General features: G+C 42.2%; 1 long non-coding RNA gene across 2 annotated transcripts; it reads right to left on the reverse strand.

Moving 5' to 3' along the window:
* Window positions 1-78,216: 78,216 nt before the first annotated feature.
* Window positions 78,217-121,275, reverse strand: LOC133386613 (uncharacterized). Of its 2 annotated transcripts, XR_009763212.1 has the most exons (6): window positions 121,015-121,275; window positions 116,721-116,793; window positions 115,848-115,894; window positions 90,656-90,791; window positions 89,271-89,579; window positions 78,217-79,326 (listed from the first exon to the last, which is right to left on the reverse strand). It is a non-coding gene; the product is annotated as an uncharacterized LOC133386613 (long non-coding RNA). The 2 variants fall into 2 exon arrangements; XR_009763213.1 differs by lacking the exons at window positions 78,217-79,326; window positions 89,271-89,579; window positions 90,656-90,791 and adding an exon at window positions 105,225-106,896.
* Between the last annotated feature and the right edge of the window lie 621 nt (window positions 121,276-121,896).

A 121,896-nucleotide genomic window follows, 5' to 3' on the forward strand; every position in this document is an offset into this window, starting at 1 on the left:
TTCTGAGAGGCCAATCAATCTCAGGTCCTCTGCAGACCACATTAAAATACATTTGTCACTGTACGTTTATGAAATATTGATGGTGTTTTTAGGGGGTATTAGAAGGTAGAGAGGTGGATCAAAAAGTGGGGAGGGGAGCAACTTTAATGAATTGTCTTTAGGCTATGAGATGAAGAAACTGTATCTGATACAGAGGCTTATCGTGGATGAGTGTGAAAACCAGCTGCTGGAGCGCTGCCTGTCCATGGAAGGGGCTTTCTATCTTCATGATAAAACAACATCCCACACTTGAAAGAATTAGGCAGGCAACTTCCTGGTAACGTAGGAAGCACACTAGCTCTTCAGTTTGAACTGCTTTATAATTTAATTCATCAGAAGGCTCTACCTTTCTATGCAAGTTACATTTTAACAAAATTCATATTTGGGTTTTTGTTTTGTTTCTTCCCCTTTATGGCTTGCAAAGCATAAATATTGTATCAAGTCTATATTAAATGCAGTGCTAGAAGAAGAAGAAGAAGAATTCTGCATTTCCCCCAACCCCACAACCATTCTCCATCAATTAATGAAAAAAGAAATTTGCCAAAGGGGAGAGAAAATGTTGGCAAAATTTTCATGGTGGGGGTTCCGGATTTTTTGTTATGTGTCCCTCATTTTCATGGTGGCTGAGATGCTTTGTGAAGGTCCTTCCTTCCTTTGTACAAATTATTCAGTGATCTCCATTCACTTCCCATGGACACTTCCCGAAAACCTCATGATGTTCTTGGCTGGGCTTTCTGTAAGTAGACAAAGCTGGAGAACTTGCCTACTATGCTCCTGCCACTTTTTAAAAGTCATTTTTTTTAACTTTTAAAGAAATAAAATGCTGCAGAGTGGTGGAGAATTGATAAACAAAACAAAATTACAGACATTACCCTTGGCCACCTTGCAACAATTAGGTGAGTTCAGACGTCCCTCACCCCAAGTTATAAAGAAATTCTAAAACACTCTGTGAATGAAGCAGAAAAACAGAAGCCTCTTTAACCAGGGAAGAAAACTTTTGAGAAATTGGAAGGCGGGATTTGGCATAGCATTAATTAAACATGTTTGTGAATTTAAAAGTTGACAATGAGGGCATTGTATTTGTCAAGGATTATCAATACCTTGGCACAGTCATTAACCAAAATGGAGACAATAGTCAAGAAATCAGAAGAAGGCTAGGACTGGGGAGGACAGCTGAAAGCGAACTAGAAAATAAATGTAAGTGTACTGCCTTCAAGTCGATTCTGAATTATGGTGACCCTCTGAATAGGGTTTTGATGAGGCTGAGAGGCAGTTACTGGCCCAAGGTCACCCAGTGAGCATCATGGCTATGTGGGGACTCAAACCCTGGTCTCCCAGGTTATAGTCCAACACCTTAACCTTAAAAGGTCCTCAAATGCAAAGATGTATCACTGAACACTAAAGTCAGCATCATTCAGACCATGGTATTCCCAATCTCTATGTATGGGTGTGAAAGTTGGACAGTTAAAGCAGATAAAAGAAAAATCAACTCATTTGAAATGTGGTGTTGGAGGAGAGCTTTGCACATACCATGGACTGTGAAAAAGACAAATAATTGGGTGTTAGAACAAATTAAACCAGAACTGTCACTAGAAGCTAAAATTATGAAACTGAGGTTATCATACTTTGGACACATAATGAGAAGACATGATTCACTAGACAAGACAATAATGCTGGGAAAAACAGCAGGGAGTAGAAAAAGAGGAAGGCCAAACAAGAGATGGATTGATTCCATAAAGGAAGCTACAAACCTGAACTTACAAGATCTGAAAAGGGTGGTTCATGACAGATGCTGTTGGAGGTCTCTGATTCATAGGGTCGCCATAAGTCGTAGTCGACTTGAAGGCACATAACAACAACAAAGGAGCCCAGCATAAGAAAGACAGGGCCAGTTTAGATACTACAGGCATCATTTAGCCAAAGTTAAGTGCTTTTTAAAATAGCTTTTTATTTATAAATTTAGTAATAAGAACCAGATTTAGCTCTATCCAAACAGCTTTTGGAAATGAATAAAGCATGACAAAGACAACTATTTCATAAAACAATAGTTGAAATTCAGAAAGAAAGGAGAGCAAGGGGAAAGGATTATATTAAAGGCTGAAGTAATGTGAAGATGGAATACAGCCATTTTACAGGAGGATCTGGATAATCTATAGTCCAAAAATGCACCAACTAAAGCTTATTTTGCAGGTCTCAGAGAACTGTCCACATCTGTCTGTGAGAATCAAATAAACAGAGTTAAGCACTTTTAAATATGTATGATCTCAATATGAAGGTGAAGCATATCAACGGTCAAATCAAGGTGCTGAACTTAAGCACATTGTTAAACTTATTAGAATCAATTGCCAAATTAAGGTGCTGAACTTAAGCACATTGTTAAGCATACTGAAATCATTGGTCAAATCAAAGGACTGAGTTAAGCACATTGTTAAGCATATTGAAACCAACGGTCAAATCTAAGTGCTGAACTTTTGCTGGGTTGTACCCACTTTTTAAATCCAATGACCCAGCTTGTAGGATAAATCGTAGAGATATGCTCATGCAATTGTATCAAGCGCACCTTTACAAGACATCTAATGGGTATCTACAGTTCACTCCCTTCGGGTGGGGCATTAGGATCAATTTGGCAGTCCCACCAGTGCAACCATCAGGGCCAGCTCCAGCAGGTGGCCACATTAGGCACAGGCCTGAGGGCCCCTGGAGCTCAGAAGGGCCCCTGCCTAAATCTATACACTGAGGCTAGGAGGATAGAACTCTTCAATCCACACCAGCGTTGGGTTGTGGGGCATGATTTGTAGCCTGAGGCAAGGGGTTAATGTACACTGCAAATCATGCTGGCATGGATCAAGAAACTCCACCCTCAAAAGCAACAACATCCCCTTGATGCAGCTGGGTGGGCTTAAATAGTCTAGGCTGCTCCACATGTGTGAAGGCATGCACATACAGTGCACAACCATGAGATGTAACAATGCGGGAAGTGTGATGCCCTGGTCTGTTTACCCCTGCACTTGCTGCATCTGAGGGTGTTGGTACCCAAAGGCTCCCTCATACCTGGCACCAGCCTGGCAACTTCACAGGCCTTGCCTTGCCCCTACCCTGTCCAGTAAGCAGCGGTGACACTGGTTTCTGGACAGCAGCTCTGCCCCACCAAGGAGCCATTACTAGAAAGGCTCCTTCTAGTCACTACTAGAAGACTACTGATTGAAGCCAAAAACTCTTGACTGGCTGTTCTCTTATTTTATTCCTAAAATCATCCTTTAAGTACTCAACAAAGACAACCAATTTTCCTGTGGCTAAAAGGTCCTAAACTGACCATTAAAAAGCCATAGGAATATAGGCATATGAGGGCACAATCTATATATATTTTATCCTGTTTTTATCCTGCTCTTTAGCCAAAAATGGCTCCCAGAGCAGCTAAGGCCCCATCTGCACTATACATTTAAAGCAGTATCATGGCACTTTAAACAGTCATGGCTTCCCCCAAAGAATCCTAGGAACTAGTTTGTTAAGAGTGCTGAGAGTAGTTAGGAGACCCGTATTCCCTTCACAGAGCTACATTTCCCAGAGTTCCCTAGGAAGAGGTATTGACTGTTAAACCACTCAAGTATTTGACATTAGATGGCCCACTCAACCCATTAGCTCACAAAAAAACTGGCTTGGTCAGAATTATTAATTTATGAAAGCAACTGGTTTGATCAGTAGGGCAGGGTTCTTCCACTGCAGATCCCAGCTTCCAGACACAAGATTACAGGCTTGGAGGGTACCCACAGACATCATCCATCCCAACCCCTCGATTCTATAACAGTCTCATTTTGTTGCCTGTGCCATGCCAGATTTATCCAAAACTTATGCAACAAACCATTGGCAAACCATTTTACAAATCATAACATGTGGACATTTTCAAGGCCCTCATTCTTCCACCATGGAACTCAAGATAGTGTACATCAGGTTCCCAGGAAATCTCCCATACAGTCAATGACTAGACCAAAACCTTCTCAGCAAGGTCACTGTATTATTATCATCATTATCATCATCATCATTATTACTAACCCTTCATCGAAAGGTCCCAGGGCAGGTTACAACAATCTTAAAATACAGTATTAAAAACAATAACAACCTAAAATTACAAAATAAAGTGGGGTCCTAAAAATACATCTCAGGTGTGAAAGGCCAGGGTAAAGAGGTGCATCTTCATCATTCGCCTAAAACTGTACAATGAAATTGGTGGGGAGGAAGTTCAACAAATAAGGGCCACTACAGAGAATGTCCTTTCCCAGGTCACCACCCTCTTCCAAGGGTGGCAGAACTACCAAAAGGGCCCCCTCTGCTGATCTCAAGACTCAAGAGGGTCTGTGAGGAAGGAAGCAATCTTTCAGATATTTGGGACCTAAGTTATTTAGGGCTTCAAACACTAATGTGAGCACCTTGAATTGGGCTCAGAAACAATCTGGCAACCAATGCAGCTGCTTTAAAAAGAGAGGTTTATGAGATCTAAAGGGAACCCCAGCCAGTAATCTGGCTGCTGCGTTTTGGACCAGGTGAAGTTTCTGAGTTGTCTTCAAGGGCAGCCCCATGTAGAGCACATTGCAATAATCCAGTCTGGAGGTTATCAGACCATGGATAAATGAGCGTGTGGTGAAATCATCTCTGTCCAAATGGGGACAAAATTGGTGAACCAGCCTGAGCTGGAAAAAGGCATTCCTAGTCACTGAGGCCACCTGAACCTCCAGTGACAACATTGGATGCAGGAATATCCCCCAAGCTGCGGACCTGCTCCTTCAAGTGGAGTGTGACCCTGTCCAGAACAGGCCATTTCCCCATTTCGTGCAGATGAGAACTCTGGACACATAATACCTCTATCTTTTCAGGATTTAGCTTCAATTTATTGGCCCACATCCAGCCCATCATCGCCTCCAAGCACCAGTCCAGCAACTCAACTGCCTTTCCTGATTCAGATGGAACAGAGAGATAGAGTTGGGTGTCATCTGTGTATTGATGACACCTCACTCCAAATCTCCTGATGATAGCTCTCAGCAGCTTCATATAGATGTTAAATAGCATGGGGAACAATATGTAACCTTGTAGAACACCACAGAACAGCTCCCATGGTGCTGAACAGTAGTCTCCCATAACTACTTTTTGGAAGTGGTCCTGTGAACGGAACCACTGAAGCACAGTGCCCCCACCCCCCACCTTCCTGAGACATTCCAAAAGGATACCATTGTCACCAGAGCTTGGAAAAGTAACTTTTTTGAACTACAACTCCCATCAGCCCAATCCAGTGGCCATGCTGGCTGGGGCTGGTGGGAGTTGTAGTTCAAAAAAGTAACTTTTCCAAGCTCTGGTTGTCATCAATATCAAAAGCTGCTGAGAGATCAAGAAGAAGGAGCAGGTTCACACTCCCGCATCTCTCCCCCAACATATGTCATCATCCAGGATGACCAAGGCAGTTTCAGTGTCATGGCCAGGCCTGAAGCCAGACTGGAATGAATCCAAGTAATCAATTTATTTCAATCATGCTTAAAGCTGGACAGCCACCACCTTCTTGATCACCTTGCCCAAAAAGGGGATATTTGCCATGGGGCAATAGATGTTTAACACTTCTGGGTCCAGGGAGATCCTCTTAAGGAGGGGATGCACCACTGCCTACTTCAAGGAAGATGGTACCCTCCCCTCCTCCAGTGAAACAGTAATCACTCCTTGGATTCAACCCCCTAAGAGAAGCCAAGATGTACAAGGGTCAAGGGGGAAGGTGGTCGGCCGCACTTGTTCAACAGCTTGTCCACATCCTCAGGCCACAATAATTGAAACTGATCCAGTACAGATGGAATAGACAATGCTCTTGATGCCTCCATTGGACTTGCTCTAAGTCAAACAGCATCCAATGCTGTCCAAGTCTGAGCAATTTTGTCCCTAAAGTGCCCATGTAGCTTAAATACCATTTTTTCTATTATGAACTTGCCATAAGCAAAGATGAATAAACCTAAACACTCATGGGCAACACATACAAGGATCCAGCTTGTATGCATCACATTGCATATAGAAATGCATACATGAAGGACTTGGTTCACACTAAATATTCTGCATATGTGCCCCATCAGGTTTTATAGAGCACACACACACATAGGGCCATATGTGATGTTGAAGCATGGTGGCCACATATTGCAGGAGGTGTGCTGAGTCCAATATTAAGTATTTTCTCCTTATCAGAGCAAACACTTGGTATTCAGCCAAATACATAGAATGGGAATCTGCCAATTCCAAATCTGAATGTTACAGCCAGAGCCTCATTTGTATTCCTTTCCTCCTACTTTGTACATTTATCTTTCTATCAAACTGGTAAAGATAAAAATAGACCCAACACAGGGTGGCCTGCAAGTGGGTTGCAAAAATCATTGTGCACAAAGAGGTTCATTATGCCATCTACGACAACGCTTTACAGTCAGCATTCTCAAAAAGCCCTATATTTACATTCCTAAGCACTTTGCAAATAGCTTCTCCATGCACAGAGAGGATTGGCAGCTTAGCTGTTAGCAAAAGGCCTTCACAGTTTTGGAACAGGCTCTGACTGGAGCATAGACAGAATTGGGTTTGGCAACATTCACAGCCGCACGTTTATAAATTTCTACTCAAGTTGATTGTTTGATTCAGACTTGTTCATCTCAGCCAGCAAGGGCAGCAACAGTAGTTAAGCACTTCAGAACTTAAAATAAAACAAAAACAAAATAACTCACAGTCCAATTGGAGCATTTAAATGCACATGCGGGGGGGGGGGCTGCAAGAAATTATGGAGGAAGGAAAAAGAAGCAAAGCCAGGAAGATGGGTTCTTTGCCTTTCCTCTCCACTAGGGTTGCCAGATTGAAAACCAGAGAACAGCCATTAAACCTCGCAACATAGCAGGCTAAGGGTACCTCTTGTCCACTCCCATGCTCTATTTGCTGTTTGGCTTGCCTAGAACTACTGATGCATGATGAATTCCGTTTCTGTGAATTATGTTGCAAAATGACCTAATCCACCCTTCCCAGGCTAATGTGTACATTGAAATGTGATTAACTTCAGCATTTCACCCATCTCCAAATTTTGCGAAGCAGTTTTTGGCTCAAAAAAAGTCCCAAAATGTGATTAAAATGTGTGTATAGGAGTAAATACAATTAGAAATGCATCCGCCGAGATAAAGCCTGCATATTTGCCACCCTGCAGTCCTTTTTGGAGGAAAGGCAGGATATAAATGTAACAAATAAATAAATGTTTAGGGAGCAGCCATAACTTCACCCCACCACACACCCCAGCACGGTGGGACTTTACCAAACAGAGGGATCAGCTGCACATGGTTGCAAGACAGAAGTTGCTGGGTGGGAGGCTGCACCAGGCTGGGGATTGCCCAATGCCATCATATGACAGCAGCAAGGCTGGCTCTAGATTCAGTGGGTGCCAGGCTGGCTCAGCCCTGCTTCTCCCCATCCCTGGAAAGCTCTGCTTTGTGGCTTTCCACTGGCTTCTGCCAGCAGGGATCCCACCAGTGGCATTTGATTACTGTAACACGCTGTACGTGGGGCTGCCTCTGAAGACTGCTCAGAAACTTCAGCTGGTACAACGTGCTGCAGCCAGAATACTAACTGGGGCTGGTTACAGGGACCATACAACTCCCCTGCTAATAAAAGCTCCACTGGCTGCCAGTTTGTTTCCGGACACAATTCAAAGTGCTGGTGTTGACCTATAAAGCCCTACACGGCTTGGGTCCAGGCTATTTGTCAGACCGCATCGCCCTCTATGTGCCTGCCCAGGCCCTGAGATCTTCAGGAGAGGCCCTTCTTTCAATACCTTCATCCGCACAAGTACAACTGGTGAGGATACGAGATAGGGCCTTCTCGGTGGCTGCCCCTAGGCTTTGGAATTCCCTCCCTAAGGAGATAAGAATGGCCTCTTCCCTGCAGTCCTTTTGTCGACAGGTAAAAACTTTCTTATTTCAGCAAGCCTTTGATTCCGAAGGCAGCTAAGGATAGGCCCAAAAGGAGGTCATATTGCTCTTGCTTATTTTTTAATTATTCTGATTTTATGAGTATAGTTTTTAATATCAGAAACAGTTTAATGCTATTTTAAATTAGAGTTCATTTTTAATTATATCTGTCTATATTTATTTACTTATGTATTATATGCTTTTAACTTTGGTAGCTTTTAATTGTATCTGTTTTTTATCTGGAAGCCGCCGTGAGTTCCAATTTGGAAAAACGGCGGGGTATAAATAAAGTTAATAATAATAATAATTTGGTGAGCAGAAGGGAAAGCTCTGCATCTGTGGAGTACCACTCATATCACTCCATAGGCAGCTGCAGCAAGCTGTTGAAGGTTGATAGAGGCTGGCAGGCCTGGGCGGAGGCTCATCTTTGCCCAATCCAAACTACACACAACCCCCAGCCCAGTGCAAAAGTGGTTTGAATTGCTCTGTTAAACATGAATTTTCATGCTGATATTTCACAAGGTAAGAGGGGACATAATCTGGTGAATGAACAGATGCAAAATTCACATGGACCAGAAATAGCCTGATCCATCCCTACCTGGAGCCTTGCTCAATTACAGCATGTTGGGGAGGGTCCTAGATGACAGGACAGAGTAGGACAGGCAGGAGAAGCCATAGCTGCCTTTCCTTCTGCAATACCTGGAAATTTAAGCCTTAAATTTCAAGGTATATGAATATTCTCCGCTGTCTACTCACTGACCCTTCAGAATATGGCAAGAAACAAATTTGGGGGTAGAGGAGGAACCAGCTGGGCAACGGAATATGATTGCACCCTATATATTCAGCAGCACTGGGACAGCGAGAGGTGATGGGGAAAGTCTGATCAAGAAATGGTTTCCTCAGAACTGTGGTTTTACTGAAAATATTCCTGACTGTAAACCTAATCACTGGAAATGTTGACCTTCGTAGGGCTGGTGATAAACATGGCTTACAGCCAGGAATTATTGACCAAAATTATCTGGGAAATGATTTTACATAAATACAGTCAAAACAATTATAAACTACTTTCCAGAAATTTACAAAGAGAGAAGTGGGGGGGGGAGGTTCTGATTGACTGAAATTCAAACACATCAATCCTTCATCCAAATATAGCTTTTTTACCATGGGTTTGTTAAAATGTATGCCTGTTCCCAATAAATAAGCTGTTTTTAATTTTGAAGTTATGCACATCCATATCTAAAAATTTTATGACACATTAAGGATCAGTCATGCAGCAAGGTGGTTGGTTTGTGTATCAACATAATTCTGCTTTATTTCAAAATATTCCAGAATGAACAATGACACTATCTATAATCTATATGAAACCAATGGTACACTCTGTCTGGTTTCCAGACCAACTCAGGGTCCATAGTCATTTGAAAAGGATAAAACAGCTGTATCTTCCAGAATCGCAGCCACACTTTAGTATGCAAATTCTTCACTTATCGTTGCATGCCTCCACTTCCATTTTCTAGAGTTAGGAACAAATCAGTGGTAGTTATGAAAATATAAGTCACAGTAGTGGACAGCTCATCTGACCTCCGGTTGGTCACTGCTGCTTATCAGAAGGTAAAGGGCAAGGCAGCAGCAAGCTCAAAGTGGAGCAAATGCCACCAGTGGAGCCAATCCAGTGTTCCTGCTGGTGCATTTGCACTGCACCAATCTTGCAGTGACCTCACCCCTCTACTTCCAGGTAAGCAGCAGCAACCGACCAGAGTTCAGGTGAGTGCCACTGCCTCACCACACTCTCTGCTACTAATATGACATCAAAACAGCTATTTCTTGTTGTGTTTTAATCTCCAGATAAGAGTTACATGACTCTTTTCTCACACCACAAAGGCTATTTCCTTTTCATTCAACCCTTAGGGAGAGCCACGTAGAATGTTATTATGTGAAAGAGCCAAACGCTATGCACACTTTCTACTGTGCAAACATTTGTAGAAAGATAGGGTATAAATTCATTAATAATCAGGGGAAACATGAAAAAACACAGCTGTGGGGAAGATTAACTTCCCAACACATTTCAGGAAAAATCTCTTTGTCAAGGGAATCTTTATTTAAAAATACCATAAATATACACTCTAAAAAATCCAGAATTACAAAATTATATGCTCTAAAAAGCTTCCCCCAATAACAAGATATTCATGTAGGGAAACTAAGCACACAGCTATCTATTTTCATGTTTGGCCATTTTCTTTGGCTGTTTTTGAGCCTACTTTGCTTATATGAAAGAGTCAAGTTCATTTCCGGTTCCCAAACCAACGTACATTTTGAAAGTCTGTTTCTTTTTCTTTTCTTTGTCATCACTCCCCTTAGCCACTGGGGGCAGCCCAACCCTTGAAAGGCTGGCCCAGCTGCATTAGGAAATTTGAGAGATATAAAGTGGCTTCAGAGTTGATACAGCAGGAAAAGAGTCAGGATATTTTCCAGCTTCTCTAGGCAGTACCCAGGCATCATTTCTTTGGGTCCACTACAGATTTGTAGCAAGAGTACTATGGTTTAACCAACAACCCTTGTTCCCAGGGAATTAATCCCTCTTCCCAGTGAACTCAGGGAATTGTAGCTCTCTGGGAGGAATAGGGGTCTCTTAACCACTCTTAGCACCTTTAGCAAACTATGGTTCCCAGGATTCTTTGTGGGAAGCCTGTTTGAAGTGGTATAATACTCTTTAAATGCATAATGCAGTTGGGGCCTAAATCATTTGACACAAAAGTGGAGAATCACAGCTTTGAATGCTTCCCTATGGAAAGATCTCCCTACAAGTAGAAAACTTGCACAGCAGGGAGTGGGCTGGCACAGAATCTTTCCCCTTATAATTTTTTTTCAAGGAGTATTACTATTTACATAGTGAGCATTCAAAAATAACACCCCTCATCTGTGAGTATAGTCCATTCTATGATCTTATTCTGTTGCACGTATCAACTAGTCTTCCCCTCTTTCTTTTTTGTAGAGGAGGGCCTGGGCCAGCAACTCACTGTTCAAAATGTTCCAGCATTGCTTCTGATTGACTTTAGCAAAACTCACATGATTTTACAGGACCAGGACCCCTCCCCCCAGACAGGGAGGGAAGTTTGTATGAGCAGCATCCTCAAGCATATAATCGACATTTTCATCTCATTTGTTTGTCCGTAATCTTGTAATCTTGTATGGCAGGCTTACAGGATCTCGAGGCCCTGGTAAAGCATAGCTGTTTTCCTCATCATGCTTGGGCCCTGTCCATGCAGCACCCTTGTTACTAAGATGCCTTTTTAATTTTGATTTTCTTAAGCCACTGTATGCTGATGTTACTATCATGCCTATACCAGACCCATCCTTTAGTCTCCCCACATGATCCAGCAATGGTCAGGAACCCAAATATGTGATGGACTCTTTATAAAGTCCAATTCCACATGGAACTCACCATAAATTGACTGGGTTGGAGGGAATCCTCTCATAGTGGTGTTACTCTTTTTTGAAATGTTTTGTTATGAGAGTTTTGGAATATATGGATGTGTAGCAGTCAGCTAATTTCAAGGCCAGAGGCATTTCCTAATATCTTTCGTATGCCATATCCCCCCCCCTAAGAAATCAAGAGAAAGGTCAGATAAAATGTTTTGAAATCCAAGACCAGATTTTTTTTAAAAAAAATGTAACAAGATGCTTTTTAGTTCAGGGCACTGCCAGAATCAAGTGAACACAAAGGAGCACGTGCACTCCACTATCAGTGGCATCTGGAGCAACTGAGGAGAAAAAAAAAGGTCATTTGTAGAACAATTAGAAATAATGTTTCAGCCTTGGGGGTCTTCCTCAGGCCATGGAGAAACTAGGACACAGCCAAACTCAATGTCATCCTGTTCCTCTGTAGCCTAAGGAAGGCCCTAGAGGCAAAATGCCATCTCAAGTTTAATTCTCTTGTTTTGACAAGCAGATTGAACGTTCCCTTACTAATTTGTTGTTTTGGAACTTGGAAGGTGTCACTGCTAAAGCTAGTGTGCTGAGCCGTAGACCTTGCCGCTGTGGGTCTAACTATGCTTATAGTTATTTATCTGAGGGGGGGGAACTAGACAGAAAATGTTTGTGCTCCTCTCACTGACCATCTTATAACTTTGTTTGAGCATCTCTTCCTGCTTCTTCTCGGACCACACACTCTCCTTTTGTTCTCCCTCCATGTTGTGAGGATATGATCTCTCTGAGCTCTCACTCAGAGAGCTGGGTATGTATGTTAGAAGTAAATAAACATTAACTTTTCTTTCTCCCCTTTACCAGGGTGAGATTTGTTGCAACTACTGTGTAACTCTGCTGATTTCCAAAAGCCGCCACCTGAGTCTCCTCTGCATGTAATCTGCAATGGATAGTCTATACATTCTACAGATATTTCTCATTTTCAAAATCAGCTCAATGTACAGGTGTAGTAAACCAGTCAGGTGACTTGCAAAATTATGAATGGTGTATGAATAGAGAGAAATTAATCTCTGACTAACCACCTTTTGACATGACTATGTTGTAGTCATAGTATGTTCATCTATGTTGTAGATGAATCAGGAAGTGTAAATGACCATGCTTTCTGTTTTTCTGCTTCTCTGTTGGCTGTTCAGGTGTTCACCTGAACACATGAATGCTTGAAGTGTGGATAGGGCAGAGGCACACATGCAAGCCCTGCTTCCAAGATCTTCATCTGTGTCCTTCATGCCCAGCCAGTCGTTGACTTTCCCATGTTGCACAGGGAAGGTGGTCTTGGGGCTTTTCCCACGTTAGCTTGAACCTTCCTCACTTTGAGTATTCATGTGTTCAGGTGGATTCCTCAACATGCTTTGTCTCACCTCAAAGAATTTCCCCCTATTTCTTATTGCAAGGAGATGTGCATTGTATTGGCAGTAGACAATCTTGCATGCTACCATTAGGGGGCAGGACTGTGCATGCTTTAATACAGTTGTAGGAAGATGCCATCTAGAATCAGGACAATTCTATAGTTTGCTTTCATGTAGTTTCCTATTTGTTTGTTATTTTCTCCCTTCCTTCCCCCTTGTTAGTTGTTGTTTTGCATTCTCCATTAACCACAGGAGCTGGCAGACATGAGGCTGCTGTACCAGAACACTGAAACGCTGAAGTAACCTACTATTTCTGTACAAATGAGCCTGTGTTTTGCTGTGCAAATGAGAAGGTTGTGAGTAAACTGTTTTTATATACTTTACCAAAGAAGACTGTGTTTATTTTGCTAAACTGTGTGAGAGGGTGGTGGGCTAGTTATTGCTCAATTCCATTTTTTTGCCATTTTTACTCTAAAGATAGAACTGCATAGTTTTTATCTCATAAAGCCTAACAAATTGTGAGCTAATCTCAATGCTGATGGCACCTGAACGTTCTGTTTCCAGACAAGATAGACATATTGAGTGAACGTTAAGTACGAGGCACTGATGCTTTCCCTCATTTAATAAAAGTGATTGGTGTTGAAAGCAACCTAAAGGAATTACCTCTTCTTGCAGTGCACAATAGATGCAAAATAAATGTGTGGAATTTGTTAATATAAGATGTGGTGATAATTGCCACTAGTTTGTGTTTCTTTTCTTTTTTTTTAAGAAAACTGCATAAAGGATGGACTTAGCCATTGATAAGCCATGAAAGGTAAAATGGAACCTCATGTGTTGCCTTCTGTTTGCTGGTTTCAAAAGGCATCTGGATGGCCACAGCTAAAGACAGTGTGTTGAATTAAACAGACCTTTGGTCTGACACAAAGAAACTGTTGTCTCAGGTTTTCATTTCTGTTCAACCAGCTTAATGAAGGTTTTTAATGATGTGCAAAATCTCCGCTTCTTTTCAGATCACTGGCTCAGCTTGTTTACCTTTTAAGCCTTCATTGAAAGCAATTGGTTAGACCTTCAACACAAGGGTCATGAATCATCCTTTTCCCCCACATTTACCTTTCTATTGTGATCTGGACAGTTTTAGAGAGCGCTCTGCTTCTGAGAAAATATGAGTGGGCCAGGTTTTCTATTGCACTATATCCTCCTTTCCAACTCTCTTTACATCCGGGATATAAGTAACACAGTCTTACAACCTAAGAAGGTCACAAGTTGGTTGGAAAGACAGAATTACTTTTTTTTTGGTAGTACAAGTTTATTGCTACCTGGAAATGTCTAAAGGGACATATACTATGATGATGTGCAAATCCTTTATGAATGGGACCCTAGTGGCTTTATGTCAGGAATGAATCTGAAGCAATGACAGACAACTCATAAAAAGCCCTTCTTGGGATACTGAAGGACTCCCTTAAAGCACTATCCTGGAAGACTGGGCTCTAGAGACCTTCAGAGTAAAGAGTCCTTCCAAGACAGCTGAAGGTTGTTTGTGATAAGCAACCTTTACAATCACCATTATAACCTGAAGGAGCCAGGTTTTAGAATATGAGCTTTTTGTTGGTGGCAAGACTTTATAACCGCAGCCCTGTGTAGATGTATTTCAACCTAGAGCTGGCAGTGGTGGTTGGTGCTCATTGGACAAGGTGGAGCTCCTAGGAGGCTATTGGCGTAACCAATGAGATCATGGTTCTTAGCTTCTCTGAGTTCATACGAAAGTATAAAATATGTGTGGGAACAAGAAGGAATGTGTGGTTTTGAGAATTTTTGTTGTGGGGGGACATTAAAAAAATTGCTTGACATTCTCCATGGCAGGCCTGTGCCCCAGTAAGCCCTAGTACAAGAGCCTCCACTGAGAGCTCGGGTTATCAGGGCAGTATCTCTGAAAACAGAGTTTAGCTCCTTCTACTTACTGATGTTTTTAATACTGAGATCACCAGACAGCTTACCCAGGCTTCTTATGAATGGGTGGGGAAAAATCTATTTTTGAGGGCAACAAGCAGCAGCTGTGTGTGCTGGGACTTTCATTCTGTTTCCTGACTCCTAACTGAGCAGAGCAGAGCAGAGGGAGCTGTGTCAGTTGGTCCACAGGTGAGGAGATATAAACAAGCCAGCTTTCAGAGAGTGAGCGAACAGAGCGAGTGAACAGGGAGAGCAAACAGGAGTTTGACAAAGAAGCTGTAGCGAGGAAAGGAAAAAGGCCAAGAAGGCTGTGAAGCCGTGTGCTCTAAGCCATGTGCTCTGAAGGGCTCCATAGCAGCTTGATTGGAAGGGGTGTGGCCTGATAGCTATTGGCTTTAGGGCATGGCCTGAGAACTGCTGAAGGCAACAAGCAGCAGCTGTGTGTGCTGGGACTCTCATTCTGTTTCCTGACTTCTAACTGAGCAGAGCAGAGGGAGCTGTCTCAGTTGGTCCACAGGTGAGGAGATATAAGCAAGCCAGCTTTCAGAGAGCAAGCAAACAGGGAGAGCAAACAGGAGTTTGACAAAGGAGCTTGACAGGGGAGGTCAATAAAGTCCCTAAAAAAAAAATTGCTAATTCTCCTTGTACAGCGCACCACATACCAGTAGGACTCTCATATTTACTCTGAAGTAGGACAGGACAAAGCACAGGCCACTCCAAAACAAGTAGTTAGAAAGAAACAAAAGGTAGAAGACAGTATGAATGGGAAGGATAATTCAGTGGTTGTGACCTGCAAGGTGTGTGCCATGTTTGTTTTCTTGCCTGAGAACAACATGGCGTACACGTGCAACAAGTGCAAGCTCGTGGCACTGTTGGAAGAAAGAGTGAGAGGCTTGGAACGGCGGGTGGTCACACTGACGACTATGAGACAAGATGAGGAGTTCTTAGACAGAACGCTGGAACAACAGCAGCAAAGACAAGTGGAGGTGGAAGAGCAACACCATGTGGTAGCAGAAGAGGAGACTGCTTTGGAGAGGAACAACGAAGTGGAGGAAACTGTGGGAAAGGGTGACAGGAGCGGAAGAGGTAGAAGACACCCTTCACCAGTGGAACTATGGAACCACTTTCAACCACTCGAGGATAAGACTGGAGGACAGCCTGTGGAGGAAGAATTACAGCAGACCCCGTGCGACAACAAGCAAGAGGCTGAAGCTCAATCAAGCAGGGGCAATGAAACTACACCCCACAACAAGAAGAGAAGAGTACTAGAAGTGGGAGACTCCCTACTGTGTGGGATCAAAACCCAAGTATACTGAGAAGATTCATGGACTCGCCAGGTATGCTATCTACCAGGAGGACAGATTAGAGATGTAACAGAAGGGTTGCCATCATTCATCAAGCCCACCGACAGGTATCCCTTTCTCCTCATCCATGTGGGAACAAATGATACTGCCAAATGGAGCTATGAAGAAATCGCATCAGACTTTGAAGCTCTGGGAAGGAAACTCAAGGACTTTGGGGCCCAGACAGTTTTTTCATCCATCCTTCCAGTACTTAGGAGTAGAAAGGGAAAGAAAAATACTCCATGTGAATGAATGGCTACAAAGGTGGTGCCGATGTGAGAGATTTGGATTCTGGGAACACCGGCTATGCTTCCTGGAAGATGGACTGCTGGCAAGTGATGGGTTGCATCTCACAAGGACTGGGAACAATGTGTTTGGCCACAGTATGGAGAAGTACATCAGGAGGGCTTTAAACTAAATCCTAAGGAGGAGGGAGACGTAGACTTGGTGGTAATGACTGATGAAGGTTTGTGCACAGTAACAGGAACAGAGAGTTCGGCTCTCATAGGGCCCATTAACAGTCCTCAGAAAAATGTAGTAAGGAAGCCAAGCCATAGATCACATGGTCTTCGATGTCTGTATACTAATGTGCAGAGCATGGGAAACAAGCAGGACGAACTTGAATTCTTAATACAGGAGGGTAATTATGACTTGATAGGTATAACTGAAACTGGGTGGGGTGACTCCCATGACTGGAATGCAGCAATTAATAATAATAATAATAAAATTTTATTTTTAGGCCGCCTATCTGGCTGAGTGAACAGCCACTCTAGGCGGCGTACATAATTAATTTTAAAATACAGTTATAAAATACACATATAAATACAATTATAACATATTCAGTTTACCCCCATCTGTACACTATAAAACTAAAATTAACTAGGGGTTCTATATGCCCGCTGAAATAGCCATGTTTTTAGTCCTTTACGGAAACCTACCAAGGAAGGGACATGGCGTAGATCATATGGCAGAGAGTTCCAGAGGGTGGGGGCCACAACCAAGAATGCCCTCTCTCTGGTCCGCACCAGTCTAGCTGTTTTAACTGGTGGGACCGAGAGAAGGTCTTGGGAGGCTGATCTCGTCAGGTGGCATACTTGGTGATGCTGGAGGCGCTCCTTTAGATACACTGGACCGAAACCGTGTAGGGCTTTAAAGGTTAGTACCAACACCTTGAATTGGGTTCGGTAAACAACTGGTAACCAGTGTAGATCTTCAAGTACCGGGGTGATATGATCCCGCCGGCGGCTATTCGTAATCAACCGTGCCGCCGCGTTCTGTACCAGCTGTAATTTCCGGACCGTCTTCAAGGGTAGCCCCACGTAGAGCGCATTGCAGTAGTCTAAGCGAGAGGAGACCAGTGCATGCACTACCCGCGGGAGCAGATGAGCCGGAAGATAGGGTCGCAACCTCTGTTTCAGATGCAATTGATACCAAGCTGCCCGGCTCACTGCTGATACCTGAGCCTCCATGGTCAGCTGGGAGTCAAGAACGACCCCGAGGCTGTGAACCTGGTCCTTCAGGGGCAAACTAACCCCATTCAGCATTCAGCAGGTCAATATCTCCTAATCTTCTCTTGTCTCCCACAAGCAGTACCTCGGTTTTGTCGGGGTTCAGTTTCAGCCTGTTGCCTCCCATCCATTCACTTACGGACTTCAGGCACTTGGAAATGGTCTCCACAGCCAACTCCGGTGAGGACTTAAATGAGAGATAGAGCTGAGTGTCATCCGCATATTGGTGGCACTGCAACCCAAATCTCCTGATGATGGCCCCCAGCGGCTTTACATAGATATTAAATAGCATGGGAGAGAGGATAGAGCCCTGTGGCACACCACAATTAAGAGGCCAAGGGTCTGAAACCTCCTCCCCCACTGCTACTCGTTGGTGCCTATCAGAGAGATAGGATCGGAACCACTTTAGCACAGTGCCCCCAATTCCCAATCTCTCCAGGCGATCCAAAAGGATACCGTGGTCGACGGTATCAAAAGCCACAAAGAGATCCAGGAGGACGAGGAATGAGTATTCACCCCTACCCAACGCTCTCCTCAAATCATCCACCAGGGTGACCAAGGCTGTTTCAGTTCCATGTCCAGTCCTGAAGCCCGATTGGAATGGATCTAAATAATCCGCTTCCTCCAAGTGTGTCTGTAACTGTTTGGCCACCACACGTTCGATCACCTTGCCCAGAAATGGTAAATTGGAGACTGGGCGGAAGTTATTCAAATCTTGGGGATCCAAGGAGGGCTTCTTTAAGATGGGTTTTATTACTGCCTCCTTGAGGGCACATGGCAGTGCCCCCTCTTCCAAGGAGGCATTTACCACTGCCTTGATCCCTTCGCTCAGTCTCTCTTTACAGCTCATAATGAGCCATGTGGGGCAAGGATCAAACAAACAGGTGGTCGGTCTCACAGTAGAGAGCACCTTGTCCACTTCCTCAGAGGGAAGAGGCTGAAACCAATCCCACCAGACCGGATCGCAACTAGCCGCCTCTGGCCCGCTTCCTGTGTCCACGGCGTATGGAATCGAACTCTTCAGACGATCGATTTTATCAGCAAAATGTTTTGCAAATGCGTCACAGGAGGCTTTAGAGTGCTCCAAGGGTTCCTGCGCAACTGGACCGACCAGGCTTCGGACCACTTGGAACAACCTCCTGGGACAACATTCTGCAGATGCAATAGAAGCAGCAAAGAAACCCCTTTGCTGCCTCTGTTGCCACTTGGTAGGCCGCTATTGCTACTCTAACCCGTGTCCGATCGTCTTCAGAGCGAGATTTCCGCCACCGGCGTTCTAGTCGTCTCACCTCCTGCTTCAAACCCCGCAACCGTGGTGTATACCACGGCACAATTTGAGCTCTATTCAGGGGGAGAGGACGTTTTGGGGCCACCCGGTCTATTGCCCCAGTGATCTCTCTATTCCACTCTGTCACCAGGGTTTCGACCGGGCGGTCTTCAGTCAGCTCCAAATCTCCCAGTGCATTCAGGAATCCTATTGGTTCCATCAGGCGTCTGGGGCGGACCATCCTAATAGGTCCCTGTCCCCTGCGGAGGGTGTGCGGCAATAAGAGGTCCATTTTTACCATATATTTGAAGGATATAACTTTTTCAAAAAGAACAGAAGGAATAAAAATGGAGGTGGAGTCGCACTATATGTTAAAAATCTATATCCTTGCACAGAAACACAGGAAGATGAGCTTGGTAGCTCCGCCAACAGTATCTGGATTAAAAATAATGGGGCAAGTAATAAAAGGAATGTGGTGCCTGGAGTCTACTACCGACCATCCGTGGTGCTTGGAGTCTACTACCAACCACCTAATCAAGGGGAAGATGAGAATGTAAATTTTGAAAAGCAAATTGCCAATTTTTCGAGGTGGCATGATGTAGTAGTAACGCGGGACTTCAATTATCCCGATATCTGTTGGGAGATGAATTCTGCCAAACACGGCCCCTCCAAGAAATTTCTGACTTGTATTGGAGATAACTTTCTCCTACAGAAAGTGGAGGAAGCAACCAGAGGATCCTGGACTTGATTCTAACCAATAGAGATGATTTGGTGGATGAAGTGGCAGTTACAGGAACTCTGGGAGAAAGTGACCACACCATACTGGAATTCTTCGTTTTAACAGAAGCAAAAGCTGAGAGTAGCCATATGTGCACCCTGAAATTTAGGAAAGCTGACTTTAATAAACTCAGAACAATTGTAAGTACGGTTCCATGGCGAGCCACCCTAATGAGAAAAGGAGTCCAAGATGGGTGGGAGTTTCTAAAAAAAGAAATTCTAAAGCGCAATGGCAAGCAATTCCAACAAGGAAAAAAGGGGGGAAACAGCAGAAGAAGCCAATGTGGCTTCACAAAAAGCTTAGAGATGACCAGAAAAAAAAGGACACATACAGGAAGTGGAAAGAAGGCCAGCCCACAAAGAAAGAGTACAGGCAGATATCACAGAATTGCAGGGATGGTGTCAGGAAAGCTAAAGCTGAGAATGAGCTGAGGTTAGCGAGGGAAGCTAAAAGCAACAAAAAAGCTTTCTTCAGCGACATTCATAGTAAAAGACAGAGAAAAGAAATGGTGGCACAGCTACTCATTTATAACAAAATGATAACAGATGACAAAGAAAAGGCAGAAGTGCTCAATTCCTACTTTGGCTCAGTCTTCTCCCAAAAAAGGGTCTATGACCTTCCCGGGAAACATGGAGTAGAAGGGGCAGGATTGGAGCTTGAAATTGATAGACAAACCGTCAAGGAATACCTAATCACTTTGAACAAGTTCAAATCAGCAGGGCCCGATAAACTGCATCCTAAAGTATTGAAGGAACTGGCTGAAGAACTCTCAGAACTGCTATTATCTTTGCGAAATCATGGAGGAAGGTGAAGTGCCAGATGACTGGAGAAGAGCTAACGTTGTTCCTATCTTCAAAAAGGGCAAAAAGGAGAAACCAGAGAACTACAGACCAGTCAGCCTAACATCAATCCCTAGAAAAACTCTGGAGCAGATTATAAAGCAGTTTGTAAGCACCTTGAAAACAATGCAGTGATTACTAGGAGCCAACATGGATTTATGAAGAACAAATCCTGCCAAACTAATCTTATCTCATTTTTTGATTGGGTAACCTCCCTTGCAGACTGAGGGAATGCTGTGGACATAATATATCTCAACTTCAGCAAACCTTTTGACAAAATGCCCCATGATATTCTGATTAGCAAGCTAGCTAAATGTGGGCTGGATGGAACAACTATCAGGTGGATCCATAGTTGGCTCTAGAACCATACTCAAAGAGTTCTTATCAATGGCTCCTTCTCAAACTGGGTGGAAGTAACAAGTGGGGTACCACAGGGCTTGGTCATGGGCCCAGTACTCTTCAACATTTTTATTAACGATTTGGATGAGGAGGTACAGAGCATGCTTATCAAATTTACAGATGATAAAAATTGGGGAGCACAGCTAATACCATGGAAGACAGAAAGAAAATTCAAAGGAACTTTGATAGGCTGGAGCATTGGGCTAAAAGCAACATAATGAAATTCAACAGGGATAAATGCAAAGTTCTACACTTAGGAAAATGAAACCAAATGCACAGTTGTAAGGTGGGAGATGCTTGGCTCACCAACAAATATCTTGGAATTGTCATTGATCACAAGCTGAATATGAGCCAACAGTGCAATGTGGCTGCAAAAAAGGCAAATGCTATATTAGGCTGCATTAACAGAAGTATACTTTCCAAATCGTGTGAAGTATTAGTTCGCCTCTATTCGGCAATGGTTAGGCCTCATCTTGAGCACTGGGTCCAGTTCTGGACACCACACTTTAAGAAGGATGCAGACAAACTGGAACAGGTTCAGAGGAGGGCAACAAGGATGATCAGGGGACTGGAAGCAAAGCCCTATGAGGAGAGATTGAAAGAACTGGGCATGTTTAGCCTGGAGAAGAGAAGATCGAGGGGAGATATGATAGCACTCTTCAAGTACATGAAAGGTTGTCACACAGAGGAGGGCCAGGATCTCTTCTCAATCATCCCAGAGTGCAGGACACGAAATAAGCAGCTCAAGTTGCAGGAAGCCAGATTTTGACTGAACATCAGGAAAAACTTCCTAACTGTTAGAGCGGTATGACAATGGAACCAATTACCTAGAGAGGTAGTGGGCTCTCTGACACTGGAGGCATTCAAGAGGCAGCTGGACAGCCATCTGTCGGGAATGCTTTGATTTGGATTCCTGCATTGAGCAGGGGGTTGGACTTGATGGCCTTATAGGCCCCTTCCAACTATACTATTATATGATTCTATTTATAGCTCTTTATCAGCTATTGTAGGTTGTCTAGGTAGTGATTCAGAAGTTCAGGAGTGCCAAATTCCTCCAAAGTCTGGTCTTCCCTAAATCTTGGATAAGGTCTGGAAACTGCTACTGTGTCTCCAGAACTTGCACCAGGGGTCTAGAACTTTTCCTGCGGCTTGTCTGAACTTGTAGTTCCTCTTACTGACTCCAAAATCAACCACCCTCTCATTCATCCTGTTTAAATATATCCCATAACATCAAGGTACTTTCCATGATTCTCTGCCTAGCTATTGACCCCAAATAAGGATGCAGAAGATTGTTTGTTCGTTTGTTTATTACATTTATATCCCGCCCTTCCTCCCAGAATGAGACCAGAAGATTGCAGCTTTAGTGTGGTAGGCCCATATTTTTGAGACAACAGCTATACAGCAGCATTTCTAGGTATTTAATTATTTGGGGCAAATCACTGGTGCAAAATTATATAAAATTTGTATATGCTCATTTAGTTGGGTAGATGCAAATTTAGATTTTTTAGTACCACAGGAGACAAGGTAACTAATTTCTCATCTAGATCACCCAGATAAATTCAACTAATTTGCACCCCACCCTAGATGCCCCCAAATCTGTTCCTCTTCAATTCATTTATCCCCAATTAACTTCCTAATAGATCCTGCTCCAAATCAATTCAATTTCCCTTCAGTTGCCTCTTTTTATTACCTCCCGAACTCATCTCTACATAGAAATGTCTTCTGAAATTAATGTATTTCCCCACTTTAGTATACCACCCAGTAACTCAGTTCATCCCTGATTCAGTTTCCCCAAATAGTTTACCTATCCAGCAATACTTGGGATGCTTAGAAAGAGATTCAGGGCACATGCCTTGGGGGCCCACCCCTAACAGAGCACACATATGCCTATTCATACTTATTTCAGAGCAATAGCTAGGCTGTAAGAAAACCATTTAACATCAAAAGTCTGTGCTCTCTTAACTATAGCCTCAGAGTTCTTATGTGCCTATGCCTGATTTGATTGCAAATCTGAAAGATATGTTCCCTGTTAACTGAAATTGGTGCATGCAAAGTTTATTCACTTGGACAGCAACACTACAGAGGAGCATTGACAGAAAGTGCCCATGGGCTGATCTTCTCTAGCCTGTCATTAAATGTTCTTATAGTTAACTATTAGTGCTGTGACTTTTTAGTGCTTAGATCACATAACTTTCACATTTTAAGAGAAAAACTTTGAATAGGCCCTTTGGCATCAAATAGATTTTACTAAAGAGGCGGTAGTGAGACCACTCCTGAAGAGCCTCCCTGGACCCAGAAAATTTTAATAACTATAGGCCGGTTCCTGCACAAGGTCTTTGAACGAGTGGTTGCAGGACAGCTCCAGACATGCTTGGATGAGACCAATTATCTGGATCCATTTCAGTTAGGTTTCAGGCCTGGTTTTGGCACAGAAACAGCCTTGGTCACCCTGTATGCTGACCTCTGTCGGGAGTGTGACTCTGTTGATTCTCCTTGATCTCTCAGCGGCTTTCAATACCATTGACCATGGTATCCTTCTGGGAAGACTAGCTGAGTTGGGAGTGGGAGGGACTGCATTGCGGTGGTTCTGCTCCTACTTGCCGGGTCAGCGCCACAAGGTGGTGCTTGGGGAACATTACTCGGCACTCTGGACTCTCCAGTATGGGATTCCGCAGGGGTCAGTTCTGTCCCCTATGCTGTTCAACATCTACATGAAACCGTTGGGTGCAGTCATCTGGAGTTTTGGAGTGTGTTCCCATCAGTATGCTGATGACACACAGCTCTATTTCTCCTTTTCATTTTCTTCAGGTGAGGCTGTCAATATGCTGAACCAGTGCCTCACTGCAAATTGTAGTGGATGAGGGCTAATAAACTGAGGCTCAATCCATACAAGACTGAGATGCTGTTAGCAGGTGGTTCTTCTGACCGGATGGTGGATGTCCAACCTGTCCTGGATGGGGTTGCACTCCCCCTGAAGGAGCAGGTTCATAGCTTGGGGGTTCTCCTAGAACCATTTCTGTCACTTGAGGCTCAGGTAGCCTCGGTGGCGCGGAGTGCCTTCTACCAATTTTGGTTGGTGGCCCAGCTATGCCCCTATCTGGACAGGGAGAACCTGGCTTCAGTTGTCCATGCTTTGGTAACCTCCAAGTTAGATTACTGCAATGCACTCTATGTGGGACTGCCTTTGAAGATGGTTCGGAAACTGCAGCTTGTGCAAAATGCAGCAGCCAGATTGGTAACAGGGACTAGACGGTACAAACATATAAAAACCGATTCTGGCCCGCTTGCATTGGCTGCCTGTATGTTTCCGAGCTTGATTCAAGGTGCTGGTTTTAACCTATAAAGCCTTACATGGCTTAGGACCACAATACCTGATGGACTGCCTCTCCCGACATGAACCCACCCGTACAGTACACTCAACATCCAAGGCTCTCCTCCAGGTGCCTACTAGGAGGGAAGCTGGGAGTCTGGCAACAAGGGAGAGGGCCTTCTCAGTGGTGGCCCCCAAATTATAGAATGATCTTCCTAACGAGGTGCACCTGGCACCAACACTGTTGTCTTTTCGGTGCTAGGTCAAGACTTTCCTCTTCTCCCAGGCATTTTAGCATGTGTTTTTAAATTGCTTTTTTAAAAATGTGTTTTTAAATTTGTATATTTGTTTTTAATGTTTTTAATTGTTGTAAACTGCCCAGAGAGCTTTGGCTATGGGGCAGTATATAAATAAATAAATAAATACTCATCAGCCTGACGGTTTTCATACAGACAACATATTTCATACATACAATGTATATTAGATACATACCTTAAATGTTTATGACAATGCTTATGACAATGACAGTGTTGTAAGATCATAGCAAAGTCTCAGTCAGAGCATTTCCATTGCTGAGAAGCTCTTTAAAGCTACACTATACTCAACCACGCACAGGCTGTGAAAGGACCTTTTCAGACATACACAAGCCAAACTAGGGTTTCCCACTGAGTTTATGCTCTGCAGTCAATGCAGCCAAATACAGCTCCCTGAAAAATGCACCTGTATTATGTAAATGTTAATAAACACATTTGTCACATTCACACTTTATCATTTTAGGTGTACTTCCAAAATGGGGGCTCAGCCATTAAGTGTTTCTTCCCAGGAAGTAACACCACCACATTAATCTCAGTGGTGGCTGGTGATGGGGGGCAGAAGCAGAGGCATCCCCTGGTGGTGGTGCTGTGGTCTTTGGGACAGGGATAGGGTGGAGCGGGGCAAGGCAAGTCAGCAGCAAAGGTGGGGCATCTCTGGGTGGTGGCTGTAGTCCTGCAGGTGCACATGCACCTGTGGGGCCACTACCCCAAAGCATCCTCAACCTCGCTACCACCTTGACCCATCCCTGTCCTGACAAGTGTAATGCCCCTGCTTCCACACACCCCACGAGTCACCACTGATTAAACCTGCAAGTACATCAGAATGCCACATTTGCACGTCTGCTAGCTCCTCCTACACTCCATCTTAAAATGTATCAGATGCAGACAGAGATACGTTGACTATCACCAACAGCATTTCCCCCCCTCCCCGCAACATCTAGTCATTATGGATGTTGATATATTAATGTTTGAATGGGATTGTTTTAATGTATTTTTTAACTTATGCATGCTTATATTTTCACGTTTGTGTAACTGGTTTTTATACTTTGTAAACAAATTATTGTCTGATGAAGAGTTCTGGGACACTCAAAAGTCTGTGTGCTATTTTATGACATTTTGGTTGGCCTAATAAAGGTATTGCCCTAATAGCTTGGAAGTTTCCCAAAATTGTAATGTGTGAAGTGACCCAAAGTGAAGTTTTAAAATGAGTTGTGTTGCATTTTGCAAGTAAAGGGGCGGGAGAAAGAAAGAGCAGGCAAGATTACTGAATGACAGCATTTGCCAATTGGATTAAATGAACATGCAAGTGAAGAAGAAAATTTCCAGAAGGTTTAAATGTGTTCATCTATAAAATGGAGATAATTAACACTTCCCTATCTCACAAACCTCAGTTGCTATGTTTGGTTGTCTTAATGTTTTTTTTCACCCTATCAAGACTGCAGAGCCCTAGAAGTACTACTATGAGCAGACTTCAAAACGGGCCACACGCCAGTGTTTTCTGTCTTAAAACACTGAACGCAACACATACACGGCTCTTGCCTTTCTGCTTGGATAACACTTCACACAGCATTTGTTCTTAGGGTTTTGTTTTGTTTTGTTTTCCAGCTTAGGGGGGGAAAAGAGGCCTCTTTTACATAGGCTAATTATGCCAAAATGAAAATGTCAAAGGAACTACAGTGCTATAGAGAAATGATTCATTTATAGCCTGATTCTCCACCAAATAATTTCGTGCACAATAAAGGCAGAGCTGTTCTTTGTTGTGTTCCCTCAAGGGAGGGGTAGGATTGTGCTTCTGTTGTGCATTCAGGGTGCAATGGCTTGTACCCAGGAAAATGACCTGTTTGTGAATGGGCACCAGCAACATAAACTTTTCCTAATGCTTTGCAGTCTAAGCATTCTCCTTTCATGAGAAAACCTAGCCTGGGAGCTCACACATAAGCCTAATCCTTGCCCACAGCAATGTCATGGAGTGTCATGAAGGTATTGCTTTGATGCTGTCCTTAGAAGACTGTATGCTGCTGCTGTTCAAATGCTAGTAGACACATCTACCCTTAATACGTTTTCTAATAGGGCCAAACCGCAGCATGGCTGTTTCCTTCTCCACCAACCAATAAGCATTTTACAAGGATGGGGGAACCTGTGGCCCTCCAGATGTGGTTAAATCCAGAGCTTGGAAAAGTTACTTGTTTTGAACTACAGCTCAATCCAGTGGCCATGCTGGCTGGGGCTGATGGGAGTTGTAGTTCAAAAAAGTAACTTTTCCAAGCTCTGGTTAAATCCCACATCTGACCATTGGCCATCTGTCTGGTGTTGATGGAAGTTAGTCCAACAACATCTGAAGGGCATGTTACTTTCCTATCCCCATGCATTGCAAATGGACTGGAAATCATGCAATAGTCATTGAGTCAGAATTTGGAGAAGTACTGCACAAACGATAAAATGCAACTGTAGTGTGCATCTCATCAGGAGCCATTTAGAGCAGGGTTGGAGAGTCTGTGGCCCTCCAGATGTTGCTGGACTACAGCTTCCATCATCCCTGACAACTGGTCATGTTGGTTGGGGCTGATGGGAGTTATAGTCCAGCAACATCTGGAAGGCCACAGGTACCCCACTGGAGCCACCTCTGATCTAGACTGGGACACAATTTCCCCATTACCATTATTAATCAAAGGAAAGTGGAAAGCACCTCCATGTGATGTCTTTGTTCTGTAACACATAGTGTTGGTCATTACAGTCTTCTGCTGCTGGGCATCAAAAGCAAGTATTCTTGAAATTCTGTTAGACTTGAAATCATCACCATCATCACCACCACCACATTTGAATTATATCTTTCCTCCAGTGAGCTTAGGCTGGCATACACAGATGTAGATTACCCACTTTTATGTCACTGATTGCCACTGTGATGTTTACCAGTAGGCACAATCCACTTCATGCATTTGAGCTGGCACAACCCAGTGACATGATCACACTGTTAATGTAACAAGGTGCTTGAAACTCCACTAATTTACTTGCAGCAGGACAGTGCTGTAAGAGTAAATCAGTACAATTTCAATTGAGGCTAAGTGCCTGAAGCCCAGTGAGTGAATGGAAAAGGAAAAAAAATAAAGAACTATGTTCCAAGGTGTCTTCTCAGTCATGTCATAGTGAAGAAAGATAGCCATTTGCTTCTAATGCTGACATGTTAAGATTTCCCCATGTGGTCACAGTCATACAAGGAGAGGCTGGCTACAATGTTCTGGCCTATGAGGTGTTTCAAAGCAGCCCATAGCATGTAGGGAAATGTGCACACTCTTGGCACCAGAGAAGAGCTGGATATTTCCCACAACTCCATTTGGCTAAGGATACTCAGCAAAATGATCAAACCAGCTAGGATTTAAATCCAAATCTAGGCCCAATGCCATCACTATAGCCCTCGGGTCTCCAATGCAGTGCCCATGGGCATTACAGCCTGCTCTTATGGGGGAGTTAAGGGTTGTTTTCTCTGCTTTTTTTGTTTTGGCAGGATGTTGGGGGGTTGCCTGCCCTTTTCTTTGGTTGTTTTGGGTGTGTGGGGGTGTTACCTGTGGTTTTGGTGTGGGGGTGTTTCTGAGCCTCACCATTTTTTTCCTCTAAAATGGATACTTTGTGGTGGCTACAACAGTTTTTTAGATTTCCAAATACGCCCCTGGGCCCAAAAAGCTTGTACTCTGTCCTGTGGACAGGGAACCTCTGGCCTGGCAAGAGTCCCAGTTTGGCCTGTATGGCTGTTTGCCACACACTAAGCCCTCATACTACCCACCCATTGTGGGTGCATCCTGTAAGCACAAACTGAATTCAAGCTGATGATGTAAAGTATCTTCCTCTGGAGGTGCAGCTGGAGATGTGTCCAGTGTCCACAGAGGATTTATTTTAGGTCACCTGATATCATAGTGACAGCTGGGTGCCCCCCCCCAACCTGTCAAAATTGCCTACTGGGGTGGTGGGAGATCAGGATCCTATCTGCTGGACAGATCCTGTTCCTCAGCCTTGCTCTAGCCTATAAGTCACACAGGCTGTTTAGCAGAAGGAAATGTAATGTTCTCCAATAGCTAGACCATTCTGTCCCTTGCATTATTGTGTAATAGTATCTCACAGCTTATGGATAATTGCATTGTGCAAAATCCACATTGCATTTCTATTAGGGACAAAGCCCAATGCCCCGTTCAGCTTGATTTCAAACCACTTTGACGTGCACTTTCCTATATGGCTAAACAAGTCAAACATGTGTGGTTCTGTCCACAAGCCCCTCCCCAAGGCAATCTTGGAGTTTTCTTTATGCATCTGCTCTGAACAAGGAGAGGACAGGTAAGCAAGATGGAAAATCAAGGTTGTTTAGGGTGTGTGTGGGTAAGCAAGATGGAAAATCAAGGAAAGGAACTGGTTGAGCCATTGCTGAGGTCCCCATGAATATTCCCTATGGAACTCATTACGCATTTGAGCAAACATTACCTTCACTCACACAGCTAAATTTCCTGTTTGCTTGGCTGATCAATTCCTCATCAAATTTTAATGTGGGGTTCAGGCCGTCTGTGGCGTTTTAATTAGGCCTAAGACTGCACAGTGTCGGAGGCAGAACTAAGAACCATTGAAATCCCCTCTGCCTATATATTAAAGTGAGAGACTGGAAGGGAAGGGGGCTGTGGAGAGGAGAGAGAGAGGGAGAGAGAGGGAGAGAGGGTATGGGCTGACGAAATAAAGAGGCCATGCACTAATTAGTTCTTGTTACTAGGTTAAGCCTGCTCTCTAGCGGTCACATTACAAAGAGATTGTAAACATGCAAAAAAGCCTATAGAAATAGAAAGATTTTTTTTTAAAAAAAAGAGACACCATACTCACCCATCGTATAAAAGGCAACCTTACAATTCCACGCAGACTTACCCTTGTGCCTGCAATTTACATGCAGTTTGACTTCTGACACTAGTTTTCTCTACTGATTTCTTTTCCGTACTTTCAATTAGTTTCTTTTATTGGTTCCCTCTGATTGGATGTGGCCACAGAAGAAAAACATTAATGACTTCTGCAGGCCTGTGATAAATCTATTCATAGGCATTTCACTACACAATCAGCAGTAAGAGGTATGAAATATGCCACAAAGGCTACCGTGTATCCTCTTACCTTGAAACCCATATTAACTGACTACCAAGCAATAACCTACATCCACATACCATCCTCGGAGGATTATTTAAGATACATGTGCATTTGATCCCCTTTCTGCCAGATTTTCCTCCATGGATAGTTTATTTATCTTATGTATAGAAGTATTTATACTTTTATACTACCCTCTCACAAAACATCAGGATGGTGTACCACACTTCAAACACAGGATTTAGAACCCATCTGCACTATAACTTCAAAGCAGTATCATACCACTTTAAATAGTCATGGCTTCCCCCAAAGAATCCTAGGAACTGTAGCTTGCTAAGGGTGCTGAGAGTTGCTAGGAGACCCCTATTCCCACCACAGAGCTACAATTTCCAGAGTGGTTTAACAGTCAATCCCCCTTCCCAGGGAAGTCTGGGAAATGTAACTCTGTGAAGGGAATAGGAGCCTCCCAACAGCTCTCATCACCCTTAACAAACTACATTTCTCCTGTTCTTCTGGGGAAGCCATAAAGTGGTATGATACTGCTTTAAATGTATAGTGCAGGTGGGGTCTTAGTCATGCTTTTTTCCCCTTACTGCCACCCCCTCCACTCTTTTTGTCATTGCTTTTCATTGAGTGTTGATAGCACTGGTTCTATAGGTTTGGTGAATCACTGAGACAACCCCAAACTTCTTCCATTAAAGATGGTTATGGAAAGTTCACTTTCAGCCAAGTATTGTTTGTTGTGCTGCAGCTAGGGATGAGTGGATCAGTTAATTTCAGACTTTCATTTTTCAATTAAGTTCAGATCTATACATTTCTGCATCAGTTTGCAAACTTTAATGAAAGTCCTCCTGAAAAACTGTCAGCATTTTAGTGTGAATTTCTCCTAATATACACATTTTCTCTAGTGTGCACATTTATGCAAGCAATTTTCCTTAATACATGTTACGTTATTTTCGATGAGAGCCTGGCTGGGAGTCCAGAATCTGTGAGTTCAAATCCCCTCTTGGGTGTAAAGGGCCAGCTAAAGATCACCTCCACAGTGAGTGGCTCAGGGGTTATGTGCCCTGCCACCTGTGCAGCCGTGGGAAAGCTGCATAGTCCCAAGGAGCCCAGTTGCCCCCCAGCGGGCAGTTGCGGACAAGGAAGGGGCTGACTTGTGCAGCTGTGTCAAGCTGAGCAGGCCCTAGCCAGCTGGGGAGGACTAGCCTCAGAGGGAGGCAATGGTAAACCCCCTCTGAATACCGCTTACCATGAAAACCCTATTCATAGGATCACCATAAGTTGGGATCGACTTGAAGGAAGTCCATTTCCATTCCCCGCCCCCCATATACAGACCTTTGTACACATTATTGGGTTGGGGGATATCACTGCAAAATCAGAGCTTGGAAGATTACTTGTAAAAAGTAATAAATTACAGTTACAATTACATGACCCAAAAAATAGTAATTACCGTTACAATTACAATTGCTCTGAAAGTAACTGATTACTTTTTCTCAAAACTAATCACTAGAATTACATTTCCGTTACTTTTTTAAAAAAAATGCCTACAAGGTGCTGGTCTTGGCTGCTGCACATTTAAGTAGCCTAAAACAACATTTAAAATAAATCACACATACAGAGGTGGTAGAATAATTATTTTTATCCATAAGATAGCAATGGTGGTCTCTCCGCTGGTAAGGGAGGTGGGGAGGGAGGCAGAGGCCACTACTCAGATCTTTGCACTTAGCCAGCAAGCATAATCTCTCTCACTTAACCACCTCCTGGACCCTGCCCTGCCACCAACTAAGGGACAATCACCCAAGCAAACATTTTCCCCTGAGATGCAAAAAAGTTAAAATACTGTAAATGCAGCACAGTAGCTAGAGAGGGTGGTGGAGGCCACTTTGTGTGCCAACTGCAAGCACAGTATTCTCTCTCTCTCTCTCTCTCTCTCTCTCTCTCTCTCACTCACACACACACACACACACACACACACACGTTGTCATCTTTCACTTCCACAGTTCTTTATCTCCATTCTGCTGCTGCCTCCTTCTCCTCCTTTATCCATATTCTTGCCCTTTGGCTCCTTTTCCCCTCCACTCCATTCTTCACCACCACCATCCATTTTTTAAAACAATTGTTTTCTCCACTCCACCCAGTCTCACTCTCTCCCTCCTCCCTTGTCACCTCCTACCCACCCACAGAGCATGAGGGAAGAGAGACACTGCACAGAAGCCCAGTTTGAGGCACATGATTTTCATCCACAAATCAGAGGAGCAGAAGACTTCCCCTGCTTCCCCCCCAAGTAATGCCCAAAAGTAATGCTGCAAACATTACAATTGCTCCACAAAAGTAATAAAATTACTCCTAGTTCTATTACAATCAATATGTAAAGGAATTACCCACTCGTTCCTCAAAAAAGTAATGAATTACATGTAATTTGTTACTTGTAACGAATTACTTCCAAGCTCTGCAAAATTTTCAGAAGTGCAGCTTTTTAAGGATAGCTGCATTTCAGTTCACATATTGTTTTGGAAGGTGCCCATTAAGAAGCTTCACATTAAAACTGAAATGACGTGAATTTCTGCCCCATTCCTGACTACAACATATGTTTTATTTACAAAGGTGTTTAAAGTACTTAATTCTTCTGCAGTGCATTGTTTCTTTACAACCTTTTCCCCCAACTTGAGTTTTAAGACATGCATTTTGCACAGACCCATCCCCAGCCACGGCTTCTTCACTGCCAACCCCCAAGCCATTCTACAGTGGAGAAACAGTTGTGAAAATTGCAGGATATGTGTCAGCTGCCAAATGTCTAGCTCCAGCTCCAACTGAGTCAATTTGCTGTAGTGGTTACAGTATTGGACTAGGACCTGGCAGACCAAGATTCAAATCCCCGCTCAGTCATGCTGCTCACTGGGTGACCTTGGGCCAATCATAGTCTTTCAGCCTAACCTACCTCACAGAGTCGTTGTGAGGATAAAATGCACCTTGGAGAAAAGATTGTATATAAATGTAATAAATAAATAAAACATGTCACACCTCAAAAAAGGATATTGCTAGAGCTGGAAAAGGGCAACCCAAACTATCAAGGCCCTGGATTAACCCCCCTATAAGGAAAGATTACAACTAGGGATGGCAGAGAAATTCGATTCAGTTGACATTTCAAACCTAAATTCACATTTTCCGAAGCAATACAAGAACTAAAATGCAATCATCCTTCCAAAACACAACCGTCCTCTAAAATTCACACTTACACAAATTTTGTGATGCAGTTCTCCAACTAAACAATGTTTACAAAAATGCATATATTAAAGGGAAATGTGCTTAAAAATGAATGCGTAAGTGAAAATAATGTATAAAATGCATTCTGTTAAAAGAAATTGCTTGCAAAATGTGTACATTAGTCAAAACTGCATATAAAATGTGCTTATTAGGATAAATTCACACTAGAATGCTGACAAATTTTAATGAGGATTTTTTTAAAAAAAATGCAAATTGCTGCAGAAGTGCATAGAGGCAGATTTAAACTGGAACAATGAGAAACAGAGAATTCAAATTAACAGATCTTTCCATCCTTAGTTATAATATGTGGGGCTTTGTAGCAAAAAAAACAAAAAGTAAGTGGGGCGGCATGAATTCAGGGCCATATGATGAAGTTAGGTTTTGGAAGTTTCAGTACATAATGCACATAGTTAATCTATGAAATTCACTTCCACAACTTAGATGGTTTTAAAAGGGGATTAGACAAATGCACTTAGGATAAAGATATTAAAGGCTAGTAGTCATGATGGTGATACTCTCTCCTCTCAGAGTCTCTGAATACTAGTCACTGGGGTGCATAAGTGGGAAGAATGTAGTTGCATTCCTGTCCTACTTGCAGACTTTCCACAGGCACCTGGTCGGCCACAATGAGAACAGGAATCTGGACTGGATGGGCCTTTATACTGAGTCTAGCAGGCTTTTCTTCTTATGCTTCCCAGTTCTTTAGGGCACCATTCCCATTATTCTCCAGCCCGTTTATCTGATCATATAGGATGCATGGTTATAGAAAATCAGTTCGCGTAGCAAGGAACCTACAGCATGCTATGAATGAACCATGCAAGGGATGCTTCAAAACATAAAGGGCAGAGCAAGCATCACTCGCCACAGGAAGACTGATTTCAACAGCATCCTTGCATAACCTGTGCTCCAACCCTCAGAAGCCTCCAGGAAATAAGACTCTGTTGCTTCCCAGGACCATTTGTTCAATCACATCACGGATGTCATAAATGGAAAGTATTTGCTGATACCTTACCTGAATAGACTGAAACCTTTACTTCATTAAGACACCACACCCCATGGTGGCAAGTTCCATAGTTTATCTGTGCTCTTTGTGAAGAAGCACAACGTTTTGTCTCTCCTGAATCTCAAAGCAATTGCTTCTTAGTTCCTTCAGTGCACTCTATGGCAGCCTTCAGATACTTGGAAACTGTGGCAATGCCACCTTCTTAGACTGCAATTCTATTTGCACTTACCTGGGAATAAGCCCCTTTGAACAAAATGGGACTTACTTCTAAGTAAACTGCACAAGATTCTACAGTTAATCTCTTTGCTTCAACCAGGTCTGTGTGCTTATGTCTGTAAATTTGGAAGTACACAGAGTGGTGTAGAGGCAAACTTTGAAGTGCTGGAACTTGTCATAACAGTCCCATAGGGACACCGCCAAGATTTCAAAATTGCAGTGAGGCAGCTGAGTTGATATATATCTCAGAGAACAGCAGCCCACATAACACCCATTTTATTAGTATCAGCTGAACGTCATAGCTAGGTAGCAAAGGGAGGTACACTGGTTAGAGTTTTGATGGGAAAACCTGCATTCACATCCCTGATCAGCAATGAAATTTGCTGGGTGACCTTGAGCCGGTAATTATGTAAGCCAAGCATATATAACAAATGGATCGTGGCCAGACCTATAAATCCAATCCCCCAAGCTCACACCACTGGCAAATACCACTCCAGCAGATTACCAGAGCTGAACTCCCTGCTCCTAAACAGCCACTGAAAAAGTAAGGGAAATCTACCCTTTTACCAAACCAAACCTCCTTAATAGTGCAATAAGATGCTTAAAGCATGGTACAGGGAAACTATAACTTATCTGTAAGTCATGTTAATAGTTCCTGAGGTTGGTTAGCAAATGTTGCTTCCAGACAAGCCTAAGTCCCAATCTCTCTGTCATTCTGAAAATCAATAGCTGCCAAATGCCCTATGGGAAGTCTGCTGCTCATGCTTATTGCACTGATTCCCACAACAAACACACAACAAGCAAGCAAGCCAGAACAAATGAAGTCTTGTGTTCCAACTTTATTGTCTTTACAAACCATTTACACTTGATGGTGCAAGAATGCATCTATCCATATTCACTGCATGGCACCACAAAGTTCCCTATGAGTCTGAGGTTGATGCCATTCACCCAAAGGAGTGCCTACTTCTAAAGGGTTTTCTACCATCGTGAGCCCTCTCTGAATCAATGTTATCAATCCTGCTTGTAATTTTTACAAACTTCAAAGGGTTAAGGTGGCAAGCACCTTTATCGACTGGTGCTTCTTGGCTGGATCAGTAAAGCGTGACTGATTAGAACCCAGTTCTAAAGAGCCCAGCTTTTGTGGGGCTGGAATAAATAGGAGGCCTGTCAATAACTCAGATCCAGGCATATTGACATAGTTTACAGCCTCAATAGGCAATTAACACTTTACAGTGGATATTACCCAGTAGCCTCCCACATGCTTTACTGCACATTTTCTGCCATCAGCTGCAATATTGAAGAATCAGAATAAAAATTATATTGAACAGAATACACCTTTGTTCATCTGCAACAGGTATTTCTTTGACATCTGGGAGAGATCACACTTTTGCTTTCTGTTCAATAAACATACATACTTATACACACACACCTTTTAGTCTCCACTGTCTTTCATTGACAGTCGCTAAGCCCATACTGGAGAGCCTAAGAAACCTCACCTTCATAAGTAGTTGAATCTGTCACATCCCACAATGCCACAAAGAAACTCCCAAAGAATGGCAACCATTGCAAACCCACCCTCTTCTTTGAAAACTTGAATCATGGAATAGGTTATAGATGAATGCCTTGCTGGTAGATGAATGTATTTCATGGCTAACCTTAAATCAAATCCAAGATTACACTCAAGCAAGAATATTGCTATGTTGTGATACACAAGCCAGATATCAACCCAAAGATATCCACATATGCACACTGACAGAGACGGGGGTGAGGGGAAATAGTCCTTGAAAACTACACATTGGGAAGGATCTATGCCAGCACATTTTAATTGTATTCCATATTCTGCATCTTCACTTTCTGTGTCATTTCCCATGTAACATGCCTTGCTCCTCTTTCCAGCAAGCCAGCTCATAATATCAAAATTAAGAAACACTCTCTTTGGTGTTTGGTCTGCTGAATTCTATGGGGCTGGGTTGCTCTTAAGAATATATAAGTACTAGTGCTCTATATTTAGGACTTCATATTAAGCATGTTTAGGATTGCAGCCTGAGATACATGTGCAAGCACCTGGATAAGCACACATGGGCTTCTCAAATAAGGGTGGTTCCAAGTTATAGGGATGGCATTTGACAGTATCTATTGGGAAAGGGCCCTCCCTGTACACCTCTTAGCAGTTCAGTCTGCCCCCTCCCCATATTGCCAAGAGAGAGAGAGAGGATGAGTAACTGGGCAGAGGTAATAGATTATGGAGACTCTGTCTTGGGAGGGGCATGACAGAAGGATTGGGCCCATGGTGCTTCTCAGAGTGGAAACTACTGTCTCTGCCCACTTTCTCTTTCTCTCTCTCTCTCTTGCTCTCTCTGCAGTACAGAAGGGTGGATTAGGCATGGTGTCCCAATTTCCACCACCACATACCTATAGAGCAAGCAAGCAAAGATGTGGCTTCTACTTGGTTGCTTACTTTAGGCAATGAAATATAGATGAGGGGAAATTCAGGTTCTGCGCCTTCCTGTGACATTATGGAAAAAAATGGAAGCTCCCCTTGGTGCCTGCCATTTTATTTTCCCAGAATGCATAATGTGTTGCTTTGATTTGTTCCAGAGTATTCTGGGAAGATAAAATGGTGGTTCCCAGGAGGTGATCACCAAGATTACCTCTGCTGCCACTGGAGAAGGTAACCTCTCCAATCTGGTTGATGGTCAAATGGGTACAAAACAAGTGATGAAGGCCTACCCCATACTCATTCATTTTGCTTGCAATTCATTTCATTAAAAGGGGGCAATGGAACCAAATGGGTCCCATTTGTTTCCATCCATTGGTTGTAAAATTAATGCACACCCCAGCCCCTGACACTCACTGGTTAAAATAAATTAAATAAATAAATAGAGTTGACATAGCATTATTTATTTCACATCAGGAATAAATTCAGTGACATGAAGGAAAATTTCTGTATGTACTAAAAGTGGGGAGTTTACATATCCAATAACCATATGCCAGTAATTCTTATTTAGGTAACACATAAAAACTGTGATTCCTACCATTTAACATATTAGGGTTAATCACAGTCTGGGAAATATACAAATGAAGCTTGTGGTCCTTGCTGCATAGAAGAGCCAATTAGGGCTTGTTTTCATCTAAGTAAAAAATAAATCATAATCATCTTTTCACACAAGACAAATATGCTCATTTTTAAAACCGAACTTTCCTCTTCAACAATTCCCATACCACACAAGCAAAAGCATCCCCCATGGGCTGCCTTACTGAGATGTGCATGTGCATAAATGTTGGATACAAAGCAAATAAAATTCAAGAAGACCAAAGTAGGTGCTAGCCAAAATGAATCATTATTTTTACAATGAAATATGAGGTTAAGAGCTCCTCTCTTTTTGTGCACGTGGATAAGCGAGTATAGAACAATGTAAGAAAAACAACCTACGTGACCCCTTTATTTTAAGACAAGCATCTTCCTATTGTAATTGGGTACCAGCATGTTCTGCAATCCTCTTACTTGTAGATAAGGTCCAGGATAAAACCACTGAAATGTGTGGATTTGTTTTGAAAACTTGATAGTGTAAATAATGAATTGATACTGAATTTTGCAATTAAAAAATTGCAAGGAGGACAAAGCATCTAGATGGCTACCAGTGCAGAAACCATTTATTTATTCATGTATGCATGTTCTGTCCCACCCTTCTTCATAAATGATCTCAGGGGGAGTAACAACAATTTAAAATATGATAAAAACAACAACAAATCACATTCAATTAAAACAGTGAAATTGCAATACAATATAGTAAGTAGTCCAATTGTCCCACCCCAGGAGGAAGAGAAAAGTTTTCAATTAGCAGTAAAATATGGGTACCAAAATATGGTAGGGGGAGACTATTCCAAGGCTGGGGAGCCAATGCTGAGGAGGTCCCCTGGCATGTTGTAGCTCCTCTGGCCTTATTCCAAGATTGTATAACCAAGAGGGCCTCCCCCGCTGATCTTAATATTTGGACTGGTCAATATGAAGAGAGGCACTTCAGGGAATCAGATCCTGAGTGGTTCGGGACTTTATATGTGAAAACTAACACCTTGAATTGGACTCAATAACAAACAGGAATATCTGTGCTACAGGCATAAGAATTTATGATGAACGGCATCCCCTAAAGAATCCTAGGAACTGTAACGTGATCAGTGTAGAGAGGAATCTCTTCAAGATGCTTAGCTCTACCTCCCCATTACAGATTTCCCAGGGTCCCATAGGAAGAGGAAGTGAATATTAAACCAGTTTAAATATATAGTATAGACAGATAATATGACTTACAACTTTACAAAAACTTTAGTAAAATCTGCTCTGGTTTGATCACCTGTTTCTGCCATAGCCCCTTTGGGAAATGCAAGAGATGCTTCGACAAAAGTTGATTTTGAAATCTGCAGTCAGTGCTCTCTCTCTCTCTCTCTCTCTCTCTCTCTCTCTCTCTCTCTCTCTCTCTCTCTCTCTCTCTCTCTCACACACACACACACACACACACACACACACACACACACACACACACACACCACTTCCCCTACTCTTCAATACAATTATGAAATGTCTTACAGCCTACTTTTGCTGATTCAAGTAAAACAAAAAATGGTGCCTAGCAGGAATGGGCAAGAAATTTGATTCAATTCACATTTAAGGCTGAATTTATCAAACCCGCACTTTCTGAAACAACATGAGGACCGAAACACAGCCATCCTTCAAACTTTGCATTTATCCAGATTTTGTGATGCAGTTCTCCAGCTAAGCAATGTTTGCAACAATGCCTATATTAGGGGAGGGTGTGCATAAAAATGGATATATTAGTGAAAATAACATTAAAAATGCATTACATTTGGAAAAATTGCTTGCAAAAATGTGTACATTAATCAAAACTGCATACAAAAATGTGTTTGGTAGGAGAAATTCTCACTTAAAATGCTGGAGAACTTTCCTGAGGATTTTTTTTTAATAGCAAATTGCTGCATGTTGTTGTTTTTTACATGAAACAATGGTGTACAAATAAATTTATAAATAAATAAATAACATACTCCTGGCAAACAAAAGCTCCTGTCTCTTTCATATGTACACTCTCCTACCAGAAATCTCCCTAAATGATGTTGGCATTAATTTCCTTACAACATAGGTATACTCAGGGGTAGAGGGTAGATAGACAGGAGGTGTGTCATTTTGACAGTACTGCACAACAGAGTCCCAGACATAATACATCTGAGTCACAATACCAAAAGATCCCAGATTCCTTCCATTTGCCACAACTTGAAGGAGATTCGCAGAAGATCAAGAATGAATCTTTCAGGCTTGTATTTTTAATTATCCCATTTCCCAAGATACGTATCATGTACAGTAGCTCTATCATCAACTCTCATTCATGTGGGTTACATTTGTATTTTACACAGGCTTTCGAGTGTCATATCCCTGTACTTAATGGATATTTAACGTGCTACGGATTATTTTTTGGTAACACTTTATTTCAGATTTCCCATCATTATGAATTCATTTAGCACTGGAAGTAACAGCCCTGCTCCTAATGAATTCATCTGGTATTAATATGGCTTTCACAAGTGTGTCCATAGGTGCCCAAATGCAATTTAGCATTAGTTAAGTGAGAGTTAATGGATACTTAAAGTGCCACTTATTTTCTAAGTGGTCCATAAAAAGGGAGACAAAAGCCTCCTTGCATATTACCCTCAAGATATAATATGTCGATTTCCCTGGTAAATGTAGAAACCTGTTTGAACATAAAAACAATGAACACTGCTTTGTAGGATAAGGCCAAAGTCCATCTAGTTCAAGGCTGAGGAACCTTTGGCCCTCCAGATATTGTTAGACTCCAACTCCCACCAGCCCCAGTCAGCATGGTCAATAGCCAGGGATGATATTTGAAGTCCAAGAATCTGGAGGATTGATCTACATCATGGGTGGGAAATCTCCAGCCCCCAGGCCTAATTTGGCCCAGCATGGGTCCCACTTTGGCCCACAAGGCTATTTTCCCCAAACCACACCCACCTGTCCCAGACTTGATGTCATGTGTGACATCAGGTGTGGGGCACACAGAGATGTGACTGGATCGACTGTACAACCGAGTTTCCCATGGAGATCTTGATTGTGCAGGTGATCCCTACAGAAAGCAAGGTTTAAGTCACTGCCCAACAGGTGATGGACAGTGACTTCAAGACTAGAGACTGCCCAACAGGTGATGGACAGTGACTTCAAGACTGTGGATTGGCTCTATGGCCAAGTTCCCCATGGGGAACTCAGTTGCACAGCCAATCCCTGCAGAAAGCAGCTTTGCCAATCCTATGCTCAGTGCTTGGGAACAACATCTAATTTACTCCATGCTTCTGCAAACTCACAAGTGGAATATAAAGCTGATGGGCATCCTCTGTTACTTATCCCCTGCATCTGATACTTAAAATGAAATAAATATGGAGGTTTTATTTAGCTCTCAGGGCTGGTAGCCATCAATAGACCTATGCTCCATGAATTCAATTCTATTTTAAAAGCCCTCTTAAGAAAGTGTTTATCATTTAAAAAATAGTAGTGAGCTTTATGCATTCATTATGTAGTGTGTGAAGTACTTTCTTTTGTCTGTCCTGTTCTTACTTATCCATCAGCTTAATTTGATGGCCGTGAGTTCTAATATTATGAAATTGGAGAGGGGGTCCATGTTTGCACCACTCATCATTCTAAAACTCCTATCATGTCTTCCATTAGTCATATTTTGTCTTATTTAAAAGGAAAAGTGTTCCAATACCTTGATCATTTTTCTGTCCCTTTATGAGATGGGACAATTGGTACTGTATTTACAGTATTCATGGATGTATACATTTGTTTGTTTGATTAAAACCTATATGCCACCTGTCAGTTTTAAAAATTCCAGAAGCAGCCAATGACTTTAAAACAATAAATTATACAGCCATGAGATTGGCTGTATACTATAGCCAGCATGGATTTTTCACATTACGCAATGTTAAATTGAAAATACCCCCCATGCCATTCTGATGCTTCCCATAAGCTCATTTCAAAACAAAACCTTACAAAACTTATAGTCCTGAACTCAGAAACACTTGCTTAACAACCCTCTCAATTTTCATGGCGATAAACAAAACAGTCAGAAAGAATCAAGAGTTCAAAGTCTAGAGAGAGAGAGAAAAATCCCAGAGCCCTTTTGGACTTTTTTCTGTGAGAGTTCTCATAATCTGTTGAAATTCATTAAAAATCAGCCATGTTCACAGAGTACCTGTAATCCTGTTACTGACCTTGCCCCATACTCTGACCTTCATCTTCTGCAGTTTAAAAGTTTAAGAAATGCCTGGCTGATTTTTAATAAATTTAATACATTTCGCATTGAACTCAATGATAATGTCAGGCATGCTCAGTAGGAACCAACTGTCAGTGTTCTAAAAGCCAAACTCACAGCTGCTTTGCTTGCCTAATCAGGGGGCCACACCCACACCAGAGCTTGATTTCACATGAGACAGTCATGGCTTCCCTCAGAGAATCCCGGGAAGTGTAGTTTTTGAAGGGTGCTGAGGAGACTCCTATTCCCCTGAGAGAGCTCCAGTGGCCAGACTAGTTTAACAGTCAGCCACTCTGACTGAAGCTCTGTGAGGGAAACAGGGCATCTCCTAGCAACTCTCAGCACCCTTCACTAACTACACTTCCCAGGAATCTTTGAGAGAAGCCATGACTGTCCAAAGTGAAATAAAGGCCTGGTGTGGATGTGGCCAGGGACAGCTTTGGTTCGTGAATGTGACCACGGACAGCTTTGGTTTAAATTTGGGTGGGAGGCTACATGTACCTGCTATTGAATAAAAAGGTGGGGAAAACGCTGAAAAGCAATGATACTGTTCACAGTGTTTTCCTTTTGGAAAGGAAAGGGGCTTTCCCTCTGCCCCGTGCCCACCCATCCAATCTCCTCCCCTCCTCCTCCTCCCCTCCCTGCCCCTCCCCCAGGTAAATGTTGGACTACAACCTGGGAGACCAGGGTTCAAATCCCCACACAGCAATGAATCTCACTGGGTGACCTTGGGCCAGTCACTGCCTCTCAGAGGACGGCAATGGTAAAACCACCACTGAATACCGTTTACCATGAAAACCCTATTCATAGGGTCACTATAAGTTGGGATCAACTTGAAGGCAGTCTATTTCCATGTTCAAACATGATTGCACAGAAATAAATCCCACTGAACTCAAAAAGTATGCAACTGATCAAGCCCACCCTCCCTTCTCCTCCATCCTATCCCTTCCCTCTGGCCCCCTCCAATCCCTTTGTACCCCCTCCCCATGGTCAGTTCTTAAGCATGATTGCACAGGAGTAAATATCATTGAACTCAATAAGCATGCAAATGATCAAACCTGCCCTCCCCTGCCCCTTCCTTAGCCCCTCCTCCTCCAACCCCCCCGTTCCCCCTCCCCCTCCTTCTGCTCCCCTCCCTTTCTCCTTCCCTCTTCTTTCCACTCCCCCTGCTCCTCCCCCATGGTCAGTTTTTCCTGTCCTAACCATGATTACATAGGAATAAATCCCACTGAACTCAATAAGCATGCAAATGATCAGACCTGGCTTTCCCCTCCTTCCCCTTTCCTCTGCCTTCCTGCTCCCCTCCCCCTTCCTTCTTCCTCCTTCCCTGCCCACTCCAGCCATCCCTCCCTACCCCACTGTCAGTTTTACCTATCCTAAGCACGATTTCACAGGAATAAATCCCACTGAACTCAATACACATGCAAATGATCAAACCTGTCCTTCTCCTCCCCTCCTCCTCCTGCCTGCTCCTCTCCCCTCCTCCCTTCCTCCCCTCCCTCCTCCTCCTCCTACCCTCCCCATCCCCTGAGGTAAGTTTCATCTAACCTAAGCATGATTGCAGGGGAGTAAATCCCACTGAATTCAATAAGCATGCAAATGATCAATCCATTCTCAGCAAGCTTGCACAGGATCTCATTTCTTACTTCCCAGAATAAAAAGCAGAGAAATTCACTAATAGGCAAAAAAAACCTTGCAGTTTAAGAGTGGCTATTTAAGAATGTACCTGTTGTTGTTGCTATGTGCCTCCAAGTCGACCACGACTTATGGCAACCCTATGAATCAGTGACCTCCAAGAGCATCTGTTGTGAACCACCCTGCTCAAATCTTGTAAGTTCAGGTCTGTGGCTTCCTTTATGGAATCAATCCATCTCTTCTTTGGCCTTCCTCTTTTTCTACTCCCTTCTGTTTTTGCCAGCATTATTATCTTTTCTAATGAATCATGTCTTCTCATGATGTGGCCAAAGTATGATAACCTCAGTTTCATCATTTTAGCTTCTAGTGATCGTTCTGGTTTAATTTGTTCTAACACCCAATTATTTGTCTTTTTCGCAGTCCATAGTATCCGCAAAGCTCTCCTCCAACACCACATTTCAAATGTTTTTTCTCTTATCTGCTTTTTTCACTGTCCATCTTTCACATCCATACATAGAGATCAGAAATACCATGGTCTGAATGATCCTGACATTAGTGTTCAGTGATACATCTTTGCATTTGAGGACCTTTTCTAGTTCTCTCACAGCTGCCCTCCCCAGTCCTAGCCTTCTTCTGATTTCTTGACTATTCTCTCCATTTTGGTTAATGACTGTGCCAAGGTACTGATAACCCTTGACAAGTTCAATGTCCTCATTGTCATCTGTAAAGTTACATAAATCTTCTGTTGTCATTACTTTAGTCTTTTTGACGTTCAGCTGTAGTCCTGCTTTTGTGCTTTCCTCTTTAACTTTCATCAGCATTCATTTCAAATCATTACTGGTTTCTGCTAGTAGTATGGTATTGTCTGCATATCTTAAATTATTGATATTTCTCCCTCCAATTTTCACACCTCCTTCATCTTGGTCCAATCCCGCTTTCCGTATGATATGTTCTGCCTATAGATTAAATAAATAGGGTGATAAAATACACCCCTGTCTCACACCCTTTCCGATGGGGAACCAATCGGTTTCTCCATATTCTGTCCTTACAGTAGCCTCTTGTCCAGAGTATAGGTTGCTCATCAGGACAATCAGATGCTGTGACATCCCCATTTCTTTTAAAGCATTCCATAGTTTTTCATGATCTACACAATCAGAGGCTTTGCTGTAATCTATAAAGCACAGGGTGATTTTCTACTGAAATTCCTTGGTCCGTTCCATTATCCAACGTATGTTTGCAATATGATCTCTGGTGCCTCTTCCCTTTCTAAATCCAGCTGGCATTTCTAAATGACGTCTGGCATTTCTCGTTCCATATATGGTAAGAGCTTTTGTCGTAGAATCCTGAACATTACTTTACTTGCATGAAATATTAAAGCAATAGTTCGATAATTACTGCATTCCCTGGGATCCCCTTTCTTTGGTACTGGGATGTATATGGAACGCTTCCAGTCTGTGGACCATTGTTTAGTTTTCCATATTTCTTGACAAATTTTTGTCAAACTTTGGACAGATTCAGTCTCAGTAGTTCGTAGCAACTCTATTGGTATGCCAACTACTCCTGGTGGTTTGTTTCTTCCAAGTATTTTAAGAGCAGCTTTCACCTCGCATTCTAAAATTTCTGGTTCTTCATCATACAGTTCCTCCATGAATGCATCTGTCATCCTGGTATCTCTTTTATAGAGTTCTTCAGTGTATTGCTTCCATCTTCCTTTTATTTCATCTCGGTCAGTCAGTGTGTTTCCCTGTTGATTATTCAGCATCCCTACACTTGGTTTAAATTTCCCTTTCATTTCTCTAATCTTTTGGAATAGGGCTCTTGTTCTTCCCTTTTTGTTGTCCTCTTGTATTTCTATGCAGTAATTATTGTAATAGTTCTCTTTGTCCCTACGTACTAGTCGCTGTATTGTTGCATTTAGGGTTCTGACTGTGTTTCTATCTCCTTTTGCTTTTGCTTTCCTTCTCTCTTTAACCATTTTAAGAGTTTCTTCAGTCATCCATTGAGGTCTTTCCTTCTTTTTAACTAGAGGTATTGTCTATTTGCATTCTTCTCTGATAACATCTCTGACTTCATTCCATAGTTCTTCTCAACGTACCTATAGCCAACAGATATTTCTATCAAATTTTAAAAAGCAGGGAAATTGGGCAGCTATAATGAATGCACCAGGGGAGCAGGAGACCTAACCTCGTCTCTCAGATATTGTCCTGCCCTACAAATTTGTCAAAATGCAAACACAATTTGGGTTGGTCTTTCACAGTCCAATCCACTTCCTGTGTAGCTTGGAAGAATTTGGTAACGTGCCTCTGAGCATATGGTGAGTGGTGGCAACACCTGCAATCAGCTCAAATAATAGAAACAAGACGTGCTGTGTTGATCTTGTTTTAGCAGGGAGGAAGCAATATTATTAAGGCAGTTGATATAGTTCAGATAGTCACTTTAAATATGTCTGATTTACTTTGCAATCTTAGTGTAGTTTCCTATAGGAAATCATTTTCTTCTATTTTGGTGAATATGTGAAGTACAGCAACCCTTTGCAAAATTTACACTAAAAAAAGTCCAAAAATAATTGTGGAATAATGGCACTGACTATTCTGCAGAATAGTCTCCAGTGGACATCAGAAGTGTCTCAGTTTGCCCAAGATAAAACAGGGAGAGGTGAAATATATTCTAGCAAAATTCTAGGCGTGCTCTATGTTTTTAATTGACCGTGCCCACCTTGCCTTAAATGAAGTGGTTTAAACATAGCAGGCTGAAAACATGCATCTTGGGCAGGCTAAGTTTGTTTTTTTCAACAGCTAGAGTCATTCCTGAAGTAGCAACCTATTGTAATCAGTCTGATTTTACATCAAACTGCAGTTTCAGATTCAATTGTTAATGCACCCAAAATAGAAATAGAACATAACCTCCCATTTGAAACACAAAAGGCTGTCTTCACCATCATAGAATAATAGAATAATAGAATAGTAGAGTTGGAAGGGGCCTATAAGGCCATCAAGTCCAACCCCCTGCTCAATGCAGGAATCCAAATCAAAGCATTCCCGACAGATGGCTGTCCAGCTGCCTCTTGAATGCCTCCAGTGTCGGAGAGCCCACTACCTCTCTAGGCAATTGGTTCCATTGTCGTATGGCTCTAACAGTTAGGAAGTTTTTCCTGATGTCCAGTTGAAATCTGGCTTCCTGCAACTTGAGCCCATCATTCCGTGTCCTGCACTGTGGGATGGTTGAGAAGAGATCCCGGCCCTCCTCTGTGTGACAACTTTTCTTGTACTTGAAGAGTGCTATTATATCTCCCCTCAGTCCTCTCATCTCCAGGCTAAACATACCCAGTTCTTTCAATCTCTCCTCATAGGGCTTTGCTTCCAGTCCCCTGATCATCCTTGTTGCCCTCCTCTGAACCTGTTCCAGTTTGTCTGCATCCTTCTTAAAGTGTGGTGTCCAGAACTGGACCCAGTGCTCAAGATGAGGCCTAACCATTGCCGAATAGAGGCGAACTAATACTTCACATGATTTGGAAAGTATACTTCTGTTAATGCAGCCTAATATAGCATTTGCCTTTTTTGCAGCCACATTGCACTGTTGACTCATATTCAGCTTGTGATCAATAACAATTCCAAGATCCTTCTCACATGTTGTATTAGTGAGCCAAGTATCCCCCATCTTATAACTGTGCATTTGGTTTCATTTTCCTAAATGTAGAACTTTGCATTTATCCCTGTTGAATTTCATTCAGCCCAATGCTCCAGCCTATCAAGGTTCCTTTGCATTTTCTTTCTGTCTTCCATGGTATTAGCTGTGCTCCCCAATTTTGTATCATCTGCAAACTTGATAAGCATGCTCTGTACCTCCTCATCCAAGTCGTTAATAAAAATGTTGAAGAGCACTGGGCCCAGGACTGTGGTACCCCACTTGTTACTTCCACCCAGTCTGAGAAGGAACCATTGATAAGAAATTTTTGAGTACAATTCTGGAGCCAACTATGGATCCACCTGATAGTTGTTCCATCCAGCCCACATTTAGCTAGCTTGCTAATCAGAATATCATAGGGCATTTTGTCAAACCTTTGCTGAAGTTGAGATATATTATGTCCACAGCATTCCCCCAGTCTGCAAGGGAGGTTACCCAATCAAAAAATGAGATAAGATTAGTTTGGCAGGATTTGTTCTTCATAAATCCATGTTGGCTCCTAGTAATCACTGCATTGTTTTCAAGGTGCTTACAGATTGACTGCTTTATAATCTGCTCCAGAGTTTTTCTAGGGATTGATGTTAGGCTGACTGGTCTGTAGTTCCCCAGTTCCTCCTTTTTGCCCTTTTTGAAGATAGGGACAACATTAGCTCTCCTCCAGTCATCTGGCACTTCACCAGCCCTCCACGATTTCGCAAAGATAGACAGTGGTTCTGAGAGTTCTTCAGCCGAAAGTTCCTTCAGTACTCTAGGATGCAGTTTATTGGGCCCTGCCGCTTTGAACTCAATCAAAGTGATCATATGACACTGACCAATAAAAAGGGTTTGAAATTAATAAAAATAAATTTGACACAGGTTTCTAGAATGAATAATGAGAGAAATACAATTTTCTAGATTAGATTGCGGGCTTTCCCCAGGCATCTGGTTGGCCACTGTGAGAACAGGATGCTGGACTAGATGGGCCACTGGCCTGATCCAGCAGGCTCTTGTTATGTTCTTATATTCTTAGATTCTCTGTAGAAACAATAGTAACACAGGAATGAAGCAAAGTAAGAAGAACACCAACAAACATACAAAAATGTAATTCTCCATCTTTGGAGATGGCAGGTATTGCCACCACTCACCATATGCTCAGAGGCACATGTTACCAAATTCTTCCAAGCTACACAGGAAGTGGATTGGACTGTGAAAGACCAACCCAAATTGTGTTTGCATTTTACAAATTTGTAGGACAATACAATATCTCAGAAAGGCGGTCAGGGCTCCTGCTCCCCTGGTGCGTTCAATACAGCTGCCCAATTTCCCTGGTTTTTAAAGTTTGATAGAAATATCTGTTGGCTATAGGTACGTTCTTAAACCACAAGGTTTTTTGCCTATTGGTGAATGGTCTCATAAGGTACTTGCTATTTTATTTTCACTGTCTTTTCCCAAAATTACTAACATTGGATTTACCTTTTTTCATTCCCACTGCACACAGAACTGGTATTTTCAGGGAGCTTTTCCCTAGCACCCCAAGATTGCTTTCATGACCACAACCATCTCTATCTTATGACGGGGTCAGCAGAGATTTACTCAGAATTCCACATGTTGCTGCAGTGGTTGTTCTAAACACAATATTGGCTTGGTGGCTAAGAACCTGAAGAAACACTTTCCTCCACACAGCCTTCCCCAAACTCTGCTACTGTCTTCTGAGTCACTGCTCCATGTCCCATTACCAACTCAAGTTAATCTGCTGGTGACCAAGGAGGGGGCCATGTGGTTCTGACACTCCCATCTGTGAAATGTCATCCCAATAGAAGATAATCTGGCACCAACTTCTATGACATTTCAGTCACCTTTCTATCTGCCCAGGCATTTGAGCATCTAATGTAAGTTGCCTTGACTATTGTTCCATCTAGTGTGTTTTTTAAAATGATATGGCTTTGTTTGAATCATCCTTTATTCTTGTAGTGCTTCATATTAATTGCTCCTGCTTTTCTTATTATTTTACTGTATGCCACCCTGGGATTTTTTTTTTATTGTAGGGCAAAGTAGATATTTTCAAAATACAGTAAAATTCCATTTAAAAAATTTCTTTGAATTCTGACCCAACCATATAAAGCCTTAAGCTTTATTGTGTACCCACTTACCTGACAGGAAGTTCCACAGAACTCAATAAGGCTTACATTTGAGAAGGCATGTATAATTTACTCAGTGTAAGGGATGGCGTACTCTGTCAATTTCAGTTTCTCTCTGCTTCTCATTTTTCCAATTTTAAGTTTAGTTCTCCACATTTCCACATCAGTTTGTGATTCTTTAAAAAAAAAAAGACATTCTGAACATTCATCAGCATTTTTAGTGCAAATTTCTCCTAATATACACATTTCTATAAAACAATTTCCCCTAATATAATGCATTGTCTATGTTATTTTCACTAATATAACATTTATCTGCACAATTTACCCTAGTATATGCATTTTTGTATACATTAGTTGGCTGGAAAACTGCACTGCAAAATTCAGAGAAGTGTGAATTTTGAAGGATGGCTGTGTTTCAGTTTGCATATTTTTTCAGGGTAAACAAACTGAAAGTGATTTCGCAGACTTGGCTTATCATGGTAAATATTTGTCTCCCTGTTGTCCTGGTGTCACCTCTGATCAATCAGGTTTCTAAGGCTTTTGAGAGAACACAAAAACCTGCAAAACCTGTTTACTAGTGGCTGAAGTGAGATGAGTGCACAATAAGTAGCAGCCTGCCTCCAGCTTTTGATAAAACTACCAGCTGTCTCCAAAGGATTGTGTATTAGGACAATAGCATCAGAAATCTAGAAAATACTTCATAGAAGAAAGTAAGTTCAGCAAACAATTAAGTTTTGTTTTTTTCTTTAACAAAATAAAAGCACTTTTAAATGTTAAGGTAATTATTCCTGGGAGATGATGACAGAGCAGTGAAAGTTGCTGCATGGGGAGCAGAGTAGCAAGCAATGAAACACCTGACGCAGACACGATACAGATTGTGTGACCAGCCAGCACTTCCCACCTTTCAAGAAATCACATTGATGTCAACATTTCAACAGCCCAAAATTAGCTGAAGTATTCAGGAGTTGTTGGCAGCTAACAGCAGGCGACTTCTCAGATGGATTCTCTTTTCTTGTGGTGCTTAAAACCTCAAGCCTTGGAACCGTAACAGGCAGCCCAAATGCCTGCAAGAATCAAGAATCAAGGCCTCTTGTCCCCCACATAGGGCAATTTGCCAAATAAGATTCAAAACCACAGTCCTGATAACTTTTGAAAGCAAACGTTTTGCACTGCAACTTTCACATTTCCTTGATTTCCAAGAGAAACCCTGGATCATAGTTCTTCAGCTGCTTTTCTGGCAGGAACACAGACCTGATATGCTTTTCATGATGGAATATTCATCATTAACTGCTATGCATAGGCAAACAGCTACAGCAGGGGTGTTATAATTCAGCCTGTGGTCTAGTTAAGTAAGGTGGACAGTCATTGATTAGTGATTGTCTGTATTTTTTTATAAATTTTAAAGTTCTATTTAATGGTTTAATGTTGTAAATAGCCCTGATATTTTAGGATATGGTAGGATGAAGATATTTTTATAAATAAACAAGAATACTGACTTTCTGCTGATGAATCCCTTCCATTTTTGGCTTCATAACAGACCCTTATTTTCACATATCTTGTTGTCTCTGGCTTAATCACCAGCAGAATCAAGGACTTCATGTTTCAGGCAACCCTCCCTCTCCCTAAGCTCCCTCCCCAGATAAGTATATCTGCCAAGAGTAAAGCAATTAAGAAATCCTGAAACAGGGGGCAATAAAATGCCATAAGAGAACAACCCTTATTAACAGCAGGGCATGACTTTCTGGTCCAATATTCTCCTTCTAGAATAATATTGTGCAGTTTGGGGAGTTAATGTTGCGATATGGTGTATTTGAATCCACAGCAGAAGGACGCAAGCCAAGGATGCGAGCCAGCAAAGTGGCACAGTAACGACTGGGAGGCCCAATCTGAGGGATCCTGATGAAGTAGTCCTTGTTTGAAATAATAGCTCAGTGTTACCAGCACCATTATAATTAGACTTGGAAAAGCATCTGCATTCCTTCCACATTTAGCCTGTGATTGTTTAAAGAAAATCAACTGGAGTTATTTTGAGCAAAAATGTAACTCTGTACTAGAGGCAAGCCATTCCTGCAAAGGCTCACTTTCAATGTAGCAGAAGCTCCATGTTGTGGATAGCTGCTAGCTGTGATTGGCTACTTGAGTCAAATAACAATATTTTGAATTCCTAGTGTGGTCATTGTGCACATTGATTGAGCTTCACTTTTACTATACAGATAGCTCTTCATGTCAAGAAACATACCAGCCTTTTGCCCTACACTGGCCTGCACATTGGATTAAATAGGGCATTACCAATATCCCAAACACCCTCTGCTTTTGAAAGGAACATACGTCCCAGTACAGTTATTTAATTACTGGCCTTCTCTCTCTCAAGATCTGGAGCCATACAACTCAAGATCTATTTTAATCTGGAGCAGTACAACTCTGTTGAAACATCATGGGGAAAGGGAAAGCAGTGTTGGGATTCTGATAACATGAATTTGCCTGCAATGTGCAGTTTCTTGCTGGCTCTCAACATTCACTGATATATGGCTGTGATCACACTAATCACCTACACCAAGACATTTCTATTGGCCACACCCGGAGGGTAATGGATTGATCTGCTGATCAGTTGCAAAATCTGTTTGAAGCTGAATCTTTTTTAAAAAGAGGCTGATCCCACCAGGTTTTACAGTAAAAAGGGGCAGGGTTTAACTAGCATTATGTGCCCCTATTTTCAGAAAAGAGAGGTGGAGACGCACTGGAACTGGCACCACAGTGAGTGTGTCTCCACCCTATTTCTTGAGTTCCAAAACATTCATGAAATGTGTTTGGGTTTGTACTTTAATTTGATATTTTAATTGTGCTTTGTTTGTTTTTTAAAAAATGTATTGATGCTAGTCTCCTTGGATGTTTGGGATAAGAGCATGTAAGGTATTTAAATAAATAAACAGATAGTCAGCATTCCCATCTGAATCCCTCCTGTATGCTTGCTTACCATCTTATGCCATAATTTAGAGATGGATTAATCTGTCAACTTCAGTTTCTCTCAGTTTCTCATTTTTCCAATCTTAAATTCAGTTTGCCACATTTCTGCAGAGGTTTACAATTTTGTTAAAAAAATATCCACATGAAAATCCATTAGCATTGTAATGCAAATTTCTCCTTTGTATGCAATTTTGACTAATATGAACATTTTTGCAAGCACTTTTCCCTAATATAATGTGTCACATTTTTGTATGTTATTTTCACTAATATATGCACTTTCCTCCAAATGTATGCATTTTATACACATTATTAGGTTGGCGAACTACATCACAGAATTCAGAGACTTGTGAATTTCAAAGGATAATTATGCTTTTACTAACCAAAAAAATGTTAGTATTCTGATTGTAATAAAAGAGAAACTCATGACCAGCTTATGACTTTCTCAGATGCTGAAAAAATATGGTGAGTAGTTATGTGACACAGTGGTGGACTCTGTCTTTGTAATCAGTTGCAATACATTTCTTCCATTCCTTGACCCGCTTATTTTGAGAATATGGTTAAACATAGCATATAGAGTACCTCCACCTTTTAGTCTTCTGTGACAACAGCAGCCTCGGGTTGCTCCTCATGGTATCTTGTTTCCCTCAAGTGGTCTGTGGACCTTTTCCACATAAAGCAAGAAAAATGCATTTTAAATGGAGCCCTTGACAAACCAGAGTTCTCTGCTGTGGCTGTGTGGTGGGAAAATGTGGTACAGGCAGGTGGGGGCAGGGAGGATCGTTTCCCAGTGTTCTCAGGAGTGACGTTGCCATTTAAATATATACATAACTTGGGATTTCATCATTTATTCATAAGGCTATTTCTAATCTAATTCTTTGCATATTATCCAGGGGGCAAGATAAGTCACACAGCATGGAGAGAAGGGTGTGTGTGTGTTCCCTCTCCCTTCTCTTTTCACTATAGAATTGCCACATGGAGAACCTCTGATTAATATGCAAAACACAGGCCACAAATAGGTTCATAAATAAATGATAAACTATAGCTGCTGCTTTATTTACTTATGGACTTACAGAATGTGAGGTCCTGATTAAACCAGAATGCCTGTTTGGAGCAGACTATGAAGCTTAATGGCAGCAATTCCCAAAGCACAAGGTTGTCTTCCTTAGTTCCCCAGGAGCTGCAAGCCCCTCCCAAACTGCCCTCCTCCATGGGTGAACAAATGCAACATAAAACAAAAAATCAAACATCAAAACAAAACACTAAATCCTGGAACATGTGCATATCTGAGGCAGTTTCAGGGCCAAACCTTTGTGAAGATAATCAGCCTTTTTTAAAAAATAAAAGCATGCTTAAACTGTCCACTTATTTTCTGAAGAAAAAAAGCAGGTGCCAGGCCCCAATCCAGAACATTCTCCTAATTTGTATAGGGAGAAACATATCAATTCTGGCTGATATTCCCCCCTACACCCACCCAAGGTACTGTTTATTGCATCCTGCCATGCGGGTACTTTTTGGTGGGAAACTTTCTGGATTGGGCTTCACAACTGCTTATTCTTCCATAATAAAAGCTGCTTTTTTTAAAAAAAAAAGCTTGATTAACATCAAATGCTGTTTGGCCCTCAGGTGCTTGTTTGTTGGATAGTGGTGAAATCAGTGGGTCTACTGTGCGTATGGCTCATCACCAACAAGAACTAACCAGGACCCTTCTCCATGTGCCCCTTCCGAGGGAGGTGTGGAGGGTGGAAACATGAGAACAGGCTTTCTCAGTGGTGACTCCCTATTTGAGAAATGCTGTCCCCAGGAAGACAGCCTGGCACTATCACTGTCTGTCTTTAAACACCAGGTAAATCATTTTTATTCACCCAGGCCTTTGGAGTTTAATTTTCTCTTTGTTCTTAGTCAGGTGGGAAGCAGTTGTATTTTGTTTTTATGTCTGAGAATTTTGGGGTGTTTTTATTCTTGTTTTTACATTTGTTTTTAATGTTGTAAGTCGCTTTGAGTTTTCAATTTGAAAAAAGTGACTAATATAATAAATAATAACAAAAATAATAATCCTAGTCAAGTTTGAAAGCCTGCTTAGCAGTAAACATAGTTAGCTTTGGTGCAGATGCAACACTAAGTCCTATTTAAAGTCAGAAAGAAAAAGATGAAGGAGGGGAAATTTGCACCACAGTGGGGAGGAGGGAGTGGCAACGGAGAGCATTTCCGAGGCTCACAGTTTGTGAACAAATGGTTTGTAAGCCATGCTTTGCAGAGAGCAGGACTGGCACCAGAGGGTGGCCAGGTCAGGCCCTGGCTGAGGGTCCCTGGATCCCAGAGGGGCCCCTAAAGGGCCCCTCCTTAAGGTGGGTGGGTAGTGCTCCCGTTCTGCAATCCATGGCAGCATTGGCCCCCAACCCTTCCACAGATCATAAAGAGGGAGCTCCCAGACACTCCCCTACAACTGTGCAGGGCCGCAATGCCAGCCTGCATGCCCCACCTACCTCTCTCATTGGGGTGAATGCTGGCCACGGTGTGCCAGCAACCAAAGTGGTGGCAGGGGCATCAGCCCCTTAAGGGAGCCTCAGCTGCCATTTTGGTTGATGACAGGCATGTGTGTGCTGTGCAGCCAGCATTTACCGCAGTAGGAGAGGTAGGTACGGGCGAGCGCCATGGGCTCAGGGCAGGTGGGTGCCCAAGAGCCCAGTCATGCCTGACCTTGGCCCTGGCAGTGAGCCAACATGATGCCTGCACTGGGTCATATAATTTTCACACTAACATTTTTGTGCACAGCTTTCCATGCACAACATGTAACAGGAGCACTGGCCCTCACACCTTCTTTAATGACTTCCATAAGCTTTCAGACCCGAAACTCAAAGTTTTACCAAGGAGATCTTGTTGAGGCAGATTGGTTTACAGATCCATCCAGCTGAATGTTTTCTTGCCAAAAATTAAAGTTCTCTTCTCTGGGAGTTGATTCAGAGACTGGGAACCCTTCTCACTCCCTTCAAATAAAGGGAAGGGGGAGGACGAGCATTTTTCACATGGCAAATCTGTGCTGCCAACTCAAGTTTCACAGTTGAACACTCCCAAGGTACTAGTTCTGTAATTCAGGGCTTGGCTGCTCTCCCTTGTGCATGATGGATAGCTATAAAATGAAGGCACTATGAAAAGTACCAGCTGTCCAGGTACACACTCTTGTTTAGCCTGGCTGAGCAATACTCCCTTTATCCCTGCATCTCTCTCTCTCTCTCTCTCTTCAACATATTGCACAATGAATTTGTAAGCTCATGTGTGTGCTGGAAAGATATCCATGTAGTCTCTAAAGAATCCAACTTTTGTGTGGGATGGGCCTTTATCTTTCTTAACCTCTATCACCTCCACAGCAACACTTTGCATTCCTGCTTGCTAGCTGGATAGATTCAGTTCTCATTGACATATAGGGATGGAAGAATCTGCCACTTTCGATTCTCTATAAATTCAGTTTTCCACATTTCTGCAGCAGTGAAATTCTTCAGCATTTTACTGTGAATTTCCCCCAATTTTTTGTATGCAGTTTTGCTAATTAGTGTACTAATGTACCCATTTTTGCAAGCAATTTATCCTAATTTTATTTTTGTATCCTAATTTATTTTTGTATTTTCACATATATTCATTTTCATGCAAACTTTCCCCTAATATATGGATTTTTCTAAATATTGTTTGGTTGGAGAACTGTATTGTAAAATGTGGATAAGTGCAAATTTCAAAGGATGGTTGTGTTTTGGTTCTCATATTGTTCCAGAAAGTACAAATTTGATAGATTTGGCTTTAAATACAAACTGAACTGAAATTCTCCCCCATCCCTATTTATGGTGTTATGGGTTTGGGGTTGAGATGGATAATTTCTATGAGTCCCTTTCCAGCCTCTGATTTGGAAACTTGCGCCTGGAGGTGAGAAACCCGCTCTGCTGGTCAGATGAGTTTCTTTTGTTAATCTAATAGAGTGGTCAGGTGGGTTAATGTGTCTATCAGGTGCCCATCAACTGGTGAATGGGTCAGGGAGATCTTTTTGTCATTGAAACTCTTCAGGAGAGCCTCCCCCCCCCTCCGGGTCCTAAGAGAGGCTTGTGTTTTTAGTGTGTCTGAGAAAGGCTGGGAACTGGAGGCAGGCAGAGAGGCTGGCTCTCTGCACCATGGCTTTGGGATGCCTCCTGTAACCCTGATGGAAAAGCTGGATATTGGACTGATGCCTTGAACCCCCTCCATCCTAAGCTCAGGTTGGAATGTGTGTAAATAAATAAACCATATTTCATAAGGACACCACAGTCTCCACTGACCTTCTTTCCAAGGAAACCAAACCCTGTATATGTTCTTAATTGATGTAAACCGCCCAGAGAGCTTCGGCTATGGGACAGTATATAAATGTAATAATAAATATAAATAAATAAATAAACCCTGGGCAAGCGCAGGGACCCCTGGAAATCTCACCTCTCAGAGACTGGAGTGGCACTTAGCAATAGCTACAGCAACTTCGCATATTCACTCCCCATGACAAGGTCTGTTGCTTTGGAATAATAATAATAATAATAATAATAATAATAATAATAATAATAATAATAATAATAATAATGAAGAAGAAGAAGAATCTGTAAAGTAAAGCTGCTAGGTTGCAATGCAGATATTTCCCTATACTGCCATTATATTCACCACTGCTTCAAGAGACAACTCCCACCCCCAAATACTGAATATATAGGGTTATTTCCCAATTCTCATTAACCCATCTTCAGCAAGTATTTGCATTTCAGTAGGGAGGATGATCTGTAAGCAAAATCTATTTCCAGTTTTGAAGCCCTTTTAAAAAATATTCCAGGTGCTTTTGGAGGATTCCCAAATCAGTGATCCTTGGTGTATCCTTTCCTTTCCCAATTTCCCTCTTTAAATTTAGCTTTAAATGAAAATCTAAATTGTTGCGAGGGATCTATGAAAATTGCTAAATTATTAGTATTATCATCAAATATATTAAATATTTGTAATGGTGCTCAGTGCATTCTGATTTCCCTAATCCAACATTCCAATTAAAAAGAGTCAGTAACCTGCAATGATTCCCAGAACATTAGTACAATGGGAATATTTACAGCTCCGCAGAGAATAGTCTCCCAGCATTTGTTCTGTAAATGAACATTGACAGAAAGGTCTTGCCCTTACTTATGAGCATTGATGTGTCAATTTCTAGATTTACAGTTTCCAGTTATTGGGCAGGTTTTACAGCTTTTCACAAATGTGGCTTGGGTAAAATCAGCTGCCCAGAGATCACAGAGATCTGCACATAATATTTATGAAAGAATGGAAAATGAATAATATTCTTGCATTTGCTGATTTGTTCAAACATATTAAGATACCCATTCCTCCAGATGATCAGTCTCAAGAGGCCTCGTTTAGTGTGAATACCAAAGGACACTTGGGGAGGAACCAAATTCCATTTTGTCCATGGTGCGGCTCTCTCTTTAGTGACCACTGTAAAATATAATGAGATGCATCTCAAAACACACGGTAAGCAATGCATGCATTTGGGAGCTACAATCAACTGAAACCCATAGGTGAATATTTATTTATGATACCTGTCCTCTATACATTACAGTGTTTACCACAGGTATACATCTTTTACAACATGTGAAGCAGTGTAGGGACCCACTATTATGGATATTTTGAGGGTGTAATCACAGTACATTTATTGGGACTTTTAGATGATGATGATGATGGAGCAACCTTGTGCAAGACCTCTTTATCAGAATTTTAGTGTAGCTAAAATCAGTCTTGCACAAGATCTCCCCATATGTATTTTTTTTAAAAAAAAACACAAATGGACATAAACACACACAGACACACACAGCCTCTAATTGTCCACAATCAAACATGGTAACTTGGGCTATTAATGTTTACTCTTATGCTCTTGCACACTTCCTGTAGGATTTTTTTTTTTTGTACAGGTGCATATGCCCAGGTACAGAAATACCTGCATGCTTGTCCAGAACAGGAAAAGGCAGTGGAAGTCAGGGGAACAGTGAATGAGGAGAGGGGCCAGGAAACATAACGTGGAAACTTTCTGTTCAGGAATGTGGATGAGAAAGGAGTGGAATACCTATAAAAAGAATGGAATGTGAGGGTGGTTACACACAATCATACACATAGAAAAAACTGGATTGGAATGACCCATTTCCAACATATAGCACATGGCTGGAAGCACTCATTATTTATTTTATTTTATTTTATTTTATTTTATTTATATACTGCCCTAAGCCCAAGGGCTCTCTGGGCGGTGTACATAAAATTATCTCCTAAGATGGGCCCCATCCTGTATTTTGTTAAAGTCAGCCTGAATCTTTCCCCCCCCTTCTTGCATTTCTTCTATGGCTACAGAGACTGAGTGTAAGCCAATGCTCCATATGCTGTCAAGAGAAACAGAGCATATAGCCACTGACTGGTCAATGATTTGGTTCAACAACCCATCCCATGTGTTGACGAAACCACTGACTTGAAGAGACACTCATGGCAGCATACAAGTCTCCAAGGGAAGATCCTAATCATCGTCTCCCCCTCTCCACTTTGTATTGTTGCCAGTTCACCAGGCCCTATTGCCCTCATTAAAATCACCTCCTATTAGGCAATTGAGCCTTTAAGCAGCTCAGGCTTTTACAATCGAGAGAGCAAGTGACCCATTGGTCTTCTTTCCCACACTGCCCTTCAAGACTCCCAAATTTATTTATTTATTTTTAAATTTATATCCCATCTTTCCTCCTAAAAGGAGCCCAGGGTGACAGACAACAAATGATAAAACACTAAAAACCTTTGAAAACATCTTAAAAAAATAATTCCAACATGGGTGCACAATGGGATAAGGTCTCTACTTAAAATGCTTGTTGGAAGAGGAAGGTCTTTAGAAGGCACCGAAAAGACAATAGAGATGGTGTCTAATATTGAAAGGAAAGGAATTCCCAATGGTGGGTGGCACAGCACTAAAAATTAACTTCCTATGTTATGCGGAACAGACCTCCTGATAAGATGGTGTCTGCAGGAAGTTCTCAGCTGCAGAGCGCAGTGATTAACTGCGTATATAAAGGGTGAGACGATCTTTCAGGTATCCTCATCCCAAGCTGTATAGGGATTTGTACACCAAAATCGGACTTTGAATTTAGCCCGGTAGCTAATTGGCTTCTTCACTCTTCAAGGAGAAGTAACCACCACCACAGATTGTCTCTGCTGGGCTGCCTGCAAATGCACTGGCCAGGACAAACTTCAGTCAAGATATGTAAGGGTCATAGCAGGTACAGGTTGAGATTTCCATTTCAGAATGGATGGACTGAGAAATAGATGACATATATTGTGAGGAAGGAGCAGTTAAACTGGTGGCTGCTCACAAGTAACCCAATCAGCCAGGATAGGTTGCAGCTAAGTGGTGCTGAGAAGATTCTCCACACCTCCAGACTGGGGCTGATGGCTTATAAGCCTTAGAGAGATCCGGGGCAGTAGCAACAGGAGCATTGAGACAGACCACTGGTCCAACTAGCTTGGTATTGCCTACAATGATTGGAAGCAGCTCTCCAGAGTTTCAGGCAGGGCATTTTGAGCCTTACCTGGAGATGCTGGGGATTGAACCTGGGACCGTCTGCATGCAAAGCAAAGCCTCTACAACTGAGCTATGGCCCTTCCCTATAGCTCCCATAGTAGTGGTAGTAAAAGTGAATGCTGTAGAATGTTAGGTAGGGTTGCTCACTGACCCCAACCCTGATGAGGAGGGCTTCTTGGATTTGACAAGAAGACTGAGGGTGCTTCTAGATACCCCTTATATACCCAGTCGATCACTGCACTCTGCAGGTGAGGGCCTCCTGCAGATACAATCTTATGAGGAGTTCTGTTCTGCACAACATAGGAAAAGGATCTTTAGTGTGGCGGCACCTACCCTGTAGAATTCCCTCCCCTTAAATATTAGACAGGTGCCATCTCTGTTATCTTTTCAGTGCCTATTGAAGACTTTCCTCTTTCAACAAGCCTTTTAAGTTGAGATCTATCCCAGTCTGCATCTGTGTTGGAATTGCTTTTTAATATGTTTTTCAAAAAACCTTTTCCCCCCTAAACAATATGTTTTTAACCTTCTTTATTTAAGATGTTTTAAAAGCTTTTTAAAAAAATGTTTTTAAAGTTGTTTTGTGTTAATGTATTTTACGGTCTGTTTTTATGATGTTTTGAAGTGTTTTTAGTGCTTTTGTTTGCCGCCCTGGGCTCCTACTGGGAGGAAGGGCGGGATATAAATCAAATAATAAATAAATAAATAAATAGATGACTTGCTTAAACTATGGAATTTGCTCCCACAAGATGCAGTAATGGCCACCAGCTTGGATGGCTTTAAAAGAAGATTAGACAAATTCATGGACGACAGGGCTATCAATGGCTACTAGCCATGATGGCTGTGCTCTGCCACCCTAGTCAGAGGCAACATGCTTCTGAAAACCAGTTGCCGGAAGCCTCAGGAGGGGAGAGTGTTCTTGCACACACATCCAATTATTTATTTGCATGCTGAGAGGCTGTTCTAAAGCACAGCAAGATCCAGCTTTACATCTAGTTTAGGCCAATGTGTTCATTTTATTATATTTAAAGACTTCTATGCTGCTTTTCATTTACAAATGAAATATCAGATTGGTTCACACAATAACAATAAACATCAATACAATCAGTAAAATTATATAATCAGTAAAATGATCAAGGATAGCAGAAACCGGTATTAATGAATATTAAAGGTCATGAAAGCCTGGGTAAACATGTAGATAAATTATTATTATTATTATATTATTATTATTATTATTATATCCCACCTTTTTCTCCAAGGAGCCAAAGGTGGCGTACATGGTTCTCCCCCTCCACAACAACCCTGTGAGGTAGGTCAGGTTGAGAGGCAGTGACTGGCCCAAGGTCACCTATTGAGCTTCCTGGCTGAGTGGGGATTTGAACCCTGGTCTCCCAGGTCCTAGTCCAACACTCTAACCACTACACCACACTGGCTGTTCTTCAATTGGCAGCAAAAACACCCCACTGTTGCTATTTACCTGATCTCAGAGGGGAGAGCATTCCATATGTAGGTACTGCAGTGGAGATGGCCTTCCTTCGCACACCCACCAGATGGAATTCTGTAGGTCATGGTACATTCAGGAGCACTCCATCCACAGGTTGCAGTGAGCTAGCCAGCCTATATGGGAGACGGTGTTATCAATCCCCCTCTTGGCACAAGCACTGGTGCTACTGCATTTCCTTCCACACGTGTGTGTGCGTGCACCCGTGCCCATGCACACATGCATACATATTAGCCAGTGCTCAATTTGGCATAAGGGAAGACAGGGGTAATGCATTTCTGATACCTTAGCTCCATCTGCACTATGCATTTAAAGTAGTGTCATGCCACTTTAAACAGTCATGGCTTCCTCCAAAGAATCCTGGGAACTGTTGTTTGTTAAGGATGCTGAGTGTTGTTAGGACACCCCAACTCCCCTCACAGAGCTACAGTTCCCAGAGTTCCCTGGGAAGAGGGATTGACTTTTAGCCCATTCTGTGAACTGTAGTTCTGTGAATAAGGGTCTCCTAACAACTCTCAGCATCCTTAACTAAATACATTGCCCAGGATTCTTTGGGAGGAAGCCATGACTATTTAAAGTGGTATGATACTGCTTTAAATGTAAAGTGCAGATGGATCCTGAGAGTCTTGAGCCACACTTAGGGTGGGTGAGTGAGTAGGTGAGTTCAGAGCTTGGAAGATTACTTTTAAAAAGTAATAAATTACAGTTACAACTACATGACCCCAAAAAATAGTAATTACCATTACAATTACAGTAGCTCTGAAAGTAACTGATTACTTTTTCTCAAAACTAATCACTACAATTACATTTCAGTTACTTTAAAAAAAAACACCTACAAAGTGCTGGCCTTGGCTACTGCAAATTTAAGTAGCCTAAAACAACATTAAAAATTAACACACACATATAGAGGTAGTAGAATAATTCTTTTTATCCATAAGATAGCAATGTTGGTCTCTCCGCTGGTAAGGGAGGTGGGGAGGGAGGCAGAGGCCACTACTCAGATTTCTGCACGTCAAACCAAGTGCAATGCCCCCACTCAGCCAGCAAGCAAAATCTCTCTCACTTAAACACCTCCCAGACCCTGCCCTGCCACTGACTAAGGGACACTCACCCAAGCAAACATTTTCCCTGATATGCCAAAAAGTTAAAATACTTCAAATGCAGCACAGTAGCCAGAGAGGGTGGTGGAGGGCACTTTGTGTGCCAAGTGCAAACACAGTATACACACACACACATACGTCGTCATCTTTCATCTCCACAGTTCTTTATCTCCATTCTGCTGCTGCCTCCTTCTCCTCCTTTATCCATATCCTTGCCCTCCACCTCCTTTTTCCCTCCACTCCATTCTTCACCACCACCATCCATTTTTTTAAAACATTTTCCACTTCCTCCCTTGTCGCCTCCTACCCACCCACAGAGCATGAGGGAAGAGAGACACTGCACAGAAGCCCAGTTTGAGGCACATAATTTTCATCCACAAATCAGAGGAGCAGAAGACTTCTCCTGCTTCCCCCCTCAAGTAACGCCCAAAAGTAATGCTGGAAACATTACAGTTACTCCACAAAAGTAATAAAATTACTCCTAGTTCTATTACAATCAAAATGTAAAGGACTTACCCTCTCATTCCTCAAAAAAGTAATGAATTACAAGTAATTCGTTACTTGTAACAAATTACTTCCAGGCTCCGGTTGAGTTGGGGGTGCAGGAGTGCTAAGGCAGTGTGTGGGACAAAGTGGGGAGTGAGGATGCTGAGGTGGGACACATGGGGGGGTGAAGTGCTGAAGTTTTTTCTCCCTTGGAAAATCATAGCCTATCCTCACCACAAAAGGTTCTGCACACCTCTGTGCTTTGGATAACTCACAACAACCATGACAGGTTGGATACTATGATTTCCACTTTACAGATGGAAAATGGAAGCTTCATGGAGGGAAGTTGGAGATAAGGAAACGTGGACACCCATCCCAAGCTTTCATGAGTCAGTTTTAAATCTAAATAGGAGAGAGAGAGAGAGAGAGACAGAGAGAAATCAATGGTAAGAAGATACCTGAATTATTCGTGAGGGGTTTTTATAACATTCCCACACAACTAGCTCAATGAGGAGACTTCTTGTTTGCAAGAAGAAGCCACTGATCCTGTCCATGGATTTTCACAGTACTACTGACTTCATAAAGAAAAGATAACAGTGCATGCAGGAAAGAACCTGGATCACTTTTCTTTCTTCCTTTTCTACTAGGCCAGGTGCTACATCCACCGAGAGCTGCAAATGACTCCCCTTCCCCCCCCCAGACAAATAACTTTTTAATGCACCTGTCATTTCAAACATCAGACCCGAGACAGGGTCAAGCTTGAAGCGAAATCAGCCTGCGCCTTCTTTGACCCACCATTCATCACTGCACTTATCCACAACACGGGCACTCCAGCTGGCTCACAGGGGTGAAAACACACACACACACAATCTCTGAGTCATTCTAGAAAGATCCCATTTCTCTGTTTCAATGACTTTATTAATAGTGCTCTGTGGAAGCTAGGAGAGGCCTTGATGGACAGCTTTGCACTGGCATTAACCCACAGAGGAAAAAGCTAGAGAATTCTACAGCTGATCAGGAGGCTGGAGGGTTAATATGGATTTGAACCACTGAACGGATAAAACTATTGCATGTGATTGCAGCCTTAGAATTCAGCTTGGCGGGGACATTCTGCAGAAGCTTGTATAATGAAAACAGCAAAACACAGAAATTTGTACGTCCCATCTTAACCCTCGTATGTGGGACAAAGGGTTCTGGCTACCCACTACTATTGAAGGAACCTGTAGCATGGTTATGTTTTAATTTCCCAATTTGAAAACCCCATAGGATAGCTATGTTTTTTTCTGAAAAAAAGAAAGTGGTCATTTATTACCCATACCTGCTGATAGTGCCCAAGTTGAATTATGTCTCACTAACTCTCCCTTTTTTCTCTGAAGCTTACTTGAGGCTTGTATATGCCTTTGCCTTGTAAGTGCCAATCCTTAATTAATTTCAGTCTTGGATATGTTTGCAATTTTCCAATTAGAGCAAAATAACATAAGAAGAGCCTGCTGGATCAGGCCAGTGGCCCTTCTAGTCCAGCATCCTGTCTTCATAGTGGCCAGCCAGGTGCCTATGCAAAGCCTGCAAGCAGGACCTGAGGTTTCCAGCAGCTGGTATTCAGAAGCATACTGCCTCTGACTGTGGCAGTAAAACATAACCATTCCGTCATGAATATTGGAAGCTGCCTTATATTGAGTCAGACCATTGCTCCATCTAGCTCAGTATTGTCTACACTGATTGGCAGAGGCTCACAGAAAGTAGATGTTCTACTACTGAGCTATGGAGAAGAGTACAAATATCTTCAGTATCTTAAAAAAAAAGAGCAATCCTGCTTTTGCTAAACCACAATCCTGCTGTGATGTGATGACCGTTACAATCCTTCATCAAGTAATACATGCAAAAGCCCCACTGAAATTAATGCAGCTTACAAATCGATCACTGTGTTTAGGTTCTCCCTTAATAAACTGCATGCCAACTGAGCTTGGTTGGCATGCAATTTATTAAGAGAGAAACTAAACACAATGACAGATGTGCATGCTGCATTAATTTAAATAAGGTTTTTGCATGCATTACCTTTACTCATTTATATGCATCCAGGAGAACTACAAACTTGCCTTTGTATTTAGTAAAATGCAATGAAGCAGGATCTGGGTAACAGAAGAGTACATCTCCAGTACTTTTTTCAAAGCAGGAACAATGATATAATCTGCCAGGGCACTATGATAAGTGACGGCTCACGCAATGAGGCAATAACAAGGCTTTCAAGTTGTACTGTAGTTTGTGTCAGTTCAGTACACCAGAAGTCAAAGAATCAGGAAAAAATAAACCAGCAGCTTTCTTTGGATAGGGTTCCTACTTCATGCTAGCACTTTAAATGATAGTGCTTATTGCCAAAGATTTTTTGCATTGTCGCCTCATTTGCTTGTCAGAACAAGGAGGACCTGTGATTATCCTGGTGCTCCAGCAGATGACATCATCACTCCTGACATCATCACTCCAGCAGATGACATCATCACTCCTGAAAAAAGTCCCAGAGTTGCACTCCCCTGTATTACTATTTCATTACACCACAAGTATAACTTGGCCTATCCTGAATATTTCTTACCTCCTCCTTTTCTTATGGTGAAGATTGTGCTGGTTTTGAGGGAAGAGGGAGCAGAGCTATGTTTGGAAATGGCACTCTGCCCCTGCCCCTTGCTCTGCCTGATGAAATGGGTTCAGTGTTGAAGGAGAGGGTGGGCAGTATGAGAGGAGTCCAACAGCACAGAGTCCTGATTGCCAGCAACCTCCTGGATGTAAAAGAGATCGGCTGTATCTCTCTGTCATGTATTCTTCACTGCACATAATCCAAAGTATTAACTACTTGGCTGGAAAGGCAAACTGTTTGTAGATCCCTATCTGCACACTTTTGCTCTCCTGAAATCCTACCTCCCTGTCTGATGACACTGGCCTTTACAACAAGGAAGGAGAAGGCCCACATCCTGCTGCTTGTACTGACAGCCCTTTGGGGGGCTGATTCCCCCTTTTTTCTTATGGGCTTTGTGTCATTTAGTTAAAATCTGCAGCCAGATATTTTATAGTGGGAATTTTCTGGGAGGAAGGAAAATATGTGCCTGGGAGCTGGGGAGATCAAGGGGGTGCCCAACTGCAGTGGTTCTGGGCAAAAGGAGGCATGGTGTGGGGAGCAGGGCAGGTAAGGGGCTCATGGCACAAACAATGAGTGGCTGTGCTGTATGCCAGGCCCCTCTCCAGCCTGAGGAATGGATCTTCTCCGCGTCTTGATTGTGGATGAGGAGGCCGATCTGGTCTGCATTCCTGAGACCTGGGCAGGTGAACAGGGTGGAGTTGGTCTCACCAGCTATGCCCACCTTGGTGCTTAGTGCAGCATTGGGGCAGACTCGAGGGTCAGTGAAGGGGAGTTGCTGTAGTCCATAGGGATTCTATCTCCCTCTCCAGGCTTTCTGTCCACTTAATGGGGATCTAGCATGCTGGTACCTGGCACTGAGTAACCAGGACAGTTTAGGGATTCTGCTGGTTTACTGCCCACCTTGCTGCCCAACAGTCTCCCTGCCTGAGCTGACAGAAATGGTCTCAAAGGTGGTGTTGTGGACTCCCAGTCTTCTGGGACTTCAGCATTCATGCTGAGGCCCTAAACTCTGAGGCTGCTCACGACGTCATGGCCACCAAGGCAATCATGGGGCTGTCCCAATATATAATTGGGTCAATGCATGTGGCAGGCCACACTCTGGATCTGGTTTTCTCAACTGGGCAGTCTGAAAGTGGGTGTATTAAGTAATTCATTACTTTTTTGAGGAACGAGTGGGTAATTCCTTTACATTTTGATTGTAATAGAACTAGGAGTAATTTTATTACTTTTGTGGAGTAATTGTAACGTTTCCAGCATTACTTTTGGGCATTACTTGGGGGGGAGCAGGGGAAGTCTTCTGCTCCTCTGATTTGTGGATGAAAATCATGTGCCTCAAACTGGGCTTCTGTGCAGTGTCGTTCTTTCCTCATGCTCTGTGGATGGGCAGGAGGCAACGAGGGAGGAGGCAGAGAGGGAGGCGGGGTGGAGTGGAGAAAACAATTATTTTAAAAAATGGATAGCAGTGGTGAAGAATGGAGTGGAGGGAAAAAGGATCCGGAGGTCAAGAACATGGATAAAGGAGAAGGAGGCAGCAGCAGAATGGAGATAAAGAACTGTGGAGATGAAAGGGTGTGTGTGTGTGTGTGTGTGTGTGTGTGTGTGTGTGTGTGTGTGTGTGTGTGTGTGTGTGTGTGTGTGTGTGTGTGTGTGTGTGTGTGTGTGTGTGTGTGTGTGTGTGTGTGTGTGTGTGTGTGTGTGTGTGTGTGTGTGTGTGTGTGTGTGTGAGAGAGAGAGAGAGAGAGAGAGAGAGAGAGAGAGAGAGAGAGAGAGAGAGAGAGAGAGAGAGAGAATACTGTGTTTGCACTTGGCACACAAAGTGCCCTCCACCACTGGTCTGGCTACTGTGCTGCGTTTGCAGTATTTTAACTTTTTGGCATCTCAGGGGAAAATGTTTGCTTGAGTGAGTGTCCCTTAGTTGGTGGCAGGGCAGGGTCTGGGAGGTGGTTAAGTGAGAGAGATTATGCTGGCTGGCTGAGTGGGGGGGGTTGCACTTGGTTTGGCATCCAAAGATCTGAGCTGTGGCCTCTGCCTCCCTCCCCACCTCCCTTACCAGCGGAGAGACCACCATTGCTATCTTATGAATAAAAATAATTATTCTACTACCTCTATATGTGTTTGTTTATTTTTAATGTTGTTTTAGGCTTCTTAGATGTGCAGCGGCCAAGACCAGCACCTTGTAGGCATTTTTTAAAATAGTAACTGAAATGTAATTGTAGTGATTACTTTGGAGGAAAAGTAAAGTAATCAGTTACTTCCAGAGCAATTGTAATTGTAACGGTAATTACTACTTTTTTGGGCCATGTAACTGTAATTTATTACTTTTTAAAAGTAATCTTCCAAGCTCTGTTTTTAGGGTAAAATTTCTTGCAACTGCCAGGACCTTGACTCCACAGTTACAGTGGATGAGTCTCAAGGGGTGTCCAGAACACTGTCTTCTCCGGTTGTGTTGGATAAGTTTCAGTAAGGACGTGGACAAAGTGCTTATTTCTGTCCAGGCAATCACTTGTGCTCTTGACCTGTGTCCTTCATGGCTGATAAAAACCAGCAGAGGGGGGACATCCATCTGAGTCAGGGAGGTGATTAATGCCTCCTTGCAAAAGAGGGCGGTCCCTGCCTGCAGTAGTAGGGAGGCACTCCTTAAGAAACCCTCTCTGGATTCAGAAATCTAAGTAACTATCAACTGGTTGCAAATCTTCCATTTTGGGGCAATGTTCTTGAGCTCATAGTTGTGGATCAGATACAGGTTCTCTTGGATGAAACGGATTTTCTAGATCCATTTCAACTGGGGTTTAGGCCCGGTTTCATAATGGAAACTGCCTTGGTCACCCTGTGTTATGACCTATGTTGGGAGTGTGTCCCTATTCATTCTCCTTGATCTCTCAGCGGCTTTGGATACCATTGACCATGGTATTCTCTTGGAGTGCTTATCCAAGTTGGGGGTGGGCAGTACTGCTTTGCAGTCGTTTCTGTCCTACTTCGATGGTCATAAGAACATAAGAACATAAGAAGAGCCTGCTGGATCAGGCCAGTGGCCCATCTAGTCCAGCATCCTGTTCTCACAGTGGCCAACCAGGTGCCTGGGGGAAGCCCGCAAGCAGGACCCGAGTGCAAGAACACTCTCCCCTCCTGAGGCTTCTGGCAACTGGTTTTCAGAAGCATGCTGCCTCTGACTAGGGTGGCAGAGCACAGCCATCACGGCTAATAGCCATGGATAGCCCTGTCCTCCATGAATTTGTCTAATCTTCTTTTAAAGCCGTCCAAGCTGGTGGCCATTACTGCATCTTGTGGGAGCAAATTCCATAGTTCAACTATGCGCTGAGTAAAGAAGTACTTCTTTTTGTCTGTCCTGAATCTTCCAACATTTAGCTTCTTTGAATGTCCACAAGTTCTAGTATTATGAGAGAGGGAGAAGAACTTTTCTCTATCCACTTTCTCAATGCCATGCATAATTTTATACGCTTCTATCATGTCTCCTCTGACCCACCTTTTCTCTAAACTAAAAAGCCCCAAATGCTGCAACCTTTCCTCGTAAGGGAGTCGCTCCATCCCCTTGATCATTCTGGTTGCCCTCTTCTGAACCTTTTCCAACTCTAGAATATCCTTTTTGAGATGAGGCGACCAGAACTGTACACAGTATTCCAAATGCGGCCGCACCATAGATTTATACAACGGCATGATGATATCGGCTGTTTTATTTTCAATACCTTTCCTAATTATCGCTAGCATGGAATTTGCCTTTTTCACAGCTGCCGCACACTGGGTCGACATTTTCATCATGCTGTCCACTACAACCCCGAGGTCTCTCTCCTGGTCGGTCACCGCCAGTTCAGACCCCATGAGCGTATATGTGAAATTCAGATTTTTTGCTCCAATATGCATAATTTCACACTTGTTTATATTGAATTGCATTTGCCATTTTTCCGCCCATTCACTCAGTTTGGAGAGGTCTTTTTGGAGCTCTTCGCAATCCCTTTTTGTTTTAACAACCCTGAACAATTTAGTGTCATCAGCAAACTTGGCCACTTCACTGCTCACTCCTAATTCTAGGTCATTAATGAACAAGTTGAAAAGTACAGGTCCCAATACCGATCCTTGAGGGACTCCACTTTCTACAGCCCTCCATTGGGAGAACTGTCCGTTTATTCCTACTCTCTGCTTTCTGCTTCTTAACCAATTTCTTATCCACAAGAGGACCTCTCCTCTTATTCCATGACTGCTAAGCTTCCTCAGAAGTCTTTGGTGAGGTCCCTTGTCAAAAGCTTTTTGAAAGTCTAAGTACACTATGTCCACTGGATCACCTCTATCTATATGCTTGTTGACACTCTCAAAGAATTCTAATAGGTTACTGAGACAGGACTTTCCCTTGCAGAAGCCATGCTGGCTCTGCTTCAGCAAGGCTTGTTCTTCTATGTGCTTAGTTAATCTAGCTTTAATTATACTTTCTACCAGTTTTCCAGGGACAGAAGTTAAGCTAACTGGCCTGTAATTTCCGGGATCCCCTCTGGATCCCTTTTTGAAGATTGGCGTTACATTTGCCACTTTCCAGTCCTCAGGCACGGAGGAGGACCCGAGGGACAAGTTACATATTTTAGTTAGCAGATCAGCAATTTCACCTTTGAGTTCTTTGAGAACTCTCGGGTGGATGCCATCCAGGCCCAGTGATTTGTCAGTTTTTATATTGTCCATTAAGCTTAGAACTTCCTCTCTCGTTACCACTATTTGTCTCAGTTCCTCAGAATCCCTTCCTGCAAATGTTAGTTCAGGTTCAGGGATCTGCCCTATATCTTCCACTGTGAAGACAGATGCAAAGAATTCATTTAGCTTCTCTGCAATCTCCTTATCGTTCTTTAGTACACCTTTGACTCCCTTATCATCCAAGGGTCCAATTGTCTCCCTAGATGGTCTCCTGCTTTGAATGTATTTATAGAATTTTTTGTTGTTGGTTTTTATGTTCTTAGCAATGTGCTCCTCAAATTCTTTTTTAGCATCCCTTATTGTCTTCTTGCATTTCTTTTGCCAGAGTTTATGTTCTTTATTTTCTTCATTCGGACAAGACTTCCATTTTTTGAAGGAAGACTTTTTGCCTCTAAGAGCTTCCTTGACTTTGCTCGTTAACCATGCTGGCATCTTCTTGGCCCTGGCGGTACCTTTTCTGATCTGCGGTATGCACTCCAGTTGAGCTTCTAATATAGTGTTTTTAAACAACTTCCAAGCATTTTTGAGTGATGTGACCCTCTGGACTTTGTTTTTCAGCTTTCTTTTTACCAATCCCCTCATTTTTGTGAAGTTTCCTCTTTTGAAGTCAAATGTGACCGTGTTGGATTTTCTTGGCAATTGGCCAGTTACATGTATGTTTAATTTAATAGCACTGTGGTCACTGCTCCCAATCGGTTCAACAACACTTACATCTCGCACCAGGTCCCGGTCCCCACTGAGGATTAAGTCCAGGGTTGCCGTCCCTCTGGTCGGTTCCATGACCAACTGGTCTAGGGAATAGTCATTTAGAATATCTAGAAACTTTGCTTCTTTGTCATGACTGGAACACATATGCGGCCAGTCTATGTCCGGGTAGTTGAAGTCACCCATTACTACCACATTTCCTAGTTTCGATGCTTCCTCAATTTCATATCTCATCTCAAGGTCTCCCTGAGCATTTTGATCAGGGGGACGATAGATCGTTCCCAGTATTAAGTCCCTCCTGGGGCATGGTATCACCACCCACAACGATTCTGTGGAGGAGTCTGCCTCTTTTGGGGTTTCGAGCTTGCTGGATTCAATGCCTTCTTTCACGTATAGAGCGACTCCGCCACCAATACGTCCTTCCCTGTCCTTCCGATATAGTTTATATCCAGAGATAACCGTATCCCACTGGTTTTCTCCATTCCACCAGGTCTCCGTTATGCTCACTATATCAATGCTCTCCTCTAAAACCAAGCACTCCAGTTCTCCCATCTTGGTTCGCAGGCTCCTAGCATTAGCGTACAGGCACTTGTAAGCAGTGTCTCTCTTCAAGTGTCTTTGGCACTTGTGGTTCGGCCTGTGGTAATTTTGCTCTTCTGAATTTATATCCTGTGCCCCTGCTCTCACAATGCCTACTTCTAGGCCTACCCCTTTTAAAATTTCATCATTTCTTTGGTTTTTATCCCAGGGGGGAGGTTTATTCCGAACCGGACCTTTCTCAGCTCCTGTCGGGTTTCCCCCCTCAGTCAGTTTAAAAGCTGCTCTGCCACCTTTTTAATTTTAAGTGCCAGCAGTCTGGTTCCATTCTGGTTCAAGTGGAGCCCGTCCCTTTTGTACAGGCCCGGCTTGTCCCAAAATGTTCCCCAGTGCCTAACAAATCCAAACCCTTCCACCCGACACCATCGTCTCATCCACGCATTGAGACTGCGAAGCTGGGCCTGTCTGGCTGGTCCTGCGCGTGGAACCGGTAGCATTTCAGAGAAAGCCACCTTGGAGGTCCTGGCTTTCAGCATCCTACCTAGCAACCTAAATTTTGCTTCCAGGACCTCACGGCTGCATTTCCCCATGTCGTTGGTGCCAACGTGCACCACGACCACTGACTCCTTCCCAGCACTGTCTACCAAACTGTCTAAACGATGGGCGATATCCGCAACCTTCGCACCAGGCAGGCAAAACACCTTGCAGTCTACACGCCCATCACACACCCCACTGTCTATGTTCCTAATGATCGAATCACCCACTACAAGGATCCCTCCACCCCCTGGAGATATATCCTCGGCACGAGAGGATAGCTGTTCATCCCCCAAGGAATGGGTCCCTTCTAAGGGATCATTTCCCTCTTCCTCAGCTGGATGCTCTCCTTCCCCGAGACCATCGTTGTCCATGATAGCAGGAGAGCTATCATCGTTGGAGTGGGACACAGCTATAACGTCCCTGAAGGCCTCCTCCACACACCTCTCTGCCTCTCTCAGCTTTTCCAGGTCCGCCACCTTGGCCTCAAGGAAATGAAGTCTTTCCCGGAGAGCCAGGAGCTCATTGCACCGAGAGCATACCCACGACTTCTGTCCAACAGGCAGATAGTCGTACATGCTGCAGGCGGTGCAAAACACTGGAAAGCCCCCACACCCCTGCTGGCTTCTTACCTGCATAGTTTTGTTTAAGATTTATTACGTCAATGGGTTGGAGACTGCGGTTTAGTTGAGGTCAGGGAACAGACGGGCAGAGTGGGGGGCCCTGGCCTCCTCGCCCTGCTGCCGAACTCGCTCTGCTGCTTAACTCGCCTTGACGCTTCGTCAGCTGGGGCTCCCTCTAGCTCGTGGAGCAGGCTCCCTCGCTAGGGTGCTCTGACTTTATATGTGTGGCTGGTTCCTCCCAGCTACTGCTGCCAGCCAGTGATGTGTTACTTGAGGCTGATGGCTATCAGCTGGGGCTTAACTCTTTAGTATTCTCTCAGGCTTCCTTCCTGAGCGAGGGGCGGGGCTGTTTAAGCTTTTGGCTGCTTTTAATCTCAGCAAGGGGCTGCACCTTCCAGGCAAGTCTTTTGTGTTTGTTGTTTTCCCACCTAGAACAGCCTGACCTTTCTTTAACCTAGGGAAACAGAGCTTGTGGTTGTGTTTCAGGAAGGCTGAAGCTGCCCTTTATAGCAAGGACTGAGCTGACTCTCTCCCTGTATGTATCGGTGGAGTTTCCTTTTCCCCCTTCTCTCCGACTGGAATTTAGCCTTGTTTACAGTGCCCCCTGAAGCTTCCTGCTAGCGTGGTGTTGAAAACTAGCTTTCTATAGGCTTCCTTCTCCTAGGATCTGTCTCCTAAGATATAGGTTCTTTCAGGATTTGGCTCCTAGCTCAGGGTGACCTTGGGCTGCCCTTATTAGTTATTGCTCTGAGCTGTTTTACTTCAATTAACTAATGGAATAAATGGGAGCTACTTACCCTCTTTTCGCTCTGCTGCTTAACTCGCCTTGACGCTTTGTCAGCTGGGGCCTTGACGCTTCATCAGCTTGGGCTCCCTCTAGTTCGTGGAGCAGGCTCCCTCGCTAGGGTGCTCTGACTTTATATGTGTGGCTGGTTCCTCCCAGCTACTGCTGCCAGCCAATGATGTGTTACTTGAGGCTGATGGCTATCAGCTGGGGCTTAACTCTTTAGTATTCTCTCAGGCTTCCTTCCTGAGCGAGGAGCGGGGCTGTTTAAGCTTTTGGCTGCTTTTAATCTCAGCAATCTTTAATCTTTAATCCTTTAACCCTCATCTTCTGAGGGTGATGCCCTTCTGAGGGTGATGCCTGGGGAATGTTGTTCAGCCCAGTGGAAACTTCAGTGTCGGGATCCGCAGGGTTCAATCTTATCCCCCATGCTATTTAACATCCAAATGAAACTGCTCAGTGGGATCATCTGATAAAGGGCCATTTCAGTGGTGCCCAGGGAGGCATCTACCTTTATCCATCTTTAGGCACCAGGCAAAGACCTTCCTGCACACCTTTGACCCTTAATGACCTCTTTTTATGGGGCAGGATGTGTATACCTGCCCTTTATATGTATTGACTGTGTTTGTTTTAATTTGGTTTTTAATTGTCAGAGGTCTTTTTAGGCTTTGTGCATTTTGTTGTTTTTAATTGCTTATGTAAGTTGCTTTGGGTCACCTGGTGAGAAAAACAACCTAATAATAACTAGTACAACAGCTTTAGTGTTCTAATAAGCACCCTTCCATTTTTTCAAGCTCTGAATGCCCTCTCCAGCAGGAAGGAGCTTGTGACTATCACTGCCAGTCAAAATAGACAGTGCTAAACTAGATGGGCCAGTAGTCTGGTTCAGTATAAAGCAGCACTATGTGTTCACTCAGTGGAGTACAAAATCTTGAAAATCTGGTTCTTTTCTATGTCAATGATCTAACATGGGCAGGGCCGGTGCTATCATTAGGCCAACTAGGCAGCTGCCTAGGGTGCAGACCTCAGAGGGGCGCATTACTGACCTTTGAGGGGCACAGTTTTATACAGATTAGTTTTTTAAATGCAACTGAAAAATTATATGCAAAACTTGGCATTCCATGGTACAACTGAAAAGTTGTACAGTGCTAGCAATGAATTTTTTTTGAAGTTTGTAGAATATCTAGCCCTTTTTGATCCTATCATGAATGAACATTTGTGCAGAGTTAAACATCAAGAAACAATGGTTCACTACCTAGGAAAAGATATCCAAAATGAGCTTATTCAGCTTCTAGCAGGTGCTACAAAGCAGAAAATTTTAGCACATGCAAACTCAGCCAAATACTACTCAATTATTCTGGACTGACACCTGATGTTAGTTATATTGAACAAATGACAATGATTGTACATTATGTTGATGTAATCAAACCATCAAATAATGAGATGTCTGAGCCTGAGGTTATCATAAGAGAACATTTCTTGGGATTTGTTCCACTAAAGGAGACTACAGGTACCTTTATGACAGAAACTCTTCTTGGACAGCTTGAGCAAATGGGATTGCCAATTGAGAATCTGTGTGGTCAAGGTTATGATAATGGGAGCAACATGAAAGGCAAACAAAATGGCGTACAAAAGAGAGTCCTGGACATAAACCCATGTGCCTTCTTTGTGCCCTGCAATGCACACTTTTAACTTGGTAGTCAATGATGCCGCTAAGTGTTGTCTGGAAGCAACTAGTTTCTTCAGTTTGGTTCAACAGATCTATAATTATTTCTCTGCATCGACTCAGGGTTGGCAAATTCTAACTACCCATGTGTCAGACTTAGGCATAACTGTTAAGCCATTGAACGAAACAAGATGGGAGAGTCGGATCGATGCTTTGAAACTACTGAGATATCATCTTGGTAGTATATATGATGCTTTAATAGAGATCTTTGATGACACCAGCCTAAAAGGTTTATCTGGAAATATTTCCCGAATTGAAGCTAAGGCCCTTGCTGATGCAATTTATAGTTCAAGTTTGTGGTATCCCTTGTTACATGGTACAACATCCTTTTTGAAGTCAATCTTACAAGCAAGCTACCACAAAATAAGGAAGCTAATTTAAATTCAGCTACACAAGCCAATTGCAAGTGACCAAGAATTACCTTGTGGGCTGCAGGTGCAATGAGGGTTTTCAACAAGTTTTGATAGATGCTACTGAGATTGCAAAGGAGCTAGAAATACTACCAAACTTTGAGACAGAACAGGTTAGAAAAAGGAGAAAGAAACGGCAGTTTGAGTATGAGGCCCAAGAAGAGGCACTGCAAGATCCAAAGCAGAAATTCAAAGTAGGTTTCTACTATGCTGTCTTAGACATGGCCATACAATCTGTTCAAGAGAGATTCCAACAGCTACAACAATATAATACCCTATTTGGCTTCCTGTATGATATTGTTATGAGCATGGGGGTTGGAATGGATGATCCCTGTGAATCCCCTTTCCAGTCCCTGATTTGGAATCCTATGCCTTGGAATGAGGAACTCACTCTGCTGGTCAGATGAGTCTCTCCTTTGTTAAACAAATAAGAGTGGCCAGGTAAGATAATCAGTTGCCCAGCAACAGTGAATGGGCCAGGAAGACCCTTTTGTCATTGAAACTCTTCAGGAGAGCACCCCCCCTCCTGGAGCCCAGGAGAGGCATGTAGTTTTAGTTGTGTCTGGAGAATGACTGGGGCTGCAGGCAGGCAGAGAAGCTGGCTCTCTGCATCATGGCTATAGGATGCCTCCTGCAACCTAGATGGAAAAACTGGATATTGGACTGCTGATCCCTTGAACCCCTCCATCCTAAGCTCAGGTTGGAATGTGTGTAAATAAACAAACCATATTTCATAAAGACACTGCAGTCTCTGCTGACCTTCTTCCCAAAGGAAACCAAACCCTGGAGGAGTGCAGGGACCCCTGAAATCTCACCGCTCGGAGATTGGGGAGGCGTGCAACAATGTATACAGTATCAACAAAAAATCTACTGAAGATGTACTTAGGGCCTGCAAGAATTTGGAAAAATCATTGATGCACAATGGAAACAAAGATATTGATGCTGAAGATCTGTGCTGTGAAATTTATAGCAATAGCTCAAAGACTTCCAAAGTCTATGCCACCACAAGGAGTACTTCTCTTCATACTACAACAAAAACTCCTGGATAATGTGCCTAATGTTTCTGTTGCGCTAAGGATCCTTCTCACACTTCCAGTGTCAGTGGCAAGTGGTGAGCGCAGTTTCTCAAAGCTCAAATTTATAAAAACTTACATACGCTCAACAATGTTGCAAAAGAAACTAGTTGGCTTGGCAACTATATCAATTGAACATCCCCAAGCATCAGCACTTGACCTGAAGGAACTGGTGACAAAATTTGCAAAGGAAAAGGCACGCAAAGTGAGATTTTGATGTGCCTGAAACTGAAACTTTTAAGAGACTTAAATTTAACATCTCAATTCACAAGATTGTTCAAAATGATTTGTGTGCTAAAACTTTTTCTTTTGTATTTGAGAAAGATAATCAACGATTGTGGTATTACTTATTCTTGCAATTTAAAATAAATTTAGCAGTTTCAAGTTTTGTGCTTTTCATTTTTTCTACAAGACATCTGTTTTTGAAAATTGAAGTTAGCACTTTTTTGGGGGGGTCCAAGTAGTTAGCCTTGCCTAGGGCGCAAAATAGCCTGACACCGGCACTGAACATGGGGAACTATTAGGGAGCCCTAAATCCTTAAGGGACTCCACAGCTACAATCATTCTTTCACTATTTTCTTTCTATCTACCCCAGTTTAGTGACCTCATTACAAATCACATGTTTCAACTGAAATTTGGCTTGCTTTTTCCCACTCCTTTGGTCTTAATGGGTTTTTTATTATTATTATTGTTTTGTCTTTTGCTTCTGAGCTTTTCCTCTGTTCTCAAAGTGACAGCTATTTTATCACCCAAAGCAAGAATGCTGAGCCTGTTGTGAAGGCAAAACATTTGGAGAAGTGAAGAGAGCATGCACAGAGCAGAAGAAAATGAAGTAGGGGCTGCAAACTAGCTTCATAAAAATGCCGACGCTCTTGTTTAGGGCACAGAGCACCTGCACCTCTGCCCCCGGCAGTGCTTCCAGCAGACACTCCTATTGTTTTCATTACTAGTTGTGACTTGATCATTAATAAATTACTCCCCCCCTCCCTCATTGGCTCTAGCTACCAGGGGAGCAGGCAGGTGCACCATGCTAACAATTAGGCCTTGGTAATGCATGCTTGGCAATAAAAGTTGTCCTCAAGCTGCAGAGTTTACCAACTGGATCTTGCTTCTCTAGAAGTAATTAAAGGAGAATTTTTGCAAGGTGGGAACCTCCGTATAGCATACAGCCAAAAAAGGTTAAGTAACGTACCCACAATTCTCTACTTTAGTACAGTATGGCGAACCGGGTCTTGCAAATGTGTTCAATGTGATTTCAACTGTCCTCTGGAAAGTACTTTTTTTTCCCAGCATTCCAAAATGGAAATTTGCCCATCAGCAGACTAGACCAAGTAAAACATTTTTGTTTAAGAAGGCTTTCCCTGAGGTGTTACCCAGTCATTTATGAAATACTAATTTTACACCTGTAGGAATGCTTTTTGTTGTTTTTTAAATATGTATTTTATCTTATTTTTATATTTTTGATTACTGTGAAGCAGTTTATAATTTTTTAAAATAAACAAACAAGGCTGGAATCCTAACTCCACCTACGTGGGAGTAAAGCCCATGAATTCAGTAGAATTTACTTCTGAGTAAACATGGTTAGAATTGCACTGTGTGCGCGCACTGTAAACCAGAAAGTCACAGCTTGAGATCTTGCCTCTACCATGAATTTGGCAAGCTATACTTTCTCCCCATCTATAAAATGAGAATAATAAAACTGTTTCCTTACATGATCAAGGACTACTGAGATGTGGATAATATATTGAACCATTATGCTATACAATGCCTCTTATCAGTTCCATAATAACTTCATTTGAAGGCCTAACCATGCAAAGACTTACTTCCTGGATAGGACAGCGAGATTTAGACTAAAAGGATGTTTCTGGAACAGAAGACACATGGTCACCCTCAGGGATTCCTATGAGAGTTTTATCTAATATCAAATAAAATTTGGCAACTTCTTTGATTCTATTTTACATTACTGTATTAAAGAATCTGATGAGGCTAAGATCAGGGGGAGAGGGTCCCTTACTTCCCTTTTATTTATTTTTAAACCCAGGATAAAAGTAAAGTATAATTGGGGCAGGAACATGTAAAACACCAAAGTCGTGAAGATTGTCCTGGCCCTTACTTGCAACAGACTGTAGGAAAAGATTCAATAGTCACAGCAAGATATGTAGGTTTATGGATGAAGTCATGCAGATGGGGATCAAAGGTGGTGCACAGCCGCTACAGAGCACAGTAGGGACCGGGAGAGGTTGGGCATTGGAGATTAATTTCTTGGATGGTTAGAGCCAAGGTTTAATAGCAGCCTAGGAGAGAACTGTGATTGAGTTCACTGCTAGCGGAACCTACATTTCAGGTCACACAAAAGCAGGAGGAGGTGGGGGACGTTTTCTGTGCATCTCTTGCAAAACCAAAGTCTAATGGCTTAACAATATGGTGCATCAACAAGACTTATAGCAGCAGCTACGAGTGAGCTACTTGCTGCTGTGTTGGGGTAGGGGGTAGAAGTCAGAGAACACAACCTTGTGTACCTGGCACTTACCATTTAACTAAGAATAAATATTCAAGACCGACTTAATGCACACAGGCAAGAAAGAAAAAAGAGTGCATAGTGTGTATAATTTCATAGGGCAGTGAGAGAAAGGGAGAGAGAGAGCCCAACAAATTCAGAAGGGCCCATCTTTAAGGAAGGTATTTGAAAGAAGGTGTCTACTTCTCTTTTAAGGAGATATATTGCTATAACATATCATTGCCTATGAAAGTTTAGGGAAGAAAGGAAAAATGATATGGGTTCCAGTAAAGACAGTACAGTGGCCAGCATGAGACCCAGGGCAACACATTCACTCAAATGATTATTACACAGTGAAAAGGGACATCATGATATGGTTGCTTTTTGTTTTAGGGGTGCCATATGACTTTAGAATAAATAAGCTGGGAATTGAATGGTAGATCAGTAAGGGCAAATTTCCACAAGGTTTGCCAGGTTAGTCTGTTGCAGCAAAAACAGCAAGCTCTTGTGGACCTTCAAAGACTAGCAAGTTTTGTTATGGCATACGATTTCATGGACTTGAACCCATTTCATCAGATGCATTGACTATGATCCTCGGTTACCTGTAAAAAAGGGAGAGGAAAAGATCAGAGTTAGTCGACTACAGCAAACGTACAGTCTGTGACAATTCCATTTGAGTTTAAACTAATGCAAAATGACAGTCATCTTGGCATTGCTGAGTAAAGGGACAATACAATTAGAGCTTAAATGTATGCAGAACAAGCAGAGTGACCCTTCTCAGCTGCAGTGATTGGAGATCTAACAGAATAATTTTAGCATTGCTGAGCAACTGTCTGTAGTATAATGTGAGAGGAAACCATAGTTGCTATTCAGACATAAATGAACAGAATAAACCTTGAATATTTTAAAGTTCCTTTGCTCCAGGATGGCCACCTGAAAACCAAATATTGGCTCTATTTACTAGAACAAGTTTTGCAGGACTTGAAACGTTGCTATCAATAACAGTAGCACTGCAACAAATGATAAAACAGATTACTAGCTATGGCAATTTACTTTGGTGGGTTGTGTATAGTTACTTTCACTGACTGAATGAGAAACTAGAAATGAGTAGCCTATGATATACACAACCAATGCAACAGTAGCATATCACCAGTTAGTAGTGTAGTGGCAAATTCAGAAGTGCAATAGTCACACCACACACCCTCACAGCCACGCTCCCTTTTATACTTTCCATCATCTCCCTTGCTCTCCCTGTTATCTCAAGAGTTCACACTCCACTACAACAGACGTTCCTAGCAGCCAATCATCATGAAAGGGGAAGCTGTGTTAGCTACTGAGAAGAGCCTTCTCAGTGGCTGACCCACCTCCTTTCACTCTGAGTGGCTCCAATCAGCACGAAAGGAAAAAGACTCTTCTCACTGGTTAACATGCTCCCTTTTCGTGCTGATTGGGTCATACACAGGGACCTGGCTCGGACCCTGCTCCCAAAAAAGTAACAGGTCTATGACCCTTCTGCAACTCTGGACAACTGCACCCCCACCACCTTTGGTTGCATCTATAAAAGAGTTTCCTCCTAGCTCAGCCTTTCCCAACTAGTGGGCCACCAGATGTTGTTGGACCACAATTCCCATCTTTCCTGACCATTGGCAATGCTGGCTAAAGCTGATGGGAGTTGTGGTCCAACAACATCTGGTGGCCCACTAGTTGGGAAAGGCTGTCCTAGCTGTACAAGAAAGAAATTGCACAGATTGTCTACGATAACGATTAGGTACTAGCTCCCTCTGCACCGAGACTAGTTCCCCCGTGTATAGGATATGGGTGGCTCTTCATTCTAAAGAACCACACATGGCTTTTGCTTCTAAAAATGCTTTTCCAAAGACTGGCAGTCTTTTGCCCTGAATGGCTGTTGAAGCTGTGCTCCTTCCTTTATATTCTCCATGAAAAAAGAAAATGAAAAAAACTTTTAAAAAATGGCACATTCGGATGTAATTCAATGGCACAGGGAACAGCAACCTGTATTTCTTTAGGGTGCCAACAATCTGATGCCAAAGCGCCTCTGAGGACTGGACTACCACTTGCACTGTAATTAAATTGAATCTACTCCTTGGCGAGGCTTTGTCCCTGAACAATACTACCATTCGAGAAATACATTCTCAGGGCACTCATACATCACCTGAGCAAACTCTGTGTCCATGATATATTGGTGTAATGCATCATCAGAGTGCACTCTCACTCTAAGGATGTATGGGCATCATAGATCATAGAGGTGAGACAGAGTTGTGATCTACTACTCAGAAGATGGCACCAGTCACGACTAGGCTGGGCAGGGCCTGAGAGGAGGTAGGCTAGAAGTCTTCACAGTGGAAGATATAGGGCAGATCCCTGAACCTGAACTAACATTTGCAGGAAGGGATTCTGAGGAACTGAGACAAATAGTGGTAACGAGAGAGGAAGTTCTAGGCTTAATGGACAGTATAAAAACTGACAAATCACTGGGCCTGGATGGCATCCACCCGAGAGTTCTCAAAGAACTCAAAGGTGAAATTGCTGATCTGCTAACTAAAATATGTAACTTGTCCCTCGGGTCCTCCTCCGTGCCTGAGGACTGGAAAGTGGCAAATGTAACGCCAATCTTCAAAAAGGGATCCAGAGGGGATCCCGGAAATTACAGGCCAGTTAGCTTAACTTCTGTCCCTGGAAAACTGGTAGAAAGTATTATTAAGGCTAGATTAACTAAGCACATAGAAGAACAAGCCTTGCTGAAGCAGAGCCAGCATGGCTTCTGCAAGGGAAAGTCCTGTCTCAGTCACCTATTAGAATTCTTTGAGAGTGTCAACAAGCATATAGATAGAGGTGATCCAGTGGACATAGTGTACTTAGACTTTCAAAAAGCGTTTGACAAGGTACCTCACCAAAGACTTCTGAGGAAGCTTAGCAGTCATGGAATAAGAGGAGAGGTCCTCTTGTGGATAAGGAATTGGTTAAGAAGCAGAGAGTAGGAATAAACGGACAGTTCTCCCAATGGAGGGCTGTAGAAAGTGGAGTCCCTCAAGGATCGGTATTGGGACCTGTACTTTTCAACTTGTTCATTAATGACCTAGAATTAGGAGTGAGCAGTGAAGTGGCCAAGTTTGCTGATGACACTAAATTGTTCAGGGTTGTTAAAACAAAAAGGGATTGCGAAGAGCTCCAAAAAGACCTCTCCAAACTGAGTGAATGGGCAGAAAAATGGCAAATGCAATTCAATATAAACAAGGGTAAAATTATGCATATTGGAGCAAAAAATCTGAATTTCACATATACGCTCATGGGGTCTGAACTGGCGGTGACCGACCAGGAGAGAGACCTCGGGGTTGTAGTGGACAGCACGATGAAAATGTTGACCCAGTGTGCGGCAGCTGTGAAAAAGGCAAATTCCATGCTAGCGATAATTAGGAGTTAATTATAGAGTTGGAAAAGGTTCAGAAGAGGGCAACCAGAATGATCAAGGGGATGGAGCGACTCCCTTACGAGGAAAGGTTGCAGCATTTGGGGTTTTTTAGTTTAGAGAAAAGGCGGGTCAGAGGAGACATGATAGAAGTGTATAAAATTATGCATGGCATTGAGAAAGTGGATAGAGAAAAGTTCTTCTCCCTCTCTCATAATACTAGAACTCGTGGACATTCAAAGAAGCTAAATGTTGGAAGATTCAGGACAGACAAAAGGAATTACTTCTTTACTCAGCGCATAGTTAAACTATGGAATTTGCTCCCACAAGATGCAGTAATGGCCACCAGCTTGGATGGCTTTAAAAGAATATTAGACAAATTCATGGAGGACAGGGCTATTAATGGCTACTAGCCATGATGGCTGTGCTCTGCCACCCTAGTCAGAGGCAACATGCTTCTGAAAACCAGTTGCCGGAAGCCTCAGGAGAGGAGAGTGTTCTTGCACTCGGGTCCTGCTTGCGGGCTTCCCCCAGGCACCTGGTTAGCCACTGTGAGAACAGGACTAGATGGGCCACTGGCCTGATCCAGCAGGCTCTTCTTATGTTTTTATGTTCTTAAGTAGGCTGGCATCTGAAACAATAGTACTGACACAACATGAGCTTAATACTGCCGTATTTGTTTATTTTGGATCACTAAGGGCATATCTGCAAAGGGCTTGTCCTGCTCATAGTTCAGTCTCGCAGTATCAAAACTAGAAATCTGGCATGAGCTTTTTAGGATGGGTATAAAATGAAAGTGTGATCAAGCCTGGATGAAGCCTGAAGCCTTTTCCCCATGTAGCTCTAGTTCCTAGAAGGTGATTTCCCTCACTCAGTAGCTCAGCTTCATACACTGGGCTTTAGCTCATAAACAGCCTCTCTGCCTTCTTCCTGGGAGTTTAACATTGCTCCCTTCATTGCAAATCTTGATATTTTGCTCCCATTATGAAAAATGGAAATGGACTGCCTTCAAGTCAATTCCGACTTATGGCGATCCTATGAATAGGGTTTTCATGGTAAGCGGCATTCAGAGGTGGTTTACCATTGCCTTCCTCTGAGACTGAGAGGCAGTGACTGGCCCAAGGTCACCCAGTGAGCTTCATGGCTGTGTAGGGATTCAAACCCTGGTCTCCCAGGTTGCAGTCCAACACTCTAACCACTACAGCACACTGGAGCTGAGTAGCTCATACAGATTTGGCTCTGTGGCTGCTGCCCTGGAGTTGGAAAGTGTCCACCTTGAGCCAAGACTGACAGTGGCTCTTCTTGGAACTCTTTCCCATAGAGCCAAAAGTCCCACCAGAACTCTTCCCACCCCTACTCCCAGAGCAAGAGCAGCTAGGCAGCAATTCTCCCCACCTCATCATTTCAGTTTTCAGGAGACAGTAACTCTTGTGGTTTAATGGATCCGGGGGGGGGGGGAGACAGGTTTGGAGGTCAACTCCACCCCTTTTAGGAAACCAAACTTCTTTCATCCCTATCTTCCAGCATGCACAGCTGGCAGCACAAGACCACCATGGCATGTGCAGGTTGATGCCCACTACAATTCAGGGTGTAAGGAAGGAGGTGGGTGCCCCTACAGTTTAGGCATGTTGCCAAGTCTGTCCCCTGTGTTGTGCATGTATTAGGGATATAAGACATCATTTTCAGTTCTGCCCTGTATCTGTCGCATGCAACACAGTTTCCATTCTACTGCAATTCACCTTCCGCCACAAGCTGTTACCCGTCTCGCTGTCAGCTATGGCAAAATTACATAATTAATTATGTAAATTGCATTGTCATTATGCTATTCTACCCATTCAGGGCAACAGAAATGCAATGCAATTGGGGGGGGTGACACCCTTCCCTGGCTCTCCCTGTCAGGTTCCTACCTGCTCGTGGCTACTGCCTTTCACTAGGCACCACCAGGGACTCCACCAGTCCGGACTGTCCTTTTTTATGGTTTCTGTCTCCGCTCTAGCACAGATCTCAATAGATCCCCCTGCTAGGCAGCACCACCAGTCACGTTCTACAACCAATGTTCCCAGAGACCTTGCCTGAGTCTCTGTATCCGGTTACATTCGTGACTGCGTGCCTATGCTGTTCCCAACCCCCTTGTATCAATGCAGATAACTCATAACTCGGGGTTGCTCTGTATACTTATAATGTTATCTTCTCCTCTTCATCGCTGCCACCATTTGTTACTGTTTCCCTTCAGCCTTGGTTATTACCTTACCCTCCCTTCTGGTCTGTGAAACCCCAGCCAAGGATCAGGCCTTCGGTAAGCCAAAATAGTATTTATTAAATAACATTAATAACAAGATAACTTTGATAATGATCTACAAGCTTATGGTTTCATCTATTACTGTGATATTTGACTTATTACTAATCCAAACTCCACCTCCCTCTTTCTCCACACTCTCCTGACATACACCAACTCACACCCACCTCCAAACTCCACCAAAACAACCCACTCACGTCCACGCAGATTCAACTGTCATCCTTCCATTTATACTCTCAGCCATCCAAACACTCAGCCAATCATCCAGCATTCTACTGCTCATTTACTCCCCCCTCCTCTTTCATTCCACATACCATGTATCTTCTATACAAACAGCACTTACCATATATACATTAATACAGGAACATCACAGGGGGGTGTAACCCATTATGTATAATTTACAGACTGAAAGCAATAACAATAGTGAATACTGCTCATCTTCACTGGACTGGTTTCCATTCTGGACATGGACTGAATAAGTGAACATCAGCTATTTCCACTCCCGTTTCTGTTGGAGTTCTCCAACATCTCTGGTGTGTAGATGTGGACAGGACACTTGTCTGCTCCCTTCCCAGGCTGTGTGTGTGTGCATGTGGGGCACAGCCCTTGAGGAATGACAAAACCTCATTGTAGCCCTCAAGCAGTAGTACAGTAGAAAATTCAGAAGTGCAGGGTCCCCTACCCCACACACACTGCTGTTTTCACGGCAGGGTTGAGAATGAGATCCTTGTTAATGCCTTCTCCCACAACAACAGACACCCCTAAGAGCCAATATAAAAGAGGAGAATGTTAGCTACTATGAAGAGTCTTTTCAGCTGCTCTCACCTCCTTTCACTCTGATTGGCTCCAATCACCAGGAAAGGACAAGGAAGCATGTTAGAATACTCTTATCGGTGATCATCACACTCCCCTTTCATGCTGATTGGTTGTAGGATGCTGGAGATGTCGGGACCCTGCTCCCAAAAACGTAACACGTCTAAGACCCCCTGAGACCCTGGACAACTACATCCCTGCCCTCAAGACAAAAAAAGCACTTCTGCCTCTAAATCCGAACTGGCCCTATATATCTGAGGGGATCTCCCGAGTGTAAGGAACCCCCCACCCTGCAGATATGTCCTCTTCCAAGTCCTGTTTTGGCAACCTCCAGACAAAAATAAATAAATATGGAAAGTGATAAAATAGTATTGTAAATCAATCTGTTTAATTAATGTTAGAAACCTGTGGATTAGGATGAAACACACATGAAATTCCCAGATCTGCTTCTGGAGGGTAGGAGGGAAAACCCAGAACAGATTGGGGAGCACAGGGGTAGTAGTGGGAGAGATAATTGTTCTGTTACACAAGGAGAAATCCTTGTGCAGACAGAGCAATTGCCTGAGCACTACATTGAATCACTGACATAACTCAATTCACCTTAACAGATGTATTTATAGATAGAGATATATTTGCCAGAGTTGGATCTAATCTACCTGGGCCATATTTTTAGTATTAAACTGTGACTTATCTTGATGAAAGGGGTAAAAGGTCCAGACCACAGAAATTCTTCCACATCAAACTGCATTTTCTTCTTCTCTCTCTTTGTATCATCATCATCATCAATTCCGGTTGGAAAAATATATTTTCCTTGCAGAGGGTGGAGGGCTTTGGGGGGGTATCTTCTATTATTTTTGTACAGGGGGTTAAAAAAAGGTTTGATTTTGCAGTTTAGCATGTTGAGGCCTCGAAGTGCTCCCTGTCGGAGGGTGCTGATTACCCAGCTCCATTCATCAAAGTGTCACTTTTTTGACAACCGCTAATAAATATACTGCCAGAACCCCTCACACCTGGCAGCCATGGCACACTGCAACACGCCGCTAACCTAATTTGCTAATTGCTGCTTTCCCCATTAATTTTAGTCCTGTCTTGTTTGGTGTTGACATGGAGAAAAAGAAGGAAGATGGGAGAAAGCAAGAAAATATATGGAAGATGTATTTATTTTTGTTTGTTCTTTTACAGTTTGAAAACTTCTAGTTAAAAATAATTGCTCACTCCTGTGTCCAGGCTCAACCCCGGTTTTCACTGCCAAAGCTTGGCCTTTATGAAGAGAGTTCTTTTCCCCTCATCACTGATGCACCAGATTTGACTCACACATTCATGGTCAGAAGCAAATGCTTTTAAGACACAGGGCATAATGTCCAGGCAATGTAAAGCCCCAGCACAGCCCTGTCATCAGAATGGGGCAAATGGGTGCACCACCACCCCTAGAGCTGTGCTTTCCCCCCCCCTGTTTTTTTGGGGAAATTGTCTTTTTAAATTGTGGCATGATAGACAATGACAGCCTCCATTTAAAGGATGACAGCTTGTTTTAAGAACAGGAGCAACTTAAACATTCCGTGAATAAGGCAGGGTGAGTGCCCAACAAAAACCGCATCTAGAAAAGCGCTCAAAGGCTGCTCGCTTAAGACCTTCCTGCCTCAGGGTGGATTTTTCATTATCACAGTCACCTTATAATTACTTAAGCGATCCTGCAAAAAACAGTCTGTATAGTGACATGACCCTTGAAGAGTTAGATATTAGAAATTTGCATTATGGGCTAGAATTAGACTCAACTCCTTGGACTGTCCTGTATTCTGCTTCACAGTTTCAGTTTCAGTTGTGTTCTCTACCAAGCCATCAATAAAAAACATGTTTGTTTGCCTGCAGTAAAAAGTAAGAGTTTGTTTATTCTGCCGTTATTATGATGAGAAGGGCAGGATTGGTTGCTTATTGCTAAAGGGTGAAATAAAGAGATACCTTAAAAGTGACTTGAAAAAAATATCTACCCTAAATTCTCCTTTACTCTTTTAAAGCACTTACCATACTTACAATCGTAGTGGCTTTTTTCTTCTTCTTAAGACCTTGATGGCAAAGGATAAAAACAGCCCTAGATGAATAGAAACATTGCTGTGCACACTACAGTTAGCTAGCTGGCTGGCCACCTAGGCTGTAACTCAGGCCTAATTTCACCAATGTGTGCAGCTTAGCATGTGGTTATTTCATGGCTTCTGGGCAGAAAACTCAACCCAGCAACCAGTAAAAAAAAATCAATTGCTTTCCACAATTAGCTTCCAATCACGTAGTTCGTCCATTATATAGCAACTAGTTAAAAAGTTTTCCCTTGATTATCCAATAGGAAGAAAAATCTAAAGGTTAACGTGATCTTTACATAGCCTATTATGTAAGTTAACACGCTCTCTGGATGAAGGAAGTGCGAGGAGGAAGGTCACTGCCTTTCCTTTCCCCTGGCCTAGTTCTCACATCTTCTCCACCAGTGAGTAGGGAGGGGAAATTGGCTGGTGCTATGTGCCTCCCCACTGAGAGCCAGTGTGGTGTAGTGGTTAAGGTGTTGTACTATGACCTGGAGACCAGGGTTCGAATCCTCACACAGTCATGAAGCTCACTGGGTGACCTTGGGCCAGTCACTGCCTCTTAGCCTCAGAGGAAGACAATGGTAAACCACCTCTGAATACCACTTACCATGAAAACCCTATTCATAGGGTCGCCATAAGTCGGGAGCGACTTGAAGGCAGTCCATTTCCATTTCATGTGCCTCCCCCCAAAAATGCCCCACCTAGAAATGTGGCTGCTCCACCTGAAAAGGAAGGCTGGCTACAGGGCTGCCCCAGAACCTCGGATTAAAAAAATTAAGAACTGTGCTTATGCAACACTAAGGCTGCAATTCTAAACACTCTCACTATGATGGCCATGTGTGTTCCACTATCAAATAGAGGATAGTCCTCTATTTGATTGGGCATCAATGCACAATTCTCTATTTGAAGGCATCCTCTATTTGGAGAGCTGACTTGACCAAAGAAAACCAGGGGCCTTGAAGTTGCTCTTCAATAGTTAGAACCTGGTCAGCAGGCACATAGTTCACCTGATCACAGACTTTCACATTGTGAGATGCATTTAATTTCTATTTAAATTATAGTAATTGTTTCTACATTTGCACCTATACATGTAAATTAGCAGGCAGAAATATCGTGCAAGTATGTGTCATCTCTTTTGTCCTCTTTTTTGTGTGTTGATGGGTAAGTGGCCACCCCAGGAATAAGCCTAACTAAATATAGTGCGACTGAGTAGGCATGCATGGGATTGCCCTGCATGTTTAGTTTGTTTCTACAGAGCACATTCTGCAACTAAAACATCCTGTCAAATGGATGAGGATGCATTATGGAAGCTGGTGATGTCTGAAGTTAACCAAGCACAATGCATGCATTTTCCTCTCTTAAGTCTTGTTACTGGTAACAATTTCATTTTCATTTTATAGCTGAGGGCATTCAAGGCATCAAATGAAGCACCAAAAGAACATGACTATAGGCCAAGTGCTAAACTGGTCTAAATGTAAAATGCATCATACTTTTGGTGTATTTGGGGTGGGAGCGGGAAACAGTATGTAATGTGGTACTTCTCAATCCCTGAAAGTCAGAGCAATGCTTTCCAAACATTCCTTTTAATATTTAGCTCTGACTGCTGGCAAGACCCACTAACTTTTTTTTTTTGCTGAAGCAATAACATCCCTTCTTTCCCCTCAGCAAAAAAGAAAGAAAAGAATACCACATGCAAATCAGCCTTTAGTAATCTGTGTCAATTAACAGTAGTGATCCTATTATTTTACTAGAACATCATATAATAACCAGGCTGGGAAAGGCTAAGTTAAAATAAAACTTTATAATGTTGCAAAAACTATTAAAATCTGTTTCCTAAGTGTTTCTTTCCTATCTTTCAAACAACCCCATTCTGAGCATCAGCCTTTCCAGGACCAAGCCTATAGCAACTTCCCTTCTCCCTCATTTAAATCTCACCTGTGCAACGGTGGTGGCAACTGCAGATATAGCCTGGATTCCTGCTCTCAATAAGTCATTGCTGCAGTGGGTTTCTTGCTTTGGAGACCTGGCAGCCTGTACATGTTGAGTCAGCTTGAAGCTGCTGCCAGGACAGAAAAGGCCACAAACATCTGCTCTTCCTTATTATCTTGACCCTTGACACAAAGGGTAGCTGCTCCATCAGCTTCTCTTCTGAAGGCCACTGGGTCCTCCAAATGAAAACACACCAAAGAGGTTCAGGGCTCCTCAGCAGCCTTGCGGTAAGAGCCTTTTGTTCAAAGCTCAGAGCTGTTAATTAAAGACTGGTGATTAATGATTAAGCTCCATGTGTTTTCTAACTCAGGCTCAAAAAGTCCTACTGCTGCTGACTTTGCTTAAGGCTTCTGGGTTAAATTCTCCTGCACACACAGTTATTTATATACAAGTCCATCAGAACTGTGAAAGAGGAAGAGTCTCTTTTACATACATAGAGGAAAATCACCCTACACCAGCAAGTGTGGAGGTCATCTTTTCAAACAAAGTAAACAAGATGTCCAGCTGTCACAGCCACAGCTACAGCAAGACAAGTCATTATTCATAAACCGTTTACACACCAGATCTTCTGGCTGTAATCTGTGAGGCTTAAATGGTGAAAGAAAATGTGTTCCAGTCTTTTGGGAAGGGTGCGTGGAAGAAGTAATGATGGTGGGTCATCAGTTCACAGATATAGTTGACCGTGACATGCACCTAATCATGACTGCCCTGTAACATTTCCAAGTCTTGCTCTACTGGAATATATTACAAGTTAAGCAATTTCAATTGCTTAACTTAAAATAAATGATCACTATTAAAAGGAGATAAGGGGGAACAAACTAGAGAGTTCAGCTTTCTTTGGTCTATTTGATGTTTGCAGATTCCTAATTTTGTCAATACAAATACAATACAAATCCTGTACTTCTAAAAGCGCTAGGACAGGGATAGTGAATGTGGACTCCAAAGGCTGTAGACTACAGCATCCATCAGCCCCATCCACCATAGTCAATGGTCAGGAATGATGGGAGTTGAGTCCACAATATCTGAAGAGCAGCACATCGGCTATTCCTGCCCTAGAATTCTGGCCTATACATAAGAGAATTGATTACTACTAGATTCAATACAAATAAAAGTGTTTCTTCAGTGCATAATTAACATTTGGAATTCATTGCCATAAGATATTGTGCTGGTAGTTAGCTTAAATGTTTTTTTTTTAAATAAGGATTAGGGGAAAATATGTCTGTCAGTAGCTATGAGTTACGGTGACTCAAAATTGAATCTCCTTGTTCCAAAGCACTATATTTCTGGTTTTCATATCCTAGGGAGAGACAACAGGGTGTGATCTTCTTTACCTGGTGCCTTTGTGAGCTTCTCAGGAACATCTGGCTGGCCATTGCTGGAGACAGGAGTGCTGGAATAGACTGCTGCCAGAGTGCTTCCATTTTGTCTCTATGCCTCTATTTTGTCTGTCAGGTTGGCCAGAGCTATCTGCAAAAGGCAATTGTGCGTGGTTGTCAGGACTAGAGATGCATAAGGAATTCAGGGCGGCTGCTTTCTAGAATAAACTCGCCTGATCCACAGCTGCCAAATTGCTTTGTGGATCAGAATGTGGTCTGCTTCAGAAGCTGACCCTCTGCTGAATTCTACACGATAGTCCAAGGACTCCATCTTAACTTTAGCTGCTTGGGTGCAGGTGTACAGCTCCAAAGTGTAGCAGTTACCTCACAGATTGAAATGGGGCTAGAAGTGTCCCTGTGAGGAAGGTGTATGATATGGACCATTCCCCACAGAGGCAGTCCTCATCATGTCCCTAACATCTAGAGAGCCACAGAAGACCAATACTCTAGACCAGGGAGTAGGCAATCTGTGGCTTTCTAGATGTTGCTAGACTTCAGCTCCCATCATTCCAGGCTATTGTCCATGCTTGATAGGACCAATCAGAGTCGGAGTCCAACAACAGTATCTAGAGGGCCACAGATAGCCAATACTCTAAACCAGGGATGGGCAAACTCAAGTCCCTTTTCCCAAGAGTTAATTCTCTGCTTTCATCAGCTGGTGAACAATGCCTTTCTGGGTTTTTTCCTCTGGGACGATGATAATGTATGTAGGCCCTAGAGATTCTTTGCTTACAATATCTACAATTTGGACACAACTGGAAATTAAAATGGTATCCTGAATTCATCACTAATCTAGTCCAACTTTGCCTTGAAAAGCATCTCTTTCCATTGCTTTGACAACACATGATACGGGGTTTGTCTCATCAAAATGTCATCATGTCTAAACAGACATGTGTGCATGAATCACAGTGAAAATGAGTAATGATCACAATTATGGGCCATATAACAGTCCAATAAAATCTAATTAAAATGATCCACATCCCATCTGCCAACAGCATGTAAGCAAAACCAGTCATTTGGGAAGAAGGGGGAGAAAGTAAATATTGTCACAGTTGTTTTTAAAATATTTCATCATAAAAATGTTGTTTGCATTTTATAGTTACCCCTGGAACTATGCCCCCAAAGATTCCTGGTGAATACTGTAGATCATGTACACCACAAACTGCATGAAAAATGGATTCTGTTCTCTGGTAAAGACTGGACTACAAGACCGTAGTTAGGAGAACTCAAGCTCTATGTATTAGACCAGGGGTGGGGAACTGTCAAGGACTACATTCCCTCAGGGATAATCAGTCTGAGGATGCATGCTGGCAGCAGGCAGGCTAGAGCCAGTAGTGGATGATATCAAAAGAAGTGGTGGAAGGGGTCAGAGCCAAACTCGCAGGATTCTCACCCCACACAGGAAGACTGTGTTTGGAGGCGGGCACTTCTGCGAGATGACCACAGCTGTTGGTGCCAGGAGATGCAGCGTCAAGACTCCCCGGCTCCTCCTCCTGCTCTGCTGCTCCTCCCATTGAATCCATGGCATCCCTGGTACCGAGTAGCATCCTGCTATGGGGGCAAGATGGGGTGAAAGCTGGGGACTCCATTGCCACATCCCTAATGTCCTGAATCAAGGGGACTGGGTCCTCCTCTTCCCTTCCAGTTGGCTCCAGCTCATTCGCCCCCTCTGCCTCCTCCTCCTTCTCTTCCCCTTCCCTCATTTATCAAACACTGCCACCCCAGTCCAGACCCTGACAGAACTGCAGGCCTCATGACATCAGGTCTCACCTACGTGGTTGCTAAGCATGATAACATAACAGCAACCCACATGGTCAGAAGAGTTTAGCTCTCCTTCAGGCATTCTCCAGAACACCCATGCGTTGAAACTGTGTTGAGGGGAGGGGCATGCACACAAGTCCCTGTCTACAATCTTCTGGCATGCACAGGCTCCTCACAGATCATTGAGCATTGAACCTGCCTGATAAAACAGTGTTCTCAGTCATGCAAAAGCTTCTAAGTATGTTCAGATGAATAAGGCCGCTTCAGACCTTCATGCTCAATGCACAATGGTCTGAGAACAGCCCTCATGTGTGGGGACAATGTGGCAGAACTTATGTGTATCCTGGTTACTTTTGCACACTTTTCACCCTTGTGTTATTCAGGCAAATTCCTAAAGTGGACTTTTATGTTATATGCATGGAAGCTACTGTAAGAGCAACCAAAACCTTGATGGTAAGGAATGATGTTTTCTTAATCTTGTTCTCATTAAAAAAGGCAGTACCAATTAGCTGCCACTTATATCTCCTTACAGCAAGGGCACATCTAAAAGGAGTCTCAGGTTTAAGAATATAAAAAGAGCCCCGCTGGATCAGGGCAATAGCCCAACTAATCCAGCATCCTGTTCTCACAGTGGCCAAGCATCCGCCAGGACTTAGACTCCAGTGTTATAGCAGGTGAATCAAGCGAGATATCCAGAGCACAGCCTTGTCCCAATTTCTTGGATGAGTTTCAGTTGGTACAGCTTGAGGACGTTGACAAGGTGCTTGGACAGGTTCGTGCAACCACTTCTGTGCTGGATCCTTGCCCTTCTTGGCTGATGAAAGCTAGCAGGGATGGAACAGCCGGCTGGGCCAAGGAAGTGATTAATGCTTCTCTGCGAGAGGGGGTGGTCCCCGGCTGGCTGAAAGAGGCAGTAGTGAGACCACTCCTGAAGAAACCCTCCCTGGACCCAGAAAATCTTAATAACTATAGGACGGTAGCAAATGTTCCATTCCTGGGCAAGGTCCTTGAACGAGTGGTTGTGGGCCAGCTCCAGACACTCTTGGATGAGACCGATTATCTGGATCCATTTCAGTCGGGTTTCAGGCCTGGTTTTGGCATGGAAACAGCTTTGGTCACCCTGTATGATGACCTTTGTCGGGAGAGAGACAGCGGGAGTGTGACTCTGTTGATTCTTCTTGATCTCTCAGCGGCTTTCAATACTATCGACCATGGTATCCTTCTGGGAAGACTGGCTGAGTTGGGAGTGGGAGGGACTGCATGGCGGTGGTTCCACTCCTACTTGGCAGGTCGGCTCCAGAAGGTGGTGCTTGGGGAACATTACTCGGCACCCTGGACTCTCCAGTATGGGGTTCTGCAGGGGTCAGTTCTGTTCCCCATGCTGTTCAACATCTACATGAAACCGTTGGGTGCAGTCATCCGGAGCTTTGGAGTGCGTTGCCATCAGTACACTGATGACACACAGCTCTATTTCTTCTTTTCTTCATCTTCAGGTGAGGCTGTCAGTGTGCTGAACCAGTGCCTGGCTGCAACAATGGACTGGATGAGGGCTAATAAACTGAGGCTCAATCCAGACAAGACTGAGATGCTGTTAGTGGGTGGTTTTTCTGACCGGATAGTGGATGTCCAACCTGCCCTGGATGGGGTTGCACTCCCCCTGAAGGAGCAGGTTCGCAGCTTGGGGGTTCTCCTTGAACCATCTCTGTCACTTGAGGCTCAGGTAGCCTCAGTAGCACGAAGTGCATTCTACCAACTTCAGTTGGTGGCCCAGCTGCACCCCTCTCTGGACAGGGAGAACCTGGCTTCAGCTGTCCATCTAAATTAGATTACTGCAATGCACTCTACGTGGGGCTGCCTTTGAAGACGGTTCAGAAACTGCAGCTTGTGCAAAATGCAGCAGCCAGATTGGTAACAGGGACCAGATGGTTCGAACATATAAAACCGATTCTGGCCTGCTTGCATTGGCTGCCTATATGTTTCCGAGCTCTATTCAAGGTGCTGGTTTTAACCTATAAAGCCTTACACGGCTTGGGACCACAATACCTGATGGAACGCCTCTCCTGATACAAACCCACCCGTACACTACACTCAACATCTAAGGCCCTCCTCTGGGTGCCTACTCTGAGGGAAGCTTGGAGGGCGGCAACAAGGGGGAGGGCCTTCTCAGTGGTGGCCCCCAAATTATGGAATGATCTGCCTGACCAGGTGCGTCTGGCGCCATCACTGTTATCTTTTCAGCGCCAGGTCAAGACTTTCCTCTTCTCCTAGGCATTTTAGCATGTGTCTTTGAAATTTTTAAAAAAATTTTAAATTGTGTTTTAAATTGTTTTTTAAAGATGTGCTTTAAATTTGTATATTTGTTTTTAATGTTTTTAGTTACTGTAAACCACCCAGAGAGCTTCAGCTATGGGGTGGTATACAAATACAATAAATAAATAAATAAATACATAAACCAGGTGCCCATAGGAAGCCCACAAGCAGGACCTTAGCACAGCAGCCCTCTCTCTACTTGCGATTCCCAGCAGCCAGGGATGGGCAAGAAATTTGATTCAGTTCACATTTAAAGCTAAATCCGCACTTTCCAAAACAACTTGAATACTGAAACACAGCCATCCTTCAAAATTTGTACCTGTCTGAATTTTACAATATAGTTCTTCAACCAAACAATGTTTACAAAAATGCATATATTTGGGAAAAGAAGGCATAAAAATAAATATACTTGTGAAAATAACATAAAAATGCATTACATTAGGAGAAATTGCTTGCAAAAATGTGTATCTTAGTCAAAACTGCATACAAGGATGTGTTTAGGAGCAGAAATTCTCACTAAAATGCTGGAGAATTTTCATGGGAATATTTTTTTTAAAAAAGTAACAAATTGCTGCATAAATGTGGAGAACCGAATTTAAGATTGGAAAAGTGAGAAACAGAGAGAACCAAAATTGTCAGATCCTCCCAACCATAGCTGGTATTTTCTTTTAAAGTTCCTATTTTTAAAATTGCCTCAACCACATGTTGAGCTGATGCATATAAAAAAAAAAACTGCAAAGAGACAATCTGTTAGGAGGTAGTAGTTTAGAGCAGCTTCCACATGGTGTACATATTGTGTACATGCACAAAAGGAAAAGCTCTTGGCACATGTTCAGAGGAACCCATCCTGAGATTCCAAGATTTTTGACAGCAGAACTTGGCGAATAAATTCAATATTTTTGAATAAATTCAGTCATGTTCCAATTGAAACAGCATTTTGTAACACACATAAGGGAGATGATTTACTATATTGTGACACGACAGTATATGGAATACACCAATACTTCCAACTTTTATTTAATAAGCTTTGTTTAGTCACATTTCTAGCTTGCAACTCTTAGTTCTTTCAATCCTGGCTTTAACTTTCCTTCAGAGCTTCTTGTCATCAATGTGACAGTCACATTGTATACAAGATATTATGCTGAGATCCAAACCAATTCCTTTAGACATGTTGATTATAAAAATAAAAAAACAGCCCCCAGGATGCATGGATGCATGGCAACTGCTCTTGAAATTGAGAGAGTGATTTGATTGTAAGTTGTCTCAAAGTGCCTTGGTATGAGATGATGGTGTATAAATATTGTTATAAAAATAAAATAAAAATGGCACAAGAGTCAACTGTTAGGAACATACAACTCTCTCTTATACCAGGTCACACTATTTCTTCATCTAGCCCAATATTACATACTCTGACTGGCAGCAGCTCTTCAGGGTCTTGGGCAGAGGTTTTCACATCACTGGTTGCCTCACCTAGAAAGAAAGAAAGAAAGAAAGAAAGAAAGAAAGAAAGAAAGAAAGAAAGAAAGAAAGAAAGAAAGAAAGAAAGAAAGAAAGAATATTGTAGCAGAGCTGGGAAAGGCTCAGAAGAGGGCATCCAAAATGGTCAAACTGATGGAACTCCCCTATGAGGAAAAGTTACAATATTTGGGCCTTTTTAGTTTAGAAAAAAAGGGAAGTAATGGGAAACATGACAGAGGTGTACAAGATTATGCACTGTGCATAGAAAATGGATAGAGAAAAGCATTTCTCCCTCTCTCATGACGCTAGAATTTGGGTACCTCCAGTGAAGCTGAACGTTAGAAGGCTCAGGACAGACAAATGAATGCACTTCTTCACACAGCGCATAGTTCAACTATGGAATTCATTCCCACAAGAGGTAGTGATAGCCTCCAACTTGGATGGCTTTAAAAGAGGTTTAGACAAATCTCTGGAAGATGAGGCTATCGGTGGCTACTAGCCACTGTGGCTATGTTCTGCCTCCACTGCAGGAATGTTAATACTCATCCTTGCTCATGTATGGACTACTAGGACAACCCTTAAAAATCAGTGGGCAATTCCACCAATGAGATGCAAAGGAAGTCTTTCCCTACTGACACTCTTCCCAAACTACTCAGGACGAAGTTAGAGATGAGCAAATGAAACAATAATCTTCTGAATAAGTATTACAATAAAACAGAAAGGGAAAATACATATTATAAAACATCACCCCCAGGAAACAGAAATCACAGAAGTTATTAACAATCTGTCAGAGACTCTGTAGTTCCCCATACTACCGACCCAGAGTTTTGTTAGTAATAAAGGCAGCTTCTTAATGTTTCCTGCTCTCAAATGCATAATTTACTACTCCCAAAGACGAGGCGTGGAGGGATGGGGGTGGGGATTGCATTTTCATAAAAGACTATGAAGTTGTCCAATTTCCCAGACCTGCAGGACGACAGCATCTGAGTGCTGTATGGTAGAAGTCTGTTTATGCATTATGAATACATAGAGACTTTGCAATTCAAAGTGACAGAGCCTGGCTTTTGCATTGCCTGGCATTACTAGATTATATTGCAGCAACTACAAAATCGCTGGAGACTGAGTAAGCATGCCCTGGGATATATAGTGGAAAAATCACCTGTCCAAGACCTAATGGCCTTATCCCAAGACATGCTGTGCCAGCTAATAAATACTTCAGATGAGGCTTATGATGTTTCCACTGCCTTAGCTTGAAAACACAAACCAAAAAGTTATACTGCAATTGCAGTCAATATGTGGGGGACCCTATACATTGCCAGTGAGGTAGAATTATAGCTTTCTATCCCATTGTCTTATATAAACTCTTAATGCTACGGGACAGGATTGCAGGATTTGGCTGTCCCCCTTCCCCCAGGTCCCAAACCAATGTAGCCAGGATTACCTAAATGTAATGGTGCACTACTCTGCATGGATCTAAAAAAAGTGAGACCCGAAGCAAACGTTCACACAAAATCATCACTTGGTAAAAAGTCAGATTCAGACTATTTCTAGTCTTCAACTTGTTCATCGAATATATGTTCTCTAGACAACAGACAGCAGCTGGAGCAATCTCCTGTGCATTTCTGGGCAGCTCGCCCAGTAGCCTCACTGAGTCCTTTGTCCCAGATGAGAGATTTGCATGCCTTCCCCCGCCCCCACAGGCCCAGCCACCCAGCTGCCACAGTTTCAGCTGTTGCCGCTGGCCTACCCTACCACTGGCCAGCCACTGAGCCACTCACAGGCTGAGCCAATCCCCACCTGCCATCTACTATGGAGCAGCCAGTGGTGGCCATTACCCAGCACTCTAAGAACTCCACCACTGCTTTGCTGCTACAGTGGTATTTGTATATAGCTCTCCAGCTACAACTGGACTACCTTACTGTCAGTGACCTGACATCAGGTGATTGACACGTTTAAAGTAAGTCACCATAACTGCCAGTCAGCTCTTACAGCAGCCTCCTTTGAAGGCATGTTATTGGCACTTGGAGCTGATTGGCAGTTACCAGGAACCCTGCGAAGTCTGTGTGGAGGACACAGCTTGGATTCAAACTGCTTTCACCAAATGGAGGCATTAACACAGTTCAAGAACACATTCTAGCCAGGCAAAAGCACTCAAGAAGAGCAATGAGGGGCATTGTCTGAGGTGAAGGGCAATGGCCTGGGGAGAATCCTGGGGGCCAGATAGAGAGTCGTGAAGGGCCAAATTCAGCCTACTCCTGCTTTAAAATTATTATTATATTAAAAGACTTGGATGGTTTTGTGTATTTTTTCTCACCGTCATATTACATTATGGAATTTTATGTTTTAAGAGTGCATAAATAAATTATAGAATACAACAGATCTATGGCATGAAGACATTCTGGGCTCTGCATTTCATGGTATACATTCAACCCAACAAGACTACAGGAGGTGATCTGGTGGAAAAGGTTTGTACCTCAAATATTATGCATCTATGGGCATGGATATTGGTGGCAATTCTTTCAAGACACATATTTAAATGTATATATTCTCTCAAAATACATCCATTTTTATTTATTTATTTATTTAAATATTCAAAAGCCACTCTTTCACAGAAAATATAACAAGCAGGATACAACGCACAGACAAAAATACATCAGTACATAAATTTAAAAAATCAGTATCAATAAAAACTGGTGGTTTAAAAAAAGGATGTTCCAAAGGTCTGTCTGAACAATAGTTTTTTAATGAAGTCTAAAATATTTATTTATTTAAACTTTGTGAGAACTGTGTTGCAACTTTTGAGAACTGTGCTGGCCTTATAGGCCCTTTCCAACTCTATAATTCTATAAACTTTCAGAGAAGTGCAAAAATCCAGCAGATAGCTAAGTTCTGATCTGCACTTCTGAAAGGTATTGATCAGTTTTTTTCATATAGGGATTTGCCAAGATCAAATTCCTCCATTATCCCGCTTTGTAAATATAATGAGCTGTGTTTAGATTTGAACTCTAGCCCTCCTTGAACCCCTGATCTGTGTTGGTTTCCAGAGCATGTAGAAAAGTGCATGATCCATGCTCAAGGTACCAGAGTCAAGATAAAATTAATTTATATTACATCTCCCATTGCAGATTTATTCTGTTTTTGGATTTTGCTCAGATTCCATTAAGAACTCAATCTACTTATATATTTCATATTCCCAAGCAGACACATTAGTATTGATATTGCTGTGGGTTATATCAGCACAAACATGCCTGTCTTGATGTCACATCAATACTAATAGGACTTTTCATGTTGGCCACTATTCTATGGGAATTTTCAGACGCTATTGTGTATATAACATAAATATTTATGTACATGTATTTCCTGATGTACGTACATGCACACAGAGACAGCTAGACCTAGTTAATCAGAGTCAGTTGCAAACTTCATTGCTTGTAGATATAGATATATATACATGATATTAACATATCAATAGTGTATACATGCTGAGAGAGTGATTACCCTTTACATCTTCAGGACACCAAGATATGCCAAGGATACATTAACACTCCAGTTAAAATATTCTCTCTATTTTGGTGTCTCTCTTTTCTCTGTTTCTTTTTTTTTTCCCACTCTCCTCTTTCTTATACATTCAAATTTTCTTTTGTTTTCTTTCTTTTTGGTCCCTTTTTCTTTGTTATCTTTCACATCTTCCCCTCTCCCCTTCTTGGTTCCATTCATCTTCTTCACATCTTCCTCCTCTATTCTTCATGCATTTCCCCCCATCCCCCACTTTTCCCTCCCCTCCACCTCTCTCTCTCTCTCTCTCTCTCTCTCTCTCTCTCGCTCTCAAGCTTGTTTCGCTTGAAAATCTCTACCTTGTGGTTGTGTACTGCTGACTTCACATTTGCTGTGTGTGAACTTCACATCTGTGAATGCATGACAGGAAAGATTAATAACCCCATGTTCCCCTCTTTTCGTCGACTGTGGGGCCTATCTAATGAATGAATAAATAAATAAACAAACAAACCCAGAGTTTTTCAAAATCCCCAAAAATAGAGGCCCAGAGCCTGGGAGAAAACATTTTGCTGAACCTATTTATTAAGAAAGGGGAAGGCTTTGTTTTGTTCTAAAAAAAACAACAAAACAACTTCTAATGATGGTAGTCGGCATTTTTCCTCTCAACATTTTATAAAAAAGAAGAAAAGTTGGAAGCCAAGGAATTAGGGCTCTTTTTTCAGGCCGACCCAAACAAAGAGTTTCTATACAAATGCAATGACTGGAAATATGCATAAAGTAGTTAGGAAATCAATGTTACAAAATGGATGTCAATGTCATCAGGTTATTGATGGTCTTCTATGGGTTAATTCTGTTCCGGAGCCATTTATTATTTTAAAAGAGACCGTTTGTTTCATATTAGAAGCAAAGGACAAAACCACAGTATTTTTATTTTAATCTTGGATCTCACCAAGGCCAGGACAGGGTCACAGATGACCATCAAGCTAATGTTGCAGCAGTACAGTGAAATGTGTAGCTTGGCCTAAAATCAGGTTTCTGTTCAATTGGCTCCTAACAAGAATGCAAAGCGAATATATAGTCTTCAGTATATATTTCTGTTCTAAACTCTCTCCCACACTTATTGGATATTTTTAATTATGGATGCTTTGATGAGATTGTTTATTGTGTGTTTTAATTATGCATGGATTTTATCTGGCTGGTTGAAACCCTGCAGGAACATTCCGTACCACAACATTTTGTTGCAGGTCCCACTTTTGACAACTTAATATTCAGGATCATAAAGAGATACAAAAAAAATAATAGAGAGCTCTGTCCTTCATTCCTTCCTAACAAAAACTCATTTAAATTGAATCTGTTTTCTTAAATGAAATCCACAATGTAATCTGTGAAATCAGTGTCTTATGCACTCTTTGTAAAGCATATGATTGATGAGTGAAATGTTTCCTGTATAATATTCTGGAAGTATAGAACGATATATTTCCTTGCAGGAGAGCTGTGAGAAGGCAGAGCTGGCTCTCACAAACTCCACACAAGCACTCCAGTGCAGGATGCACAGCCAATGAAGCCATAGCAATCCAATAGGCAGTCACTGTGTCTGTCACTTGCATAAAATCAGCAGCAGAGATGCAGATCTTTTTAGTAACAGGCATTGGTGCCATCTTCCTTGGGAACCAAAACTCCCAAGAGATCCTGCTGAAACTATACAGAAGATTTATCAGGGCACAGTTCCATCAGGACAGTTCAGAAGGGTTTGTGTTATTTTTTTTTCCTGCATAAAATGTGTTCTAAGAATGTGGGCCAAGGTTTTGGTGTGGCAAAGAAATCATCAGCCTTTGAGTCACTGGACAGTTATAGTGCTCTTAGGATCCATGCTTATTATAATCTACTGACAGAAAAAGGGTTCCACCTCACATACAACAGCAGACTTTGTACCCTTTGAGCCCCAGCAAATACAAATACTATGTTATATAAAAACAAATAATGCAACTTGCAAAACTGCTTGTTTGTCATTCATTTGAGATGTTTGCATGCTTCATTCCGAAACTGGTATCGGGCCTTTTTCAGAATGTGATTCCCTTTTCCTTTTGGCAAAGGATGATTCATAACTAGGATAGTTATGAGCATGTAGGAGGCGAGTGGAGGGAAAACAGCAAAGGAACATAATTGAATGCCATGAGAGAGAGACCCAGTTTCATTGTCCATTCCTGGCTTCACAAGGCATAGTTTATGAAGCCAGAAATGACAGTCGAAGCTCCTTCCCCTTGTGTGCTACATCCAGCTTGAAGATCCTGGCTTGTTTTAAACTAGAATTCCATGTTGTGTCCATTAAATTCTGGTTTAATGTTGGTTTGATAACCAGGAAAATAAGTCAGGATCAAGACATAATGGGGATAATATAAAACCAGGATCTCTGGGACGAAGATAGCACATGAGTGGAGGAGTGAGGTCCTGACGCTCATTTCCAGCCTCATAAGCCATGGTTTAAAAAGCCATGAATGTACATCTGAATTGAGCCAGTCAAGATACATCCACACATTTAAAGCACTGTTACACCATTTTAACAGTAATTGCTTCCCCCGAAGAATCCTGAGAAGTGTAGTTTGTGAAGGGTACTGAGAGTTGCTAGAAGACCCCCATTTCCCTCACAGAGCTACAGTTCCCAGAATTCCCTGGGAAGAAGGATTGATTGTTAAACCACTCTGGAAATTGTAGTTCTTTGAGCAGAATAGGGGTCTCCTAACAACTTTCAGCACCCTTAACAAAGTACAGCTCCCAGGGAAACCAAGATTGTTAAAAGTGTTGTGACAGTGCTTTAAATACATGGTGTGGCTACAGCCTCAGTCTGTTCCCTTAATATTGTGTCTAAGTGTACAGATAGTAGCAGGACAGCAATCTCAACAACTGTGAGGGCTAGAAATGACAAGTAAACTCTTCAGATATCTGAATTATGAATCATGATATCCAGATATCTGAATTATGATGAATTATGAATCTGAATTATGAATGCCAGCACAAAATTTGATGCCAATACCAATCGTGTGTGTGTATGTGTGTGTGCCATGAACCTTCACAACCATTTCAAAAATTACATAGTGTCAAATAACTTTTAAATGTACTCCTACACTTACCAAAAAATGTTGGAAGGTGGCAGAAGGAAGAGCTAGTGTGTTCATCTCCACTGACCCTTCTCATGTGTTTACTTAGCTATAAATATAAAGCCTGAAGAGGGCTTTTGCAGTGTTGTACCTTTGACTTATATAAACTTCAATATAAAGAAACCTAGTTGCAGGAGATGGTAAAACTGGCCCATAAGATAACCCTACCTATCAATTATTACTGTTATGAGTGGGGTCTACAACAACATGCTGCAGTGTATCTATGGATGGGAGAAATCTGATTTGGTTCATATTTAAAGCAGAATTTATCACATTTGCACTTTCAGAAACAATATTAGAACCAAAGTACACCCATCCTTCAAAATTTGCACATCCAAATTTGTACCCAATGTTTACAAAAATGCACAGATTTGGGGAAAATGCATAAAAATGAATATATTAGTGAACATACCAAAATGCATTATATTAGGAAAATTGCTTTCAAAAATGTTTCATTAGTCAAAACTGCATACAAAAATAAGTTTAGCAGAAGAAATTTGCACTAAAATGCTGAAGAATTTTCACAAGGATTTTTTTTAAAAAAAGAGCAAATTGCACCAATAATGTAGAGAACTGGATTTAAGATTAGAAAAATGAGAAACTGCGAGAACTGAAATTGACAGATCTTTCCATCTCTAAGTGTATCCTCCCTCCTCAAAGGAGTGCTCCTCTTCAAGCTAGTGTGGTGTAGCAGTTAAGAGTGTTGAACTAAGACCTGGCAGACCAGGGTTCAAATCCCCACTCAGCCATGAAGCTTCCTGAATGACCATGGCTCAGTCACTTTACATCAATCCATCACAGGATTGTTAGGGAGATAAAATGGGGAGGAGAAGAACCATGTATGCCATCTTGAGCCCCTTAGTTGAAAGGTGGAATATACATGTAATAACACATAATAAATAAAATTAAAAAGTCATAACCTCCAAGCAGGGTACTCCTCCCCCTCCTTCCATTTTTCTTTTCTTGTTCTGTGGCTATTGAGCTCTTTTTTTTTTTTTTTGAGGGCTCTTTTTTTGGAAGGAGTGGTACCCCCTTAGATCTTTGTTTTGTTTTGTTATACTTCTGCAAATCTTAAGGTTCATCCAAGCGTATCGATCCTTCCCTCTTGTTTCTCAATAGTGCCATTTTGGCTACATTCCTGGCAGCACTCACCACCTGAGTTCACGATAATGACAGCATTTATATAAAGAAGAAGTAACCAGCATGGTGCCTTCCAGATGTTGTTGGACTACAATGCCCATCATCCTTGACCATGGGCCATGCTGGCTGGGGCTGATGGGAGTGGAGGGCACCACATTGGCTACCCCACTATAGAGGTCTATTCAAAGCATTTCACATGCATTATCCCAGTAATTCCTGCAACAACCTGTAAGGTAGGCTAATGTTGATATCCCTATACTGCAGACAGCAAAGAGGGTGAGATGGAGGCTTGCCTAAGGTTGTCTTGTGAGTATATGACAGAGAGGGGATTTGAATTGGGGGAATTGCTTATTAACTTTTCAGCCAGCGTCACTATACTACACCAGCTCTCTGCTCATTTTCTGCATAGCTAAAGCTCACAGCCTCACCTATAGTAACTCGCAGGCAACTCCCAATCACATCAGAATGCACTGATTTTACTAATCAGTACTAATGTTAACACCCTCTAACAAATTGCTTTAAACAACCACCACCTCATTCCACTTTAGTATGCAATGACATGGAGCATTTCCTTTTATTTGCTTACCATCAATTTCTAGTTCATCTACCACTGTCTAGTACCAATAGCAGGAGCTCACTTGTTTACTGTTGAACAAAGCATATTTTCTTTAAATAGCGCTTAAAGGCGATTAGATGCACTTTCAGTAAAAAGGTTTTAAAATGGTTTATATGCAACTCTGCTTTCTCCTTCAATCTGAGCTTTTATTTCAATTAAACATGCTTTACAATGGCTAAAGGAGCAAACCCTGCACATTTATAAAAATGAGCCTCTTTGCATATTCACATACAGTTCTTCTGAAAAGCCAAGTGGATGTAACACTTCATGAGCTTTGTTCCAATACACATGTAGCTACTAAAATGTTTTTAAATATAAACTTATATGTAAAGCCAGATACCTGGACCTTTGATATATTTTTCCCAATAGGAAATACTTACTCATATACAACATCCATTCAAAACATGCAAGCTCCATTGAACATTACACTGTAACTTTTGATGCAAGAAACTGACACTTCTCCCCAGAAACTATGTTGGCATTCTTAAAATGAAAATATTTTCTGTTTTAAAATATGCACAAAATTACAGAAGAAAATAGTTTGTAAATAATCAATGAGTAATTAAATTTACTTCTAAACTGCCCCTAAGTACAGAAGGGAGGGGGGGAGTAGCTAGTACAGAATAGCACAAAGGTGCTGCCTGTATAATTAGTTATCTAGCAGCAGCAAAGCTCCTTTTATATGGATTGATTTCCCCCCCTCTTTTTTGGAGATTGCATCTCGCACATCTAAAATGAAAATGTTTTTTATGGAACACTCAGATGCCTTTGATAATACTACAGGCTAGAGATCCCAAATAGATATTTAATTTAGATTGAACAAGACACTTGCTATGGCAAATAAATAGCAGTTTATTAATGAAAAGTCTCTTCACTAATGCTTAATGACCACTGAATCTGGCATTTCTATTAATCTGAAATAAATGTGTTTAATAATCAATCGGCATTTGTTTATCATGTGATAATGGTCTTATTAAATGAGAATTAAATGCCTATTAGAGAATGTTAACTTAAAGCATCGCCACATCTTCTGAATGAGGCTACAATAATTAATTCTCTTGCTGCTTAAAAGAGAGTAGCAGATTTCATTGTTACAGTATCATAATGTACATTAGAAAACCCATCATGGAGAACTTTGAACTTGTGAACACAAAAGGAGAAATATAAAATGTTTCTAAGAGCCAATTAAAATGAATACTCAGCTTTTTAATTCTAACATTCAAAGGATTTGGCTGGATTTTCATAACTTTACATTTTTAAGTAAAAATAATTTGATCCTCTGGGGGCTTATTAGCCAGTAAGGAAACAGTGCTCAGAGTTTCCCTTTATTAACATCAGAGATATTTGAACAATGCAATATATTGTACTTGTGAAAATCAGAAAGAAAGCATTTAAAGAGAGAGAGAGAGAACTCACCATTTAAATTTAAATAATTGCAAGAGAGAATTCACCATTTAAAGTTTAAAGCACACATATCCCCCTTCTAGAAGACACTAGCTCAATTGTTTTAAAAAAAACTATACCATAATAACCCCTCCCTCCATTTTTCCATATTTGCCATCTCATTAAATCTAATAAACGTTAAGTTCCTGATTCCAGAATGTGTACTCGGAGTAAATTCCACTCACTTCAGTGGGACTCACTTAAGTACAAGCGTGCATTTGGATTACAAGCCACATTTTCCTGCTACATTTCAAGAAACCAACAATAATTTTTAATAAATGTAAAAATCATTTTTTAAAAAACCAAACACTTATTATGAAGGAGGGAAATGACCAGATGAAACCAGTATATAATATCCTGCAAGATCCTTTATAAATGAACTAGCATTTTCAACAGCCAAAGGATATCCCTCATATCAGAAGAGATTTTTAGGAAATGATTTGGTTCAGCAGAAAGAGAAAACAGAAGGTCAAAAAGGAGAGAGAGTGTTTTTCAGAGTATAATGTAAACTCCCCTCAGTATATAGAGTGCAGCCATATTACTCTAGAGAAGAAAAACTACAGAAGAAAATGGGTGTCTCATTACAACTGAGAGCAGCAGACAATTTGGGTTGTTGTTTTTCTCTCAGTACACAAGCCATGGGTTTGCATTCTACACAAGCAATAACAAACTAGATTTCAACAGTACAAATAAATTATATATGTAAATGGCAAAACAATTTCATCCACACTAGATTGAAACAGCTGACAATTTTTGACAAAAGAAAAAGTATCAAAATGATTGTCTTGTCTTCTCTTCCTTCTCCTCTCCTATATTTTCTGGAATACATAACGGGAAGAAATTAAAACCTCCACACTTTTAAAACTGCAATTTGATGTGCAGTGAGTGCACCATAACAAGCTTGCATCATGCACAAATATACTGATGTATGCTCTGCTAGTTTTCAGTGATTTATTTACTTATTTGGCCCTATATTCTATCCTGTTTAGATCGTATAATACTAGAAATGGGTGAGTAACATTCAAAAGATTATCAGTGGGTTTTTTCTGCACTTAGACTGTTTTTTTTCTAATTAGTTTTACATTTGCACCAGTATCCTAACATAAGACAACCAGTAAATTACAGTAATCAAACTTTAATACATATTAGATGGTCATAGTGTATGGATTTTGAAAATACAAATCTAGTTTTCCTCCATCACAAGAGAAAGAGAAAGAAACATATCAGGCTTCCATTAGCCCATTAAGTCACAAAAAGATCTGAACAGTGCTTTTGTACCAAATTAACCGAACTATCTTCATTTCAAATGCATCTTCCAAATGAGCTACAGAATGATGGTTTAACTGTGGAAAATTTAATAATAAAAACTTTCATCAGAGCTAAATTCGATCTACTTCTCCAACTATTGACTCAGAACTATTAATACCTTAATATATCTGCACGGTTTCTATTAACAATATAGGTTATCCAACTTACTTCACAAAATTTACATTTCACAACTCAATTAGGTAGTAGATGTTATTCTAGGAGAGGGAGCCAATTGTTTTACTTCATTGAAACCTTTGTATTTATCCCAAATTTCATCTCTGTATTTTTATATCCTCTTCATACTTCTCTAAGTCTGTGTAAATAAGGATTCCATTTATATCCACTTCTCATTATCATGTGTGTGTGTGTGTGTGCTTTTAAAAGTATTGGCAGAACTGTTGGTAACCAAACTCCCCAAACAGAATCCCCTTAATTCTTGCACTAGAAAGGATCATAATTAAATGCTCAAGTTCTGTCACAACAGCCAGTCAAAGCTGAACAGATCTGACATGCTCTGCACTCTTTGGCTTTGAAAAGTGAACTACAAAGGGGAGGGCATCCCTTAAAAAACCAAACTAACAGTTGACTCTTTGAGCAAGCATTGCGGGAAATATAGGAATGATCCATTCAGCTGATCATACATGAGCAAATTATTAAGCTGCAGAAGCTCTCGTTTTAATATTAGTAGGCTTGCTGCTAGAGGGATCTAATATTCTCCAAAGGAAATGTTACCTGATTGATTGATTGATTTATATATATATATATATATATATATATATATATATATATATATATATATATATATATATATATATATATATATATATATGAACTCCAAAGGGTCATTGATCTCATATTTCTTTCTCTCTTGCTAATTTATAGCCAGGCTTAGATTGGAAAGGTACTATCCTTATAATGATCAGACTTCAGATATACTGCTCAATATTTAACAAATGAAAGCATGTATACTGTTTTGATATTATATGCTGTCCTAAAACATTATACTGTGTATGTTCCAGGAATGGTCTGAAGGCAGATGATGTAGCTCTATCACTGAAACTAAACAAGTCTAGTCCTCTAACTTGCCTGGATAAGCAACTTCATGAGAATCATACATATTCCACTCCAAACTCTTACGAGTGGGGTATAATTGCAACAGATAAATAAAAACAAATAAATGTGGGTGAGCAATGCTCAACAGAAAAGTTGGACTTCAACTTTTAAAGCTGGTATTTGGACAGCAGAACATTATATCCCTTGCAACAAAGTTTTATGATTACTTCAAAATTGGTATTTCCTAACATCATAGGCCTTACTTTAATATATATATATATGTGTGTGTGTGTGTGTGTGTGTGTATATATATGTGTGTGTATATATATATATATATATGTGTGTGTATATATATATATATGTGTGTGTATATATATATATATATATATATATATATATATGTGTGTGTGTGTGTATATATATATATATATGTGTGTGTGTGTGTGTGTGTGTGTGTGTGTGTGTGTATATATATATATGTGTGTATATATATATATGTGTGTATATATATATATATGTGTATATATATATATATATATGTATATATTCTAAACCTCATCAAGATCACTCCCAAAATGTCCAGAACTTTAAAGATACCAAAATTTGTATGAGCAGATTTAAAACACAGCCAGGTTTCTGCCAGCCTAACTGATACAGTTGGAGGTGATCCAGGTTTAGAGATACATGTTTAGAACATGCTGGTTATTGTTTTCCAGCTTATGGAAGTAGGATCAGTGCCTATGAAAGATGTATTGGTAGCTGAAATGCATCAGGTATCAAAAAGACTGAACAGTTTAAATACAAGAGAAAAAGAAAAACTCACCCTGAAAGCAGAAAGTTCCTTTGACTAGGGAAATGATCCCAAAACATAAGAAACAACGGGCATGATTCAGGCTTCTATATCTATCTAGGTAGTTTTGTTTTATGTTAACTGATGTTCAGTTGTGAACCAATTAACAATATGATCCCCCTCCTCTCAAAAAATCTCTCTTCACACTTGTTTTCTGTTTCTTCCGGTAAGTACCAGAATAACCCAAGTTAAAGCCCGAGAGTGCCACCTTCTGGCTGTTTCTACCTACAGGAGAATTTTTAAAGTTGGTAAACAATTTAACTGCTTCCATTGGCAGACAAACCAAGAGGCCAATAGATATAAATGGCAATATGAAATGTGAAATAACAGAATTAGAGTTCTTTCTGATTCCAGACCAATGCTTGGGCCTAAGGCAAAAGAGGAGCCCTTTGGATGCTATTCTTTCACAAATGTGGCATCCTTCTACTGGCATTTATCCTTTGAGTGATACCTTCATTAAATTCATATACTCAAATAAGGGGAAGGGCTGTAGGCATGGGGAGAACTGTAGCTCAATGATAAAACATCTACTCTGCATACAGGAGGCCCCAAGTTAAATTAAATCAGTAGTGTAGGGCTGTACTCCACCATGATGTTACAAATGGTGGTACAGCATCTGCTTTGCATGCAGAAGATCCCAGGTTCAATCCCTGGCATCTCCAGGCAGGGCTGGGACAGACCTATGTTTGAAACCCTGGAAAGCTGCTGTCAGTCTGTGTACTGAGACTGGATATACCAACTGGGGCTAAGGCTGTAGCTCAGTGGCATAGCATCTGTGTTTTGTTTTGTTTAGGATCATATTCACCTTGATTGGGTGTGCATTAATTCAATGTACACAGGGGGATCAGATTCCATGTGTGGTCCCAACTCCCTGGTGTATTCCTGTGTCCTTTGTTTGTCCTTCAGTCCTAGCTTATACTTTGGCCCTGGCTACTGGCCTCATCCTATGGCTCACCTCAGCTGATCTCAGACTTCTGCCTAAGGAATGCAATTCAATTTAGTTTTCATTTAAAGGCAAACTTGACAAATGTGCACTTTCTGAACCAATACATGAACCAAAACACAACCATCCTTCGAAATTCATTTCTTCAAATTTTGCAGTGCAATTCTCCAGCCATGTAATGTGTACAAAGATGCATTTACTAGGATGAAGAGTGCATGAAATCCATAAGAGAAGATAACATGCACAAATATTAGGGCTTTGCAAACATATGCATATTAAGCAAAATGCACACAAAAATGTATATTTGGAGAAATTTGCACTAAATGCAGACATATTTTAAATGTGTTTTTAAATTTATATATTTGTTTTTAATGTTTTTAATTGTTGTAAACCACCCAGAGAGCTTCGGCTATGGGGCGGTATACAAATGTAATAAATAATATTTTCATTAGTATGTAGGGAAGGAGGTGGTCTCTCAGTAGGGTTACCAGGTCTCCAGTTTTGGGCAGGAGTCTCCATTTTTTGTGGGTCCCCTCTGGTTCTCCAGCTAGCAGCCCTTAATCTCCAGCCTCTCAGCTTCAATTTTTTAAAAAAATTAAGTTTCTAGGTGGTCTGGTTCCCAAGATATACACCAAAACGTCAACCGCCCCGCACGACTGTTAAATCTGTTTTACAGATCTTTATAACAGCTCCTAGCTTTAACTACAACTCCCATCAGCCCAATCCAGTGGCCATGCTGGCTGGGGCTGATGGGAGTTGTAGTTTTCAAAAGTAACTTTTCCAAGCTCTGTCCCTAACCCCTCCCTTTCAGGATTGTAGCCAATAAATGAAGCCAGGGTTATGATTTGTTGATCCAGGCATGCCTAGGCTTAACTTCAACGTCAGAAAATGGTGGCTTTGAGATTTTGCAGTTTGCGTAAGTAATATGGCTTAAAGTTTTTTTCTCCTCTTGTGTGCAAGAGTCAGACCCTGGGCTATGAAATATAAAAGTATTTAATCCAATACTTGCTTTCCATGTACCTGGAGTAAACCCCATTGAACTCCATTAGGACTTTCTTTTAAGTAGACATGGTTAGGATTGTGCTGTAAATTAATCAGCCATGGGGAGGGTGCAGCCTCTACCTGAAGAGGTGAATGGGAACAGGAGGGTCAAGCACAGACACACACACACACAGCCAACCTGCTGAACCTCCCCCTGTAAGTTCCCCTCACCTCCACATTCCCTCACCAACAAAGAATTTAGAAGCACACATTTGCCAAAACAATATGAGTTCTGCCGTAAACGGAAAGGGAAAGACAGAGAAAGGGAGAAAACAATCACCTCCACTGAAGGAAATAATTTTGTTTTTAAATTTGGAAAAGAAGCTATTAGGGATTGATTTTAAATTCAAGGTATTTGTTTGTCAAGTATTGGCCACCGGCTACAACTAATAAAAAACCTGATCTGACGGAAGTAAATCATTTGTTGATTATTCCTGTCTCGTTGCAAGGGGCCTTGAGGTGCAGATTACTGCTACACCAAAATCTGTCCTCCAGTTCTCTAAGGTTTTTTCCCCTTCCATTTCCCCCCCTCTCTGTGTGTTTCCTCCTCTCTGCAGCCTCCCCAACTATCCACACTTCCTGATTGGGGGGAAAAAACCATGAGAGGAGTTAACGCACCTGTGAAGTCTCCATAATGCAGACCACTCCTGAAATGATTTGTAGAATGAAAGAGTGGACACTCACAAATAGGAAAGGGGGAGAAATGTGATGCAGTTCACATATCAAGGCAAACCTATCTAATTTGTACTTTCCAAAACAATATAAGGACTGAAACACAGCCATCCTTTGAGATTAGCACTTCTCCAAAAAGGTAGTATGAACAAAAATGCATATAAATGAAAATTAAAATAACATGCAAAAAAGTTATATTAGGGAAAATTGCTTTGTAAATATTGTGTATATTAGGGAAAATTGCATACAAAAATGTGCATATTAGGAGAAATTCACACAAGAATGCTGATGAATTTTTATAAGGACTTTTTAATATATATCACAAACAGATGTGGAAATGTGAACAACTGAATTTAAGACTGAAAAAATGAGAAAATGAGGGAAATTTATATATTCATCCCTACTCAGAAAAATCCTTCAGTTATCGTCAAAGTAATATTAGTGCATCACAAGACATTGTGCCTCATCCTTGAGAATTTTATCAAACATTTCCCTCCCCTTTGATAATTTTAGAATGCAGTTTCTTTTACCGTTAATTGATGGAGAATGGCTGGGGCAAGGGGGATGAGAAAAACTTTCAACACAGCACTGGCCTTGATATACAATTCTCTCCTTCAGTAACACACAGAAAACAACATTTTTTAAAACACAAAATACTGATCTATTTCCGGGTCAAAAGTGACCAGATATCCATCTGTCTCCTCTAAATCAGAACCAAGAGATTTGCAACCAAGGTGAAATATCACCCTCTCTGTAACCCTGGAACGTTAATGTGCATATGAGTTTCTGAAAATAGTTTTCAAAAGAAAAACAAGAGAGAAAAAGAGAAAGGGCCCCTGGAGTTGGCTAATGTCTTATTTCCCTGTGTTTGCAATTTTTTCTATAATCTGGTTCTGAGGGAGTTAATGCACCTGCCATTCTGGTGCTGACAAACAGTTTTTCAGATGAAAATGGAACATTAAAAAAAAGAGAGAGAGAGACTCTCAAAGATTGCACTCTAGAGACTTCCCGAGTCCTGCCAATAACTAGCAGGTACCAAATACATGAACATTTTTGACTGCAATATGATTGATGGTATGTATTTGTGGCTTGCTGCCTAAACCTCTCTTTTGCTTTGTGCATCTTGCTTTCTGCTTCCCAACTCTCCTCCTCTGCTCTGCTGTCCCCTCCTCCTCCCCCCCTTAGGTTTTTTGAATAAAGATATTTTAGCCATTTGGGATGAGAAGAATGATTAATCTAGTGCGTTCTCTTTTTTGAACTGCTTTGTTCTGCTGGGAGTTTGGGGAAAATAAGTAATCATTGGGGAGGAATGAAAGGTTGTTGCAGTGAGTGAAGCCCTTTTGTTTATGAGGATGCGCACAAAGTTTTTGTGATAGAGAGATCCATAACAAAATCTTTGTATGAGGAGGCCAGGGCTGGCCCAAGATGTCCTTCATCTCCAGTAGCAAAATGAGAGGTTCCCCCCCTTACACACATACGATGGGACAGTATCCATCACTCCTGTGGAGAGCAGGTTAGCACAGCTGGCACATGGCATGTCACATGGCATGCACCGCTCTGTCTTCCACCTCTCATTCCTTCTCCCCACCACTCAGCATCCATTGTCTGAGAGGGCCACCTCACTCCAACTCTTTCCTCACTGACCACCTTGGGTGTTAAGATTGCCAGAGGGAGCCTGCTTGGTAATTCCACTGCAGAAGTTTGGGATAGTGGTGGCCCTGGAGAGGTTGCCCTCTGTGATAGCCCCTAAGTTGTGGAATTCCCTCCCCACAAAGGAGCATCTGACACCTTCATTCTGCAGTTTTCAGTGTATGCTGAAGAAGTGTGACACCTGAGATAGACAGGCAGGCAGGCAGGAAGACAGACAGGCTTTTAGGACCCACCCAATTCTTTTGATTGTAAATTGTTTTAAGTAATTTTAATATAGCATTTTTACATCATTGTAACCTGCCCTTAGGCGAGAGCCAGCGTGGTGTTGTGGTTAGACTGTTGGTCTACGACCTGGGAGACCAGGGTTCGAATCCCCACACAGCCACAAAGCTTACTGGGTGACCTTGGGCCAGTCACTGCCTCTCAGCCTCAGAGGAAGGCAATGGTAAACCACCTCTGAATACCGCTCACCATGAAAACCCTATTCATTGGGTCGCCATAAACTGGAATCGACTTGAAGGCAGTCCATTTCCATTTTCAACCTGCCCTTGGACATTATGGTGAAGGGAGAGGAAGAATATTAATATTAATACTAGCCCTGACAGGGGCTCTACCCTAAGGGGCCTTTTAAGCTAGAAGCATACCTTGCAAGGGTTCCACACTGTGTGAACATAACTTCCTGTCCCTCTCCAGATTCAATTCCAAATGTTTCATTGGCACTTGAATCAAGCCTTATCTAGAATAGGTATGGGATCCGCATTTTGGTGCCAGTTTGAATTTCGCTCCATCAAACTTCCTCCTGGTATCACTTTGTCAGGGATCAATGTTCACTATTTGCTATAAATACCGATATGTTTTTTCCTGCAAAAATATTGATATTAATATCGATATTTTTTTAAAATAATGTTTTTAATATTTTTAAAAAATCAATATTTTAAATGAAACATCAACATTAATATTGATATTTTGAGGAAAATATCAATATTAATATCAATATTTTGAGGGGATTTTTTTTAAAAGAAAACCGCTAGGAAAAAAACCAATCCATGAGGATAAATAAAATGCTAATAAATAGGAAATGCAGTGTCAAATTTGAATTTTGCAAAATTTAACCACATCCCTAGTCTAGAAGACACTTCCATCTGCTCAGAAGTTTCTTTTTAGGATCAGATACCCTACTACAGTACTATATCATTTACCCCACCCCCACCATGAGGTTTTGGGGCCTGTGGATCTGCAGCACATGCTGATCCCATCCACCCTGCACAAGCCAAGATGCAACTTTTGTCCTGCTATGCCAAACTAGACCTTCTTTCTTACACAACTTCTCTGAACTTTTGTTTGGTACCAAAAGGATCCATCTTCTCTCTAAGTGGCAGGACCACCCCCACAACATCCAAAATACTTGCTGTGGTTAGGAATGGGGGAGAAGTTTAATTTAGTTCACATTTAAAGACAAATTTACCAAATTCGCACTTTCTGAAACAATATGAGAACCAAAACACAACCATCTTTCAAAAGTCACACTTTTCTGAATGTTGCAGTGCAGTTTTGCAGCTAAGAAATGTGTACAAAAATGCATACACTCAGATAAAGTGTGCATAAATGCATTATATTTGGGGATTTGTTTGCAAAAATGTGTCTATTAGGCAAAATTGCAGACAAACTTGTTATAGTAGAAGCACTAAAATGCTGATGAAGACTTCCTTTTTATTTCAGAATTCATAAACTGATGTAGAAATAGGGAGAATTTAAGACTGAAAAAATTAAAAACTAAGAGAAAGTGAAACTAACAGTTTTGCTCATCCTTAGCTATGATGTTGCTAAGCTCTTCATTCAGTTCCATTAAAGAACCCATCTCTGGTACCAGAACCTGACAAGTATCTGTAATAAATTGAAGCAGACTTTTCGTAGTTAAATCACAGTTAAAGATTTATCCACAAGCAACCTCGCAATGCTGAAACATGTTTTACGTTGCTGTTTTTTCATCACTTCCAACAACCCACTAAGCCTTAGCTTAACTGGCTCCAAAAAGTCAGCTAATATTACCTTTCCTTCTCCTCCCACACACATCCAGATTTGGGGGGGGGGACATTCCATGCTTCATTGGAAAAAAAGTAAAATGATTAATCATCTGAGAGCCAGGCATATGGGGTGATATCCAAAAATAAACACCAGAAGACCTTCTACTAAATGCCTATAGCGGTAAGACTGTTTGCTCAAACTTGTAGGCCAAAAGTATTTTTACTTACATTTCTCTTTCCAGTCCCATAGGACTCCCCAAACAGCTAGTAGTAATCTAAAAAGAGAGAAGCAAGTTTAAGCGGTGGCAGGGCAAAGGGCATGTATTTGTCCAGGCAGCTCCTTCCCACTTAAACTGGCAGAGCAGAGTGATGTCTTTGGTTTAACCCACCTCTGTGACATACCATTTGTAAGTTTGTCAGTTAAGTTGTAACATGATAACTTCAGAAAATTGAGTTATCAGAATGATAGACAAATTCAGGAAACAATTCTATCTCTCAAGTACAAATATCAGTCTACCACTGCTGCTGTCCTCACCCCCATTTATAAGCTGTAAAGAGGGAAAATGCAAAACATAAGAAAATGCAATATCTCCCTTGAGGTTTAGCGCTGTCCATGTCTTCTCCACAAATACATTGGTTGCAAGGAGGGTGAAGTAGGATCACAACTGCAGACTCTGTCCCCAATAACCACAGCTGATGGTGCATAAAGTCTTTCACGCATACTCTGCACACGCTTGAGCAACCTCTGTATATCTGATCAGGAGCCCTACTTTTTATAGGATCCCAATCACCTAGGCAGCACCTATACACATGCAAAAAGGTTCTTTGCACATCTTCAGCTGAACAATTGGAGGAGAAGGGGACAGACAGTGGGCACAATGGCCCCCACCTCAGTCTCTTACGAACAAGGCCTTTCAAATACTGTACTTTCCTAATGTATATATGCACTCTCCATCAAGCACATCTAAAACACATGCTTTTAATCATTCCCAGTAATGTACATAAAGATAATACAGCACTGGAGCCTGGAGGACACAAAACGTTTTCACCAGAACTATTCAAAAGGTAGAAGAGATCTACGACAGCTGTGAATAAATATACCTTATTCACTACGGAGCAGAGATCATCCCTGTTATGGACCTGGGGAATCTGCAAAATGGTCCAACAGTGACACCTACAGGAGGGAAAGGAAGTTGCACATCTAAGTATGAAATGGCTGTAGAGTGAAGACAGACAACAATTCTGGAAGAGCTGAAAGTGGGTCAAGAGATGCTTCATTTCATTTAGTGTACATGTGGGCTTCTTTCTCTTCCTCCCCCCTCTGCCTTTAATCAAGCAGATTTGACAGACTTTGAAGCAATACAAACCAGAGGCAAACATGGGATGTGTACACACCGCGTGTGGTAATCCTTCATATAAACTGCCTTAAACACTCTATCTGCAGCCTTCTCTTGCAATTACTCCTTATAATATGAAACAGCCAAAGCAAAGCTGAATGAATAATCAGGGATTCTGGCTGGGCTCAGCTGAAGAGAGTAAGTTAAGCCACGGGTTCTAAACCATCCAATCAGTGGTGGCTTGTGGCTCCATTTCAGTGGGACAGTGGAATCCACTCTGGGGTTTAGTCTGAACTTTCAATGAGCTGTCCAAGGTGCTGAACATGTTGGAGCCAACAGCCGCCACTGCATCCAATAAAACAGGGATCTAAACTCAGGGTAGGGAGGCCCAGGAGCCACTGCAGCCCTCCAAGCCTCTCTGTCTGGCCCTCAGGACTCTCCCCACACCACACCCCCTCCCCAATCACACCCCTCACTGTCCGTGCCCTGCACCGTCCTTCAGGATTTTCCTTCAGGATTTCACAATCCTGGCCAGATTGTGTCCTTGAACTCCTTTGCTTGCCTGATGGAGCACCCCACTTTTTCCTCTGGCCTTGCCCACAACTGGCATGTGGCCCCTGGAAGCTTGCTCAGGAGGGAATGTGGCCCTTGGGATGAAACAGGTTCTCCACCCTTGCCCTAGACCATCCCATGAAACAGCAAGGCTTGGCATCTGCCAAGGGCCCACAGCCCATGCCCCAGCAGGGGCCCACTGGACCTGCTCCTTCACCATTGCAGGAGTAGGTGGGTGCTTACTCACCCACCCCTTGACCTGGCCCAGACAACAGTGGCAATGACAAGGAGGAGGAATAGTTGCCACTGCCTTCTTGCTTGCTAGCTCTCTGTCTGGCAAGGAAGGAGGCAGTGGAAAAGGAGCAGCAACAGCTGGTGATAATGGCAATGAGGAGGTAGACTCACAGAGGGAAGGGGGTCCATGGAAAATGTGTTGCCCAAGGGCCTTCCAAAACCTGGAGCCGATACAACTGGAAATACATAGTTGCAGTTCCCATTTCCCGACACCCCCCCTTGCCAGGCTTGAAGCATCCATAGGGATTGACTTGAACGCGCTATATTTAACATAGCAACCTCAGCAAAATGCAGTGTCAGCATGTTCCACTTGCCATGAGCCCACCCAACAATCATTGAGAGAAGTTCAAGGCCAGGATTTCAAGAGGCCTACAAGCAGCCGTGGTCGGCAGGGCAGGGCAGGCAGGGCAGTGTTGATGTGCCTGGCTTCTCAACGCCACTTGCTAGGAGGCAGAGGGGGTGAGGCATGGGAGCTCAGCACAAGGCAGGGGGGCAACAGGCATGTCGGATTAGTTCCAGGTTGGGAAGCTGGGTATGCAGGCGACCCTGCCTATGCCACTGCACCAACCACTGCTGCCTACAAGACTTTTCATTAATTTCTGAGTAAGTCAAGTCAAGGGGGAAAATACAGAAATGTAACTTTCAACCATTGCGTCAGGGAACTGGAGTTGTACAAAAGTGATGAACATTCCCGGTTTGAGACCCCAACTCCTATTACAGATTTACAGTTTTCATGCTTCCTGCATTGGATGACAGAAAGCAGCTATGATTTCAAAAACTATTTTCAAGCCTAGAACAGGGTTCCCAAACGGTGGCCCATGGACCACCAATGGTCCATGGACTTCATTCAGGTGGTCCATGCCATGTCTGTAAAGATACAATTGAAAATCATACAGCGTCTAGCACAATCATCAAAATTGCTACAACAGGCAAAAAAATCATTATATGGTCCAAGACCCTTAGCCTTTTTCAAGTGGTCCATGGAGGGAAAGGATTGGGAATCACTGGCCTAGAGAACAGGCCAATGGTTTTAAAATTGTAGCTACAAAACGTGCATGCTGGCCACAGACTGCCAGGGATGGGAGAGAGATTGAGTTCGGTTTGCATTTTATTGGGAACCTATCTAATATGGACTTCACAAAAGAACACACAAACTGAAATGCAGCTATCCTTTGAAATTTGCACTTTGCTGAATTTGATTATGCAGTTCTCCAGCCCAAAAGTGTATACGAGAATGTGCATACCAAAGGAAGGTATACATAAAAATCCACATTACTGAAACTAACATACAAAAGTACATTACATTAGGGACTAGGGTTGCCAGGTTCAGGGCCTGAGACTGATCCTGTATCTTTAGGAGAAGAGAAAGTCAGCCAAGTGCAGGTGTTCTTGCAACTCTGTAATGGGAAAAACCACAAGATGGAATTCTCCCTTCCCCCTGCACAACTTTTAAAGATACAGAAGACCTCTTGGTTACCAGGCCCAGCCTCCAAGAGGTCTTCTGTATCTTTAAAAATTGAGCAGGGGGAAAGAATTCCACCTTGTGGTTTTTCCCATTACAGGGTTGCAAAAACACCTGCACTTGGCTGACTTTCTCTTCTCCTAAAGATACAGGATCAGTCTCAGGCCCTGAACCTGGCAACCCTAATTATTAGTGGTCCCACATCTCTAGCTCTGTTACCCGTTCCATCTCCTGATGTGGATTGATTTCAACACTTGTTATGTTAATGGCCACACAGACAAACATGCTCTGTGGTCCAGGTAGATCTAAATTGGCTTTTACAAATTGGGGATCCAGGTTCATTAAGACAAGCACTAATTCCTGTCCACCACCACTCCAAGTCGAGAAGGCTGGAGCTTGTGAGAGCTGTTGCTTTAAAAATGAAGCAGCTCAGACTACAGGTTCCACTACTTCCTCATTCTGAGCAGGTGTTTCCATGCACTTCCCCCTCATCCTGAATGGCCTCACATGTGGCTAGTTGGGCATTTTGATGGCAGCTCTGAAACACCTACCTGGCTCGCCATCTCCTCTGATTCTGTGGCCCTAGGAGATAGAAGGAGGGGGACCTGAAAACCATCTAAGGACCCAGGCAGTTAGTATGGGTACTTCCAGTCCTACAGCACAAATATCTGGACCCATACAGCTCTTCAGGGACATTAGCAAGCATAGAGATCTGCAGGAGGGTCCTGAGCCCATACTCTTCCTCTGAGATCTCAGGTTCAAGATCTGGGCAGGGTTGAAACATGACAAGTCCCGCCTATCTTCATTTCTCAATATTAAACATGGTTTTCGTTTACCTATGCACCACTATATTGCAGAGCTTGGAAAAGTTACTTTTTTTGAACTACAACTCCCATCAGCCCTAGCCAGCATGGCCACTGGATTGGGCTGATGGGAGTTGTAGTTCAAAAAAGTAACTTTTCCAAGCTCTGCTATATTGTAAATCATAGTTACACAACCTCTGTGTGCTACTAAATATGTTGGAATTGTAAGATCAGGAAGGGGGAAAAGATGGAGAACAGACAGGTATGAGCAGGTATGGATGATGTCAGTATAGCTGAGAAGGTATGTGACTGTTTTAAAATGCCTTTTAGGTGTTCTTTGCTGTTTCCATCCTCCACGGTTATTGGCCATGCTTTCTGGGGCTGATGGGAGTTGTAGTTCAGCAACATCCGGAGAACCAAAGGTTTGCCACTCCTGCACTAGGGCAAGAGACTTGAGGTGGAGGAACAGAACTTTCCCCTCCTTTCATTTCCACTGCAGTGCCTCATGAGTCCTCAAAAACAGCTTCCTCCAGGGGGTTGGGGGGGCCTCTGAAGAAGATTTTGTGGGCATGCAGGGAAGGAGAGGAAACAGTGATGTTGCACCAGTGAGATTCTGCTAACACTGCTTTAGATGCAACCCTTAAAATTAAGTCAATAAAATTAAATGCAACCAGATATTTTCAAATTTAAAGACAAATAGCATACAACCTGGGGAAATTTTTCAATAGAAGGGTGGGACAAAAGCCCAAAGGAATTGCAAAACATTTGTCCAAACCACATTTGCAATGTCAAAAGAACCTCAGAGGACGTTTGGATACCTATTATGTACTGTAACCATTATTGCATTAAAAACCATGAACAGAGCACAAATCATGATAGAAGAGCATGGACCTCTGTAGCGCTATATAATAGAATAAATCACACAAATGTTGGCAATGTGGACTTACCTTTAAACAAAGGATATTCATCAGAGTCCCTGAGCTGTAATACTCTGGAAGAATGAAGCTTCTCTTAAAAGAAAGGAGTCTGCCAGCTCTACCAAAGTTGTTATCTGTTTAATCATCTGGGTTAGCACCACAGGCTGACATGCAATTGCATGATATGTGGGACAATAAAGTAGTTGTGGGTTTTTTTTCTGGATTAAAAAAAGTGGTAAAGTTCAGTCTTACATTCAACAAGATAAACTTATAGTTTCTCAGTCAGCTGCAGGGATAATAGGCAGGTATCCTCTTTGCAGGTGGGAGGGGGATTGAAAAAAATAGTCTCAGCAGGATAGTTGAGTTAGAATCCTGTCTTCCCATTTGCCCAGTCAAATGGGTCTCAGAGATAGCACCATGCTTTGTGGGCAACAGGGAAGCTTATGGGATTCGTTCCACAGCAGTCAGCTATACTACAGGCTACATCGGGGAATTCCAGTGCTTCCTGATTCATTCCTCAGGATGATGTTGCTACCTATCACAGGCTTAAGGATGGGCAAATTTGTCCATTTTGGTTTATCTCTGATCCTCATTTTTCCAGTAGTAAAATTCAATTCACTATATATTTGCATCAGTTTGCATTTTTTAAAACATCCTTAAAATTGATAACATTTTAGCACACACACCTTATATACACATTTTTGCAAGCAATGTCCCTAATAGGGTTGCCAGGTTCTTGGCCTGAGACTAATCCTGTATCCTTAGGAGAAGAGAAAGTCAGCCAAGTGCAGGTGTTCTTGCAACACTATAATAGGAAAAACCACAAGGTGGAATTGTCCCTTCCCTCTGCACAACTTTTTTTTTTTTTTTCAATAATTTTTATTCAGATTTTCATAAAACATACAAGACAAA

Source organism: Rhineura floridana, chromosome 6 (assembly GCF_030035675.1).
Source record: "Rhineura floridana isolate rRhiFlo1 chromosome 6, rRhiFlo1.hap2, whole genome shotgun sequence".
NCBI classification, from domain to species: Eukaryota; Metazoa; Chordata; class Lepidosauria; order Squamata; family Rhineuridae; genus Rhineura; species Rhineura floridana.